This window comes from Cyanistes caeruleus, chromosome 2 (assembly GCF_971803275.1).
Source record: "Cyanistes caeruleus chromosome 2, bCyaCae1.hap1.1, whole genome shotgun sequence".
Classification (NCBI taxonomy): Eukaryota; Metazoa; Chordata; class Aves; order Passeriformes; family Paridae; genus Cyanistes; species Cyanistes caeruleus.
In genome coordinates this window covers 55,373,137-55,517,315 of record NC_141702.1, presented here as the reverse complement: position 1 = coordinate 55,517,315, position 144,179 = coordinate 55,373,137, and the positions used below count along the sequence as shown (strand labels likewise).

At 40.8% G+C, this 144,179-nt stretch overlaps 4 protein-coding genes and 3 non-coding genes across 24 annotated transcripts; 3 read left to right on the top strand and 4 right to left on the bottom strand.

The window, feature by feature from the left end:
* Positions 1-79,304: 79,304 nt before the first annotated feature.
* On the bottom strand, positions 79,305-83,265 carry RPS12 (ribosomal protein S12). Its single transcript, XM_086877136.1, has 6 exons — positions 83,175-83,265; positions 82,984-83,035; positions 82,450-82,566; positions 80,670-80,772; positions 80,111-80,212; positions 79,305-79,394 (listed from the first exon to the last, which is right to left on the bottom strand). Exons 2-6 carry the CDS (start codon positions 82,995-82,997, stop codon positions 79,332-79,334), a joined length of 399 nt encoding a protein of 132 aa, XP_086733262.1. The 5' UTR covers positions 82,998-83,035; positions 83,175-83,265; the 3' UTR covers positions 79,305-79,331.
* On the bottom strand, positions 79,710-79,843 carry LOC111927715 (small nucleolar RNA SNORA33). The gene has a single exon (XR_002863718.1). It is a non-coding gene; the product is annotated as a small nucleolar RNA SNORA33 (small nucleolar RNA).
* Positions 80,280-80,366, bottom strand: LOC111927717 (small nucleolar RNA SNORD100). Its single transcript, XR_002863719.1, has one exon. It is a non-coding gene; the product is annotated as a small nucleolar RNA SNORD100 (small nucleolar RNA).
* Positions 81,653-81,734, bottom strand: LOC111927713 (small nucleolar RNA SNORD101). The gene has a single exon (XR_002863716.1). It is a non-coding gene; the product is annotated as a small nucleolar RNA SNORD101 (small nucleolar RNA).
* SLC18B1 (solute carrier family 18 member B1) lies at positions 83,233-115,035 on the top strand. Of its 17 annotated transcripts, XR_015283211.1 has the most exons (19): positions 89,290-89,565; positions 90,386-90,525; positions 91,637-91,732; positions 93,371-93,444; positions 94,198-94,345; positions 97,112-97,268; positions 98,753-98,889; positions 100,411-100,512; positions 101,279-101,370; positions 102,514-102,609; positions 103,190-103,264; positions 104,690-104,783; positions 104,885-104,931; positions 105,690-105,815; positions 107,038-107,119; positions 107,628-110,450; positions 111,563-111,713; positions 114,293-114,432; positions 114,789-115,035. XR_015283211.1 is itself a non-coding variant. In XM_086877132.1 (16 exons), exons 4-16 carry the CDS (start codon positions 90,484-90,486, stop codon positions 105,760-105,762), a joined length of 1,233 nt encoding a protein of 410 aa, XP_086733258.1. In that variant the 5' UTR covers positions 89,634-89,784; positions 89,834-89,942; positions 90,091-90,224; positions 90,386-90,483; the 3' UTR covers positions 105,763-106,499. The 17 variants fall into 17 exon arrangements, 10 of the variants coding, with proteins under 10 accessions (XP_086733253.1, XP_086733250.1, XP_086733251.1 ...); XR_015283210.1 differs by having other exon boundaries at positions 107,628-111,713; XR_015283215.1 differs by lacking the exons at positions 89,290-89,565; positions 111,563-111,713; positions 114,293-114,432; positions 114,789-115,035 and adding exons at positions 83,283-83,410; positions 83,970-84,123 and having other exon boundaries at positions 107,628-108,803.
* On the top strand, positions 111,563-127,637 carry LOC111927686 (pantetheinase-like). Its single transcript, XM_086877134.1, has 11 exons — positions 111,563-111,713; positions 114,293-114,432; positions 114,789-114,974; positions 116,083-116,321; positions 118,037-118,292; positions 118,397-118,527; positions 120,302-120,494; positions 121,917-122,208; positions 123,398-123,771; positions 126,020-126,190; positions 126,548-127,637. Exons 5-11 carry the CDS (start codon positions 118,080-118,082, stop codon positions 126,665-126,667), a joined length of 1,494 nt encoding a protein of 497 aa, XP_086733260.1. The 5' UTR covers positions 111,563-111,713; positions 114,293-114,432; positions 114,789-114,974; positions 116,083-116,321; positions 118,037-118,079; the 3' UTR covers positions 126,668-127,637.
* Positions 127,638-132,775: 5,138 nt separating this feature from the next.
* On the top strand, positions 132,776-141,085 carry LOC111927687 (pantetheinase-like). 2 transcript variants are annotated; one of them, XM_086877135.1, is made up of 8 exons: positions 132,776-132,913; positions 135,118-135,349; positions 135,454-135,584; positions 136,632-136,824; positions 137,442-137,733; positions 138,606-138,979; positions 139,134-139,304; positions 140,616-141,085. In XM_086877135.1, exons 2-8 carry the CDS (start codon positions 135,137-135,139, stop codon positions 140,733-140,735), a joined length of 1,494 nt encoding a protein of 497 aa, XP_086733261.1. In that variant the 5' UTR covers positions 132,776-132,913; positions 135,118-135,136; the 3' UTR covers positions 140,736-141,085. The 2 variants fall into 2 exon arrangements, with proteins under 2 accessions (XP_086733261.1, XP_023780386.2); XM_023924618.2 differs by lacking the exon at positions 132,776-132,913 and adding an exon at positions 133,181-133,259.
* Positions 141,086-144,179: the final 3,094 nt, after the last annotated feature.

Genomic DNA, 144,179 nt, shown 5'->3' with positions numbered 1-144,179 from the left:
AGGGATAAAGGGATAAATCCATCTTCCCATCATCTCTCCCCACCTCATCCCCTGTGCCCATGTAACCACACCATGAATGGCTGCTTGCAAATGGTCTAGGCAGATCAGCAGCCTACCCTGGCTAACCCAAAGGCCACCCAGTCTCTGAGGACAGCATGGAAGGAGCACCAGCACAGACAGCCAAAGGAACCATTCATGGAGACACCTTTCTCTGCCAGGGTGTCCTTGGTGCTCAGCAGCAACAGGAATGAGATAGTGAGAACTCAACTGAATGAGGAGTCTGATGTTTCCTCACATCCTCTGTAGCTGAAAAGAGGTGGCAGTAATATTTGTATATCCAATAGATCCGTGAGATCCTGATCTCCATAGGCATTTGTGGGCACAGTAAAAACTGTATGAAAAAAGGATTTAGGACAAATACTGGCTCAGGAACCTTTCTCTAACACATATACGATATATATATAATTCTGTCTAGTAAACTAAGTACCTCATATATGAAAAAGTTTTTTCAGTCCTGGTCTGGACAAAGCACAGTAGACCATGGACCTTTCCACTTCTCCTGACGTTTTCCCTGCTCACAGTGACTGAGAATGCTGCTCCAAAGATCATTTCCCGACCTCACTGTTTTGATCAGTTACAGTTTTCTCTCTTTGCCTCTCTGCCCCTTCAAACAAGCTAGCAGGCTTCATTTCACAGTCCACTCTTTTCTTGGAGTCAGCACCAAGAGCTCAACTCTTCCCTAACCCTTCTGTTTTGAATTTTTTCATTTGTTAGCAACCACAGCTGTGTGACTCCTGATGTTTGGAATAGTTTGCTCTAAACATCCACAAAGTCAGCTGGTTTTCAGACCTTTCCTTAAAACTCCTTTACCCCTGTGCTTATGGGAGAAACCAGTCAGACTTCTGATGGTCTGAGACTTCTGTTCATCTGTCTGACAGAGTCTGCCTCCACTTGTACTCCCTCTGCAGTGCCATTATCCTGTGGTTCTTAGAATTTGATACCACAGTCTTACATTGGTGACAAAGTCTTATGTTCATGACAAAGCCGACCAAGGGTGCTCCAGCTTTACTCCAGACTTAATCAGGAATGAGCTCCAGATCAGTCAAACAAAGTACTGTTTCCCACTCGTAGTAGCTTCCCAGGCAGAAGGTGCCTATGGATTCCTAAAAGCCAGATCTCTTTCAGCTAGTCCTATCTGCAGTTCCCAAAGCAGGATGTATTCCCTTGAAGGACAATGGAATTTAGACAACATTTTGAGACACTGGCATGGAGACAATCCCCACTCCATATCGTAGAATGGAAGGTTTTGAAATGAACTGTGGAACTTTCCACTCATGCAACAATTTTCTCCACTGTTCCACAAAAAGGAGCAAACTCCTTTTGCTTGGGAATTACTGCAAACACACATCCCCTGAAAGAAAAAGAGTGAGAGGAAGAAAGAAAAAGGAAGGAAGAAAGGAAGAAGGTGGGAGAGGGAAGCCAAGGAAAAGCAAGGCAAGGCAAGGCAAGGCAAGAGTATCCTGTATGTATCTGAATGGCAGGAAAGCATCTGGGTCATGTCTATAGCAGAGAGAATAAGCACCACATTTCCAGAGACACATAAATGCTACTCTTAACACAGAAAGTATGATTCATTTTTCTATCCTAAAAGGAAAGGTATCATTTGGCCTCCCTGCCAGCAGAGTAGACAAACTGTATTGCAGACATGTAGTTAGCAAAACAGTTTTCTCTTCCACTTTTATTTTGTTGATAGTTGCTGAGCATGTGTGGGGTTGGGCTCTGGAGCTTCCCAGCAGATTGGCTACAGGCTTCTGCAGTGGGCAAACACAGAGAGATCAGCATTCCATGCCAAGACTGAGTGTTGGACTGTCATGCAGAGTAGTTTAACACTGTAATCTTAGTCTACCAATAACTGGCCTACTGCTGGGGAAGTCTGACACAGATACCTGACTCTGCAGGCACATTTCTTCAGTTTAAAAGTGGTAAAGGATGTCAAAGGGAACATAATGCAGCAAGATGGGAATGTGAATCAGTGTAAAATAGGAGGGCAATAAATACTTACTCATTTTTGCTTTTCTCTATCTAACACACAGAGCTGCAGCAGCTTTTAAAGGTACATAACTCGTTTCTGCATATGTGTGCTTTCAAGTGCAATATATGCTTTTTATATACATGCATTGAACAGTTAACTTAAAAATGCATGCATTCTTGTGTGTCTTGCCAATTTAAAGTGGATTAGAAATGAACTCAGCTTTTCTGCTTTAAGTGTAAGACAGTAACTAACTGAAGGCAATTATAAAGAATTATTCTTTACTGGCAAACTATTCCCTTAATGTCTTCCTTGAGGCTTTTGTTATTTGGAGGGTCTTTTTTTTTTTTCCTGCTTGTGGAGCATCTGGAGGAGGTCAGCCCAGGAGCCAGATTTCAGCCTGGAGAGTAGCACAAGGCTGTTACAGGAAAGCAGTTTCCCTGTTCCTCAGAGAATTGTCTACATTCTTCTCTGCTAGGTGTGCAGTCAAGCATTTTTATCATTATTCCCTAACACTGTATCACAGAACTTCTGAATTTTTATATTTTGAAATCTATCCTCTTTCCCTGGTGCTGTTCCATTCCCAGTTGCTGGTGTCCATGAACACATGTAATAAAACTCAGGAGATATTTTCAAGGACACTTGTTTTTCTTCCTCCAACTGCACTCTTACAATTGTAAAACCTTCCTTTTCCCTCCTGGCTCTGCCATGATTTCACAATACATAAGGAAAACAGTGATATTATATCGAAAGCATCTTTTCATTCCAGCAGTTTCTCTGCCCTGCTTGCTACAGCCAGCCAGAACAAAAGCCAAAATTCTGAGTTTTTCCACCAGAAGCAAGCTCCAAGACTACTCTTAATTGCAAAGAAGGACTGAGCAGAAAGTAAGTCAACATTTCAACTGGAAGTAAAATCCTTCAGTTAGGTTTGAGGGGCATTTTCTTCAGGAATTTTGGTGAAGGTTATTTTTTTGCATAATAACAAGGAATTTAAATGGATCATCAAGAATAAAGTGGCTAAGGGTCCTGCATTTGTGTCCCAACAATCTCAGGCAGACCTATAGACTAGAACAGAACATCTGGAAGGCAGCCCAGTGGAAAGAGACTTGGGGGTGCTGGTTGACAGTGGCTGGACATGAACCAGCTGTGCCCAGGTGGCCAAGAAGGCCAAGGGCATCCTGGCCTGGATCAGCAATGGTGTGACCAGCAGGACCAGGACAGTGATTGTCTTGCTGTACTCAGCATTGGTGATGCTGCACCTCAGGTGCTGTGTCCAGTTCTAGACCCCTCACTACAAGGAAGACATCGAGGTGCTGGAGCATGTCCAGAGGACAACAGAGCTGAAGAAGGGTCTGGAGTGCAAGTCTTATAAGGAGAGTCTGAGGGAGCTGGGGTTGTTTGGTCTGGAGAAAAGGAGGCTCAGGAGAGACCTTATTGTGCTCAACTACTGCCTGAGTCTGTAGCCAGGTGGGGGGTTGGCCTCTTCTGCCAGGTAACGATTGATGGGATGAGAGGAAATGGCCTCAAGCTGCACCAGGGGAGGTTCAGATTGGACATCAAGAACCATTGCTTCATTAAAAGTGTGATTAAGCATTGGAACAGTCTGTCCAGTGAGGTGGTGGAGTCACCATCTCTGGAAACGTTCAAGAAAGACTGGATGTGATGTGGTTTAGTTGGGATGGTGGTTCTTGGTCAAAGGTTGTGCTCAATGATCTTGGAGGTCTTTTCCAGCCTTAATCTTTCCATCTATTATTCTGTGCTATTCTAAGAAAAATCTGTAGGATTTCCACCCCTCTCCTCCAGTGCCCATCAAGGAAATGTTTTTATAAATCAACTTTTTGTCTTATTACAAGTAACTTGATCTATAGAACATGTAGGCCTGGGGCAATGCAGAGTTATTTGAAAGTTGATATGAGAACGAAAGGGAAAAGAGAGAATTAAAAGCAAGATGAGGGAAGTAGATAGGATGCCAACTGTTTATGTGGTATGCCTGGTGGAAGCCAATGGGTCTTTCAACATTTCTCTAAACCATTTTTATTGGATTTTATTTTTATTTGAATCCCACTGTAATTTATCCTGAGAACTTTTCTGGGATCTCATTGTTTAATGAAATGTTTAATGAAATTAAACAATCCATGTTTTGTTTTAGGGAAGGCACACTGAACTCACTGTCTCCATCATACCAGCAGAAGTAATCATATTAAAATTTAAACATGAGAGATGTTTAATTATATCATATTAATTCTTGGAGAAATGATGCACAGTTTTCCCTTCTGAAAATGGAAGTGTCATACCCACGTCTATAGATAAGTTTCTGTTGCACAGAAACACAACATAGCAAAAGGGCTTCCTTCCTCGCTTCTACAGATCTCCCACTATAACCTGTCCAGCAGAACCACAGCCATCACCTTGCATTTTGGTTGTGCTGTATGTCCAGAGAGGGAGAGCTCAGGTATCGCCTTGCACAGGCCCACCACGTGGGGAATAATACCATTAATCAATACTTCCATCCAGGAAACAGCTTAGAATAAAATACAAGAAGAGGGTCCAAACCTCACCCAAGAGGAGGTTTCAGTGCGCTGTCTCCTGCCCAAGGCTGCCCTCTGAAGGCTGAAGCTAAATCCACAGCCCTGTATGGAAAACATTGGTCTGGCCCTGAGCATATTACTTGGAAATAAACTCCAAAGTTCTGCTGCTGGGGAACACTGGAAAAACAAAACAAGGAGAGTGTCATTCCCAAAGGTTTTCAAGGAAAAAAGTAGAACCTGAGGGGGACTGTATGTGGGGCAGCTGCTCACTGTCCCCACATTAAAAAAAACCTGCAACTCCAAAGAACACTGAAATATCAAAACCTGTTTGCCTGACATACCATACACTTTTTAAAAATTGATTGCAGACACTGTGAAAACAAGGGTTACTTTAAAGAAAATGTTGGCACTTAATTAGTAAGTTAGGTGCACTCTTATGCTTTTTATCAGCTTGAGGCTAAGAACAAGTTGGCACTTTTTAAGGAAATCTGTCTTGTACTGCCCTGATTCTGTCCTTCCCTATGACTGCATTGCAGAGGAACATCAACTGTCCACCCCACAGCAGGTACAGGCCTCTGTGTCCCTACCTGCCTGAACATTTTTAACAAGGTTTTGTATATACTTACCATGTTTACTCTTCATGTTCATTCACAGTTTTCTCCATTCATGTTCTCCTTACTCACATTTGTAAAAATAAAATATTTCAGCTACAGTTTGCTCGTCACAAGGAGGGAAAAATAAAGCACATATGTTTCAGCAGATATCACACAGGCTTATCCACAGCCCACATTGCTGACCAGCTATTCCACACTATTAGAAACATGATTGAAACCATTAGTCCAATTTTAATGAAATCCATGTGCAAGTTGAGTTTTTTTCTCCTATAAAAAATGTCTATCATACAATTACACACAACGTAATTGAGATAAATCCCAGTTTGGGCCATATCTCAAATTGTTGGTTTAAGAGAATCCTTTCTTAAAAAACATTTGTGAAAAATAATACAACTACATACACATTATTGGTTCTTCTTATTGCTTCCAGTAGGCATTAGGAAATGCCTGTGCATTTGTGTTCATTTATACAGTGATGCTCACAGCTAACAGTGAATTATGGCATGTTACAGCCTTGAGTGTACTATGAACCCAACTGCTTTCTCAACCTGATTTCCTAAGCAAATGAGTCTTATATTGACATGAGATAATTCAGTAATTTCTGAGCCCTTTGGCCTATGTCAGCTAAATTTGACAAAGGTGATAGAGATCTCAAAGGTAGCAAAGCTCCCACTGGTGTGGGAAAACAGGTGGCAGCCTAAAAGGCAAACCTATTAATACCTTCATACTGGGTGTGCTGAAGCATAACTTTGCTCCACAGTGGATTTTGGAGCATCCACAAAGAGAGCCCAAATCCTGGGTTAGGCACCCAGTCTCTTAGAAAACCCATCTTGAGTTTTGCGAACTACCAGCTTTTGCTTAAAAATAAACGATGAACTATCTTCTGGTGTGCTCTGTAACAAAGCCCTTTTTTTCTCCATTAATTTATCTGCCAAAATAAGATTTCTACAGTTTACTTGTACCTCTTTCAAGCAGCCTGTAGGATTAAACTAGTGTGACTGTTTCTGCACCATGTATATGAAACTTCGGTGCAGAGAAGTTATATGTGTCCCTTGAAGTTGCTAATCTTGGACACTGAAACTGGATCACAAGCCACTGATGTCTCTTCTGCCTAGCACAAGGATTTAGGCCTATACGCTGTTTTCTGAACCTGATGTGGGAAAAAATAAACCTTTAGAAAAGCCTCAAATGCTTCTGGATTGAAAAAAGTCTCCTACTAATGTTTGCCCATGTGGCTGCAATTTTATTTCTTCTCCAGTGCCATAAACTCTGATAGCAACCCACTGCACAAAACAGTTTGAGGTAGGTTTTATCTATACTTTCAAATGAAGGGTCTAGCTACTCACTGGTCTGCACTACTGGTGAGCTAAACCCTCTTGTTTTAACCCTAAAAAACACGACTATGGTGCTTTCTGGAGCTGACAGTTCTTCCCCATCTGGATCCCAAGGCAAGGGAACTTTGATCAGAGGAACAATATTGCAGTTGGAATGTAGGAAACACAAAACAGGATCCTGCATTTTCTCTGCCCACTGTTATTTTGTGTACTAGTACTGTGTACTAATAGTCCTCTCAACAAAAGTGTGTCACAAAGAGCAGTTACAAGTCATGGAGTCTATATGACAGCATGAAACCTAGTGGAAGCTAAAGGTAAGACTCTTTTTCATGGAGTATGGACCTTGATCTGAACATCTAATTGCAACAAGCTTGAATTTCTCTGTCTTCAGTAGAATATTCTTTTTTCACTCCTCTATTACGGAAACAAATAACTGTTTGCAAAAGGAAACAGTCTGTAGATAGCAGAGTCTTCACTGACACTGAGGAGGGAGACAGTAGCCTACAGGTATCAAGTTTGACGTGTGAGAGCACAAATGAGTTCAGCTGCAGGTAAAACTTCTCCCTCAGTTAAGGTGCAATGATGGTTTAGAAAGAAGCAGTCTGACCAAAGGTGTGCACTTGTCAGCTGAGTATCCTGACCTAAAGGACTTGAAAAAATATTTTGTCAGCAGAAGATAGTCTGTCAGAAGATTTTTATAATGCAGTATTTAACCTCTTTTTAAAATTACTATGACTTGAGTTTCAGTAACTCCAACTGAGAAGGAGCTCAGATGCCAGGCACTATACAAACACCTAATAAGAAACTGTGGCTGCTCTAAGTCACATGCATCCTGATCCTGCAAATGTTTAGGACTTTGCTTAACTTTACTACTGTCAGTATTAATGGAGTTGCTCAGAAAACTAATGGTAAAGAGAAGAAACCAACAAGAGCCAGAGATTTAGAGGCTGGAGTTTTTAGGTGTCTAATTCCCAATGGTCTCGAAATGTTAATGTGCATCTGGCCTTATACAACTTACTGACTTTAACAAATTTAAACAGACTCAAAGTAAGTGCACACGTTCACACATGGTCTTCCAAAGCACTGCAAAGCTGTTTCCAAAATTCTCTTTTTAAATGTCTCTGCATTAGCTTATATGTTCATTTTTTAACTGAAACACCAAAAATATCTGAATTGCACTTAGGTGCAATTTTCTTCAGTTTCTTTCAGGACAGGGTGCAGTCGTGCCCCTAATGGCATTTGCTCAGCCCTCCATGTCCTGAGATCTGTTGGTTACTTATCAATTGTGTGAAATGCTATTCTGTTCTACTGTGCTTATCATTACCCAGAGGAAATACCTTTGTTGCACTGAGGCATCAGGTAGGAGAGAGGCTCTCCCTTGCTACAGCCACTGCCCATAGCAGTGTTTAAAATATTTCTGTTGATTAAGAGAGTGGAGACATTTCTTTCTGTTCTCCTATTCTCATTCCCCCCTTTCCCTTCTGGTGAGGCTGCAGGCTGAAGTCACCCTGCTAGCCACATTCTCCCCTGTTTGCTTCCTCTCTTCTCTCACTTTTTAAAAAATAGTTTTCTTTCAAGTCCTCTACAGTTACAGTATTTTGGCCATCAAAGTCCCCTCCCAGCCATTTTCATTTACCTTGTGACTCTGACCCTTTGTAAGGCTGAGAATTTTCAGAGTAAACCGATCCCTGAGGTCCCCAAGGATGTTATTCTCATTTATTCACTCAGCCCTTTGAATGGAGCAGCCTGGGGTTGGCAGCGGTTCAGCAGCCCTGCATTCAGAGAGCACACAATCCTTTTTCTTTCAGGGGCCTTTCAAAATAAGGCCCAAGGTTCGCTGAGGAGCTTGAAGGTCTGTCAGTCATGCAGCAAGTTACATTTCACTCCCAGCCACCTCTGAAAGCGAAGAGCAGAGAAGGGATAAGAGCAAGAAGCCCACAGTAAATGAAAAGGAGGATCCCTCAGGATTATGCCTTCCTAGCCAGCCTGGCATGCTCTGGGGACATCTGTCCCTGCTGCTACGGGCCCTCCACCAACCTGGCAAGGGCTCTGAGCCCCAGGACCAGGGCAGAGCGTGGCCCCTACAGGAGCAGCTGTACAATGGACACCCCCTTTCTCCAGGTGCTCAGTGGGCTGAGGGAACACCTCCAGTGCCATCTGTGCATCCACTGGCAGTCATTACCTCTGACAGCTGGCCCTCCTTTTCAGGAGGGAAAAGGCCCCTTCTTTGCATTTTCATTGCAAAATGTTTGGGAATTTTCCCCTGGGACTGATAAGACAGAGACATGTCTGTGAGTGTCCCAGAGGGAGGGAGGGCTGTAGGAAAAGGCTCATGGTTATGTACCACTGTACCTGCCAACTGGTGTGTCACAAACGGCTAAAATTACCAGCCGGTCAATTATCTGATTAAAGAGAGCCTTTCATTTGAGATTAAAAAGAAAAGAAAAAAAAAAAAAAAAAAGAAAAAGAAAGAGAGGAAAAAAAGAAAAAAAAAAAAGAAAGAAAAAGAAAATCCTGGCTGAAAGCAATACCTTTGCTAGGTTACCAAACTTAGTAGACATTGCGTTCTTTGCTTTTTCACTTTTGGCAGTGATGAACAGCAGAGTTTAAAAAAAAAATCAAGGAACTTGGGGAGAATAAATATTTTGTATTAATCAAACGTTTTTCTACATCTCATTCCTCTAGCACAACATGTTCTCATTTATCTCCCTTTTCACAAAAAGGCCTTATATTTTAAAAGAAAGAATGACTGCTCATTTTACATATTTCCATTTTAGTTCAACTGATTAAATAAGGAACCTTCTCCAGGAAAGTTATTCGGGTTTCATTAGTTTACAGTTGCCTTGGAATCCCTTTGAATTACAGCGAGCATAAATTAACATTCTGTCAGCTAACATCAGAAGTACCTCTTTAAGGCTCCTGGGCTCAACAACGGCTGCTAAGGTTTGGGAATAAATGTACGATGTGCCGGGGCTTCACCAGCTGCTTAATGACCTGCCGCAGTAGTTATAGGGCCCAAGACGAAGCTGAGGAAGATTAACTAATCTGGCCAGTCACTGGTGTGCTGGCTCGGAGTGCTGAGCAGTGTGGAGTGCGTGATTGTAAACTTTATTGTTTGACCTCTGCTGAATTAGGAGCTGGGGTTCTGGGGAGGGAGAGAGGGAGGGGGCTTAATGTTTTATTAATAACGTTTCCAGCGTTTATCCTTTCCTGTTTGAGTAACTGAAAAGGTAATTTCCAAACACAGGAGTCAGCAAAACCGAGTTTCTTTCAAAAAATGCTGTGTTCTCTACACACAAATCAAGCAAATATGGTTCAAGCTGCAAATTATTCCTGCATTGCAACAGACAAAACTGGGGTCAAATGTAGTTGCTCTTTTTCATTCATGTCTGCTCACACGGTTCATCTTTCAATTGCCAATCACCGAGCTGCAGATGAAACCCTCCACAGAGTGCTACCTCTGCAAGCCACTAGCTCCAAAACCCCTCAAAGTTCAATAAAATCTGAAACTTTTCTGGTCTCACCCATCTCCATTGCATTTGATTTCCTATCCAGGCAATGTGAAAGAGTAACAGGAAGGGAGAGTGTTCATACAAGATTGGCATTTCTATGAAAAAAAATTGGTATGTTATTGTAGTTACAGTGCAGCTAAAATGAACTCTCTTTTAACACATCTTAAATCCTTTTACTTTCATGCAACTGTTTACTCTGCTACCCAACCAAGGGCATAGAGACAGTATCGCTTAAGTATGAAATATTTTTATAATGAAACACTCATCTTCTGGATTTCTTCATATGAAAGGAAAAAAGTATGTCTGATGTTAAACATATTTTCCTAGTTGGTTTCTGCTTTGGATAGAGGAAAAGAATTGGCAGAAAATATATTACCTTTTTGGTGTTGTCCAAATTGTTACAAATCCTGTTTCCTGTCTTTCCCATGATACTGACCAGTACCAGCTTGGGTGGGCATCTGTGGGGTGACCCATCTAAAGGAGAAATTTCCTCCAGTTCCAGTTGCTGGCTGCATAGATGAAATTTCAAAGCATTTATAAAGCTTCCAAAATTCCTTCATTAATAATTTCTATTCAAACTGAATGTTCCCATTAACTCTAAAAATCTCTTTTCTTTTTATTAATCCTTTAAACTATTTATGTTATGTTTCAAAATCTCCATGAATTTTAAAATAACTAAATTCATACGGAGTGTCTCTAAGTCACATTCAGCTGCCTTCTCATGCTGGAAGGATGAGCCTCAGATTTTAAACCCTTTGGTGCCTGCACTGCTACTGTCAGACAAATGCTCTGTCCTTCATCCCAAGTGCCCAGTGTTGTCTTGATGCTCTCTGCAGCCCAGCTGGCTAATACAGTGGCTTAACCAAACTGCAAATGACATACACCAAACACCACGAGGGTCAAAGCCTGTGGCTGGACTGCTCTCCTGACACTGCAAAAACCTGGATTCAAATCCAGTCTCCATATGGCAAGATCCCTCTCACCTTCAGTGTAATATTCTCTTGTGAAAGGGTTGTCCATATGCTGTATCTCCATTCTTTCTGTAAGAAAAGACGTGTTTTGGTGTTATTTGCACAAGAAGGTTCCTTTCCATGCAAACTGAATGGAGAACTGCACCTAGTTCCCAAGAGTCCCCTGCTTGACGCTTCCAGCTTGTTAGCTTATTTTTCCAGTCACAGATCTTGGTGTGGTTTATTCCTTACTACTTTACTCTGCCTCTGTGCTAATCTGGACTGCTAATCCAGGCTGAGCCTCAGAGAGAACTTTGTTAGGCTGGGTATTGCCAAGGTGCTTGGCTGACACTATGAAGAACAGCAACAGGAACTTGCCAGAACACTTTCCTGCAACTGGGTAAGTTTAAAAATTACTACTAGCAGAAGTGTAAGGTATGATATCAGTAGCCAGAGAAAATGAGAAATAGCAGGGGTTTATTTTTCCTTTTTCCACTCAAGATGAATATTATATTTGGGATCAGATGCAGCTCCAAACAAAAGCACTTATATAGATGCAACTGATGCATCTCATCTTTTCTAACTTGGGAAAGGGTGCACCACACATCGGATTTTCACAGCTTTCCTTGTGTTAAGATGTGACTGTCAGAGATATTCCTCTCCATATTAGTGTGACCAAAAGCATAAGGCTTTACTTACTTACTCTTCTTACTGTATGGACACAGGCTTTTCGAATCCCTACATCAGAACTTGGGAGGGTTTACCATATTGTGTAATGAGAAGAGCGAGTTGCAGGAGTTTAGAATCTTGGGCATTTAAGGGAAGGTCGAGAGTTGTTTGCAAGGTGAAAGAAAAAAAACAAAGGAGAGACAATTTAAGATCACAACCACACTGTGGAAAAAAGAAAGATTTTTTGTCACTGGGTAAGCAAAGAGAAATCTAGGGGCCTCAGAAAGAGCTTGTGAACCCTTGAAAGAGGAACCAGAGCAAACTCAGGGAGCGAAGGATGCAGGCAATGGAGATGAGGAGCAGAAGCAGGGAGTTACCTAGCGTGAGAGTCAGAGATGTGCTACGGGCAGGGCAGCTCTAGGTTAGATGAAATTGGGGGGATGCAAGAAGGGCAATGAGCAGCACCTGGACATCTTTCCCCTTCCCAGCTGTTATATACAAAGCTAGAGAGAGGGAGGGTAATGGCACCTGGGCACTCAGAAAGTCACACGTTTATCTAAAAAATGGAAAACGGGGCTGAGACAGCAAAAAGCCTTCCTTTCCCTGTCTTGTCTACAGTGAGCCCTGATCCTCTTCTGCCTCCTTTTGATTTGTATCCAGACTACCCCTTTTAAAACTCACAGAGTCCTGTCTGAAGCTGAACTGGCTGTGGGAAACTGAGATATTATAGAAACCCCTCAGTGCCAATTTATTAATGTTACTGAGCCTTGTCTACACTCAGAACAGATATATTGCTAAAAGGGAGGCCTTCATGCAGCCAGAATCAGTAATCATGGCTCTGCCGAGATGTAATCTACTGCTAAAAGCACTGCTTAAACAAATGTTTGCATTGTAGGGAGGGTCCCCCCTGCCGGCCACTACAGCAGTCCAAAAAGCAGCACTTCCAATCCAGATACCCAGGGGCAGATCTGGAGAATTATCAGCTACTTGGCAGCATTTAGTCACGGCTTTCTAAAGCCAAACCTAGCCTGGCTTGTGATGCAGTATGGCTGGAGGGTGGCACCAGACTGTGCCACTGCCTGTCCCCAGCTCCCACTGCCCAGCTGGTGCAGCACAAGGTACCAGCACCAAAGGGTGTAGGGGACATGGTGCTGGGGGTCATCTCACAGCCTACCAAGGTGTCTTGGCTCTTTCAGCTATGACAGGACCTCTGAAGAAGCCCAGGATAAGGAGAAAGTTGCTGTGTTGTTTTGTCCCTCTCAGGGCTGAACAGGTGGACAAAGAATTGTCTCAGGCACAAAATGACTAGCCATGAGCTCTGTTTTACAAATGAAAACTACTTTAAGCTTCCCCACTGGTAGTCCCTCACATCCTGAAACCATGATTTAGTGGCAAAAGCAAAACTGAAGCTCACTGAGGAGGAAAAAAATGTCCCAGTAGTGGCCAGAAAGATTATAAGAATTAAAGAGTCTTATGCATGGAAAAATATTGTCAATTTTTCAAAGATCCCATAAAAAGAGCAGGGCTTTATTAAAACTGGTTCGTTATAGCAAAACACCTGGTCCTCTGATAATTTCTCATTATGACTCCCTGAGTAAAGCAGAGGTTGTAAGTCCCCTGCAGAGATCAACATCTATTCTGGAGATGGACACTCCTGTCAAACTGGTGTAGGATCAGAGCCTCTTTCTTAACTTGTCTCAGTTCTCTCACACAGTAAAACTTGTGTAGTTTCATTCCAAGCACTTTGATGTTTCATCACTGATCTCTTGAATTTAGGACTATAAGGGGTCATTAGATATCTACTTGATTTCTTGACTATAGAAAACATGAAAATTTTACTGCCAATATCTGACTTGAACTCAGAAAAATGAATATGACTATTATACATCTTCCAGGAAAAAAAAAAATAAATCTATGCATAATCTGAAGTTGGCAAGACAACAAATTCTTCCCTTAACAGCCTCTTTCAGTGCTTAGTCCCCAGTAACCTTCCTTAAAAGTCCCCTCTTTTTCCTGCCTTCTCTTACTTTAAAACCATTGCCTCTTATCCTATCACAGGAGGCTCTGTGAATGTTATTTTTTGCAACCCTACAATATCATTATCTGCTTTTTCTCAGCCCTAGGTGTGCTTGGATGGGTACAGACACACAGGCAGTACGAGGTTTGTAAGCTGAAATATGTCTTTCCTTAGGCAAGCTACTGTAATTGGAAATGGCTGACAAGTCCCTCTTTGGTCTGAAATAGAAGCAGTAAGCTTTAAAATTAAATGCAAGTTGAGAACAATTATCCAGAGCACAGGAGGAGTTCAGAAGTCCTTATGCATATGGGAAGGGCACTTTTTCATATGGTTTATTTTCTTTTAAATATGGGAAAAATATGGAGCAAAGTAGAGTTCTGTTACTGCAGCCCTCCCCGGCAGCCGTGCAAAGCCAGAGACCGGGAAAGCCTCTACCTTCGGCAATCCCACAGCCGGCTGTGCAGCTGGGATTTGCCATCACAAAAACACAACCACACGCCGTGGAACACGTGTTCCACAGGGACCTTCGGCTCTCAGTGGCACAGCCACATCCATGCAGGGTGGTTTGCAGGGGAAATGGCTGGCAGGCTTTGTCCAGGGCACACGGCTGAAGGGCTGGTGTGCCATGCTGCTACAGGCATCCCTCATGCAGCACACTAGCACAGGATTACTCTTAATAATTCTGTTTCTCCTACAGCAGCCTCAGGACCATGACCAAAGCAATAGAGGCAACACAGAAAGGGAGGATTTGGGAGAGTTTGATGGGCATGATGGCTTCAGCATGGGAAAAGCCAGACATTCAGAAGCGCTTTTGAAAATCTTCACCATAGCCAATGCTGCAAATTGTGTGCTCGTGAGGAGCTTGCCACATGCATTTAAATCCACTGCTCTTCATTATTTTCAGTCATAATTATGTTTAAGATTGCTGTCACAGTATCCAGTACCACAGGAAAGAGATTAATCATTATGATCTTACGTATCTTAGGTAAAATATCTTATGTAAATCAAGGTAAAATCAATACCAATAATCAAACATTCACAGCATGAATATATAAAAAGCACTTTTGTGGTCTTTATTCAGTAGAAAGAGCAAAAGGTGAATTAACATTCTGATAAAAATAAGACACTGTTAGCAGATCTGCTTTCCCAATGAAATCGGAACTGAGAAGTTTTAATTCTCTGAGGTACTTACTTGTTGTTGTTTCTTATTTTATTTTTATTTTATTACCCTCCTCCAGCTGTCACAATTCACAACAGGCTTAGAGAAAGTCATGTGTAACTAAAGGCACTTCCAGAATCATCTCTGTTGATCTCACTCTCAGTATCACACTCTTCACTGTGGAATAGACAAAGGCAATATCCAGCACTGAAGTTCTCTGACAGGAGGTACCAAACTGCTGTCTGGTTTTCAGAAGAGGCTAATAGAAACTATAGCCTAATAAACGAAACAGAAATATTGTCCTGTTAATTTATCCTAACAGAATCCAGTTAATTTTCCTCCTAGGTAGATTTTATTTTGCTTGAAGGAGACCAAAGATCTGTCTACTGCAAACAGACTTTTGATAGGATCCTAACCTGCTGTGCCTGAAGATACTGAGAAGGCATATAATGCAAGGTATTTTTTTTTTGTTACAGCACAAAACTCAGCTGGAAATGGCACATGATTCTCTGTGAGCTCTTACTGTGCAAAAGTGACCTGACCAGCCATGAAAAAAACTTGGGACAACAGTAATAGCAAGTAACTTTCTCCCTTGGGATTTTTTTTCATAGTTTTTCACTGTATTAACCTAGATCACAGAGACAATCTAAATTCCAGTATGGCTCCACAAAAGTTTCATTAGCAGGCCAAGGCAAGATTGATCTGCTGTTCATCATAACCTCTGATAGCCTCCAAACAATAATCTTCAAACTTAGCTTCACTGCCAGAGAACCTGCATGCAAAATTTCCACTTTGTCTTCTGCAGACTAATATTAGAAGTGAGCTGGATTCAAGATTTCTCCTTTTCTTGACTATTAGGGAAACCAAAGTCTAAACTTATAATCTGTTCCCTTGACTGAATGAAAGGCACAGAACAACATCTGCTTGGGAAGTTTGGATATGGATGAAGACTGTGGCTCAGATTCTTTCCCCAAAAAACTGACTGCTAAGTAATTGTGAACAAATCTCCTTTTTCTCTTCACCATTCCAGCAAAATACACTTTAACAATCAAAAGTAATGTTTTATAACTACACATTGATAAAAGGTTTACTCCTACAAGCAAGTCAGGGGATATTGTCAACACTGCTCTGCTTTACAAGAGATGTATACATTCCAAGACCATTGGATGAGACATTACTCACTTGAAAAGTAGAAATATTGTTCTCTAATTCTAGCTTGCACTTCTTATTATCAAGGTTTTTTCTACCTTTGAGAAGATGAAATCAGTTATCATAAAGTTGTGTCTTTAAATATTCCCTACCTTACACTTCAAGGAGGTGCAATGGCTCCTGTTAGAGCTTTGCAGTGTAAAGCAGCCAAGAGACTGCTGTGTCCCAAAAATGCACCTGTGTCAGGAGGGTGCCTAGAAATTTGCAGGTGCTAGAGAGCTGCTGGTTCCCCCTTCACAGTGTCTTAATCCCTGATGAATGTTTAGCTTCTCATGTCAGTAAGAAGAACAGCTGACGCCAGCCATGGCTCTAAACCAGATGTGATTATGGCTTGCTAAGATATATGGTGTGCAAGGTTTTAGCACAGTGTTTTGAATGCATTTTTAGAGAAGGAGGAAGGTAGAAGCCAGGAACACATTATAAAAAACCACAATAAATAAGTGAATCTCTCTCAAGCAGAGAAAGAAAAGGCCCAGTCCCCTGCAAATGCACTCCTTAGTAAGCAAGGCTGTATCACTCCTCTCTGCTTAGAAAGGGAGCATGAAAGTGGCTATTTTAAGTTGTTCCACTCTTATTAACAGAGATAGAAAAGATGTGGCTAAAATCCACCCAAATCCATAAGCTGCCTGGAAAAATAGAGTGGCTAAGGGGGAATCATCACTGTCAAGCACAATCCCAGACAGGTAGGGAAAAACTGGTGTTAGCTCCTCATGCACACACGGGCACATGTACACACCAGACTCTACCTCAGAGCCAGCTTGAGCACTGATTTTTAAGATAACTAAAAATTTTTAATATGCCATTTTTAGTGTAGCTAAATTTGGTCATTTACTTTGGAAAAGAAAATCCTTTGGAATAAAATAAGCAATGCCAGCACTAAATATGAAGTACTGGTAATACAGTGACACTTACCTTAGATAACCAGCCAAAGGACTGACAGAGAGCCGTGCTGCTTGGTAGAAGAAGTCTCCTGCTATTCAACAGAGCTGAGTGAATAACTGAATTTTTGTTTGTCTGAGCTCCTAAATAAAGCCAAAAAGGGGAGGAGAGTGAGAAAGGACAATATTTTGCTCCAAATGAAATTGATTTTTAATAGATTCCTGCTAAACTGAAAAACTGAAAATATTTCCATTACAGTTTAGGTCTTTAGAACAGAAACAAGGCATTTGAAATAAAAGGCAATGCTTTGGCACCACCCATAAACATGCCCTTTTTTAATTTTTTTTTTTTTTTCTTAGTTCCACAGAAATTAAGGGAGCAGCATTCATACAGGAATATATTGGGAAAATTATAGGTGAATCTGGCATCCCAAGGGGAAAAAATGGGTGCCTTTGTTTTCAATGCACTCACTGTGAACGTGTCAGGTTTGATTCCTGCCCTTCATTAAAGGAATGGGAATATCAGGATTTCCCTGATGTGTATAGACACATCATGGTGGAACTCTTCATAACCAAGGGGAACTGCTCTAAAAACCACCAGCTTTCCAAACACTGGTACCATAAATCTGGATACCAAACAAACTATTTGAATAAAGCCGTTTAACAAACTTAGATTAATAGCAGTGGAGTGACTGGAACACCCTTTTCTGGTCTATCACTAACAAAAGGAGACCCTGCCCAAGATGGCAACATCTCCACAGGTGTTGAGAGATGTTCTCTTCAGGTGGGTGCCATCAAGCAGGAGCCATTATCTGAGCTGTATTTGTTACACATCTGTTATACATGGCACTAACTCCAGTGCATTTAGCACATCCCAGCAGGCTCAATACTAAAATTTATCAAGTCATTTTATTTGGACAGGAGTTAAATTCAGCATGGAAATGCTTCCTATAATACAGTAAAATATAAAAAGAGTTTTATACAACAATGTATCTTTTATATGTATGAACATACATGCACAAACATATCCAAAGGATGTGTATGTATATATATAAATACGCATGGATAGATAGATAGATAGATAGATAGATAGATAGATAGATAGATAGATAGATAGATAGATAGACAGACATACATGACAGCAGAAATCTATGAAAATTGAGAAAAGAGTGAATTCTCACTGAACATTAACAAATGCACTTTAATACAAATATAATTACATCTACACTAGACAGCTTTGAATACAAAATCTACTTTTGAACATAGATCTCTCTTCTTGCCAATTAAAATGTGAAATCTTTTTTTGAAGAATATTCATTTACATCCCAAGTTGCTAAGCTACAGAACAGAAGGGCACTGTTACACATACCTTGTTTTTAGAGACCACACCTCTGCATTCAAGGACACCAGCTCATATTGGTTCAGTTGTTACATTTGAGAGCAAGCCTTTTGCTGAAGCTCTTGAAATTCCAGTCAAGTAGAGAGAATTGTGGTGTTAAAAGAAAAAAGAAGACACATTTTATTCACAATCTGTATTGTTTATTGTCTATAACCTCATTTTATCATTCCAAAATGCAACAGTAGAAAAACAGAAGTGTCTTTTGCTAGGTTTTGGGGTTTTTTTCTTACACTGGCCGGCACCCTGGTCCTGCCGCACTGGTCCTACTCTTTTCATTTTCCTCCAGCATTTCTGCAATGGTTCACTCCTAGGGAATGGTTGGACTGTAGCTTTAACTCCTGCTACCTCTTCTGAGGGGAACCAGAAGTGCACTTCTACCCTATTAGCATCTCTGTTAGGCAGCCCCATAGGAGAAAAACATGAGATACCTGCGGTCTTAAAAGTAAAGCTCAGCTACAGTCCTTATAGAATGGTTATGCCACCAGTCCTATAGGTTTTAGTGTCTACATCATTCAGAGCCACAACAACCTACAGGGCTCTTCCAGGGTTTGCCCATAACCTACTGGAAATATGTTTGCATAAATGAGGATTAGCAAAACTCACTTTGACACAGCAGCACAAATTTAATCTAAAATCTGTAGCATGGTAGTGTGTGATTCATTTTGCTGCTTGCAATGAGACAGCCATATAATTTGTAGGCTAGATGTAGCTTATTCACCAGTTCAGAGGGAGGCAAAGTCAGCCTGACCCTCTACAATAAAATAATAGATTGTGTGTACCAAATCCCTGGGTACCTTGTAACAGAGCTCCTGGATCTGTGGTCCACACACCACTGATGGCTGCAGAATATCTGCAAGGGTGATGGCCAGAGTTCTGTGTCTCAAGGTTCTGCTTTAAGTCTGTGTTTCCAGCTGCTAAACAGCAGGAGAAAACTGATAAATGTGGATGTGATTTCTTTGTTCTCTATTTTCACTTGCTTTACTTGCTAAAGAAGCAGTAGGCGATGAAAAGGAGAGGATGAAAAGTGATGTGTATGGCTGTGGAAGAGAGAGAAAAATACAGCTGGGCATCTCTAATGAGGTGCAGTCCAGTTTATAAAAAAAACATAAAAAATTGTTGGGCTGAGTGCCCTAGAGCAGCACAGACCCAGATTCTTTGCAAACAGGAACTAATTGCTAAAAGCTCTCCAGAGGACTTTTTTCATTCCTTTCAGTTAGCATTGGCAAAGATTTAGAAATTTCATCAAGAGGAATGATCTCTTATAAGTCCTTCTTTCTTAAATCTTTTTTCCCTCTTTACTGATGTGAGGATTGGCACCAATTTAAGAAACTTCTTTCATCTCTGAACATGGACTTCCTTAAATTGGTTTAACAATTTAATCCATTTAGCTGAAGTCCATTCCAGTCAAATCCATTCAAGAACTGCATGGAACAGACCCTCAGTGTTTTACCAAAACCACTGCTCCATTAGCAACTTCAGTCAGCAAGCTCATGTTGTACCTTTTTTGGTAACACACCCTGACACCCTCAGCTGACTCCAGCACAACTTAGGGGATCTTTTGAGTTGGTTTCCATTGAGAGAAAACTCAGTGTCTTGGAGATGGACTGTGGCTCTACAGGTATCCTGGTTTTATTTATACCTACAGGAAAGCTGTTAAAACAGAGGTAATCACATGTGGCTTCCACAAAATCGGTGTAATGTGGGGCCTACACATCACAGCAATACCACTATTTCAAAAATACATCTTTCTTCAGAGCTGTCTATAAATATCAACAACACTGCAGGATTTTGTTGATTTTTTTTCCTCTCAAAGAATTGTTCAAGCAGTAGCACAGATGACTGTCAACCTGGTATTTTGCCTGTGTTATAAGGAAGGTAAGAGAATGGAATTTATAGGTCTGCTGACGTTTTTCCCTGTTGGGCAGCAGCGCTCCGTGAGCTTTGTTGGGTGCTGAGGCACGTGGGAAAGCGCATCGTCACTGGCACAGCATGGGACCAGGCTGACCCTTTGGCTCTTCCCATCTGCCCCTTCCAGCCTGCAGCCTGCAAATTACAGGCTGTTCTCCCACTGCAAAACACACATGCTCCCGGCCCCCAGGTTTGTTATTTTATTTTTGTGTTCATGAAAACATTAAAGTCGGGCTAAAAGGGACAAATAGTCCCGATTTGAGGATTTTCCATCTAGACCAAAAAAATGCTGCATGGCATGTGTGTTTAGCATTAGCAGGAAAATAAATGTGCTGTTTTCAAATTTTTGCTTCAGGGTCAGCCAACATCAGTCTACCATGTAACAGCTTTGAGGGGGGAAAAAAAGCTTCACTTAAGGATACATCTGCCAGAGTAAACAGTGCCTCAAACCAGGGAAATCTAAAGCACATGCCTTATTGTCAAGTTTGGTTTAACTTGTTTTACAAATCAAAACAGCAGCTCAGTTTTTAAAACCTATTTTTAAGTCCACTAGTGTTTTACCAAGGAGTATGAAGACCTACATTACTGTTTCAGTCCTTATATTTTAAATCAAATATGATGTACCAATTTATTTTCCATGAATTAATGCCTTATCCCATTCTTAATGTGCAGCTCTTCCTATCTCTTCATCATTTCTCATAAATCAGAGAATCAGATTCCCCATTTTAACTCTTCTGAAACACCCTGTGCTTTGTAGGCAATCTTTCTGTAGCCACTGAGTCTTCTTGTGAAATATGCTAGTGCTCTTTGTAGGATGAGAGCAACTGATCCTCAATCCGTGCTGGAAAAACACAAAATTTTCATAAATTTGTGTGAATAGAAGGAAGTTTGTGCTCAAAATTGACTTCTCCTTAAGAAGCAAAGCACATACCAAATGAGAAACCTTCTGCACTTAGGGTATGTGCAGACAATTCTTCTGATTAATGTGGGACTATTTGCATGCATATCTGAGGGAAGAATTTGGCTCTTCACTGTTAAAATAAAACACTGAAGAGTATTTAAGGAGCAAAACCAAGACTGGAATGTTTTGAAGACATTTCCAAGAACCTCTAAGAAAGGAAAAAGTCTTTGCCAAACATAGACAAACCTCATCAAACCCTATAGCTTCCTTTCAACTTTTATTGTTTCTGTTCCCCCACAAACCAAGCCCCAGCAGGTAATTCTGCTTGCTTGACTGCGGCTGAAGTTCCATGATTATTTTATTCCAGTCAGAGCCCTGTTGAAAGGGGGTGGGTGGGGTGGTCCCTTCCCCCTTTTTCATCCACCCAAAGCTGCTTGTGCCTTTGCATCTGTGAGTAATTTGTTCGGTTCTGCAGGGAGCTGGACCAGGGGAAGGATCCAGCTAGAAAACAGCTTTCCCTCACCCAACCCTCCATTGTGCCTTGCTCCTCCAGCACTGCTGGATGAGCAGTAATGTGAGTACATGGAAAAGATGTGGATATGTGGCCAGATGAGCAGAGAGAAGGAGCTGGCATTTTCCTCACAGCTGCCCTACACAACCCTGAAGCAACCATACAACTTTGGCCTAAATCTAAGGATAGTAGGCCAGTGTCTGTTTGACTCGAGAACTGTTCTAAGATGAGCGGTGTTTAAACACTCTGCAAGCCTTCACTGAATACAAAAAAGGACCTTATAAAAAAATACATTACATTTAAATATTCCATTTCTTCATCTCATGTGTCAACTACACACACCGATGCATGATAAATAAGGGGAAACTTAAGTGGAGATTCCTATTTATTGGTGTATGTGTTGTTGGATCAGTTATGTGCAACAGGGCTCAGCACATCTGTTGGGAAAGACCAAATTTGTGATATCAATTTAAGTTTTCTCTTTTTTTTTTTTAGTGTAAATTTTTGCATTTGTTCATTTTATATGAGTAAAATACACATAGTTATCATATATATATATGATATACATATATACCATTTCACTATAATTGTGGCTTTTGATGTCATGGTGGAGCACTAAGAAAGTGTTGGGTGCCACCACAGTAATAGTAATTCAGTTTTAAAACACCTCTAAATATCAAGTATTTATACACTTATATATATTTTATAATATAAAATATTACCCAAAGCAAGCAAATATAGGAGATGGCCCATTTTATACAAAAATCTATTAAAACTGAAGACAGCTCTCTAGAATATCCAAAGCATTACGTAATTGACGTAAGTTCAAAAGGTAAAGAGATTAAAGCCATGCTTAATGGCCAAATGTTGAAGTCCATTCAAATCTGTGAGCCATTACTAACTCCAGAAGGACTGGTTATGTGTGACTGCTCACCGATACCAATGTGTGTCCAACAGATCCCATATCTTTCAATAAAACTGCATCAGATTCAGTCATTCAGGTGTGGAGCTGGAGTGGGATCAAATTTTGACTTCAGCCAGTATGTTAGCAGGAGTGGTAACAGAAGTATTGACTGTAGCATGTAGCTGGATACAAGGAATAAAGGAAATAATGTGTATCTGATTCCTGCTCAGGCTGCTCCAGAGATGGGAGGAAACATAACTTTTTAAAAAGATTGGTAATTGGAGCGTTTCTTCTCTCTTGCACAGCAAGAAGCACCGATTCAGCTTCCCAGCATTCTTGTGAAAATTGCTTAAATGGCACATGCTGGAACCTCCCATGCAGAACTCAGGAAGGTACATAACTCTCCAGGAGCACTCAAGAACAAGCAACCTCACCAGGAAAGGATTTAAACAAAGGAGTCTACACAGACATGATTCTGCAGGAGGAAAAGGAGAGGTGGGACACAATTAAATAGTTTGGAAGGGTGAACGCTCCACAGGACAGGAGATCACCACCTCCTGGGGTAGTGCTCCTGTGGCTGGCTGGTGAGGCCATCAACCTCTTCTTGCCCCCACTGATGTCCCAGGCAAAGGCAGTGTTGGGTGGCCATGGCCAGGAAAGGAAACCTCACTCAGTTTCTCAGGACAGTACCCAGCAGCCTGCATGAAAAATGGGGCCATGCCCTGCTGAAACAGCTCTGGGGTGGCCCAGCTGTCGCTTCTTATCACCAGTGCTCAGCATTTGGATGTGTTTGGATGCTCAGCCGTATTGACTGTCTCTTGACAGCTGTCCTGGGTGTGCTATGGCTCCCTGCAGATGAATGGGTGACCCTGAGCACTTGCAGACAATCTTCACATCCCAAAAGGAAGGTCATCCCTCATCAGTTCCTTTTTCCCACATTTTTCCATTTCTTCTATGTCTTCCAGTTTGGATCTCATACTTCAGTCCCAAAAGCTGCACTTCCTGCCTAGAGGCACCATCCCTCCCATGCATGGGTGAAACAGATGGTGGACACAGATGGTAATTTTGCCCCATTATTTAGCAGCTGTAAAAGGAAAAATTACCTCAGCCAATTGCCTGCATACAAATGCTCCAACTTACCCATGAAGATCCTTTTATTTACTAAAGATATTGGCAAAAAGCTTCTTCCCCATGCAGCAAGTCTCCATCCATCTAGAGGTCTGGGCTGTCCATACACCTAGTGTTGACAGCAAGTGTCTCAGTCTTTAGAGATTTCATTAAGGACTCCAAAGAAGTAGAAACTACTTTCAGAACAGGCTCAGTTGTGTCTGTCCAAGAACAGCACAAATGAGGCGTGGATCCGGTCAGCTACATACATTCTTGTCATGGTGGTGTCATATGTAAACAGCTTTTCCAAACCTACTCACTGACTGCAGATTTCTGTCATGTTTGGGGAGGGGGCTGGAGAACTTGAACAAATGTCTTGCAGCAGTGCCTTGTGGATAGCTGAGACACCAGCCCACTTGGATCCCTGTGCAGAAAACCTTGGTTGTCAAGAGCCAACATCTCTCATTTTGCTTCGGACTCAAATTCAGCATGCAGACATTCAGCTCAGAGGAAACCTTTTAACAGCAGCTGGCCATTTTAATTATAGAAAGAATATAAACAATAAATTTCTAATATTAGATACATTTCTCACAGTCCTTGTTTCTGAAAATAATGTCTTAGGACCATATCCAAGCCCCACTGAATCAGTGGAAAGTGTCCCACTGACCTCATTGTGATTGGATCAGGGCCTTACTTTCTTAAAATAAAATTTTATAAGGTACAGGCTAATCCTATTTCACATATTTTTAGTTAAATGGCTGAAATGGCTTTCTCTCCATTAAGATCCACAGAAAACCAAGACATAGACACAATCTTGGCACCAAATATTCTATAAGGGATTCAAATTCAAATAAGGCGTGGGGTTGAAATTGTTTTACACTTGGGCTTCAGAAGGGTGGGTTCAGAGCACAGGTCCTGGGAGCAGCTGTGAGGGACCAGGTCACTGGAAAGGGGTGGCTTGCCTTCCCCTGGAAAAGCAGCAGTAAGCCAAGCACAAAGCTGCGGGCTCTACTGCAGAGTGCTTACCAAATTCCACCAATATTTCATTTGTTTAATTTTTCATGTGAAACCAAGCTCTAGGCAGCTGTTAGGAGCTAGAGCTACCAAAACACTGCGTGACAAGCTGTGCCTGCGGTATGTCCACCAACACCAAGCCTAGAAAGCAGCAGTAAAGCACTCCCAAGAACATCTGATTTTGTGACTTTCCAGCCCATAAAGTTTCAGATAAGCTTTAAATAAGGGGGGTGGCAGAAGGAAGTTATCCAAACAAAAGTATCAACCTGCTCCTTTTATTCTATCCCCATCCACTGGTGCAAACTGAAAAGGAAACATCTTGGAAAAAACAGGGAGGTTGCTAGGAGCAAGCAGAGCCAGTCACATGCAAACACAGGTTGTGCCTCCTGCACCCAGAGGAAATCCCCATCTCTGTCGCTGCAGTAGCAGCCAGGCCAGCAGTCAGAGACCCCCTGCACTAATATCTACAGCATGGCAAAAGGTGTCATTTTCAAAGGATGTAAAAACCATAAGGGAAAAACAACAGAAAGCAAACCACATGAAAAAGAAAATCATGAAAGTGAAAAAATACAGGTGACACAAATGGAAAGTTAATGTTCCCAACACACAGTTACTGCCACAATATTTCTGGTTTGCCTTGGTTTGGTTTAATTTTAACTCTATGAGCTCATTTTGCCTCTTGTGAAGTTTAAGGACCCTGTTCCTAGTTGTGTGGAAATCCTGTACCACCCTCCTGGTAAAGCTGGTCAGCCCTGCACTCAAAGGCAGAGTAAACTCTGGGGCAGAGTAAAAGCTGAGGCAAGAATGGCACCATGCCCCAAAGTAGACCTGCCCCAGTCAATGCCATCTTTAGAAAGCCTGGCACAACCCTCCAAAATGCATAGATTTTAATGGTATCTGGATGTGGAGTTCAGAAAAAATGTGTGCAGCCTGGGCTGCAATTAAAGTGCTTTCAAACCTGACACATTCAAAGAATATTTTGACACATTGGTGTGCAGATATGAATGCCATAGGTCAGATGAAAGAGAAGGGGCTAGAAAAACACCGGGAAGACAAAATGAATCCATGACAGAACCATCCAATTTCACCATCAGGAATAATGTATTTATTTTATGCCTGAGCCAAGATTTAAATTGCCAACAGCTTTGTCATCATACCCTTTCACCCCTGGCTCACTTTTGCATACAGCATATCACAAGACACAACAATTCATTTTCTCCTGTCTCACTTCCTGTCAAGCCCCCCTGCATGTTGCATAGGGATTTCTTGCCCCTTAACTGGGGATTAAATAGCCAAGTGATCCAACAATGCAGGCTAATGCACATTCTGTTTGATATTTCCAGCTTGTGTTAGCCCGAGCTTGCCTCCACTCCCTCGGCTTTCTGAACATATGTTCATATTTTAAAAGCAATGTTATGTTTAAAAAAAGTATTTTTCCCTGAGCTGAAGAAGATCTGAATGGCTGATACTAAACTGGGACCTGTTCAAAAAGTAAGCAAGTCTGCCTGGGGAGCCCTCCCAGCACGGGATGCTCACAGGCTTTATCTTCTGCAATATCTGCTTAAACCCACTGGAGCCTAACAGAGGTAGAAAGAGCCGGTCCTGGCAGCTTGCACCCCCAGATCCTCTGAGGCAGCACTGAAGCTGCCCCTGCACCTCATCCTATTATCTGCCTCTCCTAAGTAATTTAGGAAAAGAGTTGTATAAACAACAGAAGGGCTAAAAAATATGTTTTAAAATAAGATACACAAAGACCAGATTCTATTGTCATCAAAAAGAATATTAAGAATATTGAGTCTTGTAAGCTGAGGCACTGATGCGGGGGTTGAAAACAGCATAGATTTTTAGATGAGCTTGCCTGGAAGCCCTAAGATTAACTTGGTTAGGGCATGGTGCTAATAATGCCAAAGTTGTTGGTTCAATCCCCAATATGTGCCATTCATTCAGGAATTAGACCCAGGGATCCTTGTGGGTCCCTTCCAACTTAGAATATTCCATGGGTTGGGTTTTTTTTATAATTCTCCTGAACAAAATTACTTCTCAAATTTATCCTGACTTTGTGTAGATCAAATGTTACTATTTCCAAGCTTATTTGGGTGATTGGTATTTAACATCTTGGCCAAAAAAATTAATAAGATTTATTCTTGGCACACATTCAAAGGTTTATTCAGTGATCATCAGCTTGTGATTTCAGGAGAACAACTAGTCACTCCAGCTCCACTGTGCTGCCCCAGTTCTTGGATTAGGTAACTTAACCATTCTTAATCTTTTTTTTTCCATGAAATATTTTCATTTAATTGACAAATATATGTTGTTTTGCAAAATAAACTGGTTTGTAACTCTTCTAAACTGACCTTCCAAAAGATTTGTGCAACTACAACTTACATTTGCAAAAAAGTGCACAGTAAGCAAATGATGATGCCTGGAAATGCAGCCACAGGAAAAAGTTTCTAGAAGTCATTGAAATGTCTATAAATAAGTTTTCTCACCGCTTACCCCAGTGGTTTAGCAATCCAGACTGTGGGTAACATTTTATGTCCATGTAAACTGCACCATTTCCATTGGCTTCACAGGGGATTTGACACTGAACCCAATGCTAAATTTTGCATTTTTATGTTTAGAATTTGCAGGCAGGAGAACAGACATCTATTTGTAGTTGTACTCCAGTCATTTTTAACAACAATGTGCAGAAAAGTTAAACTATCCATATTCATCAGCAAGAGGAAATGCCTCATAAACTCAAAATGCTGCACTGAGGACCCTTTCAGTTTTACTTCTTTCTTTATTTCCTTAAAGAATGTTTTGTTTCTACTGCTCTCTTGTTACCATTCAACCCTGAGAAATACAGCCTGCATGCTCTACCAGTCTGCCCATCCTCACATACACTTACAGCCAAATACTGCTTCCTCTTCTCTTTTCAAAACAAACATCCTCTCACTGCTCCCCTCTTCCTGCTCAGAAGACCCTACACAAGAGGCCAGGATACTTTGCAGATATTTGACAACCAGCACAGCAGAGGTATTTTTTTTTTTCAGAGGAGAACCTACAGAAGGCTGAAATGTGCTTGAAAGTGGCCTAGCTGGCAGGATAGGGCCCCCACCAGTCCCAAGAGCCACCCTTAGGGGTAGGGTCTCCTGTGAGCAGAGACCCCAGAGCTCTCCTGAGCACTCCTCTGATGGGCAGTAAGAGGAGCAGTGGGCAGCAGGGAAGGACATGATTCCAAGGGTGCTTTGATGCTGCAGCCACCAGCAGCTTCTGCTGGGAAGGGGTGAGACAGACAGGACTGACAGCTACCAGCCTGTGGATAGGCAGTCTGGGTCACCAGGGTGAAGCTCACATTTCCTGCCCCCCATAAAAAATATCTTGGTTTTCTGCTGTTTACTTTCCATGACCACACAAGCTTCTAGTTCCGTGAAATAAGGACTTCACACCCTTTTGTCCAGGTCAGCAAGCAAGAACAGCAGCCAGTCCACAAGTAATGCTCATCAAAACTATTCCCTTGGCTTTTATGCCTCTTGAGTTATTTCAGGTTTTCATGTCACAATTGCCATCCATACCAAGATGTTGTTTTCAGCCCAAGAACTGAGTTGCTCACGTGTCCATTTAATTATCAGCCTTAGAAGTGCTTTGAAGTGTAAAAGTTAATTATAGAAAAAAATTAAATTATAGAAACAATTAAAGCCTCAAACCAAGCTGTGGGTGACCTCTTCATGATATGTGAATGAAGCCTGCCTGTTGTCAATCTGTGTTCAGCTCCTGAGCTACCCACCCACAGTGGGGGTGCAAGGGGTGCGCTCCTAGCGTCACAAGTTAAAACCAAAGGGTACCCAAAGTGTTTAGCCAAAATAGGCCACTGGTGTTTATAAAGGCCATAATTTTATTCACAGGTTGGGATTTCTACTCTGTGAGGTCTTGCAGCTAAAATTTTGTAAGAACTTCCTTCTCTGAAGTCCCATTTCAATGATACCTGAAAAAGTTGACTCTGAAGATAGGCAAGGGACAAAGCTGAATAACTACTGGAATTTAAAAAGCAGCAATACATGCTTGATCATATGGCTTTTGACACAGTGTTGAGCTTCTGAGACTTCATGTGCCTCTGAGACCTTGCTCTTAAAAAGACTATCAAAAACACTTCTTTGTCTTAAAGCTCATGACTATAGCACATTTTTCTATCAGTGCTGCATATAGAGTTGGGTGGGTCCTACTTTTTCAGGACACATAAATCATTCACTTTGATTGCATCACTGATGTAAGTGCTAATCTGCTGTCTTCTAATTTGCCTCCAGGTTCTGCATTACCACCTCTCCAAATGACAGGAGGAACAAGAATGATAAGTACCTGACACTGTTGGAAACCCGGGTAGGTATCAGATGACAAAGGGCACATACCATTTAACAGTGTGAGTACAGCCAGGGTCACACAGCTTTAGAGAACTAAGTGTATGTGATGGCTAGCAGGAAATACTCCCTTGTAAATGATGCCTGTTATATGTAAAACTGGATATATACAGCATTTTTTTCTTCCTTTCAAACTAAGCTGAAAGCTTTAACTTTAAATAGTTATTGTAATAATATTTAGAGCTGATGCTTTCTCTGATCTACCTCTAAAGAATCACAGAATGGTTTGAGTTGGAAAGGGCCTAAAAACCATCTAGTTCAAATTTCCCTACCATGTAGGGACACTTTCCACTAGACCAGGCTGCTCAAAGTCCTCCAGCCTGGCCTTGAACACCTCCAGTAAGAGGGAACCACTGCTTCTTTGGGCAACTTGTTCCCATTACTCACCACCCTCATAGGGAAGAGAACAGAACAACTAAAAAAGAACTTAAAATTATAATTTCTTCAGGGGAATACCTATTAAGTCTTAAACAGACTAGCTGATGCCTACCTTAATGAGACTTAGCAGTGCATTTTCAAAAATTGTCCACATTGATATTTATAAAATACATACCCATAAGCAGGCTGACTTTGCTGGCTCGCTCTGATATGAGGAAACACTGTCCACATTTAACACCAGCAGATGACATACCTGCAGAAATGATCCACAGATCCATAAAACCCACAAGCCCTGAGTTTCCTTCCTCAATTTCCTGTGGAAATTGGTGCACAATGAAATGTATTGTGTCCTCTGTAGGGACACAACAGAGTGTTCACTCACACCCCATCTCTGAGCAAGGAAATTTTGGTATCAGCAATAGTCCTTCCACTGACAAATTCACACCATTGCAGCCTACAGTGGAGTCCTGTGTCCAGCTCTGGGCTCCCACGTACAAGAAAGGCAGGGATGTACAGGGGTGTACAGGGATGTGCTTCACTGCAGTAAGGCCACAGTGAAGAGCTGGTGGGGTGGTCCAGGCTGCAGTGGGAGGAAGATCAGGGAGCTGGACTTGCTCAGCCTGAAGATGGGGAATTTACTGCTGCAGCTGCCTACTGGGAGGGTGTAGAGAGAACAGAGCCAGGCCATCCCCAGAGCTGGCGCTCATCAATAAGGGAGGGGACAACCAGCGCTTGTCATAATATGAAAAAAAGTCTGATTAGATATTAGGAAAATAGTTTTGCCATGAGGGTGATTAAACATTGAAACAGAGGCCCAGAGAAAGTATGGAATTTCTGATCCTGGAGATACCAAAGCTTGACTGGATAAAGTTCTGAGCAACACAATCTAAGCTGGCCTTGCTTTGAGATGGGGATCTGGACTAGGAGATCTCTGGAGGTCCCTTCCAACCTAAATTATTCAAATACTCAATGAGAATATGTCTAAGTTATATCAGCAGAGATGTGCCTCCTCTATTAATTGTCAGGAATTTTAACAGTTACATGAGAATCTGGAATTAACTGGATATATAATCGGCACAGGAAATTAGATTTTCCCCTTTAAATTAAACTGTCATGGTAGGGAGGAAAATAAGGAGGAATTGATAGTGCTCTGTAGTGTATTGTATAAAAGCAACTGCTATTGCTACATTTTCATTTCTGGGTAGAACTTTACCTTCCCAAGAGCAACAGAAAAAGTATTTTGAAGCAACGTAAAACCAGACAGGTAAGTCCTTTTAATTTTCCTTTTATGCCTCATAGCACTGCCTTCTTCTATGCTTTATTTGCTTTTGGACCCTATGGACCTAAGGGCTGTTGTGACTGCTCCATTCCCTCAGGCTGCTATATCCTCTCCTTGCCTTTTCCTTCACTGCCCTAGTTCTTGCCCCTCCTTTTTCCACTGTTTTGCAAATGACAATAGCTGCCTTCAACTGTACCTGATCCACAGATAGCAGAAGAGCCAGAGGGTAATCTGACTTCTTTCATGTCCAAGGAATTAAACTCATTTTCTATATGAGTTGCTAGAAATAATGGCAGTCACTGTTTGAGAGGAGATCACCAGGACCTGTCCAAAACCAAAGCAGTACCCCAGGAGGTGCCTGGGACTTGGACTCAGACTTGGAATCAGACCACAATTTGGGAATCAGGAGTCTACTTTGCAGCAAAATTACTGTTTTGGGAGGCAGAAGAGCATTTGTGACAGTCAAATACTGGAGATGCAGCAGAAAGAGTTTTACAAACTCTTTGCCAGAAAACTGTTGCCATTTATTTTCCCTGCATTCCTCAAAACAGGGCTTGCATGCATTCCTTGTTAATACGCTGAATTGCCGCATCAGTTCCTTCTCCCAGTGGAAAAAGGCTCAGAAGCCCATGGATGTTAGCTAAACCCCTGCATCAGCGTGGCAACACAGCAAGTAACCAACACAGCAAGCATGTTTGACCTCTGAGAGAAACCTCTCCTGCAGCCAAACGTAAAATTAACAAATCATCAGTGTTTAATATTTAGCTGGTGTAAATGGGGTAATTCTGAACCTCAGGGTGATAAATCTGTCCTCGGATTATTCTCTATATGCTTTCATACTTCAGCACTGCTACGGTTCTTAGAAAACTATGTTAAGCCCAATGTAAAAAATAAAAGTACTTAGGTGTATACTGGAATTAAAAGTTTGTTGTTTTTTTTTTTAATGAAACTGGTGACTACCGCATTACATTTGGACTGAAGAGGCATCCCTACTTTTGAAGTATGGAAATCAAGAAAGAATATCACAATATAGGAAAATTCAACCGTGAGGAGCGTTTGGGTTCCCTCTTAGGTCACAGTGAAGTCACTCACTATTGATACGATCCGCCTGTAATTATAACTAAAATAAGGTTCACATCTAAGTGACTTCACCATTGTGCATAGGCACATGCAGAATATATCTATGCAACTTCAGTTCTTTAAGCTATCTGTGTTTAAGTGAAGCCAAGATAAATTTTACATCCCTTAAGGAGCTCACTCAATAAACTTAATCAATGAGCTACTCTGAGATTCACTTTTAAAATTTCAAATAATCAAATAATTCATACAAGGGGAAAGATTCTGAGCACTAGAGGGATATGGTTTGTGTGCAACCTCTCTGAAGGATAAATTTAAATCAGCTTTCATTGCAGTGTATTTTACAGCAGTTTTAACAAACCTCAGGTAGGAGTTAAAGCCTAGTTCCTTCACAGACCTTTGCACTTAAACAGGTAATTATCATTTGGTGGTATGTATGGGAATAAGGATTTTTACTTTTTTTTTTTTAATTGGAATTTTTATAATTTCCCACTACAGAATTTGGATTAACCAGAAATGGGGGGGGGGGAGGAGAAGAGTAATTTTTGGCTTCTGTAAAGCACCGTGGTTAATAAGTGACAGAAAGCTTTGGCTCCTCACCTGGGATACTAAATTAATACTGGCAGTTCCCAAGCTATTGCAATGCAGATTAAACATGTTAGCTGGAGCTGTCAGTGCCTGATAGGCTGATAGGAATTCTCCCTTTCTTTGGAATTACAGGGGAGGAGCAGGAAAGTTGTAGGAATTGCAGCATCTCAGCTAGATACAGGACATTCCTCAAATACACTGTCATATGGAATTCAATAAGCAGGGCCTAAATTCAAAAAGCTTTCAAAGAAAACTCAGAGTGGCAAGTAAATCTGAAACAAAACTTAATTTCCAGAATGAAAAAAATCACCTCAAGAATATTGAATAAGCAAGGGATCCTTGCTTTTATGAAACTCACCCTGTGTGCATGCATGTGTGCATGTGTGTGGTTCCTGTGGTTATGGTATAGGAGGCCACTGAATTATCAAACCAGTAATTTTGCCATTAGTTTTTCAGTTTCTTTCTTGCATGCATATTCTGTGGTCAAATCCATTAGTAAGTTAGAGTGATAAACACCTGGAGTCTATCAAAAACAAAGAGAGTCTTATTCTATATGTACAACCAGCCAGGCGAACGTAACGAGCAAAGACTAACTGCATAATATAGAATTCAAACAGGAATATGTTTTTTATGATGTGCCAGCATAAGGGAGATCAAAGACTAAAGCCAAATAAATAGCAACTGGGTACCAGCAAAGGAAACATATTTAGAACTTAAAGTAACCAGAAACAAACCCAGTGTATGCCAACACCCTCTGAATTCAAAAGTAACATTTTCATCATTTTCATAAAAGGTTTGAAGGCTGGCAGATTTTATTTTGGTTTTCAGTCTACTGATTTTATGACTGGAAGGGAACTTTCATTTCTCCCAGACAAAGGAATATGAAGAATCATCTCCTCAACCCATTTGTGGTTTTTTGGGAGTTACCCCACCACCAGCACCTTTCTGCTGCTGTCTGATTGAATTTTCCTTGGATGGTTTGTGGAATTTGCCAGCTTACATCAAGCATTTATTGAGCTCAGCTCCTTATCTGGAACATGGCCTGGCAAACTGCAGCAATCTGTCTGGCACCTGGGGATTGACAGAGCAAATTTTTCCAGGTGGTAAAAACAGACACCCAGAATTACAGGCCAACACTATTTTGCGACAGTTTCATCTAAAGGGAAAAGCCAAAATGTCTAATTTTCAGTGTCCTGTTTAATACCTGCAATGTATCTACATAAGCAGTTCTAATTTACTGCTAGTACTAAAAAAAACACTTGCAGGGTGGGGAGGATGGTGGAGGGGTTGGAAGAAGGAGCAAGGAAAAGATACAAGGGTGGCAGTGAATCGACAGGCTGAGCCTGGGGGCAAAAAGCTACATCTGTGCTTGATTTGTCAGGGATTTACATTAGTGAAACTTTAACTCTTCAGATGATAAGTAAGATTACACTTACAGAACAAGTTTATGCAAATAAAGCTTAGTCTATGAAGTGTGTGAGTCCAGACACAGTGGATTTGGCAGGTTTCACTGAGCCTGGTGGCTGGGTTTAATAAGTGCATTTACATAAAGGATTAAGACATCTGGAAAAGTAGCATGGTAGTTTACTGAGATATAAATAACGTTAATTGAGAGGTCACAGTATGCAAAACACTCCATACATGTAAATGAAAATCATGGAAAACGATAGGGCAGAGGCTTGTGTCTTGCTCTTAGTTACATCAAGTTATTCATTATGTACTAGCTCATCCATGCCTTTCTTAGTCCTGATTTTAGTCCCCATCTCAGAACCCCATTTCATGATCGATATGACCAAAACCAGCTCCTTTTTCTTAAAAATCTGAAACCAAAATCAGTGGTTCGCATAAACTAGCATCAGGAGATATCCCTCATTCAAAGGATCTGTAGGAAATTACTTAAAAACAGTAATCTAAATTAGCAGTGTGCTAGATAACTCAATTTTATCCCAAAGCCCAATAACATGCTCCCATAGCAACAAAAAACATCTCTTTTGAGCAACAGAACACTGAAAAGTGTGTTTACACCTAATTCCAACTTGCTTTAAAAGTCTGTGATACATACTAGAATTCTGGCTTTGCAAACTAGCACACTTATGAACTCGTAAGAATGAGATAGCAAGTTATTTGCAAGAGCTATACTGTACCTCTGCATTAATTTATAGCTTGGTAGGCAATTTTTATTCATTTTCATAATTCTTAAAAGTATAAAATTATTATTCCTCATCTTATGCAAGAGTTCAGCAGAGTACAGGCAGACCTTCTGCAAAATACTATAGTGTCCATATGTTTATCTTTCAAGCTCTTTCCCATAAATATTTTTTAGAACAATTGAAATGTTGTTTATACAGAGCTAAAAATATCTTGCTTGGGGTTTTTCTCCTTTCTCCAGGTTTTTAATAAGCTTTCCTTAGTTCTGTTTTTTGGGGTTTTTTTTCCAAGCTATGCAAACAAAAGATTTGTCCCCATTCATGCTCATTGAGACATTGCACTGCGCACACACCACACAGGGGAGCAACTCCTGTTGGATGAGTGGTAAACTCATCCACAGTAATATACTGCTCTTCTGGTCTTGCAAAAGCCCTCTGTGAAGAGACTTGGCCTGAAACCTGTTTAGAATTGCTGCAAAATACACTGAAAAATTATACAGTCACAAATAAAATTATGTCTATTCTCTGACCTCAAAATGATCAGTTTTGCTCCTGAGCAATCCAATTATATCGTTGCTACATTTAGGTGGAGTGGGAAGCTGGTTGAAATATGGGGCAGGAGCAGCTGGGCTTATGTAGTCAGAGGGAATGTTACTGCTGTATATATTGACCTTATCCAAACAATTCAATACATAAAATAAAAAGCCAAGACATATAAGCATGAGGTATGAACATATCAGCAGCCATGTTCAAAAGGGATTAGGTTATGGAAGGGCCAGTTCAGCTGTGTGCTGCTGCTGGCATCTGTTAAGAGCACGGGAAAACACTCCTCATGTTTTGGTGAGTGAGCCAGATGTATCACTTCATTCATCCTTGCAGTTGGATGCTGATAACATCTGAAAGCAAACAAAGGTGATGATTTGGAGTGGCTGCTAGTAGGCTCGAAGTTCTCTTTCCACTTATCATGCTCTGCTTTGGTTGGATGTTTCCCAACAGACAAGATTATAACTTGCCTTAGAAAAGTGGCCATGTTCACTAAGAATTATAAATTGTGGTCACAGTCCAAACATAGATGAGGCTACAACACCCCAAGAAATACAGCCTAGCATGGTTCTGTTTGTGGACTTCTCACCTGACAAAATACATGCCTAAGGAATTTCTTTTCCTCCAGGGTTTGTGACAGATAAATGCCAGCAGCCTTCAGCTGTTTGGTTCTCTGCGTGTGTCTGGACTAGTGAGCTCAAGCCCATCACTGGCACAGTCTGAAGGGCTTCTGGCCTCCTCTGCTCCTCTCTGGCACTCAAGCCATGACCCACTCCTGAGTCAGCTAGCTTTCTAAACACACAGTTCAATTCCATGATCTTTGAGAAACATCATAAAAATTATCTGCAATTTACTACAAACCTCTCCATCAAATTCCAATTATTGTCAACCTATTAAATCTATTTTTAGTCCTTACTGCAGAATATTTATGTCCAAAGGAATTATTTAAATAAACTGCACACTAACTATGCAGTAAGTTAGAGGGAAAGATGCCCTAGAACAGCAGCAGATGTGAGCTAGAGAGGTTTTGTTGCATAGGGCAGAGTACCTTACACCACTGTGAGTAATTTTGGTGAGGGCTGCCTGCTGTACAAACTTTCTCTTTTTCACATCTCAGGCTGTTTGTTGCTGAGGACACTTTGTGGAAACAGTCCCATTTCCCTTGAAGTGATGATACAGCATTTTCCTAACACATTATAAAATGTACAGAATAGTAGCCTATTATTCCCTGTCTCTGACCAAGTTAATTGGATATTAGCATTAGAATCATGTTAAGTAATCTCTGTCAAATCCTATTAGCTCCCTTGCTCTCTTCCAGAGTATCTGCTGAATGATACAAAGCTTGCAGGAAAGCTAATCCTTATATACCTTATGAGTGCAGCCAAATATTTTGTCAAAGTAAAAGAGACCTTCAGGCTTCCCATCCTCCACACCACAGGGAGAGCTTACCCTTCTCCCAGGGCAGCCTCAGCAGTAACCAAGAACAGCAAACAGGAGACACTGACCTGTGCTGCAACCATAATTTTCACAATTGTTCATAACCTGGGCTGAGAATTTAAATGCAAAAATATACTGAAATCCAAAGCTACAGTTCCCACAGCAGCTATAACTCAGTCATGGTATTTGGACATACATTGTGGAGTACAGACATAGCAATACAAAACACTAAAGCTACCTCTGGTTATGTTTGGCTGGGGGAACCATAACTCTGAGTTTCCTGACTTTTGTGTTAAGATCTCAACCATAAATAGTGCTTTAATGTAGCTTTGTGCAGAGGGTTTACATTGGCATTGGGAGATGCTCAATACGGAAACAGTAGAGAATTAGTGTGGTATGCTTATGAAATGAGTAATGCGCCTAGAATAATTGCTGGGGTGAAATCATGGCCCCAGTGAAGGCAAAAGAGTCAGGGTTTGAACTCAAAAACATCTTATCCAGGGAGGAAAGCAGCAAATGTCCAAGTGGTTTTGATCTCCATTAAAAAGGAAAGAATTTCAGATCAGTTCCCTGTCTCCAAATCAGGGCTCTAAAGGAATAATCAGTTTATTCTAAAGAGTGATATAAACCTTAAGTAGCATATGGCTGGGGGGCACACTGCCTCTACAGAAAAACTTAGAGGTTATTTGTATTGTTTTGTTTTCCTTTGCTGTTTTTCACATTAAATACCCCAAAGTGACTATTTTTTCATAATTATTTGCCAACTTAAAGAATTTCTTACTACTTCTGACATTTTGCTGTTTATCAGTTAATGACAGTAAAGTTAATGATCTCAGAGATTATCCAGCAATTAAAAAAGGGTCAACACTGGAAAGTTTTCAGCAAAAAAGTTTTGGCTAAGTTATGTAATTCAGTTTCTAATTTTTGCATGCTTATTTTAAAGGAGAGAGCGTGATACCATTATTTTGCCTGCTAGGATGTTGGGGAATATTTTTCCTAGAGGATTGGTTTTTAGCTGATCATGATTTACTTGAACAATCCAGCCTGTTTCATTACGGAAAAAAATTTTTAAAAAAATTAAAAAAATAAGTGAGATGGGTTAGTCACAAGAGGAAAAAAAAAATGTATCTTTCAGTGTGTGACCAGCCAGAGGAATTCTCTTTCTGTGCCAAACTGCCTTGTGTTTTCAGCTGGGAAAGACACTGTGCAAAATGATAGCAGATGGTGGAGCTGAAAATAGGTGCTTTACATGTTTGATTCACAGCCAGCATTTTGTTGTCCTAGTTGTCTCACATTTTTGCACTGTGTTATGTTGTGCAATCACATGTGAGACACTGGAATCAGCCTCAGCATCCCAGTGTTTTCTGAAATGGGATTCTTGATGCGATGGGCACAAACTTGGTGTGTTTACTGTTCTTGGAAAGGCTTCCTCCATTGGAAGCCACCCTTTGAGGAAAATTTCAGCTATCTTATCCTTATGGGAAGGGCCAGTGGTGCCACTAGAAGAAATCTCTGCTCAAAGTCTCTGGGGAAGAAATCCAGATTCCTTGGCAAAGGCTGGCGTAGAGAGGGAGGCTGTGGAGAAAAAGAGAGGGTGGTCTCTGAAAAGTGGTTTTGAGCCATGCAAACACAGTGCCACCAGCTTGACTTGCAAAATAAAATTTTCCAGCTCCCTGCCAAAAAATGTCACGTGGCAGCACAGTATTTTTAGCTGCAAGGCAGCTATGAGTTGAGTTCTCTCTCTGCTGAAGCAAGGATCTTAGATTGCTCTGCCATCAGCATGAAATGGTGTGTGTTGGTAAAGACTGAAGTCTGATTATGCAGTGACAAAATCTCAGAATTAGTGCAATAATAACCCTATTTAAAGATAAAGGGTTTTATTCATTAATTTAAAATCTACCCATTTCTGTGCTGGTCCAAGCAATAGCTCGATTACAATTCCTCATCTGAGGAAGAAAAAGGAAGTGGGGAAAAAAGGGGCAGAAGAGAAAGATCACTGCATGTCAATCTGTGATAACCTTCTTCCATGAGGCTATTTCCATAATGCTGCAGTTGCCTCTTTCTAGACTTTTTAGAATGTCCCTTGCACAGAAAAAAACAACAAAAAATAAAACCATAATAGAGCTAAAACCAGGAAAACAGGCCTCCAAAATTTCCAGATAGAAGCTAACAAATACAGATCATTAGCTTCATGAGATTTTCCAATTCAGGCCTGCTGGGCTTGTCTTTACCTAGTAACCTCTTTCCTCTGTGATGTTCTACTGAAGCGTGATCTCTCCATATTCTGCTTTCCAAACTTTCTGCAGTCAGTGGATGCCATTCCCATAATTCCACATTTATTAGATCTCCCTACCCACATTAAATATTTCCCCTCCCCCTTTACTGTTGAAATCCATGTTATAAATGTAAAAGTATGAAGTTGAGACTGTGACACAAGTGAGGATAACAAGACCGACCACAGTGCTTCAAATGTCTTCCGTGAGTTACTTTTGTAAGTACCCTCTAAGGTAAATGTCAGTAGGAAAAATATCCATCAGCTCCAATACTGTCAAGTGTTGGAATAACATGGTACAAAAATATTCTTGTATTCAGTGCATCAGATTCAGTAATCAGTGCCACTACTAGCTCAGTCCTCATACAACTCCTGCTTCGTTTTTCCTAGCTGCTTAACATGACTGCTTAGAGAAGTAGCTGGCTGGTATGTCCCCTTTCTGTCACATTTACATTAAAAATGTAAATATTTTATTGTGATTAATATTTTCAGTGAAAATATTGACAAAAATATTTCAGGGAACTATGGCAACTCAAAGCAGCTGTGGATGTTCCCCCAAAATAGTCAGTAGGAGCCCATATGTACAGGCACACATGCTTAAAAGGATAGAGCAAGCATATTTCATAGATTTTGCTTTGAAGAACAAATATATTCATGGCTATTTTACTCCCAAAATAGGAGAAATGATGCCTGCTGCAATGCAATATAATATTCTCTAAAAACAAAGACTTGTTATGTTTTTTTAACTGTATATTAAAATAAACACAAAGTCTGAGCAACAAGATATGGTGATTTAAAATTCCCAGCTGAAATACTTTGAATGCATGTCTTTAGTAGATGCTCAGCTAATTAAAGTAATAGAACCAAATGAACCTTAACATAAAGCCTTAAGGATATTACAATTGCAAAAATTGACAGGAAAGGACTCTTGTTTAAAACACGGCAGTTTTCTGCAGTATAGGCATTTTTAAAGAGGTTTTTGCATATGGCACGGCTTTATGTTTACAATTTGCTACGTGGTTTTAATTCCGTGTTTTGTAGTACTTAAAGTCTGGGTATGGGTTTTGTTTAATTTTTAAAGTACTCTGCTTATTTATTGATCTCTGATAGGATGTTGAGAAAAAAAAAAAAAAGATTAAGGTAGTTTTAAAGACTTGTTTTAAATATTTGACAGATTTTTAGCTCAGCAAATTGCAAACATCTTGCACAAATGTTAAAGATAACACATAAACTACCTGTGAAACAAGAACATAAATTCTTCTATATAGTTCCAAATGGATTTTCCCTGAGATTTGCATCCAAAGTGCCCATCAGCTTCAGAGGCAGTTGGGAGTGGTACCTTATGGCACTATCACTCCTTCCTACTACTGTTTCTGCCTGACATGCCCTTCATGGAGAAGCAGGACCAGCCCAGTCCCTTGGGGCCTCAGCTCATCCTCCACACCCAGAAAGGAGCTCCAGGTCCCTGTGTGAGATGGGCCCTTTCTGACATTCTTCTTCTAAGAGCTTTTCAGGTCTAGCCTGTTGGTTCTCAAAGACCTTAAAATCAAGAACCAAATTATTGAATATGTTAAAAGCTAGGCCTTCCATGGACATGGAAACAGACCTTTCTCACAGTATGAATCTTTTTTGCAGTCACCAGATCCATTTTAATGGGAGTGCATTCAGCCATTACAATTTAGTCTTTTTCTAACCTTTTGCATTGACACACTAATAGTATGCAATAGCTGTAGCTCCTGTGGGACAAAGAACTGATATAGATATGTGGAAGCTACTCAAATGAGTAGAGCGGCTTCAGACCTGGATAAGTTTATGTGGAAAAGAAATCTTGCCCATATTTCATATATGGAATCCTTGTTGCTGAAAACTGTGCCCTAATTGCAGGTTTGCTTGGTTCCTCAGCTTTCTTACTGGGGCAAGTGCAAGATCCTGACTGCTCTCTTTCTTTCTTCTGGAGTTTTTTTTGCTTGATAGAGAAGTATTTGGCAGAGGTCTGCTTTCTATCTTTTTATTTTTTTAAGATCAATGCTATTTCTCTAAGGTTCTGAAAGCTAAAGCAAATGTGATTCTGAAATGCAACTTTTTTTTTTTTTTAAGGATATTTACAAGTTCAATCACAGACAGGTTTCTATTTAACATGATAATTACGTAATGCTGAGCTGGAATGGCAAATGCATTATTTACTAGGAGGTGCCCTATTCTGTAAAAATAAAATGAATTTCATTTCTATAAAAATACAGCATAAGATGCCATGCTTTTGGGTTTTTTGTAAGTACCCTCTAAGGTAAATGTCAGTGGGGAAAATATCCATCAGCTCCAATATCAAGCAAAACAAAACATTCATCTAATGAAGGAAAAAATACAGTTAACATATTGTCAGAGTAGTATTTTTATCTCAGCACAGAGATAGTGGTGTTCACAGACCTGCCTTCTCTCCTGTTTGCTTCACTAGTTAAAAATGGGATATTTCCATAATATCTCAGAAGCCATCCAAAATTTGAAGGCCAGACCACTGCTGTAAAGGAAAATGAGCTATACCATTGTTTTGGACATGTGGTGGTTGAGCTATGGTTCATGACAGAGTTCAGCTACACAGGTCAGGAAAAAACTTTAAAATAATTTATTTTTATTTCTCTGCCATGCACAATTTTGTAAATTCACAAGCTAGAGTTTGAGGAAAGCATGAAGAGGATTCAGTCTGTTTCCTACTGTGTGCAAATCAGGACCAAGAAATTTTAATCCTTCCAAAATCTGAGAGAATTGTTCAATAGGCTCCAACAGCCTTCTAGGACGGGTGGTTCCCACACTCAGAAAATGTAGCTCGTTTTGGAGCACAGTTTCTGGTGGCTGCAATCAAGGTCTCAGGCATGCACAAAAGCCCTTTACATTGGTCAGCATAGAAAGTTTTTGTGCAAGCAACATCACTGCTTTATTCTGAGTTGGAGTCTCAACTCAGGCTTATCCTGACTGCCTGGTAGGTGTCTCTGGGCAAAGCTCGTGCACTTGAACAGCAAAAAGCACAGTACAAAGCAAAGCAAGTATTGTTTCTTTTCACACAAGAAAAATGTGCTATTCCATGCCTAGAATTTTAAAATGTCATAGAAATTGTCATTTCAAAGCACCCCTAGGTTCCAGTCAGGGCTCAGCATCAGTGGAGAACATTGGTCCAAGATAAACACTGGCAAAAAAAAAGGGTTCTGAAAATCAGGACTCAGAGAAGAACTAGATCTGTACCTTCTCTGTTGCCTCCAAAAGAGTTTCAAAGAAAAAGATCCAAGACAAAGCAGCAGGCAAGCTCAGTGGGTGCCCCATCTTCCCCACCACAAGTAAGGTGAATATTCCACCAGAAGGGTGGAAGCAACATCCAGCAGGCAGCACCAGGGGTGAGAATATCAGCAAATATGTAGCTGTCACACAAAAATTCTAGTGTTTATATTTTAGTATTCGAGAAATCTCTTCAAAGAAACTTTCTTTATATTTTTAAACTTTTTTTTTATACTTTGTGAAAGTATAAAATGAAGTTCTGGTAGAGAGATCCTAAACCCAGGGGGAAGGATGAGGTGACCATCAATTCACACCTAAGGAGATAGTGATGAAGAAATTTTACAAGCAACCCAGCATAAAGGTTCTCTTCGTTGTTCTAAGGAGATTGAAGGGAAGTCAACCAGCCAAGCCAAATGTAAGTCCCAAACCTGTTGAAATTTACCTGCTGCTGTTAATAACATCCAGGATACAAAAAACGTCTTTTAACTCATTATGTACTTTCTTTCACCCTATTCTCTTCCTCCAGTATATGTGTTCTTATAACTCATTATTTTCACATTTACATTACTTTTTTCACTTGTCTCCTTCACAGATAACACCAAGAAACATATATATTTCTCTAAAATGTAAGGATATGAGAATGCAAAGTTATTGATTCAGACTAATACTTACGTTTCCACTCACATACAAAAGGAGAAAACTGAACATCATGTTCTCCTTGTGCTTCCTGCAAGACCACATCATCCTAACACAACGTCAAAGTCTAGAAATTGCATGCAATCAAACATTCATAATGTAACAGTTTCCTTTTACGGTAACACAAAAAAAATGGTGAAAGAACAAAACACAGCTATGATGAGGTCTCTCAGCATTGAAACTGGTGTTCATGGCTCTTGGGAAAGGAGAAAAACTTTATTTTTGACATTTTGGAAAGGTGGTAATTTTAAATCAGCTCTTCTAGTTTTGTCTGAGAGCTGGCATGGATTTACTCAGATAACTTCATCCAAGTTGTTTTTTGGCCAAGGATATCTTAAAGTTAAAAACCAGATAATCTAGTAAAACAAAATAAAAGGCCTAATTAGTGATGGTAGCTCTGGCCTCATAAGAAAATAATGTGATGGATTTGGAACACAGATGAGAGCACTAGCTCCACAGAAGTGTTATTCCAGCCACAGAAGGTCTTAAATACACCTTTTAAAATGTATAATATAATGCCAGATGGTTGAACCACATCTGAGATTTTCAGGGCATTCAGTATGCAATCAAAGTTAAGTAATCAGTGAAAGAGAATAAAATTGCTAAGAACCTGCCATTATAGTTAATGTGTGCACTGAAAAACTGATTCTTGATCTTGTTCAGTAAAACTCTTGGTGGGTGGCATTTCTGTGAAATAGGTGTTAACTGGATTAGCTCAGTTTCAGGTCATGTTTTTCAACCGAAAATGTAGCCCTTTCTAGTACTTTAACAAAATAAAATTAATATAAAGCAATAGTTTGTCTAACTAATAGCCAGACTTCTGTATTCTCTTGTTACAGTCAAAATGGCATTCAGCCCCTAATCTAAATTTAGGGAGTTTCACCTCTGAACATGACTAATCCCTGGCTGGACCACTCTGCAGGATCTGACCAACCAGATGGACTCAGAGCACACCTCAAGTTAGGCCCTGCACAGCACAGATAACCTGGTGCAGCTGCTGCCTCACCTCTCATCACTTCTGGTTAGAAAGTGTGTGGTGTGGGGAAGTTGTACTAGCTCTGTTTCTACCAGACTCTACATTAGCCAGGGTTATGGTCCTTCCTGTCTGTCCTCCTCAAGCTGTACCTGACATTTTCATTGCATGAAGTAATTAATTGGCCATTGAAGAAAGGGACCATTAAAGCCCTAGCTTTAAGGTCAGAAGTTGGGACAAACAGTTTGGAAAGGGGAGACCTCTAGTGACTTGATCTGACTGATGATGGCCACCATTAGTGGTGTAATTATGGCATTAAAAACACTGCAGCTTCAAAGGACACAGTTAAAGGAGATCCCAATCAAAATGCCATTGGGGTTTAGCATTTGGAGAATTTGTCAAGGTGGAGGGAAATTCATGTTTACATGTACTCCTCTGCCAAAGGAAGGGCTAGGATGGAGGGGATTCTCCTTCCCTTTGCTGTCATTATACCCCAGTGACCAGCTGATACCCTCAAGCCTGGAGCAGAGGCAGATATAAGATCTACTCACAGCAGAGAGGACAAAAGCCCTTGGGAGGGGAAGTCTCTTCAGAAAGACCACATTTCACTCATTGTCTCCTGGTGGAGCCCCAGCCCCATTCACTATGCAGTGAGGCTGCTCTCATCCCACACCATCGCTTCATTTTCCCAGATCCAGCAGGTTTATCTACTGATAAACAATTCTCCTGCTTTTCATGACCTTCTGCAAGCAGAAGAGTGAACCTAGAGCACCACACTGCAGCCCCTTCAGCCACACTCCTGACACCTCTGGTCTCAGTCCATGAAGCTGTGTGCCACCTTCTCTGCCCACCCTGAAACCCTGTTCTACCGTCCAGTGGTCCAAGGATGCAGGACAGTCTACATCTATATATTTTGCAGATTTTCCTCAACATTTTTCTTCCTCAGGGCATTGCATTTAATGATGTCTGCAACCTTTCCAGCTTCCCAAGTTTCTCTAATTAGGAATTTGTGCTATGACAAGCTTCTTAACAATATTATTTACTTTTTCTGAGACATAGCAAGGCAAGGTTATGTTTCTCTCCCTGCAGAAATCTGTAGCATGATGGGTGAAACTTCAGGAAACATCATACTGGCTGGTTGCTTAAGTTTTAATACAAAACTTACTTAGGTCTGAGCTGGACCTGATTTTTTCAGCAACCTGAATCCTTGTAAGGATATTTTAATTTTTATCCTTTGTTGCAATTAGGTTTAAAAATATTTCAAATCTTTTGTTTTGCTAGGAGAAAAACAATCAATCAAATTCATCCATCAGCTCCTTTTGATATCACAGAAGATGTAAGAGGGGAACCCTCTCTCCCACTGGTGGCATTTCCTCCAACAGAATGGAAAAATCTAAGCCAATTCAACTAGCTTGTCAGCCACATAGGCAAGAGTGCACACAAAGGGGAAAGAGAAGAGGACAGGCACCAAGGTAAGGAGAAAAGTACCCTCAAGGATGATACCCCCTGCAGGGTATTCTTGTGGGGAGGGCAGAAATCCACCACCCCTCCCACCCCTCCCTCTTTGCCCCCTGCCAGAGCACAGTGCTGCCTTGGGACTTGCCTTGGTGGCACTTCCCTCAGCAGCATAAGTTTAGTTCAAGGTGATGCTTTCTTCAAGCTGAGAGAAACAATGCTCATTCCTTAAGAAAAGGAAAATGAAACCCAGCAGTGTTTGGGGATTTCCTGAGCTGGAGCAAATCAATTTTCAACATCCAGTCCCAGATATGGCAATAACCAGTCACGGCATCTGAACCACAACTCTCCAGTGAAGTCTAGGAGTGACACAGAGCTGCTGCCTGCTGACCAAACTGAGAATCTCCACCAGCACCAAGGAAATCAGCAATTCCCTGTTACAGGACTTCAAGTATTTCAGTATCACCTTTACCATGCTACTAAGCTGCAGAACAACTAACAACATTTTCCAACAGTATTTTAAGCTCAAAGTAGTAGCCCTAGGAGAAAAAAACAACCAACAAACCCCACAAGGTTTGTCACATTTCTCAAACCTAAACAAAAAGATATTCTTCAGATGACTTCATTTTACACCTAAGGATCAGCCTTAAAATTAGAAGACACTGAGAGATGGTTTCTCTTACATTAGTCTGGGGGAGAAGAAATATACCCCAACCAAATTTTTAGATAGATAGATAGATAGATAGATAGATAGATAGATAGATAGATAGATAGATAGATAGACAGGAATTGCAGAGAACCTAACACTTTTAAATACACTGTAATGAGTCAGCAGCCAAGCCAGTTTAACCATGCAACAATACTTTGCTTCTCTCCACTGCAGCACATCATGTCAAGGAAAGATTATAGCAACAGCAATTTGTTTCAGATTTACTCTGTCAGATCAGCTGCTGATAGCTTCAGACCACCCTAATCTGGGAGAGAAAATGAAGCTCTCCGTTGACAGAAGAGAGGCTGGTGATTTTCTTGAGGCACTTCATTGTTTATGTAAAACCATTAAGGAGGCTGGGGTGATATGAGTTCAAACTCTTTTTCAAAATCAAAACCGAAACATCTTCAGATTTATGATTCTGTCTCAGTTCTCCTCATGAGATATTCTTCTTAACTCGGATTAAACACCAATTGTGACTACTACAAAATATTTGGTTTCTTCTCACAGAACACTAAACAGTGGCTTAGCTTAGAGACCTGTAAATAAATGAACTGCATTTTGAAACAAACTCCAGAGCTTACATCATCTTAACTATAAATTGTAAATTAGGTGCAATGGAAGTTACAGTAGATCTTTATATGCTACTTAGAGGTAAGGCTTTCAAAGACATCTAAGGAATTTAAATATCCAGTTTCTACTAATTTGAGTAGAAAACTATATTCAGTTCCCTTAGGTAGTTTCAAAAACTTCATCTTAACAGACTGGATTGTAAACCCTAAACCAATTAGATCCTTGGAGAGATTCCCACTGAGTTTAGGAGAGTTAGATCATGCTCTTATTGCCTTTCCAGAGCATGGCTCTCCTCCTTGGGCAGGCATCAGGGTCTGCAGCACTGTGACAGGGCCCCAAATGTCTCCCTTCAATCCCCTAATCAGTTACTGGAACTTTTTCTTACTAGAATCAGAGTGAAATAGGTCACTGTCGTGCACCAGCAAACTGAGAAGGACTCCAGCACCCACCTAAAGGGTCTGTAAATTTGCAGATTTTCTTGATTGATGAAGCCAGCAGATGCTGTAGCCTCTTCACATACCTGGAGCGAATGAAACAAGAGATTTTGCCAGATAACTTCAATGCTGGAAGAGAGACCCAGGAGTGGATATTACACTATTTTATACAGAGGTCAGCAAGACTGCCAAACTGCTTACACCAATGGCAAAACTCCTACTGCCTGCCGTGGTGCTGGATTGTCCCAGGTCAGCATATCTGAGTGCTGTGGGGAACTGCAAACCCCCAGGCACCAAGGGCACCCTCGGGGCTGTGACCCACCATAAACTCTGACCAGCCCAGGGAAGGCACCTCCTCACCCCTGAGCTGTGCTGACACACTGTGGATGTGCCCACTCTGGACCTTCACTCCAGGAACCAGCCCTGGCTGAGCAGTGTGTCCAATACACCTACAGCGTCATTTGAGGGAACTTGTTAATTCTTCATCTTTGCAGGAATGTGCTCTTTTTCCAGCAGAAAAGTTAAGCTTTATTCATACATGAGATTTAAGTTTGCTTTTTCACCATAGGAACAATGCTGTTTGAGAGTTCAGATGGCATAATGCTGAATATTGCAAAAATGAGAAAATAACCACAGGTAGTTTTAAACCAAACACAAAATTATATTAGTTGCACTTGAATTTAAGGCCAAATTTTTGATTAGGGCTCCATTTATTGGAAGTTCTGGGAAAAGGTTTCAGTATAATCCCCAGTTAATGAAACCTTTGCTAGTGAATTTCCTTTGTCAACACTGCATTTAATGCGAGAAGTGCTTATACCTGCTAGATCATCAAAACCTGAAAAGCTAATAGACTCAACTGGAATGTAAAAAACAGGGAGGATTTTCATAAAACTTTAATAAAAGGGTTTGGCCTAGAAAACCCTTGGTGTAGGGTGATTCCTTTAAAAACAACTCTACTATTACTATTCTCCAGTTTCCAAATACTTTTTTGCCATGAAAATTGACAGACAGCTATGCTAAATATACATATATATATATATATATATATATGTAGTAAAGTATTTATTGGAAATGTTGCACAAGTAAAACAAAAAAATTCAGTTGTAAAATTCCTAGAAACCTAGCCAAGCTGGACCTGCACTTTAGATCTTTCTGGTCTAGTTCATCAGTTACAGAGCCAGACAGATGCCAAGATCCAAATAAACTGGCCCAAGAGAAAGGCAATCTTGACCACAGCTAGCAAGCAGCCAGGGGAGACGCAGGTTTAGTTCACTGAAATGCTGGACTCCCCTGCTGCAGTTTTCTTTCAGTTTCAGCAAGTACAGTGACTGACAGCAGCATGACAGAGAGTTGATCTAGTCTGCTCTCTATCCAGAATATCCACCCTGTTCTGCTGCAGGAGCATTTTGGGTTTAGCTGGGTGGGGATATCTGTGTCAGAGGCATTTTAGAAAAGCTATCTTTCATTGAAAAGCTGTAGGGTGGTGTTTTCCGACATATTTTTAAGAGATTCCTGTGCCAAAGGTGAAGTTGTTGGTCCTGTTTTTATGTCATTCAGAAATGTTTAGGGACTATCTCTTGCTGGTAGCATTTTTTATGGTATAGGGAAGGTATTTCCACTTTCAGAAATTTGATAACCACTATACAGTTCTTCTTCCCACAATTTGAAAAATTGCTATTTAGTTGTCAGCCCCAACACTGTTTTGTTTCCTCTAGTCTAATGAAATTATCCTTGCACCACAATGTCAGTGCTATAACTGCTTTATAAATTTAAATTTAGAAATTTAGAAATTTAGGTACTGCCTTTTTCTGCATGAGTCTTGACATGAAGCCTCAAAGACCAGGGATCTAACAGTGAGAAAGACTTTTAAAGAATTCTTCCCACTGCATGTTGCATGTGCTGAGACAGGACTTTGGAAATTCACTTAATGCTTCCATGAACACAAGTAATGTGTGAACGTGCCTGTGGCTGTGTACTTCCCTATGAAACCTTAGAACTAGGATTAAAGTGACTTTCAGGTCAAGCTGGATGATTGCACTAAAAAAGAAGCACTTTATTTTTCCTTTAAAATTTTAAACTCTTCATTTTGACCATGTTGACTTTGTGTTCACAGAAACAGGAATGCTCATGGAAACAGTATGAAAAATATTTTTAAATACTCAGGAAAAGCAAATTTTGAAGCCCTACAAAAAATATTTGCAGTGGAAATCTCATTCCTCTCATTCAGTCAGGAAACAGAAATACACCATATACACAGCACAGCCATTACATCTGTTTGAAGTGTGCCAAGAACTACTCATAAATTAACTACAGACATAGAACACTGTAAATAAGTTTGGTGACAAACTAATCAAAACGTTCTCAATGACAACTCAATTGAAAAAAAAATTAAAAAGTGAAAACACTTCTTTTTAGAAAACAAGAGACTACATCTCTGATGTAGTTAGCAGTTTGAACAACTGTGCTACATGTTGTCAAGCATACTATAGCTGACTGGTAAGAAAAATTTTTGATTTATGTTTCTTCCCTTTTGCTTGCCGCATTCCTAGTTGACTTTCTCATGACGGTGCTGCCTGAGCGGTATCTGTGGGACACCACAGTGAAAATCCTATGAAAACAAGGGAACTGCCCTTCACCAAAGACATATTCTGGGTGCACTCCTATGCCAGCACACAGATCTTTTCCTAGAATCTTGCAAAATCCTCCCCGCATATTTTTATTTGAAGTCCGGATTTTTAAAAACACCTATGGGCATGTGTAATTTTTTTTTACTTTGAAATGTGCCTTAATGTTGTGCAGACCTGTGACTGACATTAAGCATGGTGTAACCTTGCTTTTCCATAGAAATTCTTTCCTAAATTTGAGTTTAAGCACCCAGTTACCAGACAGAAAAACAAATTCATAACCTCTTCTGTTCCTAGTTTATTAAAGTTATAATCATCACAATGCCATATTGTTTAATACTGTACAGCTAATCATATCCTAAAAAACTCCATATTTGATTGGTAACAAATGTTAGGAGAGTCAAAGCCAAGGGCAGTTGGGATTTGACACGAGCATAACGTCACCTTTGTCTTCATTCCTTCAGCAATGGGTGGAAGAAATGTGAGCAAAACAATGGATTTCACTGACAGATGATGTGCTCATCAAACTTCATACACATTCCTTGAAATATCCAAACCCTCACCAAAGCATGTTAAATGAATAAATTAATTTGGGGTTTGAATTCCTCTCCAGAATCATCACTCTCTTGGTTGGTGAGGAGAAAGAACCATTGCACCTGCTATCAGGCCTAAAAAGGAAAATCAGTATCTGTGTAAATTGTTCTGGAATCCCAAGGTGCAAAATTTTTCTTTCTTTCCCTTGTAAGAAAATTTTTTCTGTGAAGAAATAGGGTTATTTTAATGTTTATATACAGCCTTAAATCTCTGCAACAGTGTAAACCTCAACTTTGTGTTCTGGTGAATAAATTGGTTACCAAACTAAAAACGAGAAGTCATCTCAAAAAAAGTTTACATTTTACAAATAAGACTGGTCAATCGGAAAAAAAATAGTTTTCACAAGTAAGGAATGTTGCAAGAAAAATCATGAGGAAAAGATTAGACCATAAAACCTGGAAGTGCTTCTTAAAAACAGTTTATTATTTTATGAGAAAAGGCTCAAGACACTATTGTACAACCAAGAATGACAACTAGGCTGCAAATGCATTTTTGACTCCATAGCAAAGAGAAGAGGAAAAACACAGAAACAGAGTCACAAGTAACAAGTCCAAGACAGAGACACAAGAAGCAATACACACTACGAAGTGCAGAAAAGTGATAAAGCCAAAGGTCACCTGATTTAGCTAGAAATAAAAAAAAAAAACCAACAAAAAAAAACTTAATAAGCACAAAAGCAAACAATGCAGAATGAGATGGCAGAGCTTAGAATATGAAAAAAAAGAAAGTGCTGAAAAAGCAAAACAAATAATTTCCTTCTGTATTTTAAAATGATGTTATTCTTTCCAGTGCAATTGCAACTCTGAACACAGCTCTGTGTGGCACTTGGAGACACAGGGCTCAGGCTGATTTTATAGCAAAAGGGATAAATATGGGGATGAAGGATAGCATGGCAATTAAAAAAGCAAGTGAGAGTGTGAAGCCACCAAGCCAGGAGGTACAAGGGGATAGGGAGCAGAAGACAGTCCCAAACTGTTACCATGTCTCACTAGGACAGCAGGCTAGTGTGGTCTTATGTGCTGATGTGACTGGAAATGTTTATGACATTTTAAAAATTAAGAAATATAATAGCCACAATGTAAATAAATTTAAATATAACAGACTCCTCTTGCTTCCAGCCAATACAAACTATGAAAAGAGAAACTCGGGGACAATCTGCCTGAGGAAAAAAAGATTATATGCACTTAGACAAAATGGAAGTAAGGGATTTCTCCATTCTGGGAAATGTCTTGATGCTTAACCCCTTACATCAGGAAAAGCTTTTTGCTAGTGGTTCAAAGCAATCATTCTTTGTACCCTTGTTCAGAAGCCCATCACAGCTGACCCAAGTGAAGGAAAGCACACCCTCAGACAACCCAGAAGACTGCTGCTCAACACTTGACCCAGGAGGGGCCTTTCCTAAGCCCCCTAAACTCTTAAGCCTCACTTTTTAAGCCCTAAGCTGATACTGAGCTGATCTGTATTCCTCCTGCTCTTCTGATATTCCCTCCATTAGTGTCTGTCTCACCATTTTGTGCTCTGTCTGCAGAGTCTCCGCAGCATCTTGGTTTATGTTGGCATCACACTGGTGCTTCAGGACCACAGCCTGTGACCGTGATCTCCACATGCTGTCTTAAGATTGGAAAGTAAAGTCTGCAGGTGTAGTATTGTTATCAGCATGTTTAGCCATGCTGATAACATAAAGAACATAAGGAACATAAAGAACAAAATCAGTATAACTCAAATAATGGCAATTTCAGAGGAAAACATAAATTACAAGCATTTAAAAGATCTGCCATGCCTGCAATAGAAAGAAATTACATAACAGATACATAACATTGTATCAGTGTATCAGAAAGTGAAACACCAGGAGTTAAAACTGGAGAAAAAATACATCTCAAGAGGCTGAGTTATTACTGTAAAAAAATTCTTTCCTAGGGAAATTACATTGCCTTCAGTACAATATTCAACTTTTGTTGGACAAAACTATTTCTACGTACACAATAACAAACAATTTTTTACTGTCAAAAAAAAAAATAGATTATGCAGAATTTTCCTCAGCATTTCTTAAATGTAAACAGCTACATCTTTTTCCTTTTACATGTAACATGATGTGAATCTCACCCTCCTTCGAATGTACCAATTATTCACAAATAGTGTCTAAAGAGTCCAGATATATTTTCAGCATTAATGTTGCCATGTTAATGACTGACATTGACTATGCTCAAAAACCTAACAACAAATTTCTTTGTCTCTACTTCTGTTTGAGGGAAATATTTTGCATTTAGTTAAAAAAACAAATAATATTTATTCTTTAATAAGAAATAATTATTTTTTGGTTACCTAAACAGTCCACCAGATTTTTTTATCCTTATATTCATGAAACTTGCAAAAATCACTGGCATTTACATTCATACCCTTAAGGCAGAATCTGGCCCAAGGAAAGGAGCAAAAGTCCTGTCTTTTCTTAAGACATCATTCAGACCTATATTTATTTTAAGTTCTAAATTTTATTTTCTGTAATCACTACTGCTTTCATCACAGAGAAGTTAGAAAGAAACATCTCAGTAACTGCAGTCACAACAACAGATCACAGGAAAACAGGACACAGGAAAATGCATTTAATCAATTTTCTGACTTAAATTCTGACATTTGATTCCTCTGAATTACATTTGCATTTGCACATCTACGGGCAGTTAAGTCATTATTAAGCTCATTTTGAAATCTAGTTTTGGTGTTTCATGTGAACAATTTCACCATTAGACTAGACAGCATCAAGTTTGCTTGTGAGCACAGGCCTAGCACAGGGCACAAATGCTTTCCAGGCTCTGAAATACTCTGAAAGGGCTACACATCTGCACTGCAAGCTCTGTATCACAGAATTTCCTTGTATCTGAGCATTTTTAAATTTGCTGGCTTATTAAAAAGAAAACAACAAAAAACCCCAACAAAAACCCCCAAAGCCCCACAAACAACAACCCTTTATTACTGTGAAAAATGAAAGCTTTTATTAGAAAAATACCTTCTTGCAGTACTCGAGTCCTTGAGTTCAAGTCCAACAACCTGAACTAACACTCAAAGCTAAGAATGTCCTTGCAAATGCCCAAAGAAGTGGCTTGTGTCTGGCTGAAAAGAACCTATTTATTAGAGTGAAACCTTAGCCAGATTTGTTTTCTTCTCCAGCAAGGAGAAGAAAAAATTAATTCTGGCATTCCTTTTCCTCAGTGTAAAAAAGTGTGCAAATAAGTTCTCATCACTTCATTTTGCAGAAGTACAAATAATTCTTCATAGATGAGTTTCCCATTTATGTTCAGAATTGTATAGAATTCAGTTTTGGGCCAGATCAGGGGTAATTTTTGTGGTAGGCAGGACGGGACATGGCTGGGACTCAGAAGTTATTCTTTACTACTTGATGCAATTTTTTGGGGGTGGGAGAAATGCTCTCTTCCGAGCTGGCATAGCATGGTGGAGGGAGCAGCCAGGTATTGTCAGGGGTTTTCTGTGTGAATCATTCTCCTCACTCATGTACACTCTGTCTTGAGTATTGTTGCTGTTACTGATTGTTTTCTTATCTCATTGCTGTTTCCAGTTGTTGTTATCTCAGCCTGTGATATTCAGGTTTTGTACCTCCAAATCTTCTCTCAATCCTGCTGCAGAGGAAGGAGGGGGTACATGGTTTGGGGACAATCAGGGAGAGCAATAAACTGGGGAGTACCATTCCTAAACCACAGCATGGCTCCATTCCATTTCATGCAGCTATTACAATATTACAGTATCCAATCAGGTCATTATTCACTAATTGTCGGTTCAGAAAGACCATGAAGTACTGCCCAGTTCTTCTAGAATCAAGCTATTTGACCTGATAAAAGTAAAATAAAAAGAAACACAAAAAAATCCTGGAAAACATCTTTGTGAAACTTTCAGGATTTCAAAGAGACATCACAACAAAATTATTTTATTTTTATTGCAGATTTTTTGAAAATAATAAACTGTAGAGCTTCTAATCTAGAAATACATTTTCAAGAAAGATTACTTTGCATTACAAAAATAAATATATTAAAATAGTATCAAAAATCAACAAATAATTGCTATGTAAAATTTAATTTCTGTGAAGCAGGGATTTTCAAAAGAAAATAACTTGCACATGAAATATTTTTACTTAGCTAAAACAGAAGGTAAAAACAAAGGCATGTTGCATTACAGCTGCTTGCTTATTAGGAGCCAGCCTCTCTGCCACTTTGGTCCCATCAGGTAGTACCTGAATTCCTTAAGTAATCCCACAGAATCCAATAGGAAAGCTCAAGGGGTAAGGTACAACTCTTCTGATTAGCAATGGCAGAATCTGACCTTAAGGTCATTTTAATAAGCATTCTGGTGACTCGCCATTTCCTAAATATCCCTTTTCATAATACATTCCATAAAAATAAGCTCTAGAAAGATATGGTTTCTCCTGCTCCAATATTCCAGACGTTTGGAAACCCTGAAGAAAACAAAACACTGCCTGCTTGCTGCAGACACATAAATGATAATGTCATAATCTGGATCAGGTGCCCACGATGAAGTTAACTACCCACAGGGAGTTGAAGTCCCTGTCCCACCACCTAAAGACCCACAAGTCCCAACACACCCATTCCCCTTCAGTATCTTTATAGAAGTGTTTAAGCACAGATGTTGAAGTGTGAAGTTGCTCCTGGTTGTCAAAATCCCCTTTGCTCAGTGTCATGAGCAAGTTTATATTCTGAGATAAAGATAGACAAAAATATCAAGCTATTCCTTAAGTATCAGTTTCAAGTTCTGCCATATCAACAAAAAGTATCTTCAGAAGTGTAGAAATATCTTATGCAAATATAATTTTTTGCTAGTACTTGAAAAGTAGAAAATAAAAATGTGGTTTATTCTCCCTCTGCATTATTTATTATTGTAGAAAGATGTTGTCTTTGTACAATAAAAAAATAGCACATGGCTTATGCTTGGACCAGTGTAGCATGGAAGAAATGGAAAAGATGCAAAGCAAATAGTGCTGTCACTGAAAAAATACTTCAGGTCTTGAGTGCAAGCTGTAATATCCTATAGAGATTAATATAAGCATGCTGGGTTTATGGTTATTCATTATTACACTTCTGGGGAAATAGAACAATATATCTTGATAGTTTTAAATACATATTAGATCCTCTGAGTCTCAGTTGATTATGTAGCACATATTTCTGTCACTGTATTTCAAAATTGCCTTAGAGGGAGCATTCTGAATTTGTGAAGTTAGGAGAAAAATTGAAAAAAAATAACTTTCTTAGCCTCTAAAAGGGTACTTAAATGCTGACTGAAGCAGTCTCTTGTCAGGAGACCAGGCAGAAAAGAGAAAGCAGGAGCAGAGACAGATAGCAACAACTTTGAACTGACCCTCAAGTCTCAGCTACCAAATGATGCTCTCAGGATCTCAGAGATTGTATTTCTCATAATGGGAAAACAAAGTCTACTGTACTCTGCTCAAAGGTACGATTTGTTTTAGTCACAAGACTCAGAAGCTAAATATTTCTAGCAAACACAGGTATTTACAAAGTCTTCTTTTAAAGTCTGCTCTTATTTTGTCATTGGGAGGGCCAGAGCAACCTGCCCCCTACCCATTTAAAGTGTAAACAGATCTCTCAGTAGGTAGAGAGGAGAGTTTAAATTAATTAGACAGCTTTTCTTTTGTCTTACAAAGTTGGTGGGGAGGAAGAAAGGGCTGGAGAAACAAAACTCCCCTTACATAAGTTCCTTTAGAAATACACTTGAAAAAAAAAAGCTGCCAGATGAATTCAGAGATGCAGGCTGCACACAAACACTGAGCAGAATTAGAGAGCAATTCATGTTAACTGAGATAATTTTTAATGCATTTCAGAGGAGCTTGTCATGGCCTGGCTTAGAACATGGAACAGGCGTTATCCTGGTAGGCATGGAAAACAATGCTGAGGAGGTCAGAGCTTCAGTAGAAAGAGCATGAGGAGGGAAATGAGTATATAAGATGAATTTTGTAATGAAAAATTGAGTATTAGGCAGAACAGAGATGGGTGGTTCAGAGGATGATGAGGAAATCCCCACCAGCACATGTGGTTTCCCAGTACATTTTCCTCTTGCACTCTTTGGGCACAATGGGGTCACCTGGGGTAGCCCAGAGCTGATCTCTTCTACAGACCCTGTTCTAGTCACTTCTAGGCATGCAGCCACCTTGGAAACCTGAGCCTGGGCTGTCTGCAGATGCACCCATGGAGAAAAGTGAGATACAGCCTGGTAACAGCAGCAGTGAAAAGATAGACATTTTTTATCTATTGCCTTCTTTTTGAGCTCACCCCAGCTAAATGATCTTCCCTGGTTCTAGAGGAAGATTTGTATGTGATAGCTAAAAAACTGATCGTTATTTGCTACACACAACAGCTCTCATTGCAGGGGTATAACCAGCATCCCTTGACTCTGGTTCTCTATGGATTTTTGCTGCCTTTATAGCCCTGAAGCTCTCCCTGTTCAGAAGGCAGGACTCTCAAGAACTGCATGTTTTACTCACAACATCTACATTGATAAAGCAGACCGCCATCAATTTCTTCCTGTGTGTATGCAAGCTCACTAACCACAACAGCTTCATTTTTATAATTCAGAACTTCCACTAAGAAAAAACAAACCACCAACCCAACCCACAACCTGATAGAAGGTCACACTCTGAACTCAGCTGGTTTTACATGCCTGTGCCCAAGAGCAAACTGTGATCCCAACATTTCCATGAGCTTCAACAAAACCTTGAGGTGGGACCTGCCAGAAATAAGAGGGCTGAGAACAACTGTCTGAGAGATGTGCTGAAAATCTCCCTGCAGCATACCCTGCATCCTTGGTAGCCCCTACAGGTAACCATGTGTTCAGGTCTCCATCAACAAACACTCTGATTTTCTAAACTGTTGGTGTGCTGGCCACCCAAAAAAAAAAATAAGAGAGGAACAAGGAGGAGAAGAAGAAGAAAGAAGAAAGAAGAGAGAAGAAAGAACAAGAAGGAAAAAGGACGAAAAGAAGAAAAAGGATAAAAAGAAGAAAAAGGATAAAAAGAAGAAAAAGAAGGAAAGCAACACTGGGTTTAAATTTCTTAGCATTTCAGCCTGATAATTGCACAGGGACTAATGAATCAGTCCAGGCTCCCCCCTCCATCCTCAGCTAGATCTGCATCCAGCATTCCTCTCTATGTTTACAGCTGGGAAGAAATTGAATTAACTACATAGTATTATTTTAGCATAAATGAACAGGAAGACTGTACCAAAATTGATGACCCACTGGGTGTTTCCCCCTCCCTGACTGTACTGTATATGCAGAGCTTTCTATACTCAAATTTATTGGTTTGTCAGAAACTTTAGTTATTTTCATCAAGTTGAGTTTTACATTAAACATTCCTCCACTTAATTGGAACCATGCGGACACATTTGGGCAGCATCCATATTCCTGCTCAAATAAAAGGGGTACTTTGTTACAAATTCAGCATACTTTGCTGTTAAATTATATTTTGCTAGCAATTACAATTAAATATGAAGTTCACACTTAATAGTAGACCTTGTAATCATGTGGGAGTAGTTCTCCTTCCGTGAACATCATGCGTGGGTGGGAGAAGGGAGAGCCCTGTAGCCTAATTTTAATAATGAAATAAACAGTTGTGCTGGTGAGTAATTCAGGGATTTTAAGACAGAGCATTGGCAGGATGGAAATAGTTTAAGGAGCTTATTTAACCCTCTCACCTGCTGCTTCTAGCTCACCCCACCACCCAATTTCAGACAGAGAGGAACAGCACCGAGAGATTTGGGAAGGGATCGGGGGTAATGTCATGCCTGGATTTCTTGCTTTTAGTCCCCTAGTGAAAATTGTTGAGGACAGCAAAATGAAGATTGCACAAAGATTTTAAGGTTCTCTTTTTTCAACCAATTGGTTTCTGAATTTAATAACAATTTTGTAAAAATGCTCTGCTTTTCTGGCGTTTGTCCTGAAAAACAGGTAATGTTGTTCAGAAAACTGAGGTTTCATTTTAAATTTCATTTGTGTTTTTATATTTTCATGCTTGTTCCTGTAAAAAGCTTTCTATTATAAAAACAGAGTATGAAATTCCAACAATTATGTGTTGTGGTGGTATTTCTACTATCTTGAAACATGTTACTACTGACATCTCATGGAATTACAGAATACAAACAACAATGAAAAAAAACATAAGCCATACAGGAAAACCTTCTCACTTCTAATTTTTTTTTCTAAAAACAAAGCTTTGAATTTGGATTTGTACATGCGGAAAACATGAAAGATAGAGGGGTCTCGGCCTGTGGAGACACTGGGAAGAAATCTGCTTTACTAAAACAAAGAAAACCCAAGGTTAACCTAAAGAAAATATTTCTGCCCAGCTCAATCTAAATTCCTAGTCTTTGCCCTTAAAATCTCTTTCTGTCTTGCAAATGAACTTAATTTCCACTCTGTCCATTTATAGGCAACTGGAGCTTCTCCTTCATGTAGTAGACGCCACCCAGCTACTGTCACCCATCAGTGACAACCCGAGGCATTCCCTGCTTTCTCACTGCTAAGCTAAGTTCAGTATGTTTGAAAGAAACCTCCATGGATGCCCAGCTCAGAAGAAAAGTAAATTATGAGACTGATGCTCTGTCAACAATTCAGAAAAGCTGCCCTGGCCAATAATGGCAGCTCCTTGCATTTGTGGACATATACTTGTGGCCAGCTGGGAATGTGCATTATCCTGGTTTTGGCTGGGGTAGAGTTAATTTTTTCCCAGTAGCTGGTACAGTGATCTGTTATGGATTTAGCATGAGAATAATGATGATAATAGATTAATATTTTCAGTTGTTTCTAGGTATTGTTTTTACTAAGTCAAAGACTTTCCAGCTTCCTATGCTCTGCCAGCAAGAATGCTGGAGGGGCACAGGAAGGTGTGAGGGGGCACAGACAGGAGAGCCCAGCTGGCCAGAGGGGTATCCCATACCATATGGCATCATGCTTGGTACATAAACTGGAGGGAAAGCTGGGCAGGGACTGCTGCTCAGGGACTGGCTCGGCATCTGTTGATGAGTGGTAAGCAATTTCACTTTCTTTGTATTTTTTGTTATTATTTTTATTAATTTCTTCCTTTTTTTCTCTTATTTAACTGTCTTTATCTCAACCCACAAGTTTTCTCACTTTTACTCTCCCCCATTCTGCTGGTGGGGGACTGAGTGAGCAGCTAAGCAATGTCTAGTTGTCATCTGGGTTTAAACAACTTTGAACTGACCTTTGAACTACATGCATGTGTCACATGGGCCATGGGGACAGGATTTATGTCCCCAGACACACGTCCTCTGCACTGAGCATGCCACAGAAATCTGCACCAAGCATCTGCTAGCTGAGGCATGGAATTTAAAGCAGTGTTTTCCTTCTTCAGCCTGCACATGTATTCTGTTTGTTTCCACCATTGTTGTTCCTGCATCAAGCACACCTGGAGAAGCCAACCCCATGCAGGCATGTCTCACTTCCCTAGGACAGGGGAATTAAATAACTCAGAGCTACTGAAAGCACTATCCTACAAGGCTATCACCTTATTTCTGATATTGCAGCAGCGAATTAAACCTACAGGAGCACACTGTTCTCACAGAACCTGCCTTACTGCTTCCCTGGAGTGACCTGCTGAACTCTCCCGGTCAGACCCAGAGCTGCCATCCCTCTTGGTGGACTGGTCATCCACAGAATTGACATCTCCTGGGAGGGTCATAGGGCAGAGCAAACTACTTCCCCCCCTTCAGCCTTTTCTGCTTCTACCTCTCCTCTTTGCCCATGCAGCCATTATAGTGGTAAATACTGGAGAGTCCATCTACTACAATAGATCAGAGCTGCTTGAAGCACCGAGGATCTCTTGGAACATTTTGGGGGTTCCCAAGATAGCTCCAAGCCAGAAAACACTTTTACTTGGTACAATTTAGCTTCATGTTGGTCTCATGGCACTGCTTTCCACTGCAATTTAATTTTAAGCTGGGAATTATTTTTTTTTTTACACTGGGGCTTTTCTACAAAAATGACAAACATGACTGCACAAACCACACATTGAACTTTGGAATCCACACTGTTTGAGTAGTTTTGAAATTTTACAAAATAATGGTCCTTACAACATCCAAGGGCTGCCTCTACTTTGCTACAAAGTCCCAATGGGTTCCAAAGGACTTCCAAGGCCAGCACCTCGTGGTTTATTTCTCAAAGATTCTCACTGCCATGCTCAGCTCATGCTTTCTCCGAGGGTGGCCAGATTTCACCAAACGTGGACAGCACAAGAAAAGTTCTTATGAAAAGACAAAAGCAGAAATATTCTACTGAGCCTAAGGCACCACATTTCTTTCAGGACTTGGACCTAATTCCTCATCATTCTGCAAATACGCCTGAAAAGGCATTGCATGGAAAATGAGACTGCTTTGCAGCAAAAGATGCCTTCTGCTCTTTAAACATTCCCTCTTCAACAACACATATTCTCATCTGTGCAGTTTTAATAGAAGCATAATTTTTGTCATATGTTGTAATGAATAGCATACAGCTAAATGGTGCGTGTAAGACTGTAATTCCATCTGGGAGTTTGTTGACATTGATAAACCGCTTGGGTTTTGCTTTTGTGGTTCATGCCATTACAGCAGCTCAACGGGATTACAATCCTGTTAGGTATAGCTGGTTATAGGCATAACCTATGATAATGATTGTATGTTTTATTAAAGAAAGTATTTAAAAGTTCAATTAAAAATTTTCATCCACAGTCTGATAATAAGATATTAAAAATTATATTCATGTTAGTATCTGAGTGGCTGATCTACTTGTTTTCTTTTAAGATTCCTCATCTCAGGCAATGAAAATACTTTAGTTGGATTTAATTATATCTATGCTGTGGGACCAAAGCATTTCCCTTGCAATTTTGTGGCATCACTACTTTAATAGGATATGAAAGCCAGAGCATTGCACTGCCCATGAAGAAAAGTGAACCAGACAAGTCTAGTAATTTCATAGTCTAAACCAAGCCAAACAGATACAAACAGGGAAAACTGCAGGTTTACTTCTTTTTATAATTCCCAGTCACTAGCAGTGATAGCAGTGGCAGTGCTAAGAGTAGTTAAAAACTCCTGGGAAAAGTAACATTTTCCCCTAATTCTATTGTAATGAATTGATCAGTGAATCCATGTATGAGTGTCCCTGAAAATTAAGCCTATTTTAAGACGCATTTCCCTCTTGTCCTCAAGTAAATGTGTTAAACCTGTGTGAACAGGAGCTTTCATTCTTCTGCACTTTACTCCCCATTTGTCTGGATCACCATGGGTTTTCAAAATTTCAGTCATGCAGCCTGTTTCTAGCATGGATTCACTCTGCTAATTGGCATTTAGCTCTCAATGAAATAACTGCACTTAATGACTTCAGCAAAGCCCAAATGTTCTAGGCTGGATGGAAAGGAAATATTTCTGATATGAACTCTTCCACTTATACAAGCCACTGGAATGGCCAACACTGCCTGACAGGTGACTGGAGGCACTGTCATAGCTGGTGTCCTGCTGTTTCTGCCCACAGTTCTCTGTGGAGAGGTTATTACCTCTAACACCCCCTGCACTAGATTTTCAGATTCTGCTTTTTGCACCAAGCACCGCCAGCAGGAAAATCACAAGGATGGGTCACAGTAGCCCACAGGCACAGGGCTCACAGGACGGATTGCAGCTACATTTATTGGACTAGATGAACTTTAAAAGTCCCTTCCAACACAAACAATTCTATAATTCTTCCCTTTCCTACTGCTGGCTTTACTGAGCTGCTGTTCATCCAGGACCCACACATCAGCCTCAGTGCCTTGCTGCCTCTCCCAGACAATCACCCTGTTCACACACAGGAGCTCTTGAACACTGCAGGGGAGTAGACACACTCACACCATCTCCAGCCAGCAACATTAAGGAAAGAAACTACAAGATAAAAATGCCCAGAGTCACTGGAAGTTATTCTGCTGAAGCCTGCACACTGGATCATTGTTTGGAGGCTCTGCAGGTGATGAGAAGCTTCCAGGCAGAGGCAATATTTAGAAAGCATCTGCTCTAAAGGCCAAGCTACCATTTAAAGTGTTAGGAGATACTGGGGTAAATTTACCAGTGGGTAAATGGGGGTTTATCCCCATTTCATGCAGTTTCAGACTCCACTACAGACCAGGAAAACTGAAATTTCACTTTCAGTATAATGGCACTTCCACCCCGTGGCTAGAACCTTCTCCATAGTACAAGATCCTTTCAGGCATAGATTTCACAACAAACTGATTGGTGCAGATGTGGTTCATACTGGCAAGAGATATTTGCTAGCAGTGTTTAAACCAGCTACCCACATGACAGAAGTTATACCTCTCAATAGAGCTTTTTTATTCTATAAGAACATTGAGCAGAACTGATGATTTAATTAGTGGCATGTTTCCTTTCTTCTCTTCTGATGCTCTTAGCCAACAAAGCTGTATATGCAAAATGTTTGAATGCAGACAAACCTACTACTTCTGGGAAAGACACACAATGACCAGCAAATGGTTCCAGCACTGGTGGGGGAGTGGAGGGGGCTGAAGCAATACAGACATGACGTGACATGTGGTGAAGCAGCCTTCTCACGGATCCTGGGCAACATCCAACAGCAACACACAAATATCTGGGGTGGGATTTAGGAGCAGGTTGCTCCTACAGAAGTTCTCTTGAGGGAAGGTGAAGGAAACAGAAGACGACCACCAATTATCTAGTTTTGCAGTGATTTAAGATGCCTAAATCCTTCCATACAATATGTGTACTAAATTCTCATTAATCTTAAATTACAACAATGATGAGAAAAGATTAGTATATGGTTCCTTTCCACCAGGCTCTTTCTCATCCAGATATATCTCTCCATTTGACCAAACAATAAAGATTTTTTCTCTGCTAACAGTCTATAATTACAACAATTCCTGTGAGGGCAAGATAGAAAGGGAGGAAGGCTTGAAGGGCCAGTCTCCTCTTGCACATCATTAATAATATTGTCAGTGAAATAAATAAGTCATCTTCATTATAAATGAAACAGAGAAAGAACACAATGAGATTCAATCTGGGATCAGTGAATGACACCATCAGGTTTTTTAAAACAATAATTAAAGTAGGCAAATTTGATCTGAAACCATGGAAAGAAAAATTTGGGTGAAAGAAAAATTTGTGTGAAAGAAAAATTTGGATGACCATTTTTACAGAATCCTTTTTGTAAATGTAAAGCACTTTTGCTTTGCCCTCAGGTGAGGATAGGATAGAGTTAATTTTCTTCTCAGTAGCTGTGTTTTGGATTTAGGATGAGAACAATGTTGCTAACACACTGATGTTTGAGTTGTTGCTCTGCAATGCTCACTCTAAGTCAGGGAACAGCTGTGGGGTACTTTGTTGGCAGCTGGAGTTAAAACATTGCACACATTAATGGAAGTTACACTACATACACACATAAAAGAGTGAAAATTAGTGTATATAGATTATGATATTGTTTTCTGATGAGTACTGGAAAGTTCCTGGAAAAACATTTGATAATTATGTAAAGTTTTATAATACTTTCAGCTGAGTGGTTTTCTGCTCTAAGGGGAAACATGGCCCTGCAGTTAATTTCCCTGAGTTTGGAGAAAAGGCCATAGAGAAGATTGTTGATATTTGTTTTTGAAGCTTAGTTCTATCCTAGGATGAGGAAGCCTAAGCAAGTTTACAATAGCTGAACCAGGAAATTGCCAATTCCCATCACTATGGGTAAAGCAGTTACTAATAATTTCTTTACTTCAGGAGTCACGAATTAAATAATCCAGAAAAGATTAATCAAGAAGCAGAAAGCTAAGACAGGGTAACTGAGATTCCAGGGCAGGCACAGTACACCTATCAGAATTTTTGGGAAATTTGCAGCTGGAGCTGCCAAGAACACTAGAAGGTGGTGTCCCCTGGAAGGGGTACAGCCATGCAGCAAACCCCCTTTAGGTCCTTCCTCCTTCTTCATGATCAGAGCTGCATCTTCCCCATACTGTGCTGATCTTGGCACTGCTCTGGAGGGAAAAGAGTTTAGAGCTTTTCTGTTTCACATTCTGTAGAATCACTTTGTTTCCTACATTTTGTGAAAGCAAAATTTTTCATCTTTCTTAGGGTTAGACACATTAGTGGGTTTGACTGTACTGAATATTGTTATGTCTAGATACAATGCCAAATTCCAGCACGTGGAGGCACGGTGGTCTGGTAGGTAACCCATAGCTGGGACCAGCCCCATGCCATGGAAAACAACACCCTAAATTTGGGGACATTGTTTCAAGTTAGGGAGAGTTCGCTGTTGGATCATGGGAGTTACTGTGTTAATGTGGGTTACATTGTCATTCATAACTGGCTAGAATGTTCCTAGAAATTTCAGAGCTAGTGTATTTAAGTTGGAATCATCCTTTGTTCGGGGTCCAGCTGTTCAGGGTACATTTGAGAGAGCTCCTGTGTGTCGCAGCAGAATAGAGGACCCTCGGATTTTCCACCCAAGACCATCACCCACTCTTTCTTCCTCACCAACCCTTCACAATCATTGCCTGTCCTCGCTACTTGACAGAAGGAGATGGTTTGTACAAAGGAAGGGTATGTGATTCTGACTCCTTATTATGAAGGAGGGAAGAAATAAGTGTCTATATCTTTCAGAGCTATTTAGAGGGAAGGAAACACATTAACAATAACTCTTTAAAATGTGCTATTCTGAATGGACATGCCATGGAAAAGATAGCAAGGATCTTTTCTTATGTTAGATGTTTCCATTCCAAATAATTTTATTTCTGTGACTTAATAATCTCCAGACCTGATTTAAGAGTTTCCATATCACTTTCCACTGAAGCCAATAAGAACAAAGGGCCCAAGTGTGTACTTGCTAACTCTTCCTTTGAAAGTAGGGGCAGCTACAGTGTGTTCACGTTTACTGACATTTATTTAACAGACTTTCAGCATTACCAACTGGCCACGTGGGTTTGCAGTCTCATGGATTGCAATTTGAGCTTTGGGATATATTCAGCTTGCACCCTAAGAGCAGAACTGCAGCTTTGGGCAGTTTTTAGGTGGCTGTGCTAAAGGTAAAGCAGCCATGTGGTAGTGTGTACACACTATTTTTAACACTGACCTTGCCTTTGATTTCCTTTGGATGCCTTCCCCCACATACAGCTCACTAACCAAGCACAATCCACTTCTTTATATGGGGCAACTCCTGAGGTTCTATTGTTGGTTTGCTGGGTTTTTTGGAGTTTTTTTTTTGGAAGGGAGATTCTCCCCATTCTTACCAAATTTGGAGAACAGACAATTACTAGTGGCTGCTAGTCACATTCCAGCAGACAAAACCATGGAGCGAGGAAACAAAAGGTTGTTCACTCAGGCTTTTCCTGTAAAATATTAGGTCAGGCCTACTTAGGTGGTGTACTCTGACTTAGCACTGGCCTGAGGTGTCTTTGTTAACAGTATCATGAGGGTACATGCACCAGAGGTATGCAGGCACCTGGACCAGTCTTCAAAGGCTCTCCTCGCATTTCTGGAGTAGTAGATGTTAATTTCACTCATAGTTTAAATATCTGCTTTAAGATGAGATAAAGTGACTTCAATTGTGTTTTTCATTGGCCATAAGGAGAGTCAGGGGTGCTTACTGTACCTTGTAGATACATAGGTTTGATAAACCAGTCTTGAAGTCATAAACAGAGACACCAAGGGAGAGAGGAGGGACCTTCACAGAAGAAACTCAATAGCCTTCCTGTTATTTTGTCCCATGGATTGCTTCTGCATTTTACTTTAGAGAGTTGTTGAAAAAGAAAAAAAGCCAAGACTCAAGAAATTATTTGGACATAAAGGACCAAACTTCTTTCTCCCCATTCCCAGTCCAGGACTGTACACACTAAAGAAGATCTCCATGCCAGCCCTCCTCCTTGCTTCAAGATTTCAACATTTATCCTGCACAGGTCCAGCTTCAGCAGGACTGGGGAGACACAACCTACACAGATGGACAGAAAAGTCTGGGCAAGTTCAGAACATAAACCAGCTACAATCACTATTACAGAAACTTTCTAACACAGAAAAAAAAATAATAGAATGGATATTTGTTTGCTGGAATAAAAATATACCAAGTTATTGTACTGCACATTTAGAAGCACTTAAGGACTTCAGATTTTTAAGAACAAGAGAATGGGAAACTGATACCATTCTTTTTAAAGTCAAGAAAGAAGTGGGTAGAAATAACATGAATTTTTGCAAGTACATTACCTTCTCATGCAAGGGAAACGTGTATGCACATCTGCACTTATATGTGTGCAAAAACATGCTGTGGGGGAATAAGGAAAGGAAACAATTTAATTTTCCTAGACTCACCAGGAAAAATCAAAAATAGATTATAGTGTATTTTTCCTGAAGTAAACAAATTAAAAGCTGTAAAATAACAATGCAGTAATTTCTTCTTTGCATCAGCACAGATTTCTGAAAGTTAACTATAGGGTATAGTTTATATTATGATGAATTTGTAAATGTTTTCATGATTAAAACAAAGAATATTATCTTAATTTAGTGGGAAAAAGTTAAACCACAGCTAAAAGCAAATAGCTGATTGATGCAAATGGCAGCAGTTGTCATGACTTTATGCATACATCAAATTAGCTCATATTTAAAGCTTTAAGGATTTGTTTGTATTTCTCATAGTCTTCCTGTTTGCTTTAATGTTATTCTAGCATATTCTTCTAAATATGGGAAGTTTACTTGGAAATGTTTATTTTTTTTCAGTTCACCACAATTTCTTGAGATAATTGTTTTAACATTGCCTTTATGGGTGGGCTGTTCCAAGTCAATGTGGCACATCAAAATTTTCTTGAGAGAACCTGTTGAATTTCTTTGTGACTTTTCCCCAGGGGCCCAAAACTTTACAAATGCTATTCTTTTCTTCCCTGAGGTAATTTTCCAGCAATGAGAGCTACTGGGCTTCTATGCAATCTATTCAAAGCTTCTTCAAGACATTTTCTTTCACTGTGTTCTCTTTTTTATGAGTTTTCTCATAACTACCAAAAAAATTTTCAAAAAGTTTCAGCACAAAATTTCACCAGTGACCACTCAACAGCTATCAGTGAGTGGACTTCAGATTTTCCAAGCCTCTCAGATGATGCACAGTGCCTTCAGATCCAGGAACCACTGCAGCCAGAAAAAAACTGGCTCCTTGGAGATGGAGGACATGAGAGACCACAGGGCTTCCTATAGGGACCAGGGAGACATTGCATGGATGAACTTTTGTAGGTCTGAAGAACATGAATTCATGACTCAGTTATAAATTTGCTCACCATCTACATAAACCTGTTTTAGGAAACCAGAGCTGGTACACACTGACTCTCTCCCAAACCCAAACACTGCAGTAGTCATATCACCATGAATCTCTTGTTAGCACATCATATGACTATGAAAGTATAGCATGATGGCAATGTAATTTGGAGGTAGATTTATTAAATATTCTGCTTAAATTAGAATAAGCTTCTTCTCTATTATTAGCAGTAGATGGTGAATTTGTGTACAAATTTTGGACCCATGATACATAGATCTAACGCAACATTGTCTGTGTCCCACAGCTATGTAGAAGATACACACCACAGAATTAAAAGGCACACTACCCTCACTCTTTGTAGATGGAGATTTGAGGAGCAAACTATATTTGTTCAAAAAAATCAAATTTTCTCTACGCTTGATAGCAGTCACTGGCAAAGCTGGGAAATGATTCAAGACCTATGTCCTAGCTGTAAAACCTTGCTTGCTCTCCTGGCATAGACATAGAAACAGGAACATGCCAGAGATGCAAAGCAAATGCCAAGTTGTAGAATGGGCCTCTGAAGTATTTTTCTCCCTGGAGAGAGATTAAAGTCTTGCAATACATATAAACACCTGCCTAATGATGACAGAACTGAATTTACTACTTCTTGCAGCAAAAATGCCTCAGAAATAAGATACTAGATGCCCTATTGAGATCATCCAAAATGGCATGTGTTGTAGCTATCACAAACTTCAGGTGATAGCCCGAAACATCTGCAGCACATGAACTGTTTGGTGAACACTAAGGCACAGCTTGTAGAAACTCTGCCTGGGACCCTCCAGAGATTGTAAAGCAGCTGAGACATGATAAGACTTGAAAGAACACCTCACTTCATGATCCTCCATCACTACCCCTGCACAGCAGCTCCACTGGAAGCACTGCCAAATGTCTAAACTGTGCACCTTCTCCTTCAGCTTATCACACTTTAAGGTTAGTGAAAACATATTTCTGAGGCTGGGGCAGTAAGTCTGAACAGTGATCTTAGCATAGAACTGATGCACCTTTTCCTTTGGGAATCACCTATCCTCCAAAAGCACTTATGCCTCAAAGTACTTCTAACACTGGGCTTCAAAAATGTTAATCAAATGCAACATTTTAAACAAATCTTTCTAATCCCTCTTGACACACATACAAGGTCAAAAACCAAAGCTGTACCATAACCAGCATCAGTAAAAACAAATAATATCATGTCTATACAAAAAACCTTTCCATCTCTACCATGTATAAAGTTAGTATGAGTAAAGGCAATGTCCATTAAACTAAATTTGACAGCGATGTTAAAGGTGAGGAACTAAAATTTATATATTGCCCTCAATATGGTCCAGGAATATGTAAATATTCCTGGTAGAATATGTAAATTCCTGGTAGAAATGGCAGAACAATCTAGACCACAGCCACCTAATATTTTTGGATCTCTTTTCTCTTATAAGAAAAAGTTTTCATGACTTTTTATTGATAGAAGATGTAAGCAAAATGGTCCCTTTTGACTGGAGAGATTTAATCACTTGGGCTGAGGAGGAACCCTATTTGCAGGTCATAAATTAGGTGAAAAAGATCCATGTTTATTTATTTTCATTTCTTCTTCTCTGGACACAAATCCCTATTTTATTATCTGGAACAACTGGCAAATATTTTAAAATACAGTCCTTACAAATTTAGATTTATTCCTCAGATCTCAGGCCAACAACAGCTAAAAGAAAAAAAACAAATAAATTCTTGCCCCGTTCACCCTTTCACCACCTTCACAATTCTGTTCCTCTCAGGAAAACTTAAGAGAGCTGGTGAGCATTGCAGTGTGCCAGAGAAGTCAGTGCATACAGGCTATTTTAGATCAAAGGGAGACATGCCTTCTGAAGTGCCAAGAGTCGCTGTTATACCAAAAAAAAGTGTTCACCAGTTCACCTCTTCTAATGGATTAAATATTGTAGAGAGAGAATGTATCTAATGAGGGCAGAGCGGGGTGACCAAAGATGCTATGGGCTGGACAAATACAGCTTTCAACTTCTTTTGGAAATAGCCCATCTTGGTGCACAAAGGTGACATACTTGGAGGGCAATAGGGAGCTCATGCCAGCTTCAGCCCTGGACCAACTTCAGCCAGTAGTAGATAAGTAGATCCAAGAGCAATGTAGTTCCCAGGATGACATTTGCACAGAAGGTATATCCACTGCAAAACCAGAGCAAGCTCAGAAAGAAAGCACCTCAAGGACATTTTAATACAATTTCCCACAAATAAAGCTAGAAAGCTAACTGGATGTTCATGGTTCTCAAATTCTCAACTCAAATGACAACAAAAAAGATTTTTTACTTCTTTCACTTTTGAGCCATCCTCAGCCTGCTAGTCTTCATTTTTAAGCTGGCTGCTAATCAGACAGATTCCTAAAAATCTTGTTTCCTGACTTCCAAAGGATTGAAGCAGCTACCTCCTCTTGATTTGCTTGCTCTGCAAGTGTTGATTTCTTTTGTATGTTTTTAAGTCTGTGACCTTGAAACAAGAAGATATAGGCAGCAATTTGAGCTCTTTTAGCACCCCTGAGGACATGCCCATCTAAACTTTTTCTATCAGAACTGCCCCATGTGGTGAGGGCAATGTCCATCACCCAGGCTTCTGTCTTCCACAGTTGCAGAGGTGGCTTAAGGAGAGCACATGAAAAAAGCTACTATCTGAAATCTAATCCTCATGCTCCTTCTGCATCCTGCTGTTAGATTTCAGATGTTAGAAGGAATATCACTGCCTTCCCAATAGGATCTGTTTTACACCTTTTATCCATTAATTTGTCTAATCTATTTTGAAACTCTTTATGAGCTCTGACTTCACACTTTCTTGCCATAGCCAGTTTTAGAAGTTTATTACAGGCTTTGAAGAAAGGCACTTTTAAAAATCTGTTTTAAATTACATCCAATCAGTTTCAATACATGTTCTCTGATTCAGTACTGTAGGATTTGGTAAACAAGTTTAGCACTCATCTTCTGCACTGCCTTCTTGATGCCATAAATCAGCTTCATCCCTCTTCAGCTTTTTCTCCAAACTGAAGTGAAACCATAAGCCTGCTATTACTTTTTTGCAGCAAATTTGGATGTCCTTTTCCATATTTTTTTTATTTTATTTTTGAGAAAGAATATGTTCCTCTTGAAATACAGAGACCAATTGTATGTGATACTTGAGGTGTGGAGGCACCTCAAGATTTTCTACATTGGCAAAATGTCATCTTTGCTCATGTTCTCAGTACCATTCCTGATACGGGCAATTTTAGCTGCAGGTGCACACAGTCAATGCTGATAGAGAACTGCTAACTCATCATGGCTTGGGCTGTTCTAAAGCACCACAGAATTGTTTTGGAGATGCTCAAATTAACTCCAAACAAGAGGCTAGATCACAGAGCAACACAAGATAATGCCATGCAGAGATGCTTGCGTAAGCCCTGGAAGTTTCACAACTATAAAGGCATTGTGGTAGATTTGTGGTTGATTTGGTAGCAGCTTGTCCATCTAGGATGCCTACAATCACTGCATCAGGTGAAGTGGGCAGGCCAACAGCCCTCCTGTGCATTTGAAATGTCTTCAGAACAGTACCTCTCTTTTTGGGAGCCCTCCCCTCTCTCCCCAAGCTCTATATCCAATGTGAACAACATCTGCATTTCATGTACTACAGAGTTAAAAATTACCAGAAAAAATCACTGACTAACAAATTCTCCACAATTTAAGACTTGTTTTCAGCCACCAAGGAACTTTACCGGTATCCCATCTGAGGGGCAAGACATAGCTGTTGTGTGACAGTGGAGGATGGAAAGTATGAACAACTTCCTCTTCACCCAGTGCTGCACGTCTGCTCCCTCCCTATGTATGCCACTGATGCACCTCAGAAAATATTTATGAGTTCTCATTCGAATACTTCAGCTGATAAATTTAATATCATATTCCCTGGGGTAAGCAAAAAATAAAATATTGCATTGGCCTTCGCACATGTGGAGATTATATTACTTTACAATGAAACCCAGCAAGCTGCACATTACAGTTTTTACCACAATCTCCTCGGTAGGAATGTTTCAAATACATTGCATATGTGTGAATACAATATAAGCATACTGAAGTGCTTTGAAGGCTGTAATACATCAGACACTTGAGTCAGGGAGGGGGGGAAGAAAAAAAAAAGAAAGCCCTCACCTATCTTGGCTCTTATCTCAAGTCTGTGCTGTTCCTTTATGTATTTGACAACGGTGTTCTTTGGTCTGATGGATGGTGCTAATTACAAGGTATAAAGAGAGCTTCCAAACAACCGGATCCTTGACCACATCCCCCAAACGTGTTAGCTTGTTCATTAAGTATCTCTGTGCAGGAAAGCAGACGAGAGCGTTTGCTCTGTGTGGTACAGCTCCCACAAAAACGGATTAAAGGTGTCACAGCTGTACAACAAAGTCCTTGGGTTTAGCAAACACATTTCTACACACCGTAAAAGCTCTAGCATCTGACGTGCTGTGGTTTTACAAGGCTGGAAAGTGGGCATAGAAACCGACAGCATTGGAAGGCATTAAAGAGTCACATTCCACGTTTGCTTGCTGCGCGGCGAGCCCGCCGGGACCCCCGCGGCACCTGCTCCCGGCGCCCCGCGCTGCCGGCCGGCGCTCGGCTGCCACCTCCTGCCGGCTCCCGGAGCGAGCCCGCACACCGGCCAGCCCCAGCACGGGCACACGGCACAAGCACGACCGGCTCTGGGGGGCCCCCACCTCCCAAACGGGACTACCTTCCCATTCTACACTTCGGGAAATTTACAACTCATAAGCTACAGGCACCCGTCCATGCAGACCTCGCCGTCTGAGACTCGTCTAAGCTCTCTTTTCAGGAATAAAGCAAGCTTGTTTAAGCTTTCCATGCTTAAAACAAAATGTTCATATGTGTGAGCATTATTCATTCCTAAAGAATAAGGCACAAGCAAGCTGGTGCACCCAAGGAACGAAAACACACGAACATTTCCAAGTGACTTGCCAACCTCCACGTGGGAGTTTGGTGGCACAGACAAAAATATTCAACACCATTTTAAACCATAAAACCACAGTCTTCATTTTGGTTTGTTGGTGCTTGTTTGGTGGGTGGGGGGTGGTTGTTTTGTTTATTTTATATACTGGAACCTGCATCCCACTACAACCTTGGATCATTCTTAGGGTCCGCAGGTTTGCCTTCAAATTTCCTGAGACAGCTGTAGAAATAAAATCACATAACTGCATGTTTAAATAATGCATACATGCCAAGAGACTTGAACAGGATGGCACACACAACCTTTCTTTCCCTCCCAATACTATCTTGAGCTTTGTAACCTACCTTTAAAATGGCACACACATGCATCTGCATGCATGCATCTCTGTTCATCCACTCTTCTGTCCCTTGACAGCCGTTCTCCCTGTATTTTGCCACTCATTTCATGGATTTTTATTGGCAAGAAATCAAGGGTGAGAGAGGGTCATCTTGAGGCTCACTGCCAGATTCTGTTTTATTGACTCGGCCTCTTGGAATTGTTGCTCTACCTCCACCTGCTACTAACCATGTTGACCGGTCTGCCTCTTCTCCTCTTCATGTAAGAAAAATCACTCAAAATTCATGTCCAAACAGTAGCTTTAGGGGTGCTTTCACACAGTTACAAGTAGAAGAGGCACATATATTTCCAATCATTTTCATCTGAAAAGGACATATATATGGGCTTGAGGGTCAGATAGAATGATGATGCTGTTTACAATGAGCAAAAAAGGATGAAGACATACTGGTTTCAAAAGAAAGTATAAAAGCTGTCATGATGAAAAACAACTGGTAGATAGCCATGAGGGAAGAGTCAGAACCAGCTGAGATTTTTACATGGAAAGATACCGCCTCTGCAGAAAAAGGATTTGAATTTACATGGTTTTTTCAAGTACAGTAGCTTGCTAAGTTCTGCACTTGTAAAGGCACTTCTTGTACACATTCTGACAAACATTCTCTTTTGCTGATCTGAAAATAGCAAAGCTGAAGGGTGCTACTTGAATTTTGTCCATTCAAATAAATGGATTAAAAGGAATGTATACCATAGCTCTATTGACATATGAACACTTTTATATATATGGATATCTAAGGGTGTTTCATTTTTTTGTGGAGGGATTCTATAAAACATGACCTCAATTCCCCTAAACACATAGTCTTAAAACTAGAAACCTTTTGTTTTTTTCCCCCATTTGCCTTCCTAAACCTGTCCTAAGCATCTGTATTATGTTATCCAACACACTGGCTGCTAACAATACAATCAATACAGAAGGTTATTTAGGGGTCATGGGTTTTTTTCTGTTCTCAAAATGCAAAGCTTATTTTAACAGGGATTTGAATTCTTTCACTGCAGAAAATGTCTTAGAACCACTCAGGTGAGAATGGAAAAAAAAAGCATACTGGAAGTTGCTTGGAAAAAAAAGGTCGGTTTTTTTCAATATTAAAACACATAATTTAATAAACATTTTTCTGCACATCCACATAAAATACATTTTTTCAGTTTCACAACTTGATTGTAAATTTTATAGGGCAGGAACCTGGCATGCCAGGCACTGACATAAATACCATTTTCATCACATTTGGAAAATATTATCTGTCTGCTTACACATTAGTGTATTTTAGAACATCAACATACTAGCCCTACTCTTCTGCTTCAAAGTGTAAAACTTACCTTACCTTAGACCTTAGTAGGTTATAGCAAAAATGAACAGATTCCTGACACTGACTGAACTATAGGACAAGATAGGTTAATTTGTACCTAAACATTTTCTCCCTTGTAGATATCTATAAGTCTGTTTTGTGCCTATTAATCTTCCAGCAGTATGAAATATTAGATATCAATAAAATAATTTTTTTAAAACAAACCCATCAAATACAATCCAAATTGTGTTTGTAAATTTTTTTACAGCATACTTGTTACTTAACATATCCCCATTTTGTGTAATATTACACTGCTCAGAGGTCACAGCAAAAATACTTAAAATATTTTGCTTACATAGTATAAAAAGTCCCCCCAATTGCTTTTGAATTGGAGATGAGGGGAAAAGCTCCTTAAAACAAAGTGATTTTCTGATTAGTTTCCATTAGTTCATATATTATAACATGACTTGAACACTTAATGGTGGAAGCATGGTAACCAATAGCTAAAAGTTCAGATATTTGTATAGTAATTTACTTCTATAAAAGATTGTATCATAATTTAGAGTAGATCAGGTACATGAAGCAGTTGATGTGCACTTAGGGATTTTTGTGGTGGACTGTCATAGAAAAATAATGCCAGTGAACCAAGAAATTATGAATGCATGTGGGGGCATTACACACAACACATACTAACCACTCCATCTGCCCAATTTATTAAAAAGAATCTCAACCCAAACATTTACTTGCTGACCAATGGCTGAAAACATTTCTGTGTATTTACTTAACTATTTTTACTAAAACCATTGAAAAAATAATTTGTCATTACTTCTGCTTTCCTTAAGGCTGAAAAGTACAAACCACATCTATGCTCACCTAACATCTGCTACCTGGTTCAATGGTCTTGATGCCCAAGATTTTGAGCTTTTTATATTTTTCATATATTTGTAGCTTTGTAGATCATTAATACTACACAGATGTAACTCCTAGTAATTTTCCTGTCCTCTTTCCCAACATTTAGGAACAATAAGCTAACCTCCTAAAATACCATCTAGTCTTATTCCAAGAAGAGAACCAAGTACAAGAATGTTCTGCTTTCCAATCAGAATCTAGAGATAGTGGACTAGCAATAACAGAATTGGGGCAAAGAAGCCCTTGTGTGCTTCCAGTGGGGCAGAACGCTGGGAATTATTACTTAACCAACCAACCTTTTAATTGGACAATATGTGATAGGTATACTAATCAATTAACCTTAAAAGAATTGTAGAATTACTGTACCATGTGCATTTTTTGCAATATTGTGTACTTGAAAGTTTTCAAGCAAAGGTTTGCTTTTATGTTATCACTAATGTTGTTTGGGAAGATCTCTTCTATTTTTCAGGCCGCTGCCTAACACAAATGACAAATCCTACTAAGGCTTCACTTCCCAAACAAATCCTCTCCAAGAGATTTTTCAAGGCTGACAAATAGATGCATGTTCAAAGTTCCTTCATATCCTTGGATGAGAGACCTTTGTAAAGACTCCAGGAAAGGGAGCAGGTTTTGGGAACAATGCTTGCACCAGCTTCAGGAACAGACACATGAGGACCACTGGCTTGTAGCTGGCATAGCCAGGTTTTCCAAAACAAGGAACAAAATCAGATAGGTAGAGGCAATTCTAAACCAGAAATGTTTTTAAACAGAAAATATTTTGGCCTATGCCTAATTTTTTACAGGCTATTTTGTGGTTTATTATTGGTTATATTTTTTCTATATGTGGGCTTAGCTCTCATCCTTCATAAAGTACTTTTTGCATTAAATAAGACAGGAACATACACTCTTCTTGCAAAGCAGGCAAAGTAAACAATATTCTCCAAACCACTGGCTGAAGCCCACAGAATTTCTTGTGCAGCAGCAGATTTGCTGCTGACAAGCCCTGATGCCCCATCACTTGTGCTACTGCAAAGCGCACCAAGGATTACAACAGGACCCTGCTGTGAGCGAGCTGTCCTGAAACTAGATTACCTTCAAGTGATAATCTTCTCTGGCTCACACATTAGAAGCACACACACCACCCACTTTTAACCAGAAGTAGCAGAGTAGCTGTGCCACTATCCCAGACTCCAAGGGGCTGAAACAGTGAAATATGCACAGTCATGGGAAAAAGGGGAGGTCAAGTTTAACAAATTCTCCTACAGGAGCCACGGGCAAGCCCATGACTCCATCAAAGCAGGAACCGTGCTAATGTGGTGGTGGCTCCTGCTGCGCAGATACTTGAGCTTTTGTGACCTACAGCAAAACACATGACAAAAAAACAGTAGTGGCCCAGATGACACACAGGTGGTTCTACAAGAAAATGAGTTTACCTGGTTTCAAGATTTTTTTCAAAATTATCACATAGAATGTTCTCCCAATCCTGGCTGGAAGTCAGTTCTTGACACCTTCACAATGACTCAGCAGAATTTTGTCAAAGCACTTAATTGGCTTTCTAATTGACAGTGAAGCATAATTTAGGCCTGAAAGCACCTACCCTTCCACACAAAACCACCCAAACCCTCTATTTTAGTTCAGAAAAAAAATCTGATGCTTTTGCCAACCAAAAGCCACAAAACATACATTATGAAGCAAACCATTCTGTTATTCCAGTTTCATAAGGAAAACATGCAAGGGACATTAAATATGATGAAAAGAGGAAGTCAGGGTCACTCCTGGAGCCATAACTCTGAAGTCTTTTATTTCCATTCCTATGTTTAGTGCTAACCACATCCATTCTGGAGACCAGTAATGTACCCCTTTGAGCAGGGGGGGCTGCAACCTCAAGTAGAATCCCAAAGCCTACTCCTCCAAAATCTTACCTGAAATCCTGCAGGACATATCAAAATCTTCTGCAGTTTAAAAAAAAAAAAAAAAACCTGATCAAGAAAGCATGAAGATACTGGCTCTCTTACCCTACAAAGCAGAGGTCTCAGAGAAGCATTTAGGTGTTGCAGCATGAAAGACTAGTAACAACTTCTTTGGCTCAGCCAATTTAGAAAAATAAAACGAACTTTCACTAAATATCAAGGTGAATCAAAAACCTTGGGTGGGATCTGGCTCTCCAGAAATTTCTGAAAATAAACCAAATCCTGGAGACAATCTTAAGTAAAAAGCATAAAGCAAACTTAATCAGCTCTCCAATGCTTACCCTGCATAGGCCCCAAGGCCACTTCTTGTGTTTCATTTCCTGGAAAAGCCCTAATTTGACACCAAAGCATTTTGATAAGAAAATTACAATTTCAACCTAATTCCTTCCTTCAAAAAACATTTAGGAAGTGTTGATTCTATTCCAATAAAAAAAAAAACTTGGCATGAAAAGATGTCATTCCCTAGTATTAATTCATTGCTATGTAAAATGGTAAGGTGACACTAAAAATAAGAAACATTGCTCAACGTTTACTGAGGTGTCATTCCACTGCAGCTAAAGAAACACCACCTAATAAACTTGCTTGTAAACTACAGCTCCCCTTACTTGAATCCCTTCATAGCAATTCAGAGGAAACATAATAACCCAGCTACTGCTAATGTTGCCGTAAATCAAAACACATATCATAACACATATTGGTATAAATCAAACACAAAAAACATTTTGATGTCATTTCTCTCACACCAAGTTAAAAAGTGTCAAATTAATATTTCGTAAACCTAAATAGTTTGTGTTAGCTGGACTCTTCTCAACTTGGTTGCAGGCTTAACACATATGAATTAAATCATGGAATAAATCATGTTGGAAAAGATCATGGAGTCCCAACTGCTAACCAAACACTGCCAAGCCCACCACTAAACCACATTCTTAAGTGTCCCATGTACAGTCTTTTAACTGCCTCCAGGACTGATTCCACCACTTCCCTGGGGAGCCTGCTCCAATCCCTCACCATATTTTCTAATACCCAGGCTAAAGCCCCCCAGGGCACTTTCTCTTAACCTGTAACTTGCTACTTCTGAGACCCCCACCTCATCACCTCCTTTCAGATGGTTGTAGTGGCATGGTCTCTCCAAAGCCTCCTCCAGGCCAAATAACCCAGCCTCCTAACTGGCTCCAGACCTTTCACAAGATTGGCCATCCTCCTTTAGACAAACTCCAGTACCTTAAGTCTGTTTTCTGAGAACATGCATCAAGTCTAACAAAAGGATACAGACCTCGCAGATTTAAACAGGTGACTTCACTGAGTACACCTGAAAATGTTACTACAGAAACATTTCAACAACCCAAGTTACCCAGATCTACTACAAAGCTTGGTTAAGGCCAAAACTGAGACCCTTCAAGAGCTTCACAGAGCTGTAACAAAAGTGCATCTGAGCCAGCTGGAGATGCCTGCCTTTGCTCTTATGCTTATGACTAGGGATATCAAGAGGGGTTACAAACCATAATGAAAATGCAAATTGAGCCTGAAAATGGAAAACATTCCCATCTCCTCAGCCACAGGTGCTCACATATTCACATTCATATCTTACACATTAGCATAATAGTGTAATTCCTTATGACTCACTCCACTTAAGAGCTACTCTGCAGGAAACTGAAGACACATAAAACAATTTGCAGGAGCGAAACAAATCATACCTTCCAGTCCAAATCCCTCGCTTCCAAAAAACACATGAAAACCCCTAAGTTCTGAATATCAATTTACTACAGAAACCAAACCACTGCCTCATCTGAGCAAGTGAGAACTCAACTACTTGGCTACTCTACCTACTAAGAACTACAGAATCAGATCTACAAGTGCATGACAATACGAATTAGAAGATGCTATCACCCCACAATTTGAGGCAGAGGAACAAGTAAAACACATTGTGTCCATTAAGCTCCCTAGATAAATTAAGAAAGCAAATAGAAATTCTGCAACCTCTCCTAAGACTTGGGAAACAATTAAGGCCACTCCTTGTCTCAGCAGAGGGACACAAATTTTTATCACAGAGGCAGCAAGACAAGTTACACAGAATCCTTGAAATACACCAAAGCACTACCAAGCAAGGATAGTAGTTGATAGAACTGTCTGCATTATTACAACTTGAATCTGTGCCATGCTCTAGCTGGTGACTTCTGGGATAGGAACAGGAAACAGACCTACCCTGAAAAAGGAATGCAGGGATCCCCACAATCTTTTTTGCAAACTGACACAGTTAAAATACTAATAAACTGCACCAACATTTGCGAATTTTTCACAGTTCTGATGCCATCCTTGGCAACTCAAACAACTGTTCCACAGATACCAAATCAATCACACATACACTAGACTGGTTCAAAATTTATTTGTCATTCATTTCTTGCACTTGAAGTACTCTTCGATGACATCTTTGGCCTGAGATTCCTTGCCATAGTCCTGTAACACAAAATAACCCATTATTAGCATCCAGACCCTAGATTTTACCAGCTTTTTTACAAGGACAAATGGGATTCTAAGAGTTTTCCACAAGGAAATGCCAAAATTCCACACAAGCTCGAGCAATTTGCCATTTTCCCCTTGTTTTTTTTTAATAAGACTATTATAATAAAGTACTGTTGTATTTCATTCAAATATAACATCCATTAAGACAAGGATGCAAACAAAATCTTTTCTGTTTAAAGAAATCCAAGTATGTGAAAAAAGTAGCATAACTATGAAAATGCATGCAGAAGGCACTAGTGTTGACTGTGAAGATGTAGCCATCTCTTGGGACCTCAAGAGACCACAAAGTCTTTAAGGCTCGTACTGTGGCTTTACTGTGCCAGTGTTATTGTGAAAAACTCCGCAAAACATTCTCAAGTTGAGCGGGCACACTGAACTGGCTTTTTTTATTGAAGTAAAGCTTTTTATCTTCTAGGCAGGCCCTTCCTTTTAATGATTACTGTCAGGTATGCATAGATACTTTGAGGACACAACCATTAACTGAATATGGACTATGACACAGGAAACTAGCTTATGTTGACTACCAGCAATATAGAACTGTTAAAAAAAAATTTTCAGAGCTGTATTTAATAAAGACTCCTTATCTGAAGCCACCCTCAAGTTTACTACTTATTTTCAGAAGATAAATACCACATAATTGGCAATCTTACTTTGACAACCACACAACTGCAGCCCACCACTTTGCGAGGTTTTCCTTCTCTGTCGATCTTGCAGAGACCCACCCATTCGCCCAGCTTCTTGTTGTCATCAACCTGTGCAGAGCATCGCATGACATTAGAACTTGACATTTCTGGCACCCCTGGCTCCAGCACAGAAGCTGCTGTACTGTCAGAAGAATTGGGTAACGGATGGCTGTTTTCCTCACAGGCATCAGCAGAGGGAGCCAAAGTATCATCATCGTACAGCTTGAGCCTCCCTGGAGTCACAGGAATGCTCCCCCTGCCCTCCACTCCCAACAGTAATTTTATTTCTTATAATACAGGACGCCAGAATTCACTTTAACTGCGCAAAATAACCAATCCACACCCCTTGCCATTTACATCCACAGCTTTTGTACTGTGGAAAAATGGCAATCACACAGAACTAGAACAATCTGCTGCTAAGGGAAGTTCTGCCTAGGTAAGCCACACACAGATAAAGGTCTAGCTCTCCACATGCTGAAACAAGCAGCGTAACTGTTCCAAACTTTTGTCTCAAGTTGACACTCACCTTTATTAAGTTGATCTGATGTTCTGCACAGAGTGCTTCAACTAATTTTACATATGTGGGCTCATCACAGTTTGAAGCCAGAACACAGAGATGGGCTTGGCGTCTAAAAAAAAATGAGAACTGACAAACGTTACTTCAGACACTAATTGGAATTTCTTGATAATAAAAATATAACTGAATTCAGCACATGCATTTCTAGAGAACCATTTCCTAAGTTTTAACTTTTGGATATGAGACACCATAAACTTTTGAAATACTAAATATACTTTTGATGTGATTTGTCACATTTTTATATTCTTCATATATACATTACAGGCTTTTCATACATTTTTATCTTTATCCTCAGAGTCTATTTCCTATTTTGAAAGCTTCTAAAAATCCCACTAAAGAAATTCTCAGCCACTGGAAAAAGGTCTGCTGAGTGGATAAACACTAGGTCCCCTATAGACCTGTCGCTGGTACAAAGCAACCAAGTTACAAGTCACTTTTTCAGATTACAGTAATTTAACATTAGAATTGTAATTACTAAAAGTTTGAATTTCCATGTCAAGTTGTTGCAAGTTCTTCAGAACAATCTTTTCTACTTACGTTCAGAGAAGCTCTTATGACAGGGCCCCAATTCTAATTAGGATCTTTGTATATTGTGGTACAATGTTAAGATACCAAAGGGATACCTGACAACAGAGAGAGCTGAGTAGGTCTTCTATGCTTAACCTAATGCAATGTGACCTCTGCAAACAAAGCCAGTTTCCCCTAAAAAGACCTTCTACATCAGGAGTGCCACCAGAATGCCAGAAACATTTCCAAGCAAGAACCATCACACACAAATGTGTACAAGCCTCACACACACATCATCCTTTTAACACACAGCTTATAGAGCTGTAACTGAACTCAGAAGAACTCATACAAGCTGGCTGTCAGTCACCTAAGTTGTGTTTCTCCACCCTTGTTTAGTGCTTTGTCCCAGATGCTTCCACATACAGGTTTGTCAGACAGCAGTTCTCACTCACAGGACGAGTGAAGGGGTATCCGACTAACATTAAAGTTATAAGTCATCATCCAAACGCTGTAGCTTTATATTTAAGCAGATTTTTCTTGCAAGACAAGTATGGATTGAATATAAACACACAGATGTGTATGTATACCTATATATACATATATACACTTTGCCCTACAAAAGACCATCACTAGTTATCGAATGACTGTCATGTAAGTTCAATATTGTTTCGATATTGCACAATTGAAAATTTATTTACTATTGCAACATACAAAAAAATGACAGCAAAAAAGTGTAAGGAAACTATGAATTTAAGGGTTTTTAATAAAACGAAATTTCTGGGAAAAATCTGAAATACATATTAACCCGACTAAAAGCTTATAAAGTTTTGTAAGTACTTTATTACTTCCTAAAACATAGGGTTCTTGAGACCCAGACCTTCATAGCTACATACAGAAAGCACCACTCAGTTTCTTTCACAAAACCCATACACCCAACATGAACATGGATGGTCCTGGGGTCACAAAATGACAGAACCTAACACACCAGATACTGCTCTTCTTGAATCATCGAGTTTAGCTTCTATATTTTAAGACTCCACTTTAAGGCCCCAAACCAGAGGTTAGAAAAGACAAAAATTATTGGCAGAAAACTGTAGTCTTGGCAAAGGTTTAAACTTAACACCTGGACAAAATGGCCACTGCAGGTGTTCAACATACCTCATCTCAAGGTCTCACCCAGTTTTGCAATGCACAGTACAGAAACTGGTGACACCACACTTACTTGTCCAAGGCTTTGGCTGCTTCACGGATACCGCGAGCAAGGCCATCGTGGATAAGTGCGGTCTTCAGCACTTCTTGCAGAGCGGTGTTAACATCCATTACACCTCCAGCAGTAATGCTAAAGAGAAGACACATAATGTTCTGATCGTGCCAGCAACTTTCAACTAAAAGCAAAAGCTTCCCGTTCACCTGCAAGCATCCGACCATTAAAGAAGTGCAGAACAAAATCAAGTTAAAGCACTAAGCCAAAGGAAGGACTGACAAAGGATGAACTTGAAAGAAGCTAAAGCATTAAATCCTCCAGGCGAGCCACCGGGCCATGCTGCCTCCATGCTCCTTCGGAGAAGAGAGGACGCCATGTGCACAGCGGCCCTGCCCGGCGGACCCCGCTCCCATCTCCCGGCCTGCAGGAAGCACGCAGCAGCACCGCGCCGGGGCCTGCACACACGGCACAGCCAGAGCTCCCGAGCCTGACGCGCACCGGAGCGACCCGGCCCCTCCGCCCGCCGCCCCCGACGGCCCCGGCCCTGCTCACCCTTCCTCGGCCATGGCGCTCTCGGTGGGTGCGGTCCCCGCCTGGGTTCCTACTGCAAATACAGACACAGGCCGCCCCGGTGAGCGGCGCCGGCCGCCCCGGGGCCCCCGCCCGGCCCGCTCCCGCCGCGATGCCCCGAGGGCCGGGGGGATCCCGCCCGGCCGGGCCCCGGCGCCATCGCGGACACTCACCCGGCACCGCCGCGCGCCGCTGCACAGAGAGGGGGCGGGACTGCCGCCGCGCGCTTTTATAACGACACAGGACCCCGGCCTGCGCGCGCGTGCGCGCGTGCCGGGGCTGCCCGCCGCGATGCCTGAGCTTCGGTTCGCCCGGCCCGTGTTCGCGGGACAGGGAGATTTGCGCAGATTTGAAGCCGAGAGCCGGGAAGTGGTTTGAGAGATAAATTAAAGGATGAAACTGAATAGCTGTAAGCCATAACTGCAAACTTCCTTTGTCAAACAAATACTCCACGGGAGATACCTCTGCTGTTTCCGATGACTGACCCCAGCAACCACAGGAGAGGCCCTTCCTCAACGAGGCTTAAATAAAGCCTCGCAAGAAAGTCGGTTTGCTATTTTCCAGGGAAAGAATGGTGCAAATTAAGTCTCCGAAGGAAAACTATCACCCAAGAGGCTCCATAAAAAGGAACACTGTAATAATGGCAAAGCCACTTCAAAGTGCTTAAAGTATCCATTTGATTTTGGGGAGCAGGCTCTGGGGGGAAAACCAACTGTGGCAGCTGGACAGGAGTCCAGTCCTAGGGGTGGCTCACCAGCCAGGCGTCACCTGGGCTGCTTCCCTAGGGCAGGAAGCGCACCTGGTGCTGCCTGGCTTCATCCTGCACCGTCTCTCTGTCACCGCCAGCCAAGAGATGGGGAGCATGGGGAAAACACCCTAATTCCCCTCTCTGCCAGCGGGTCACAACACTGAGCTGTAGATTGGAAACCTGGAAAGTGCTCACCCCAGTTCCCTTTACACACGCACAGGTGATTCAGCTGATGGCGAGTGCAGCGCAGCCACCGCACTGAAACGTGTTCCTTGCTCGCGTGCTGTCAGTCTGACACTGGCCTTTGTCCATCCCAGCTGCTTCAGACTGGATGACTTGACTGTTGGGTACTCTACATGTCATCTTTGTAAAAAGTACGTAGTGACAAAATATAAGAGAAATAAGTAACAAATATTGATAGCCATGGTTTATGGCTAGTGCAATCAAACACATTTGTCACCAGCATTGTCAGACACCTTTTTCATCATACGCTCTTCCTTGATCTTCCTGGTGTTGCCAAACAGCAGGATGTAGACTAAATACAGCTAGGGAAGAGACACTGTGCACAAAGCAACTCACTGGAGCTGGCCAGGGCAGAGGAGGACAGAGAAGTGGAACCTGTCTTGGAGCCACCCCACGTGCCCCCAGCTCTGGCAGCACAGCCTTTCAGAGCCTGCCTGGGGGAAAGGCCTGGCTGGGGGCTGCAGCACTTCCAGGTTCCTGCTGTGAGACACAGCTCATGTCAAGTCTGAGGCAGTCACGTACATTTACACTACATAGATCTAGAAAGGTCAGAAACTCTGAGCAAGTCATGGAGAGAGAAGTATAGTATGGGGACTGTCCTCTCCCTGCAAGCTGAGCTACCAAGGACAAAGTGGGTAGGAATGACAGTGCCCACTGCTAACACAGGCAGCCTCTGAGATGCATTTGGCACCTCTGATGGCATATATTGCTTGAAACTCTGAACTGCTACTCCTGTTGCAATACCCCAGCAATACCCCAAGTGTGTTGCATCCACTTCAGTCCCAACACTGATATTCTAATTTAGCAGCTCCTGTGAGACCTGTGGTCCTGACTTCTTCCCTCCTTCCTCCACAAGAACTGGGAACATGTAATTTCTTTGTACTGCTCAGAAAGTGTGCAAGCACACGCAAATAATACTGCCCACTTGTTTCCCATCTCTTCAGGGGAGAATGTTTTTCCCTATATCCACCCATCACTTAATCTTCTTGTGCCCTTGAAAGCTCCAAAGGCACCTAATCTATAGAGTAGCTCTTGAACTGAGTGGAACAGTATACCACTATCTCCCCTAAAGTTCTTGAAAGGATAAGAAGTGTGTATGCAGCCTAAGACGTATCAGTATCTATCTCCAGGAAGTGCTATGTACATTCAGCCCTGGAGATGGAAGTATGCACATCTGAAAGCTTTATATTACAGCAAAAATTATAATAACAGTCAAAGTATAGTCTAATATTCTAGCAGCAGAGCACCTAAAAGCAGTTTTCCTAGAACAGTTGCAAGAAAACAAAACTGTGCTGAGATAAAAGTTATGTATGTGTAGAGAGGAGATTTTCATTAGCACTGAACTCTGTGTGGAATAACCTGATAGGAGTCTGTTATTTTTGTCTAATAAGTAATGAAAGTGTGTGATCCTGTTGGAAGGTCTGCTTCATTGCACAGTGTGAGCTTAGCATTCATGTGGATGTTCTGCATGCTGTTGGTGCTACTCCACCTGTTCCACCTTTCTGTCCATATTCCTAGAAGCAGTAGATAGTTTCTTAAACTCTGCATTTTCCCATGAAGCTATGTTCATTGAGCACCCTGCAGTTCAAATGCTGGCATACAGCCATGGAGAATGACATGTTTAAGCCAAGGATTGTAGTCCTGTGCTAAAAGTACTTCTAGTGCACTTGAGGCTGGGTGAGTGGTGTAATGGGAGTGCTATAAAATGAGGAGCTGCCGGATGCAGGGCAAGAGCCTGCCTGGATTCTAAAGGACTGAGGTGGTGTCAGTGCAGATACTTACCTGAAGCTTCACTGAGCAGCCAGCCCCAGCAGAGGAACTCTCAAAATTTGGTTATATTAAAAACAGCATAACATGCTACCTATAGACTTGGATTTGGGGAGAGGAAGACAAGCTGCTGTCACACAGCATTCAAGAATTTTGATTCTCTCCAGCCTGCTGTTCTGAGTGATCCATTTGGACTCACCATCTTGCTGCATATATTCAAAAATCCTTTGGTTATAGCTACTAGCCTTTGTGCTTGCAATTCAGTTCCTTGACTCTCCCTGACTGTCTCCCTTTCCAGGCTGGCAGCCTTCCTTTTTTTTTTTCTACTCTGATGAAAATGGGAACTGAACTTAGGGACTTTTTTCAGAAGAGCAGTACCACAATGAGGCTATAATGGTTCACTCTTGTCTCAGCCATCCTCTTCCAGCTCCTTTTCCCCTTTATCTCTCCCTGTCTATTGCTCTGGCAACATTTATCTTCCCCTTGTATTCACCCTGGAAACAACTAATATATTATTCAAAATGCCAGACTTCAGGGGTAGCTTTAAGTGCCATATTGTAAACTGTGGAGACTCAGGAACCGAGTAATGAGCAGTTTAGACAGTGGCACAGTGTGGTGAGGCAGCCACATAGGCAGATGAAAGTATCAGGTATTGCAAACTCCCAAAAGACGTCCATGGCACTACTAAACTCTGAACAATAAATTCTGAATTTCAGTTCTGAACAATCCTTGCAAAAATTTACTTTCATCTCACATCTGTCTCTAGAAATACAGAACACGGGCATGTGCAATAAATAAATGTCATAGGATAGAATTATCTCACTTTCCTTGCAAAACAGTAATGATTTCTCAGTCTTGTGGAAAATCAAGCTGGAAGCCTTCTTGTTCTATATCCACAAAAGTTCTGCTCACCAGCTCAGAGGGGAGAGATGTGTATTTCCAAGTGCCTCCAGATGTAAAAAAGAACAGCCATCCATGTGCAAGAGATGCCTGTGTCAAATTTCAAGTGCTTGGAGAAATTATGGAGAGATTGTTCTGGAGTTTCAGAGAGAGAAAAATCTATGGTATTTCAATATCAACTTGAAATTAACTAAAGCCTTGATTTGTAATAACTGAAAAAAACAGTTTGCTGGTTTCTGTTGCCTTCCACAGATTTTGCACAAGACGCTAAAAGGATGTGGTTATCATGTGGTCACATTAGAGTAATTTTAAACTATTTCCCAATAGCATTGTGCATCTGCTGACAAAAAAAAAATTACGTAAATATGCACTAAGGATTTTCTTGATTCCAATGCAAGTCTTTCTAAGATCTCTACAACTAGACAGAGCAATAATAAAGAATATATATTTCTATATGTGCTGATCATTTCATTAAGTCCTGGATATCCATGAAGGTAGCTTCTCTTAAAGCAATTGTCCTTCATATGTTGTTACCTTGTGGACATAAGCCATGAATTTGATTCTATGTCTAGTATTTATAGAGAGCCAGTGCTCTAAGCCTTGAATTCTACGTACAACTGGGGATCTGAAAGAAAAAATACATGTTATTAAAGTTGTTGCATGTGTGACATAGGCAAGAAAGGCTTGTATGCCTTTAAATTTTTTTTTATTTATTTATTTTATTATTAGACTTGATAAACTGTTGTAATAAGGCTGGTAACAGGTCCTGGTTCAAAGGTTGGCAAGAATTTGTAGCTGTATTGGTTTCAGCTGGGGTAGTGTTATTTGGCCTCACAGTAGCTGGTATGGGGTTGTGTTTTGGATTTGTGCTGTAAACAGTGTTGATAACGCAGGGATGTTTTAGTTTCTGCTGAGAAGTGTTTGCACAGGGCCAAGGCCTTTTCTGCTTCTCAGCCCAATGCAACAGTGAGGAAGCTGGGGATGCACAAGGACCTGGGACGGGATTCAGCTGAGACAGCTAACCCCAACAGACAACAGGGATATCCCATAGTGTATGGTGTCATGCTCACCATATGTAGAGCTGGGATAAGAAGAAGTGGGGGACATTTGGAGTGATGGCATTTGTCTTCCCAAGTAATGGTTATATGTGATGGAGCCCTGCTTTTCTGGAAATTGCTGAACACCTGCCTGCCCATGGGAACTGGTGAAGAATTTCCTTGTTTTGCTTTGCTTGCATGCATAGCTCTTCCTTCACCAGTTTAACTGTCTTGATCTCAATGCATAGGTTCTCTAACTTCTGCTCTTCTGATTCTTTGCCAGATCCCACTGGGAGGGAGTGAATGAGAGGATGTGTGGGGCTGAGTTGCTGGCAGGTATTGAACCACAATGATAGCTTACTAAGAATATGTGAAGAAATAACCAACATGTTATATCAACAAGTTTCTTTTGACAATAATGAGCAATGCATAAACAAGGAAGTTCACAGCCATGTTTCATTATTGGAGTCATGTATCCCTGATACTTCACACACTTCAGACTTCTGTGCACACTGACTTTGTTGGGCTTTGTTGGGTTACTCGTATGTAATTATTAATGAAAGGAGAACTGAGGTTTAAAAGTAGTTGGAAGATATGGAATTAGGAGTCTGGACTGGAAGGAGCAGTTGGAATAAGAACTGTTTCATCTCCTGAAGATAATTTACTTCAGCCACAAAAATGAATGCTTTATTCTATTGCCACAATTTTATTCTTTCTCTATACATTTCTCTTATTCACTCCATTTGTGTCGTACTTTGAATATATCATGTTTTTGTTATTATCCTTTTGTGAACTCACTATGACTTGCAAATGCTCTTCCTCTTTTTCCTTTTTCCTTTTTTTTATTTTTTATTTTTTTTTTTTTTGTGGAGGGAGTAAGGCTGCTCAAGAGGCAATACAATATCTATGGAAAGGATTATGTCTTTTTCTGGAGGCAGACAGGAAAAGTTCAAGGTAGTTCTCTTAAGGACTTTTCAACAGCCATAATACATGCCACACAAAATATATTCTCAAAGCAGGCTTCAGCAAAAGAACATGTTGCTGTTTTTCTTTGTGGCTGCTAAATTTAAGTCTTCTAATATTGTGGTAAGAAAGTGGTTCTGCTTTTTCCTGTCATGTAGAATGTGAGATTCTGAAGTGAGGTATATGGCAACATTTGTTCTGAAATGTCCTTTTTAAGCGTCTTAATATTGTAACTGGTGACTAGATGGAATACTGACAGCTTAGTTAAAATAGTGCTTTTAGGATGTAATCATTGTTTTTTCTCTCCAAGCAACAGGTGGTCTGTCTCTTATTACGTATGGAAATTATCCTTAGCTCACACCCCATCTTCCTCACTTTCCTGCCCTGCAGATAGGACCTTGTGCCAAACACACTGATTATACCACCTCTTCTTCATCTGCAGTTTGAATTTTCTCCTGGAGGGCTCACAGCTATTAATTTATTCTTGCGGCAACGTTGTCGTGAAGCCGCTGTGTCACGAATCCCGCAACATGCCGGAGGCCGTGTAACAATCGCAGATCTTGCTTGGTCTACCAATCTTAACAAAGTATCGTGAATACTGGCCGTGAGCCAGGTGTGCATGCCCTGGGCCAGGTGTGCAGCGCACCCCTGCAGCCGGCAGGTTGCCATCGGACTGTGGCAAGCGCGGCGCTCTCCCGGCCCGTGCGGGCAGTCCCGGCGGCGGCTCTGGGCCCGGGGCGCGGCGGCCGCTCCCCAGGCCGGGCATGCTCAGTGCCGGCAGCGGGGCTGGCGCTGGCCCCGCTGCTCGCAGAGCCGTCGGCTGCTGCCACACGGGCGGCGGGAGGCGCCGCTGCGACCCCATGGGCAGCCGGGCGGTGGGCGGCGAGGGCGGCGAGCAGCCCCCAGGTGCGAGGCGGGAGCGCCCCGCGTTCCTCCGCCGGCACGGCCTGGGCTGGGGGCAGCGGCTCCCCCGCGGGCGGCGGCCGGGCCGGGAGTGGGAGCACAGGGAGCGGGACGGGCTGTGCCGCTGAGGTGCAGCCCGAAGGGAGCAGGACGGGTCTCTCCGGGCTGTGCCGCTGAGGTGCAGGGAACAGTACAGGTTTCTGGCCGGGCTGTGCCGCTGAGGTGCAGCCCGCAGGGAGCAGGACGGGTCTCTCCGGGCTGTGCCGCTGAGGTGCAGGGAACAGTACAGGTTTCTGGCGGGGCTGTGCCGCTGAGGTGCAGGGAGCAGGGAGCAGGACGGGTCTCTCCGGGCTGTGCCGCTGAGGTGCAGGGAACAGGGAGCAGGACGGGTCTCTCCGGGCTGTGCCGCTGAGGTGCAGGGAACAGTACAGGTCTCTGGCGGGGCTGTGCCGCTGAGGTGCCCGGAGCAGGGAGCAGGACGGGTCTCTGGCCGGGCTGTGCCGCTGAGGTGCCCGGAGCAGGGAGCAGGACGGGTCTCTGGCCGGGCTGTGCCGCTGAGGTGCAGGGAGCAGGGAGCAGGGTGAGAGGGAGCGCGGCCGGGAGCTCCGGCTGCAGCCCCAGCGCCTCCGGGGCGGGCTGAGGAGCGGCTGCACCGCGGCCAGGTCTGCGCTCGTGCACGGGGCAAAAGGCAGCACAGCTCGAGTCCGTTCTCAGAGCCGGGAGGGCACAAGTTTTGTGTGGATTTTAACTTTCCAACCTGGTTTGTGAATTGTTCCCCCTCCCCTTGTAATACTTCGTTATTATTTTTATTTGCTGCTTTTAGATGACAGTGTGTCAGAATCAGTTGGTGAAGAATCAAGACGACTTACCAGAGAACAGCTTTGTACAATAGTTGCAACAGCTTCTATAAATTTCAGTTCAATGATATGCTACTCAATCCTGGGACCCTTTTTCCCTTCAGAGGTAAACAAAACTTAGTTACTTATTCTCTTCATTACTTTTTTGCATGTTGAAACCTTTAGAAATATCTTGAACTCCGTGGGACGTTTATGGCTGGATGTAAGCTCTGAGTTAAAACTTTTCAATTGTGGGAGTTCAGTGCTAGCTGATGCTGATAGCTACTGATGCTGATGTAGCTACAGTGCATAAAATGGTGACCTGGATCTTGTCCATTGACTAATCTTCCCTACCACTGCAGAGGAGACAGCAAACTAAGTCAAAGTGAATTCTTGGAGAAGTGAAATAATTTTTTGCTCAATATTGCATAGTAGTTTTATAAAGCTAAGATTAAACTCTGTCAATGTCCTGACTTGCATTTCTGTGCCCTAGCGACTCAGTGACTTTTTATTTGTAGCTTCCTCTGTTAACTTATTCTGGGCCATCATTAACTGTGCTAACTTCCTGGCCTAGAAAGGGGTGGGGGGGTGGGAAATAAAGTCTCTGCTCATCTTGAATGAATACAATGCTTAATTATAGGATGAAAAAGATGGTCATGGTGCTTTTGCAGCAGAAGTCCATTTCTCTTATGACCAAATTGTTACCAAGTATTTTCAAAGCAATATTCTTTTTGTATAAGTACTTTAAAAGAATTATTCTTTTTGTCTAAATATTCCTGTATACTGCTTGTGCCCAAGTGAGTGTATTTGACCAGCTAAATAAGTAAAAAATTGTCTGGTGCTTGTTGTGGGGTGGCGTGCCACAGTGAACTTAACAGATATCACCCTTTTCCTGTCCCCTCACTATGTAAGGGATCAAAGTTTTGTAGCTAGTGCCCTTGCTGTGGCACACCAGTCAAAGCCACCTTTGTATAGTCTGGCTGCCTGTTCAGCTGCTAACACAAATTTCCTTTCACTGACAAATTAACATTGCTCTTCCCTTGATGACGTATTAGAAGTGCAACGTGTCTTTAAATTTTGTTGTTACTTTATTAGCCCATACTGCCTTTGAGAAAAAAAATTGCTTTTTAACTGCATGAATAGACAATTAAAAATATTTAAATGCACAAGGCATGAATGTTATTCACCTCAAGAATTTGACTGTGTCTTTACATATGTCTTTGTGATCTTTTTTGCAGGCAGAGAAAAAAGGTGCCAGTAATACAATTGTTGGCCTGATTTTTGGGTGTTTTGCTTTGTTCAATTTCTTGGCTTCTTTAATATTGGGAAATTATGTGAGTATAATTGAAGCTGCAACTTTTTTTCTGTGATGACACATGGTTGGTACATGAATACAGTTCTGCAAGCCTGAGAAAAGAGATGTCTCTTCAGTAGTGCTTCTGCAATTTTCTGTCTGCAGTAACTGGAGTCTGATCAGTCAGTCTGAATGTGGTCTAAGTCTTGTCAGTACTCTTCTGTTGTTCCTGAGAGTAGCATAGGGCAATGGACATCTAACTGTTTTGATTCTCTGGTTAACTGCTCTGTTTGCTTTAATCTGCAATCAATTCTGCTTTCTATGACCTCTTTTCTCCTACCCCCCCATTTTATTTGTTGTACTTATATATTCAGTTTGCCTTTGACAACATTCTTAAGGTGTTTTGTTTTTATTTTGTTTTTTCTTTAGTTAGTTGCACTCTCCTTCTTTTCTGGTATGTTGTCTTCTTTTTTTTAACATTTGCTCCTGTTACAAGTCTCTGCTGCTTAACTCCATTTCCCCTTTTCTATAGCAATATGAGAGAAATGTCTCCAGTTCTTGTAGCTTGAGCTTTCCCACAGATTCAGGATTTTTCTCATTTTGAAGATATCACAATTAAATTATATAAATGTTTGTTTATGTGCTGGAGCACTTCTGTCTATGCATTATTTGCTAGAGCTGCTCAGGATCATTCCCTAGACTGGGGCTGCTGCAGAGTCAGAATCGTCTCTGTCTTTGGCTGTGCAGCCTCTTTGCTGACCCTGTGGTGAGTGCTTTTCTCTTGTGCTGAGATGGTTCATAAAATGTCATACAAGTGCCATTACTAAGTCCAAGTCTTGGTGCCTGTAGTGGCATCCAACTATGGCACAAGCCTCACCAAGTGGTTTATGGGGGAGAGAGTGAGTGTGCCATCCTCACTGCAGACAGCTGAAGTGAGCATCAATAGGCTTGGACAGTGCAGCAATCAGAGATCCTGAGGGTTTCAGTGAAACTCAAAAAAATATGGGCTTTAGTAATAATGGCTGAAAGGCAGGGACTTTGTTCAGGCCTGAACAAAAAAGGAGCCTGAAATACCTGCTGTCCTTAGGGGAAGTTGCAGCATGGAATTAGAAGCTCAGCTGTACTTTGTTGTGGGATTGAGTTTGCTTTATGGCATGCCTCCTGTCATCCTTCATTCTGGTGAGAGAGTCTGAAATGAAGTAAGGTGGGATCCTTCCCTGGCGATGAATGGGGCAACCTGAAAGTACCATGCTTCCCATGCCAAAGCTTTGTGCTGTTAAGGGTTGTCATAAATATGCTTAAAAATCAGCTTGCATTGACTCTCACTAGCTATACATGATGGGTATTGCTGGCCTTGTCTCAGTGATAATGCTGGAGGGGAGGTTTGGAAACAAACTTTCTTGTTTGTAATGAGTAATGCTGCTGTAACCTGCTGCTCTGCAGAAGCTGCAGCATTGTCTTACCTTTCTAAATCTGGGTTAAGTCACTTAACTGTTCAGAGTATTTTTAGGCTCATTATTGAATGAAGGCACACCAGCAGAAGCAGTGTTTCCCAGTCTTTTAGCTACAGGTGCTATAAAGTTCTCATAATTTTTTGATTTCTTAGCAGTACCTTACATTGAAAATTTTTGATCTTTCCTTGAAATACTAACATGTAAAAATGTTATTTAATTTACAGCTTTCACAAATTGGAGCAAAATTCATGTTTGTGGCAGGGATGTTTGTTTCAGGATGTGTGACGATTCTGTTTGGGTAAGTAATTTCTGTGGCTTAGTTTTGTTGCATTTGTCTTCTGACCATTTTCATCCATATGAAAAGATAGACACAAAACAAAAGTAGAAACTCTTGGGCATCTTTTGTGTGTTGGTTAGGTCATCTAACTGGTATCTTTAATTTTTATCTACCTCTTGTAAAGCAGAATGAACATTTCTCCCTTTCACTAGGTTTCAGAGTCTGTTTACTACTTTGAAAGCAGAGGAGGTAGGTTCTGTCTATTTCAGTAGTAGCTGGTGGACAGTGAGAAGTCTGTCCAAGCACAGCAATAAGAAAACTATTTCTGCATAATGTTTTAATTATTGTTTCCTTTAAAATATTGGGCTGGCAGGTGGAGAGGCTAAGTCATTAGTTTTAGCAAAATAAATGCTTTTTTAACAATGAAGGAATCTTTTATTAGTTAGTTCTAACACATTTCATCAGACTCCTTGCACAGGTGTTTGGAAAAGCTATGAAATACAACAGAGTGGCATTGGAGTTTTTCACAGGTTACAGTTTTCATGCTATTTTCACTGCCAAGCAATGGGGAAAAGAAAAAAACTGTGAGAAATAGTTTGGTAGAGTTTGAATGACTTCACAGATGTGGTTCAAAGATAAGTGGTAATAGAAAGCATTGAGTGTCTTGTAACTGTGTCTTTTAATGAGCAAGAAATTATGCTCAAGGGCCTTTAGTAGATGGCTTCTTCCATCCTGAGAGAGGTCCAGTTTACAGTTGGGATTTTTCTTTTCCAGAATGCTCGACAAGGTGCCAAGTGGACCAATGTTCATCAGTTTCTGCTTTTTAGTAAGAGCAATGGATGCAATAAGCTTTGCAGCAGCAATTACAGCATCGTTCTCAATCCTTGCAAACGCATTTCCCACTAATATAGCTACTGTCCTGGTAAGTTGAGAAAGCAGTTTTACAGCTGAGTAGCAGCAAAATGACAAATTGCCAGTGGGCAGCCTAAAATCAGGAGGAGAAATCTGTTGTCTCATATGCAGGCTTATTTGAAATCATCACATAATGTTTTGTTTGTAGTCTAGAATCACAATCATAAAATTAGTTTAGACCTAGCATAATTCTGGTTAGATATAAATTAAGCAGTGTGTATTAATTGCTTGTCCTTTGAAGACAACTGAACATTAGTGGCAGTAGTTGTCACTTCAGTGAAAATTAAAACAAAATACTAATAAAATACTAATATAGCTTTTAGTGACTACTTCTACCTGGATAGTAAGGTTCCATGTGAATTGATTAACAAAATGGTAAATTAATTAAAATGGTGTTGATTTAAATGACTGAAAGATGCAAAACTGAAACAATTTTGGCTTAATTTTTTCCAATCTGTTGATAAAAGTTATGTATTAAAGATAAGCACTAGAATTTCTAGAAATCTCAAGGGCAGTATTTCTGATCATCAACAATTCATCACAACCAGAGATATTACCCATTTTCAGCTGGGGTTTTAAGGTGTTAAAGAAAAGTTTTGTGTTTAATAAAATGATGCTTTCTCTATCTATTTGTCAATACATTCTGGTTTCCAGTTCAAATATATTCTGTTAGAAATAGATGGGTTAAATTTTAATGAGTGAACAAATATTGAGAACTTACTTAAGATCATTAAATAAAATCAGAAAAGTTGCTGCTTTTATTAATATTTCTGTTAAGCTGTTTCATTACTTCTATAGATAAACATATACCTATATGTCTTTCTAACTAGAAAAAACCTACTAAGTTGTATCAGCAGTGATTAGCTGACCTTTTCATTGGAGAGCAACTTATATATTGTAATTATGTATTGCATTTATTTAGTCAATAAGGTTAAGGTTTCCTGTTTGTAAATTTCAAAGCCTAACTTAAATAGGTAAGTAAAGTAAGGCTGATTAAAGGGACTTAGTTACCCATTTTATAATCAGAATTGAAAAGAAAAGAAATTCTGTTATGGCAGCACAGTAACCACAATGCATGGCTGAAAACACTATATAGTGGTGAAGGTCATCTCAAGACCAGAACCAGAAATGCTACACAGCTGTGGCTTGGTACCTACCTTTGTTTAAAATCTAGAAAGGTTGCTGTAAAGACAGATGACTTCTAAATGTTTGTCTTTTTTACCATATTGTGTATGCTGGTGTATTGTTCTGCATGAGAATAAAACCTCTTCGTATTTATTCATGTAGATTTAGTGTCCTTAAATGGACATGATGGAGAGTTCTTGTTACTGTGAGCTCTGAGGCAGGTGGCAGAAGAAAGCTGATTGAGCAAGGGGCATCCCAGGGTAAAATTGAAGCCTGAAGGAGTGGATGAGGCTTTTTTAGCCTTGCTCTGTATTTTCCTTCTTGATAGCGATAGGTGCTGAAAACTTACTTTGGTACCAGTTTTCAGCCTTCCTTTTATTTGTTGGGTACGCTCGAGGGTATATGGGGAAGTTATTAAATATAGACACATTAGCCTTGTTGGAGTGGGAAGTTGAGCATATGTCAATGTGATCCCTCTGTGGGAGGAGGTATGGACTTCAGAACATAAGCAACCTCACTTCTCTTACAGTGTCCCCACTTCATTAACTTAGAAGGGTTAAATTATGTACAGCCCCAAATCACGTGAATTATTTGAACCAATGTCTCAAAAAACAAATATTTTTTTATGGTTGGTGAGCAACAAAAGTGAAAATATCATCTGGATGCAGTGCTGTTAATGACCATTCCACATAGTCATAGTTTTTCAGAATGTCTCAAGTTTATCTGAAAATTTTTTAACTTATTAGTTGCATGTTGTTACTAGTTATTTTCTTTGCTAGGAAAGAAAAAGGTTGCGACTCCAGACTGACCTAGGGTAAAGAACTTGGCTTTTGCTGACTCTGCCTGTTTTCGGGTCATTTGACTACTCTGACTGATAATTAAAGATGGGGATGATTCCCTGGCGTATCTTTCTGGCTTCTGGAAGTATCAAAACTTTTATCTGTAAGCAGTTATTACCACCAGCTCTTACTGGTGGTCTAAGCATTGATTAACCAAGTGTTGAGGCAGATGTTGACAGTGATGACTCTGATGTTGTAGCGCAAGATGTAACTGTATTACTGTCCTTTTACAAATTAGTATCTTATAAAAGATACCAGATTATTAAATTATATCCAAAAAAATCTGAGTCGTCCCCATTGCAGTTCCATTATTTTTTCCTACCCCTAGGGAGTGGGTCCAACAGGTGTTTATGGAGAGAAAGCTTTAATTTGGCACATGTGCTTTATCCCATGAGATAATGACCCATCTGAGTAGGTTTGTTTAGAGCCTTTCCCTCAGTGAAATGGCAGGTGGGAGAGGTGATCCCTTCAGCCTGAGTTGTCCTGTGGATGCTTTCTGCCACTGGAGTATTTGTCTCGCCTCAAGACTGAGATCTGTTGGGTGACAGCAGAGTTGTGAATGCTGCTGTACAGGTGGTTCTCTGTAGTGACACGAAAGAGGTCATAACTGTCAGACACATAAATGTGGAATTCCTTTTGCTATCCCACCCTATGAAGGTCACTGCTAGCTCTTGTTCTAGCGATACAGTGTCTTGCTTTTGACTACTCTGGATGTGTTGTGTTGCTTGTCAGACACATGGCTTGCTTTGTATTGTTGCCTTGTATTTTCTTAACATACTGACTTCCTTTCTGCTTGCTTTTTCTTCCTTTAGGGTAGCCTTGAAATTTTTACAGGACTTGGACTGGTGCTGGGCCCACCTTTGGGTGGCTTTTTGTATCAATCATTTGGTTATGAGGTCCCTTTCATCACGCTGGGATGCATAGTGTTGGCTTTGGTGCCTGTGAATGTGTGCATATTGCCAAAATATGGTAAGCATCCTACCTGCTTCCTTCACTCCCCTTAACTTCTTACGTACTTAAGTGTCTTTCAAAAAGTGTCACCTTCTGGAGTCTGATCCAAGTCAGAGGGCAAAACTCCAGTTGAATTAACTGGTCATCTTGATCAGGCTCATATTTAATGATACCCTAAATTCATGAGATGGCCTGGAATTTAATACAACTCCTCATGCCCATTTCTGCAAACACTAGAAACTCTGTATGGAAGTGAACTGGGATATGTTTTTATTTTCTTTTGTCTTAGATTCAGGGCTTGTAAAGGATCAGTTGTATCTGCTTCCTAGAGGTTTGTCATTGCAGCTAGTTGAAGAAAAGCTGGAGGCAGATTTTGCCTAAAACAGGAGAACTCAACGTGTTTGAGGAGTTAACAGTGGAGGGGAAAACTAATTATAGGGGAAAAAACCAAGTGTTTACTTGTACTGAATAATGCAGGATCTGATTAACATGAAAGAATGTTACCAAAAGAGGGGTTTAAATAAGTGATGGAAGTCATATAAATTTATTAAATTTTAGATGATCCTGCTTGTACAAAAACTAGCTTGAAGATAAATTCTCATGCAAGACCATAATTGTAAGGTTACAATTCTGTTATTCTTTTCTAGAGGAAAAAAAAGCTAGTAACTGTGAAAGGCTTCTTTAAATTTTTTTTTTTCTATCCTTTAATATGAAAACCACGGAGAATAACTTCAAGTATATTGGCTTTTAGAAGAAACTTACAATAATAAACCATGTGTTGCTACTGCTGACTTTCTCCCTGACCTCCCCAAGCTCTGAAATTGTCATGATATTGCTGCCAGTTTGGAAGAATGTTACATAAATGTTAACTCTGAGCTGGTGGATGCTAATGCTTGAACTTATAGTTCTTTGTATACATTGAGACCACATTCAGGTATTACAGGGGAAACACCATCAGGAAGTGGGCCTGACTTAAAATTCCAACATAACCATGACATCTGAAAGAAGTTTCCTGGAGTACAAATTGAACGTGTTGGAATTCAATTAGTTGCTTAAAAACCTGGATAGATCTCAATCAATAAATAGCAATCTTTTTATCTTACTCTCAAAGCATGTTTCTTTTATTTGCTATGAATTGTTCATGTTCATGTATCAAGCTGAGACATATCTATGAGGATTTAATTGTATAACTACTAGCAAAGAAGCAAATGCTTTTTTCGCATAGTTGGAGTAATATATGCTGTAGTTCTTTTCAAGCTGGGGATTTGTAGTGTTGGAATCTAAATTGTACACTTTTCTTCTTCACTTACCAAATCTTGTTTTTCACTATAAATATGGTATAGCACATAATAATCAACTATGGACTTTCATCTGTTGTGCAACCAGGAGTAAGAGGACTAAAGAATGGGAAATACCATTTCTTTTTTAAAGCAAGAAGATAAATCATGAGCTTATGCTGCTGAAAATAATGCAGTTTCCCCCCCTCTCTTCTATTGAAACAGATTCTGCTCCTAGGAAGGAGTCCTTTCGGAAGCTCATTCTTCTGCCAAAAGTCATAATACTCTGTCTCACTATATTTTCTCTAAGTGCGTGCTTGGGCTTTTTGGATCCCACAATGTCTCTATTTATCCTAAAGAAGGTAAGTCCTGCTAACATGCAGTGAAATCTTGACTTAATAAATAGTAAGTAACTGCTTATAAATGCAAGTATCTGTAACAAAATTGAGCTTTGTCCAATTAACACTGCTTTAATTGTCAGTTGTATGAATTCCAAATACCTTGATTTCCACAGTACTGGTAAGTCAGTATCCATTGCACTATCTCTTCCTGCTGGGTCTTGATAACTTTGAGAATGAAGAAATGCAAGGCCTTTTAAAATGGGCTTTCCCCACTGAAATGTCTTTCAGCTGCTAATACTGTCTCTGAATAGGGCATGGAAACTGCTTTTGTAAAAAAGGGACTTTTTCTTCCTTCCTGAAATCAAATTCTTGAAAGCTGCTGGAGTCACTGATAGTGTTGTATCTCTTGATGTGAACCCCTTTAAAATTCTATTCCTAGGTGAAATTAAGCAATGGTCTTTGAGGGCTTTATTTATGAACCGTTTTTCCAAGGGGTAGTGTTTCACAGATTGCTATGTTACTTTTTGTCTGCCTGTACTTTTTGAGCACTTGTCCAGGATGGAGGGGAATTGTTGCTAACTTCTTTCATTGGTGGAGATGTGAATGTACATCTTCCGTCTCTCAGGAGGGATCTAAAATTATCCCCCTGTAGAATCTGTGTGTTTCTATGGCTTTTCTGCTTTCCCTCTGCTCTGTGCTGGCAGATACTTGCTGTGAAAGGGCTGTGGCCCTATTAGCAGGTATTCTAACCACTAAATTAGAGTTATTATCATGTATTTGCATATGACAAGGAAATAGTGAATATTTATATAGTCTATACCACATTAAACATCTTAGAATACCTTCTCTTAGTTAGGGCACTTATTTGAGAAACTAAGATGCTTTGGATTCATTACACATTTTGTTTCCATGCAGAAACATGTATCTCTATTAGGAAAATGTGTGCCTCAGGGTGTTAGCAAAAAACCTCTTATTCCTTCTCCTAAAAATCATCCTTTGGTTGACAAGTTGGAGTTGAGTTTTATGTCACTACTTACTTTTAAGATGTGCCGATTAACAATGGATGAATACAGCACTTAGGCTTTTCTAATGCAAATAAAACTAAATATTAAAGAGGTAGAGACTAAATCCATTGAAATTCTAGTGTCTGAGGTGTTTGTTTCAAGTGTGTCAGATTGTAATGCTAGAATCCAGTGTGCGGTGTAGGGGACATAGCATTATGTTTCCTCTTGACCTTATTTAGGCTTCATGCGAGTACAGTTGTGTCAGGTGCTTTCATAACTCTGTACTTAAACAATGTTGGTGGAAGCAATGAAACTGAAGCTCTTCTTCAAGTATTTCAAGTCATGCACTGATGAACTGAAATCATCAGTCATTAGTGGATAATTTCAAATACTTGAAAAAACCTCTGTATGGTAGCAGTAAAATACTTCAAATTGTGCATTTCAGTATTTTGACTTAATATATAAGTCTTGGATTGTCCTTCAATGTATGTAGCATATATGGTTTGTCTTTTTGTTTTATTTGTCTTCCTTTCCATAGTTCAAACTTTCAGCTGGTTATGTGGGTTTGGTGTTCCTTGGTTTGGCACTCTCATACTCCCTGTCTTCTCCCCTCCTTGGACTCCTAAGCGACAAACTGCCGGTGAGTCCTACCATAGTGTGTGTGTGTCCAGGGTTACTAAAGCACTCCATTCATTTGCTTAAAGGTGGGCACAATGGATGAAGCAAAGGTTGTAGCACTGGTCTTGTAAAGGGATCTGCCTTTCAAGACCTTGCAAATTCACCCATTGCTGCCACATGGGAGATTGCTTTTGCAGGGTCCAGGGTAATTTAAGAATGTCCAAGTCAGTAAAGGAAATTGGACGAGCAGCTGAAGTGTGCTGAGCTTTTCTAGTGGACTAAACACAATCTTTTTCCAAGCAATATGGAATAGAGAGTGGGAAAATACATCCCAGTTATCCATGCTTTTAACCACACCTAATTTTACTAGCTTTTGAGGAGTAATGATGTTCTGGTTAGCTGTATTGACTTCATCTCTTAAAAAGTGTAATATCCTGATTAGGTCAGCATAGTGGGCTGCCTATTTTTTAGCCTGTTTTCTGACACTTTTTTCCTGACACAAACAAGGAATGTTGTTTGTACATGACAATTACATAGAATCATAGAATGGGTTGGAGGAAGCTTAAAGATCATCATGAAGTGCTACAGGGCGCTTCTAATATTAAGGAAGACTAAGACCTAAAATATTTTGCTAACTGAGGACCATTCCTCAGTATCCTGAAATCTCTGTACTAAGCCACTGCTGCCAGTGATTGCATCTGGGGTGAGGAAACAATAATTTATTGTTTCTTGATGTATATGACAGATTCCAAATTTTAAATTGCATTGCTTTTCCATTTCTTACACAGTACATCAGGAAGTGGCTGCTGATATTTGGAGGCTTAATGACAGCAGTGTGCTTTTTCATGCTAGGACCTGCTCCTGTACTGCACATTGAAAGGTACTGCCTCTACCTAAGCCTGTCCAGTCATACGATGTTTTCAACCATAGTCATGTATGTCCGTAGGTCTGTAATTAGCAGCTCTGACCATGAAAAGGATTTGGTTTTTAACTTCTACCTTTGACCATGAAACATGGGGTTTTTTTTGATGTGTAGTATGAGACTGTGAATGTAAAGCAGTGAAAGTATCTGAAAATGGAGATTTTACAGTTTCGTAAAATAGATCCTTTGCTTTTTGCTGCTACTGTGTTCATATTAATATGTATGGTAGGAAGAATGTTGCATTTTATTTTCCTTCACTCACATTTTGTGCCATTTCCAGTTCAACAAAACAAAGTTCTCATTTTGTCTTATTTTCCAAAGTTTTCTATTTTACCAGTGATTTTAAACTATGGGGTTTATTTGCATGGCTGTGCAGCTGTACTGATTTTACTTCTCTCTGTATATAGCCTACTGAGAAAAGTGACAGATTATAGCTTTGTTATCACTAGCAAAGTAATGACAATGTCTGTTGCACCTGAATGCTGTGATGTCATATTTCTCAAGTTAATTCACAGCAAAACACTCTGCTACATTTACAAAACAACTCCACAGTCCTTTTGTCCTAGGTTAGATACTCTGTTAAAATAATAGGCTTGTTAATCATAGAACTCCTCCAAGGTTGCTAATTTTTAAAGATCGTAGATTTTAAACTGTTGCAGTTTCAAATTTAGATTATAGATTTGAGCTGTGGAGAAAAATAAATTAGTATAGTCTTCATAATTCTTTAGCTAAGTCTATTTGGTTGTAATATATTAGGCTACAAAATTTTAATTTCAAAATCCTTCACTTCTGCAACAAACCATGTCTGGTGCTTGCACATAGGCATTGCTCAGTTAACCTCACCTGTCTACTTCTTCCCTAAATGCACCTCATAAAATTAACTGCATTTGGTAAGAAAATATATAATTTGAGCACAACTTTTTCATATTCTTTTACGAAGTCTTTTTTCTAAAGCATAGAACTGGATTTTTCAAGTTTTAGTATTGGCTTCAAGACACATAGTTTGCTGATCAGACAGGGAGAGCTGATAAAACAGCCTTCAGTCAAATGGAGTCCCTATTGGAAAGAGCAGCTAATTTCTTGTAAATGCTTCTCTTTCAGTCAGCTGTGGATGTTTGTCCTAGTGTTGGTTTTGGTTGGCTTTTCCCTTGGCATGAGTGCTATCCCAGTGTTTCCAGAGATCCTGCAATGTGCATAGTAAGTAACTCAGTCCAACCCTTTTTTCATGTTACTGACACTAGGAACCTGCAACTGTTTTTCAGGGGTGAATATGAAGTGTGGCTTTTTTTGCCACTTTTTGAGGCAAAGGTATATAGTAACATTTAAATGCTTCCACTACACTATTGTCTTAGTTTTTTCTGACCAAGCACCCCAGTCATTATCCTCCCAGTATAACTTTGTAAATGTGTACCTCAGTAATGACCTAGATGGGTCTTGACTTATTCTTATTAGTATGTTCATTTTGGAACAAGGTTCATTTTTTGCTTCTAAAAAGCCACCTGTCACAGTTTCACATTTGCCATATGAAACATGGGGAATTGCTGCGATGGTGTAGTCTTACTAGGGAGAAATCAGAGATGAGGAGTAGCACTGCAATCCTCCAGAGAGGCTGCAAAGAAGAAAGTACTGAGTAAACAGACATTCTGCTGTACAGTTTTGCTTGTTAACTATTTATGGGGTGTGAAAATTAAAAGGAGTAGAAAAGGTCTATAGGGAAAGGCTAAAGACTAAGATACAGTATGTATTGTACTACTCTAACTGGTCTGTCTTTCTGCAGTGAGAATGGATTTGAAGAAGGTCTGAGTCTTCTGGGACTGGTGTCTGGGCTCTTTAATGCTATGTGGTCCCTTGGGTAAGTGTACCCCTTTTTGTAAGCTATGAGAGTTCAGCTGTTCCACACTACTGACACGTGGAAACCTGGCTGTTAATGTGCTGACCTTGATTCAAAAGTTTCTTGCTTGACAGGTGCCTGGTAGGCATGTTAAAACAAAGCTTTTTACCCAAGAAAAGGTAAAACTCTTGTTTTGACAATGCTCTGAACTTTCTTGAAACATATTGCTCTGCATATCAAAAAACTGCAACTGTGATTAAAGTGAATGTTAGCTTGCACTTTTGTGTGGTCATTTTTCTTTTCACTGAAATATCTAATGCTCAATACAGACAGATGTGGACTGTAATTCTTTACAAAGCTAAGTCCATTCAGATGGAGTGAGCTAGATGTCTGCTCCTGACTAGTTCTGTTTTCCTTTTTCCATTTCCCACATTTCTTCCTTTTGTCTGGGATAGCCTAAGATAGAATCATCTTTTTAAGCCAATTTTTAAGCAGTTCTTTTAAGGTCTATGTTTTCATACCTTAGCAGAGTGTGTCTATAACTCTATATAGTGTGTTTATAACTCAGGGTCATCATTCCAGAAATAAGTGAAAGGTGCTACTGGCTGAGTGACTGTTCAGAGCTGTCACTCAGTAGGAAGTGACAGAGCACCCCTACTGGCAGCCACTGACAGGATTTTTTTACCTTGTAGTCCTCAGTTGCTGCAGGTATGTTTCAGTGGCACAGATCTGCACCATTTTTTTCCAAGATACAGCTGTCTAGCAGTCCTATTTATTTGGTATAGGGTTCAGTACAGACACAGGTGGTATAAAGTTTGCAAACCACAGGTTTATGCTGCTATGAAGCCTGGTTTTATAATGTAACTTCTCTAGTTCTACGCAGTTTTATCCCTTTCTGTTGTGAGAAACCATATAATGTAAGACCTTTCATAAAGAGACAGAAGGTGCATAACCTATATAACCTGCATTTTTAAACAGGCATAAAGGTGCAGGGCAGTTACACACAGCTCAACCTTGCAGTGACCATGTCATGTTGTGCTTCCCCACTTGCTTATATTTATCAGACCTTTGTCTTGAAGTTTAGAAGCTTCGTGTTTTGAGGGATGTAACTTTGAATTTCTCTTATGATAGAATTGATCAGTGTAGATGTTTTCTTAGAGCATGGTCCTTAATGGGATCTCTCTACTAAATAAGACTTCATTCAGCTTTCTGATGCAGATCCTATTTCCAGATGAGGAGGTAATTAGATTTATTGGGGCCTTGGCAAACAACAAATTCATACTTTTTGTGGATTTTAGGAAAGTTAGGTCTGTGGAAGAAAATCTCTTTGTTGTCAAAGGTGACAGTCTATGAAAGAAGGCCACAAAACCCAATAAAACAGTTCTCTGAGAAGATGTTTTGTTCTTTATGTTTGGGATGCCAATGCCTGATTTTGATTTGATGCAGGGCATTTGTAGGTCCAATTCTGGGAGGATTTCTAAATGAAGAGCTGGGTTTTGAATGGGCTGCAGCTATCCAAGGAGGATGGCCACTGTTCAGTGTAAGTAATTACACTTTTTAAAAAAAAAATCTATTGCAGTTATGTGCTATTGCAAAAGGTTGTTATAATTACTACAATTGTAACTGGCTGTTTCTTCAAAGGGTCTTGCAACTGGAATATTTTACATCATTGAGGCAACAAGGAAAAGGTAAGCTATTTATATGAGGTATTTATTCTTTACTTTCCTTACAATCATATAAAGCAAACCTTTGAAATCTGTGCTTGCATTATTTCCTCACTACCAACCTAATAATGAATGATCAGCATGAAAACATAGCTTAAATAATTTGTCTGTATGGTTTCCTAAATCCCTACTGACCTAAATGATGAGCTAAACCAGGCAATGTCTATTCTATACAAGCAGCAGGACCGTAGCATTAATGAGAAAACCCTAGGAGGGTTTTCCCTAAGAGATGGAATTGGTTGGATGGTCACTTGCAGAGAGCAGTGGTCAATGGCTCAATGTCCAGACATAGACAAGTGATGAGTGGTGTGCCTCAGGGGTCTGACTTGGAACTCATGCTGTTTAGTATCCTCACCAACAACTAAAAGATAGATTCAGACTACGTATGAGGAAAAAAAATTTACCATGAGGGTAGTGAATGGAAACATTCAGGCGCAGGGTGAAGATGACTCTGAGTAACTTGATGCAGTTTAGGATGTTCCTATCCATGGTAGGGTAGCAGGACTAGCTGACCTTTAAAGGTCCCTTTCAGTCTGAACCATTGCATGATCATGGGAATGAACAGTGCATGGTTCTGTGCAGTAGCAGGGAACCAAACCCAGTGATCCTTGTAGCTCTTTGCATGTAATGTGCTTTTTTGCCTGTTATGTTGGTATCATATAGAAGTATCTAGAGAATATAAAATTGTGTTATCTCTCCTGTTCTCTTCCTTATGCAAACAGTTCCAGTTCCAGCCTGCAAAATCCTCCTGGTGATAACGAAGAAAGAACTCGTCTAATGGGCAACGAAACATAGCCAGACATACTTTCAATTCTCTGTTTGCTGTTGTGGTTTAACCTAGTATTGAGGTGACTGGCCTTAACAGTACTTCATTATTCTGGAGCTGGGACATGATCCCTTAGTGACCAACCAGTTATGGTTTAATTGTAGAGGCATTACTATTTTGAAACACTAAACACTGACTGCCTTTCTTCTGAAAGTTCTCCTGAATGATGAGTAACCCACAGCTGTCAGCCTGTTTAATTGTGTTCCATGTACAGTGCACTACTGTATGTGAAAAGATGTTGTTTTCAAATGTCTGTTCCATACTTGTGTGTGCTGTGCATTATTCTTGGGTAAAGCTACTATTTTGCTACCATGATTTTCTGTACTTTTTTAAAGGAAGTTCATTATCTTGTAAAAACAGAATTTGAAATTATAAAGGACTAAGCACAATATTGTTATCAATAAAGCAACTTTTTTCCTTAATTTTTTTAAATTTTCCTAGACAGCAAGGGTCTAAAATACTTTTTGTCTACTAGCACTTGTGTTGTCTTGTGAGTGCCTGAAAATGAGAAGCAAAAATAATGAAAATTTGCCATGTCTGCACAGAAAAACCTGATCTTCAGTCCTGGGGGAGATTTGGCATCTGGTGTATACATTGATATACATACACAAAAGATAAATGCATGTTTGTATTATATGTGAAGATTCAGCTTGGTGATTGTGAGATTTATTTTGCTAATAAATGCTACTTGGAATGTTTTCACTAATTGCTTCTGCAACAGCAAATCTATCAGCAGTCTAGGGCTCCTATAGGAAAAAAACAAAAACATTTCCTCACCTCTTCCAGATGCTCAGCTAAAGATATCCAAGGGTAACTGAGGCAAGGACACTCCTGACAAACTCAAACTAGATTTTTTGACTTCTGTTGTGGCAAAAGTCTTTTAATTTATCATTGAGCTGTTTAATTTATCTTTATTTATTTAGCTAGTTTTAATTTATCATTGATACTGGTTTATAGAAGGGGTTCTCTGTGGTGGCTTTTTTCCCACAAATAAGTGTTCTGTCCTAGCAACTTCCCAGTCAGTTTCTTTTGTGAATAGGTCCTGGATTTTACAAAAGAAATATTTCTTTCTCTGCCAGAGCTCTTTTGAACTTGAACTTTCGAACTTTAACTATTTTGAACTTCTTTTCCTTAGAAAGAACAACTGCTGTTGTAGCCAAATGAGCTGTGAAACTTCAGGGTACCAAAGGGCAGGCTTCCCCATGGAACATATTGTTAATAGCTTCCTTTTCTTTCTGTATCAGATGTTAGACTTCACTGAAACCAGGAATGTATACCTCAACTTATTAGGAAGCACTGACCATGGAAGCACTGATGATGAGCCAGGTGAGAAGGAGCTGAGAAGGCTACAGCTGGATGGAAGATACAGATCTGTAGTCATGAGACTTAATTGGCTCATTTTGTGCAATTTGTTCACTTACCTGATGTGTGTTGTTAGGACTTGAGAGGGGCCAGAAGACCAAAAAGAGCACAAAAATGAAACTGAAATTACTGCAGCTGCCCTGCAAGGTGTGAACTTTACGAGACCACCAGTAAAAACTAAACAGGCTTAACCAACCCCTCTAACAGAGCAGTCATGGTTTCTATGGGAAGCTAAGCCCCCACTATGGTTAGTGCTGTGCTTGTCTCATGCAGTGGCAGGTCTAAATACCAACCTGCCACTACTGACACAGCTGTAGAAGCTGTGGTAGGCAGAGACTGTGCCAGGTGTAGCCAGACTGCACTTGGCTGGACCGGGGCAGCCCTGAGCAGGAGCCCGTGTAGCAGCACTGAGCTCGGGGTCATCTGCCTGCCTACCTTCCACAGCCATGCCTGCACCCTTGGGTTTGGGCAGTGCTGGTCTCTGCTGAGATTTCCCAAAGCTGTTTTCCTGCTGGGACCCAGGCTTGCCTTAAGGTCTGTCTCCACAGCCTGGCTGACCCGCAAGTCTGGCAGGTGATGGATTTCTTTGGCTGCAGCACAGTGCTGACTTCCCTGCCAGGTGTAATGCAGAACTGCTCAATGTTGGCAGCTCTCTTGCCTTTGATATTGTGAGACTTTCCAGGCAGGGTGATTGCTTCTCTCTCTCTGGGTGTCAGCTTTCAGCCACCCTGGGGAATTTGCAGCTTTTGTGCAAGACTTCCTTTTTTTAAACCCCACTGCCTTTGCCTGCCTTCAGCCTCCTCTTGGGTGACTTCCCAAGGCGACTTCCAGGCTCCAGACATGGGGCTTCCTAAAACTTGTGCCTCTGCTGTGCTTTTGGTGTTGTCTGCTCTGGGGCCTGTGCCCTGGACAGATGTTGCAGCTGTCTATGAGCACAACATGGTGTTGTCAGAGGACACTGAAGTGCCAGTTTCTCCTGAGGAGGTCTTGATGCTGGTGGAGAAAAATATTGCAATTTTGGAAGCAGCCATCAAGGAAGCAGCCAGACTCATTAGAGACATTTTTTTGAGTAAACAGTGACCATTGTTTATTGTTTTAATGGTGTTTGTATGTTAGTAGCAGGGTGCCCATATAATTGTGACTCCTGAAGACAGCATTTATGGAGGGGTCTTCATAAGGAAAACAATATAACTTTATCTTGAGGATATCCCAGACCCACCAGACAGGTGGATTGTATTCCTTGTGCTCATCTTGGAAGGTATCATGCCTGTTATATATGGGGGAACAGTCTGAAGGGAAAGACAGTTAGGGGCAGTTGTTGTTAGTTTTAAATGTCTTGGAACAAGTTCTGTGAAATGAAGCCAAGGTAAGACATCATGTAGTTGCCATAAATAGCTTCAGACAACTTTGTTCATAATTTTTCTTTGCCATTTTTTCTCAGTGTAATTTTTTCTATTTTAGTTAGTATACCAGGAAGGTTGAGATTTATTTAACAGAAAAACAAGTACATAGAATCTATGTTTTAGTAAGGAATTCTACGCATATTGTAGAAATGTTTAAGATACAGAATTATTAGGAATATTTGTGAATAAAATAACAGCTACTACTGAAAGAATATACTGCACAATATAAAACTCAGATTTTTGAATCATTGTGTGGTAGCCTTTTCATTCTGTTATTTTCCTTAATAAATGGCACCATTTATTGAAGCTGCAGTAAGAAGACAGGTAACAAAACACACCATTGAAGAAACAAATCCTAAGCTACCTCAGCACACCAGCCACATGGAGAGCTGGAGCAGAAGGGCTGAGAGTAGCCCCTGTGTTGGGTGTAACTTCCGCCCCGTGCCACACACCAGCAGCAGAATGGAGATTTGAAGGTGTGAAGATTTGCTTCTACTGTCAGGAAGCTCCTGCATTCCTCAGTTAATGTGAGGTGATGGGAGCATTTCAGCTGCTAAGCTCTGAAGCACAAATCTGTTGTTTTCTGTCAAGTAACAGAAAACAGCAATCTTCTTGTAGATACAACTAACTTAGATCTATTGGTCTGATGATCTGTAGTCTTAACATTGAAAGGCTTTTTTATTAAATGGTTTTGATGTTTTATTTCTTTCTTTTTTCCCTCCTAATTAGGTTTGCTCCTTCATCCATGCTTGAAAGACTGAGCTGTCTGGCAAGGAATAACTCCATCTATGTGGTTGCAAATATGGGAGGCAAGAAACTGTATAATTCCAGTGACCTGAGGTGCCCAAGTGATGACTGCTACCAGTACAATAGCAATGTAGTCTTTGACTCAGAAGGGAAACTGGTGGCTTGTTATCATGAGGCGAGAGAATTTTACAATGTTCAGGAAGTGCATGATTCTCAGGAGATTAAAGATATGAAAGAGAAACTTCTTCCTGGGCTTAAATGTATTTCTATTTAGAGTCATAATAGACCTATTGTCAGAGGGCAGGTGAAAACCACTGCCACTATTCTGAATTTAAAAACAAGTCTTTAAATGAGAAGTAAAACTCAATAAACCCTCTGTTTTTACTGCATCTCAGTAGGAAGTGACACACAAGATATTTAAACATTAACATCCTAAATAAATACTTATTGACTAAATACAAGTCCACTTTACTGGTATAAATCAGAAGGAACAGATATTTGTGGCTGACTTCTCTTGTAGTGGTATGAGTTCTCCATTTTGAAATTAACGTATAGCACATTCACAAAATATATTCTCCATTACTTGTATTTATGTGAATGATTCAATGCTCATTTAACTTGAATCGTTTGTTTTCTCATATTTTATTTTCTCCATTCTTTTTTTTCTTTTCTATGAGCAGTACAACCTTTTTGTGGCAGAGAAACAGTTAAATTAACCCAAGGATCCAGGATTTGTGACTTTCAATACATCCTTTGGCTACTTTGGCATTTTCACTTGCGCAGACATACTCTACCACATCCCAGCTGTGGTCTTGGCAAATAGATTTCAGGTTGACATCCTTCTGTTCCCAAGTGCTTGGGTGAACGCCCTTGCACTGTTGTCAGCTCTTTAATGGTCCAGTGTCACAGCGTGGGCCATATGACTGGCGGTCAACTTCCTTTCAGGAAATAAACACAACTCCACTTTAGATATGACAGTTAATGTGAGACTGCTCTAACTGATCCTCCTTCTCATGGGCAGCATTTGTATCTGTGTAGTGCAGCTGACCTGAGCAGAAATTCCCATCAGCTCTACGCATGTCAACAGGACTAGAACAGGAGAACTTGCAAAGTTCTTGATATAAAGGAAATAAAAAACATGCTATGTAAGAACTTGGAAATTCTTAAGTTGACTACAACACCTCTAGTCTTTGTTAAATAATTAGTCTTGGGAGTTTATGAGTGTTATTTTTCATCTTCTGACCCAGGTGTTTTATTGGCGTTTTAACCAAGTAAAGACCCAAACTTAATTTTCTCCACTAGATGGAACCCTAAGTCTGAGAAATGTTCTTGTAAGTTCTGCAACTAGTACTTCTGGGCTGGAGCCACTGTGTGTCACATTTTCTTTATAGGCTTTGTTTTCACTGTATATTTTTCCTGAACAGATGCTAGAAGTAAAGCACAGATTTTGTGTGCATGTGTTTGCAGAATTGAGAGAACCTTACTGCTAAAATGTAGCTCTAACCTTTGCCATCCAAATGAAAGTAGATGTGAGCCATTCCTTTAGCTCTCAGTTGTTGAATGTCCTTATGTAATACAATTGATATTCTTTATGAGTAGGCTTTACTCTGGGCTTTAAAGATTTCTCTATTTATGTAAAGTACTTGCATAAAGATGGGAGTTTTGGTAATATCTTTTCCTTACAGAACTTTTTGATTGGACAGTGTTACCACCCACTTCAATCAGAATTACTGATTTCTAGTGCAGTTAAACTCAAAGAAGAACACAAAACTTCAGCCTCTTAAATCATACATAATCAGGACACTAACCTTGTCATTTACAATACATGAAGCATCAAAGTTTGATATAATTTCCACTGATGGCAAAGACCACTAGGTTAAGATTGTAGTTGTGAAGGCTCAATTTAGTTTCTGGTAAATCAGGTAATCAGTCTGGTAAATGTTAGAATTAAATTTTGCACATATATAATTACTGACTACTGCTTGCCTGTTCCAAATATTTGCTTTCAGATTAGAAAATTTCTGGTGGTATGTGTTTGCAGGGGGTGGTATTTATGCCCCAGATGGTCCAGAGCATATTACTACAATACTGAAATGGATAATGGTCACCTTTTGGTGACAGAACTGAGTTAACACCCTTGTCTCTCTCCTGACTATTCTGCTGCTGTTAGCTGGACACTGTATGTAGTCCAGATCAAACAGCTTCCACCAAAGAAACACACTTTCAGTGGGGCTGTTTACCATGATCTCCTTCACAGAACTCACTGAATCTGAGGGAAACCAAGCCATTTGCCAGCAGGGTGTCTCTTGCCAGCTGAGTCACAAGATGGTAGAGAAGCAGCAAGATGAAATTATATCCCGGGTGCCGTTGATGGGCTACATGTTGTTGAAGGATGGTATTATTTGCAGGTAAGTGTTTTTTGTCCTTATTTGAACAGTAGGAAGGCTGTAATACTCTCTTTGCTGTCTGTTTGCTTTTGTTTTTTTCTATTGGGGCAAGACATTTATTAGCCCTCCCCCACTGACTTCATTAGGGGTGTTAATCTGCTTTTCTGTGTTATAAATGATGGAAGTTGTCGTGGTTTTGAACTACTAACTAAGAAAATTACTTTTTGCTGTGAGATATGGATTAGAATAAGAGCAAAACAGGCATACAACTTAAAAGGGAAAAAAAAGAAAGTTTATTGACAAACTACAATAATAAGAACACCAGAATAAACTTCCAGAAAAACCTTTCCATCCCCTATCTACCCACTATTCCCTTGTTCACATGACAACAGAGACAAAAACTCTGGAACTCTGATGGTTAAAACAGTCTCAATTCTTGCTAGTCTTTTCACCACTCTTTATAGAGAAACAGAAGTTTCTTCCTGTTAATTTATGGAGTTTCTCACAAGAAAACTATTTTTGTTATAGTTTTCTATTGCCCTAATGTTAGCTGCTCAGAGCTGCTATTATTAGAGTTCACTCCTCCCATTTTCACATCACTCTGAAGTATGTATGGGCCATGAGTCTAGAGATAGCATTTTTAAGGATAAGTTATTCAAAGGCAAAAAGTCTTCTTCATCTGTTTCTGTGAGCTTCACCAGAAAACAGTTTTCTCATTGCTTCTCAGGGCTTCAAATCTCTCAACAGTTTTCTCATTGCCTCTCAAGGCTTTTAATCTCCCAGCACTTCACTATACTATAATTACTCTTTACTCAAATTTACACTTTGAACACTATTCCTCTCTAGATCCTATATCATGAATTAAAGGAGTTCTTTTCAGGACTTCATTGTCCATCTCTATAGTTTTAACAGGGAGATATTTCAGCTTAATTAAAGCATCTTCTTAATTCTCTACCTTTCCTGAAGCTTCTTTTCTTTCTTGTCACTGGTAGTTTATAAAGTCTCTTTTCATGTTGATCTCTCTCTCTCTCTCTGGATAAAAAGATTAATCCGCAAGTCTCATCTGGGTAATGAAAGAGTTAACATCTTGCCCAGGCTTTTGTAGATGGTTCGGTGATCTCTGCCGAACAGGAGCTGGAGTCGTCTGCGATGGAAAGTTCTTCATGGCTGCTCTGGAGCCGCTGCAAGTCTGGTCGCTGTTCTAACCCGCTGCAAGTCCAGGGCCTCTCTCTTTCTTCACTGGGCAGTTTCTAGTGAATGTAGTTACAGCAAAACCTGCAGCCGAGCCAGAGATCGGGCCCGGCTCGGCCCGGCCCAGGCCTGAGGAAAACCTTCCCCAGGCCCCCCCATCTCCCGGCCGGGAGACGGGGCAGGCCCGGCCCCATCCCCGCCCGGCCGCATGGCCTGGGCAGGGACGGGAGGCCTGGAGCTCCGCCACCCTCCACAGCCAGAAAACAAAGAGAACCCAGAGAGCTCTGCTTTTACACTTTAAGGTAGGGTTCACAAGTTGATCCCACTTTTCAATGGCCTAAACTGCTGTCAATTCCCAGCAATGACCGATAATTGGTCAGGAGAAAAGACTCCAAGCGCTTCCCAGCAACTCCAACTCCCTTAAAGGTAAAGTAACTCCATGACAGAAGTGTAGACCTTGGGTTGATCCTATGCTGTTGTAACACCCTTGAAGGTGAGGTCACCCAGCAGTTTTGGCAAGGACAGGACAAGCACATATGTTTCTCTGTGCTGATTGTACATCTACAACGCATCTTGCAGAAGTTGCTTTTCAGGTTTTGCAGGATGTAGGTTTGTCAGGATTTATTGCTGAGGGGAGACCTTATTGCTCCCTGCAACTACCTGAAGGGAGGTTGTGGTGAGGTGGAGGTTGGATCGATCATTTCTCCCAGATGACAGGACATATGGAAGTGGCCTCAGGTTGTGCCAGGGGAAGTTTAGATTGGCTACTAAGAAAAATATCTTCACTGAAAGGATTGTCAAGCATTGGAACAGGCTGCCCAGGGAAGTGGTTCAGTTATGATCCCTGAAAGTATTTAAAGAATGTATAGATGTGGTGCTTAGGGACATGGTTTAGTGATTGGTTTAGCAGTCCTGGGTAATGGTGGACTTGATGATCATAAAGGTCTTTTCTAACCTAATTCATTTTATGATTCTAAGCAGGTTTCTGTATATGGGTACGAAAAGGACAGAAGAATGTGCATCTCCCCCTGTCTTCATAGGGGTGCTTTTGTCACAAGAGAGCTGTTCTCTGCTCAGTTGTGCACATTGTGCTCACATTGTGCTGATGTGATTATCTAGCATCTGGTTATCTAACAAAATAAGGAAACTAAATATGGATATACCATTTGTATTTACTTGGCTTGCAAGTCTGTTGATTCTAAAAATTTTACTGCTAGACTTTTTTTAGTGTGCTACAAATCATTTCTACATACATAGAAATATATGGGGAACTATTCAGAGCGTACAATAAATGAATGCATAGATGTACTAGATCATTTTTTCATCATGACTTTTCTGGCTATCAAATCCAGCTCATGGTTGCTGAAAACTTAGTGGTGTTTTGCCTTTCTGTCTCCTCCTCCCCACAGATCTGAACACATGTGGGCAGCCCGTGGAGACGGCTCAGACCAAGTTTGAGATGTTCTCCCTCAGCGGCACGTTTGGCACCAGCTACGTCTTCCCAGAAGTGCTGTACAGCGGGGTGCAGCTGGCCCCTGGGGAGTTCCAGGTAATGGGACACCCTTGTGATTTGTCAGACATCTGTGGTCAAAAAGCAACTTAGTTATTATCAGTGTCCTCTATCCTCTTCCTTGAGTCCAAGGCAGTTTTATTCCTGCCTTGATTTTCCTGGTTGTATTCATACAGTAAGTCCACCTTGCCAATTTATTCTGCCGTTTCCCCAAATCCTCTAGAACAAGATCTCTTTTAAGATAGAAATGTAGTTTTTCTCAGACTTCCTGCTAGCTCCAGTTGAGACTGGAGCTCTCTCCACTAGATCAGCATTACTGAATATATTAGTTGTGTTTGCCATACAAGAGTAGTGCTTTGATGATGCTCCTGCTTATTTTCCTTTTTCATAAACAGGTGCTAACTGATGGACGTCTGATAAGTCGGAATGCTACATCACAGGCAGTTTTGAGTGTAACACTGTTTGGGAGGTGGTATGAAAAGGATCCTCCATGCACAGATCAAGCTTCACCATGATTTCACTGCAGATCCTTCAACCTTTCATCTCCTTGTTTCTGTAATGTCAATTAGTCACAAATAATGGTAAATAATTCTAATATTCACAATTAACGTGGCATTCTATTTCTCAAGTTCCTTTATCTAACAGCATAGTCACTGCACTTTCATTTATGGACTTGATTTTGCAGCAAAAGTCAATACTCTGCTGGACTGTTTTTTATTTCTATATGATAGATTTGCTTGGCATAGGCTTGGCCTTAACACTGGGAACAATAGAAAATAAATTCCTCTGACTTTAATGGTGTAGGATTCAGTGGGTTGTGGCCCAATGAAAAGCACTTTTTAATTATTGGAAAATTTTGGTGTAGTATTAGCAGCTATTTCCACAGCCCTGTTCCCACCCCATTTCTGAGCAGGCACTTTTGTAAACAAGAGATTACCAGAACCTTTGAAGATTCTAATTTCCACTGAAAAGTAAAGCAAGCCTTGAAAACGTGGACCTTCAAAAACCAGTTATTCAGCTCAGCACACTGTAATGTGTTGCCAGACTGTGATAGGCACTTCATGAGGGAGGAGTCTGCTTTAATCTTCTGACTACATTTTTAGGATGTGGAAAATCTTCCTAGAATTGTTGATAACTGTATCCCAAACTCTCAAAGCAAGCAATTTCTCAGGAGCATGTTCTGTCTTCCTATGGACTGGTTGCACCTACCAGTGAGCAGGAGAGTCGGGACTGTTGGGCAGGTGTTGGGTAAGGGGAGGGAACAGCTGGAGCAGGTGGGACATGCAGATGTGCAGATGTGGGCCCTGCAGACTGCACTCCTTAGGCAAGTGGACTGGATTACGTTGTGTTTCCCAGCTAGGATTTCTAGCTGTGCATAATTCTGTTGTTTGTTTTGAAGCACAAACATTGTTTACATTTAATCTGACCAACATCATTTTAAAAATAGACTTGAAAAGAGGCAAAATACTTTTTTTAAATTTTATTTTTAACAAAGGGAGTGTTTTAAAAATAAGATTGTAGTCTATGAAAGTATCAAACTGAAACCCTATACAATTCATAGAGTAGAAGTAATGGAAAACATTCTTCTGTTTGGAAGGAAAAGCGCTGTATCTTTAAATCTCTATATCTGCGCCCTAGGAAAAGGTGTCCTATTACGGCATAAGTGACATAACTATGTGCTGTTGGCAGAAGTGAGCGCCCTCTGACTTCCTGACTGCTGTTCACGTGTACTCAGTGCTCAGCAGTGATTGCGTGGCTGCCGAGTCACCTCTCACACCGCCTGCTCCAGGCGAGCTTAACCCTTGGAATGTGCAGTGCCTTCCTCACGCTCTCGCTAAGCACGAGAAGAGAAGCCGGACCCCAGTCTGATCACAGACTCCCTCTACAGCTAAGCTGATTTAGCACCAAATTGCATCCTGCTTCCCAAAGTAAGTCCTCAGGTAGCCCCCACCATCAGATAATAGCAGAGATGGGGCCGGGAGCAGCACAGGGGTGGGAAGAGTGGATTGGGAGGGGAGAGGAGTGGAAAGTAGGCGGACCTCTAGGTAAGTTTTCCCTTACACTGTCCAGAGCCAAGTGCAGCCGCACCACTGCAGTTTTCTTCACTTGAGGCGGTGGATTTGTTTGTTTAACTGGTGTCAGTTCCTTGGTCCTGGGTGAGCTCCCAGCTCCGCAGGAAATAGGGAGCCGTGCCTGCTGGTTCAGAGGCAAACAGGGATAACTTGCACCTTGTCCCGGCAGTGAGACTTGAATTCTGTGGGGCATTCCCCTAGCCCTGCATTGGTAAATATTTCTGCTCCTCGCTGGCAGGGCAGTCACCTTTCTGGCTGATTTCCTCACTATTGCTCAACAAGGGAGCATTTGCTACTTCCTCCTGGACACTGATGTCTGATGTGCTTAATGTGCCTCAACCTATATTTCATTTGGTAAAAAAAAGTGAGGCAGAGAGGGAGGAAGGCTTCAAAGGTTCATTAGTCCAAAGATCACCAACATCTCTACTGCAGCCTTTAAAAGGCTTGTATTTAAGGTTGCTGAATGAACATGCTGGATGAAGTGATGTGTGTTGAGAAGTACCTAGGGATGAACATGACCAGATAAAAATCAAAGTTCCTAATGATTGAAACTCTGAGTCAGCAGTACCCTCTGAGAGAGCTCTGTGGTATCTGCATTCATCCACAGGTCTGTGTTTTCTGAACCAGCTTTGCAGTGACAGTCTGTTGTAGCTGGAAGCAGACAGCCTGTTCTGCCTCCTACTGCTCAGACAGCCTTTTTCAAATGGGAATACTGCAAATACTAGAAAGTCAAAACCTGGAAAATGTCATAGCAACAGATGAATTTGGAATGAGTTGAAGATGAAAAGAGAAGGCCTCTCAATCCACAGCAGGTTTGTGGGGACAGAAAGGTGTGCAGAGGATCAGGGATGCTCCTGCACCTGGTGAAATAGCCTGCTCTTTTGCTTCAGGCTAGCGAGAATCAGACAGTGAGGTCTTATTACATGCCTTATTTCAGAGGAAAAATTCTGTCCAGATTTGTATTTTCTGACAGAAGTGATGCCTAGCCAGTGGTTCAGTCACTTCTGAGTGACTGAGAGATACACTGGGATAAACTCAAAGGAAGTTCTGTTGCTGGCGTGTTGGGTGCATGACATCTAAGTATAATGAGATGCTAATGCAATTTCTTTGGTCTAAAGAAACTCTGATGCAAGCTGCACATACTAACACATAGCACAGGAACTAAGGAATATGAAGAAACTAGAATAAAGAAGTGTTTAAGACACCCTGATTTTTGCCACTCAAAATTCACAGAATACTAGCTCCATGGGTGACAAATATCCGCCTTCGAATCAGAGCTGAGCCCACACAGATAGAAAAAGTCTTGCTGTAATCAGTAACAGAGTAAAGTATAAACAAAAAAAATTGGACTGTTCTTTCTAGATATGTTTTTAATTATTTATCTTTTATTGGCTCTATTAGTCTTGGCATTGCCCAGAATCTTAGGGTTGTGATGACAACCTTACCGTGTACAGCAGTACTTACATGGCACACATGGTTCCAAGGTAATGCTTTAACAGACCTGCAGTTCATTCCTCCCTCTTTCAAAGTAAACTTTGTCCCCCTTCTCTTTTCTGTGAATATTCCTTTAGCACTGTTTGTCCAGAGCACTCTACCTGCTGGGAGGCTGCAGCCATGCTCCCTTCCCAGGCTCTCCTGCCCGCAGTGGTGTTGGCACTCGCAGCCCTTCAGGCCCTTGCCTCCGACACCTTCATGGCAGCTGTCTACGAGCACGCCGTCATCCTGCCAGGTCCCTCCGAGGAGCCCGTTTCTCCCGAGAGTGCTTTGGCCCTGATGAACAAAAACATGGATGTCCTGGAAGGCGCCATCAAGGAAGCTGCCCAGCAGGTACGAGGGGTACCGTCAGGGCTGTCCATCAGTGTTTTCTGCTCCTGCTGGCCCTGCAGGTTGTCTGCTGGTGGGTGACCTTTAAATGGAGCCTGTTGTGACAGGGTGCCCACATCATCGTGACTCCTGAAGACGGCATCTATGGCTGGCGATTCACAAGAGAATCCATCTACCCCTACCTGGAGGATATCCCAGATCCGGTGGTGAATTGGATTCCCTGCACTGACCCCTCAAGGTGATTCCTTCTGCGGTGGTTTAGGTGATTTCAACCTGTATCTCTTGGAGTCTTGAGCAGCTCACACTAAATTACTGAGAACTGCTAATGACTGACATAAGTTTTAATTAAAATTAAGTGTGAAGGTAGTTAAATGGTTAAATATATAGCATATCCATGACTAATTGATGAGTGAAACATTGTTTTTTTAAAAAATTAGACACATCAAAGAGAAATTCAAACAACATACAGGGTTTGGGTTACTGAAAGTTGAGGACATGGCTTTTTTTAATACCAGAATATCCTGGTTCTCATTCTGCTTTCAGTTTTCCACACTATTTTGAATAGAACTAAATGTAAATTATTAACACTAATATTTCTTTGATTTTTGGGTTTGTCTTTTACAAATGACTTGTTGAAACAAAAGCACACAAACCATTTTTGTGGGCAGCCAAGAAGTAGTCTCTGAGTAGTTAATAAGAGGTGATGAGGTCAGTAGTTAAAGTCCAGACTTCTAAATGATAAATAATTATAAATGATAAAATGGTAAATTTTAAAAATCCAGGAACTTTTAATCTTAGTTTTCCACAATTAAGGTAAGATAAAGTCTGAATTGCTGTGTCTGTGCTGTAGAACATGATCTATCATTCAAGCAGCATGTTCCAGCAGTGACAAACTAAAGCTATAGCTGAGCACTGGACTTTAGACTCCTACAGCAAGCAATAAGTGTTCAACCATGGAATTATAGCTGTAGTCTGCCCTTTTCACTACAGCTTTCTGCACCTGCTTGATGAGGAGCAGGTTATTACATCTGTGAGGATATAATAACTCAATGTTTCCAAGAAGAAGAGTCACAATGGGGAGTAGCACAGGATGTGCAATTTTTTTCTGAGATATAAGAAGCTAAAATTTACATTCTTTCATTGAAGGTGGAGTGTGGAGTGGCAATGTGTATAAGTAGGTCTTTAGTGTATCACACAGGTTTAGCAGAGGTGATCTGGGTGCCTCCTCACTGTTTCAAATCAGGGATTAGTGGCTTTTGGGAATATAACGCTTGCCATTAGTGCCATTAGCGTCTGGCATGCCTTATTCCTGGTGCTGTATGTGTATACTGCATGGAGGTTCTCCCTGTGTGACCCAGGCACACCTTGCAAAGCCATAGGCATTGCCATGCTACAAAGGAGGATGGCTGCTGTCTTTATGGCCTGGCATGGGTACTTCAGAGGTGCTGCCAGTTTCTGGCACGTGGACCCTGTTGCATCGTGAAATTAATAGTACACTGCTCTTCATGCCATGGTTACAGGTCTGTGAGCTCCTGTCTGTAGGAGGAAATGAATTGATGAATTGCCTGGACCATATCATCTGCACTGTCCCACAGCTCAACTCTGTTAAGGGTTACATGTTAAGGGCCCAGAGCTGCAGTCCTCAGGTGCCAGTATGCCTGATGCTAAAATATTTGCTTGTGTGACACCAAGCTAGTGTCTTCCTCTGCCCAGAGATTGCTCTCCTGCCCTTTTCCAGCCCAAGGATTATCTGTTTACTGCAGAGCATGTTCCAGGTGCTGAAAGGGGACTGGCAGGCACATCCCTGCAGGGGCCAATGGGAGGTCCCCAAGGCCTACCCCAAGGTGCAGGAAGCAATCTGAACAAGCACTGCAGCAGTTCTGTGTATCTGCTTACCCTGCCATGGCTGTAGGATTGGAGATACTGCTGATGTGACCTCAAGCACTCTGGAAATGGACATCACTGACAGCACAGGTTTTGTTAATTCTTTTTTCTTTCCTAAAATACTTTAGATTTGGTCCAGCACCAGTGCAGGAACGACTCAGCTGCATGGCCAGAAATAACTCCATCTATGTGGTTGCAAATATTGGGGACAAGAAGCCGTGTGACTCCAGTGATCCCGACTGCCCCAGGGACGGTCGCTACCAGTACAATACGGATGTCGTGTTTGACACACAGGGGAAGCTGGTGGCTCGTTACCATAAGGTAAAGTGGCCTTGGAGAGACAGGAACTAATTTTCCACTTCTTCCAAAATGTCTCAGTTTGGGAAGAGAATTAGATGCCGGTCATTGTCCACTGGCAGAGCTTTGCTTTTCTTTATAATTTAAAAGAATATCTCTTGCTATGAAGCATCAATGCCAAATTTTCATTTGCTGTCAGGTTTCTCAGAATAGACTGGAATGAAGAATGATTGCTCTTGTGCAATCTAGTGGCATATGGTTTTGGTTGACTTCCTCATTTCATTAGGTCACTACTACCGTAAATTCTGCTGCTTGAGCAGTTTCCATTGCCAGCTTTTTACTAGACTACCACTTCATGTTCCAGGATTTCAATGTTCATCTCTATTCCATTGTAGATTAGTAGTCTGATTTCAGAGAAGCGGGACCTTTTTTCTAATGCTGCTTTGGCACAGTTTTTACACAATGGCAATTTTTTTGACAAAACAATGGCCCTAAGATGGGTGTAAAAATAGATAAGGATATTGAAACATTTGCACCCAATGGAAGTTTCTCTGTCAGTATTATGTGCCTACCTGCAAGTTCCATCAAAGCCATTTATGAATCGTGTGCCAGATATCATGCCAATGTGCGTAAAGTCAGTTTATTTAATGCACTTTGGGCCCAGTATTTCATCTGGTTGTTTAGAGACAATGCCAAGATATCTATTTGTGAGCAAACTGGGTGAGTGAAATGCTAATAGTGCAAGTCTGTCCCCCAGCCTGCCATGGCCCAGGTGCTGAATTACAAGTTAAGTAAACTTGAACTTCTTTTATGGCTTGTTGTCCATATTTACTTTCAGACCACCTGGACATTAATAAAGGACTCTTATTAAATGTATATGTGAAGGAAGAAGGAAAATGTTGGAAAGCTAGAAATGTCACAAACTTTTGCTTTTCTGTTGCCTGAGATCATCTGCCTTTCCACCATCAGCACAGCCTTTGTTTTCTACTCTGCAGTGTCCCAAATACTGTCATGTGCTTCATGCTGGTGCTGTGTACTTCCAGTGCTTTTGGGTATCTCCACATCAAGGTCACCAATTTTATCTCTTGGCACCAGATCCCCCATGCCTCTCTTACATTGCTATTTCTCTTCTGGTTGCATTTGGGTTACCAGAATATAAACTAGGTGGAGAGAGTGGAGAGATTATTCTTATGCAGATGACACCAACAGACCTGAAGGCAGCTGGCTGCTTTCTTAGCTAGATGCCAGGCCAACCTGTAATATGTGTTCCATATTTTGGGTAGAATGATCATACAATTTTAGCCTGATTGCCTCCTACCTGTGAGGGCTTCCAACACAGGTCACAAATTTTCTCTAGTCATGCTGAACAGCTTTAGGGAATGACTCCAGGATGCATGGTTAGTAACTATGCCTCTAACTGGTTTCTCTATTTTCCTTCCCCTACAGTATAATCTCTTTCAAGGAGAAAGTCAATTTAATTACCCCAAAGAGCCAGAAGCTGTCATCTTTGAGACTCCTTTTGGGAAGTTTGGCATTTTCACTTGCTTTGACATCCTTTTCTATGAGCCTGCCGTGGTTCTGGTGAGCAAGATGCAGGTGGACACCGTGCTCTTCCCAACAGCTTGGATGAATGTCCTGCCCTTTCTAACTGCAATTGAGTTTCACTCTGCTTGGGCTATGGGCATGCGCGTCAATGTCTTAGCTGCCAATACTCACAACACCAGCATGGCAATGACAGGTAACTTAATTTTCAGTCTGTGCAAAAATCTTTATAACCATGAATTTCTTATTCCCTGTTCTACAAAGTGATTCTGCAGAGGAATATAATGTATTTTTCTGGAAGGTGAAGAATCTAGTCACCAAATTTTAAAACTGATAGATCCTGTTCCTATTGGTATCATACAATACACAATAAAACTTGTAGTGTTTTCTTTTCCCTAGCTTCTTAAGATTAACTTTTCTTTTAATGGCTCTAAACAAGCAGTAGGTTACTAGCACTGAATAGAAATTTTTGAGGTTTTTAAGGCTATTTTCCTCTCCACTTCTAAGTCTATTACTGAATGCTGAGCTGCAAATAGACTCATAAACCGTATATATGGCTACGTTTATTCTGCCAAATGAGAGGCTTATTTATATGCCTGTATTTAACACTGTTATGGAAAACTGTTAAAAACACACGTTCAGGCCTGTTGTTGTAACACTGCTAAGAAGTCCACATCTTCATTTTAGAATGTAGCATTGATTTTTTCAGAGCTCAGCTTATGGAATAATATATTTCATATAGACCAGTATTTCATTAATAAACCAGTATCTTCACTGAGCTCTGCAACCACAGTATTGTTTTGGAACTTTTCATTTGAAATACCTGACGGGCTTCTGTAGTGATAGGTATGACAGACCTTTGACTTCCCTCTGTTGCTTGGTGCTGATCAGATGTGAATCTCCTCCCCATGAAGGGTGGAGTTCTCAGCCAGTGTAAAGGGGGCTGGACAAATGTTGTCTCCTTCTGTTCATGAGGATAGGCCTGTGATTTGGATAATGACAAAAAATTAACATCTCTGTGACCCTAACTTGCCTGTGTTGTGTTTTGGATCATCTCAATCAACAGATAGTCCTTTCACATCAGTCAGCTGAGAAAAAAGGAATTATCAACCCTAGTGCATACAGGAGAAAAGAGAACTGAGAAGACCATAAATACAATCATAACATAAAAAACCAAACATCCTCTGTCTTCAGTTACTCTGAGCAGACCTCATCTGAGGGAACGAATGTTATTCTTTGCCAAAGCATGAGCTCTGTATGATCACTTTTGATGAGACTAAAATGACTGTAATCTGTGGGGAACAGTGGATAAGCTATCAGTAGAGACACTTAGGACACCATGATTTTTTAAATTCTTCTTGGACTGACTATTGTGCTCTCCACAGGGAGTGGCATTTATGCACCAGCTGGAGCCAGAACATACTCCTACAACATGAAAACTGAAGATGGTCACCTCCTCATTGCTGAACTAGATGCACACCCTCGTCTTTCTCCTGCCTCCCCACCTGCTGTCAGCTGGAACTCATATGCTTTGAGTGTTGAAAGATTCTCACAGAATGACCATGAATTCACTGGAATAATCTTTGAAGACCCCTTTACCTTCACGGAGCTCACTAAGCCTGGGGGGAATCTCACCGTCTGCCAAAAAGACCTCTGTTGTCACTTGACATACAAGATGGCAGAGAAAAGAGATGATGAAGTTTATGTGCTGGGTGCTTTTGATGGCCTTCATGTTATTGAAGGACAGTACTATCTGCAGGTAAGTCTTTGGAGGCCGTTGCTAACCTTCAGAAGCTTATTTACAGGGAGAAACCTTCAGCTCTGTGGTGAAAGAGAGAAGACAAAGACTGTCTTCTATGCTGGAGCCCTAGTGACCTGTTCATTAGTAACGGAAAGGAGTTGCTAAAACTTCCAAGCCTATTTTGCCTTCCAAACCTAAAATGCAGTAGTGAGGTCTCTAAACCACTTTTAAATGCCCCAAGCACACACACAACTTTTGGGGGTGTGCAGTATTGACTAAATTTACATTTTCTTCTTTGAATATCTGCAGTAAGTGTTCTGAATCTCCTCAGTATCACAGAATCACAGAATAGATAGGGTTGAAAGCGACATCTGAAGTTCAGATAGTCCAATGCCCCTGCCAAGACAAGATCACCTAGAGCAGATTACACAGACATGTATCTGGGTGGGTTTTGAGTATCTCCAGAGAGGGAGAATCCAAGACCTTCCTGGACAGCCTGTTGTGATGCTCTGCTGCACTAAATGTGAAAAAGTTCTTCCTCATGATGAAGGGAAACTTGTGTTTTTATGGCCATTGCTTCTTGTCCTGTTGCTGGGCACCATTGAAAAGAGTCTGGCACCATCTCCTTGGTGCAGCTTTGAGATATTTGTATGTATTGATGAGTCCCCTCTCAGTCTTCTCTAGACTTAATAGGCCAAGCTCCTGCAGTCTCTGCTCATAAGAGATGCTCCAGACTCCTCATTATCTTTATGACTTCAGCTGGACACTCTCTGTTAGCTCCTTTTCTTTCTTGTACTGAGGAGCCTGGGCACTGTACTCCAGATGTGGTCTCACTGTATTTACATCTAAGAGTTGCTGTTAAAAATCAGTTGATGATAGCTATTTTTATGAGATGCTCTGATAAGTTAGGGTCACAGAGATGTTAATTTTTTGTCATTGTCCAAATCATAGCAATGAAGCTTACTAAAATGACTTTTAGTGGGAAAATCCTCTCTTCCTCTCTTTTAACCAAATATTTGGGAAGATAGTGAGTTACATCCTGGTTGAATTTGCTTAGAGCCATATTTGTAAACGTCCTTTGCCTTCTTAATTAAGTTATTATGCCAGCAGATTATACTTTTTTTAAAGTTACTTCTGTCTGTCAGCATGGCCTTTTTGTACCAGCTGGTACAGACTCCAGATAACACTGAGGGGAGGTGTTATCCAGCAAACAGCTCATCTAATACTTTTAGGAAGGTAGCTTGAATAAATTCAGTTCCTGGTGAGCTTGATTGTAACATTAATTTCAGTGTTTGTGGAAGTTTCCAGATAGTCTCTGCCAGTATTGAAAGTTCTAGAGAATACAGAAATTTCTATTCTTCCTTTTTCCCTCAGTATTTTTTCATTTCCTCAGAACATATTCCTTATTTCTCTGCTTATTTGCATTTGAACACAAAACCGTATTTGCTGATGGATAATACTTTTGATTTTTTGCAAATATGCTTCTATCACCTAATACCAGACATGTAGAAAAGGTCCATCACCTATTAGCAAAACCAGACAACATCCTTCAAATCATTCCTGAATCAGAGGAGTGCTAGCCCTATTTCATATTTCCTCATGAAGACCACATTTGTCAGCTGGATAATTAACTCTCATGACAAAAGGGAAACAACATTGTGATTCCTCTATGTGTTGCAACTACTAACACAAAACTATAACAAAAGATGCTAACTTCATCTCCTTGGCCTATATTACCTAGGATTTAAACAGGGAACATCAAATTCAGACTTCCCATGGGACTACCAGGCCATCTAATGAAGTACCATTAGCAACACGTACAATTAGCAGTAAGAGGACCTGGATGTGCACTTGTGCAATGTACCTATGTGGAGGGCTTTGTTTGGTTTGTCTAAAATTTCCATTCACAAACTCATCTTACTAAAACATGTGGGAAAGAAAACTTCAAATAAGGCAATTGGTGATTGAAAGAATTAGTGGAAGAGACAGGATCATGCTTCAGAGATGAAATAAGGTGCTCTGTCTGCATTTATGTCAGAGACAATCTATTTATAAAATTATAAGACTAAGACAACACATGTCTGGAATACTCCTAGTCAGATCAAGGGGTAAAAAGATAAGCTACAACTGAAAAGAAGTCACCCAAGAATTATGAAAAAGATCCTGTGACTCTCACCTGCACTGACACACATTAGCCTTGATGACACAAGGCTTTCCTAGCAGGTATGGTCTGGCTAAACACATTGTTATCTCCTCCTCCCCACAGATCTGCAGTCTGCTGAAGTGCCCCAGCACAAACCTGAGCACATGTGGGCAGCCCGTGGAGACGGCTCAGACAAAGTTTGAGATGTTCTCCCTCAGCGGCACGTTTGGCACCAGCTACGTCTTCCCAGAAGTGCTGTACAGCGGGGTGCAGCTGGCCCCTGGGGAGTTCCAGGTAATGGGACACCCTTGTGATTTGTCAGACATCTGTGGTCAAAAAGCAACTTAGTTATTATCAGTGTCCTCTATCCTCTGCCTTGAGTTCAAGGCAGCTTTATTCCTGCCTTGATTTTTCTGGTTGTATTCATACAGTAAGTCCACCTTGCCAATTTATTCTGCCGTTTCCCCAAATCCTCTAGAACAAGATCTCTTTTAAGATAGAAATGTAGTTTTTCTCAGACTTCCTGCTAGCTCCAGTTGAGACTGGAGCTCTCTCCACTAGATCAGCATTACTGAATATATTATTTTGTGTTTGCCATACAAGAGTAGTGCTTTGATGATGCTCCTGCTTATTTTCCTTTTTCATAAACAGGTGCTAACTGATGGACGTCTGATAAGTCGGAATGCTACATCACAGGCAGTTTTGAGTGTAACACTCTTTGGGAGGTGGTATGAAAAGGATCCTCCACGCACAGATCAAGCTTCACCATGATTTCACTGCAGATCCTTCAACCTTTCATCTCCTTGTTTCTGTAATGTCAATTAGTCACAAATAATGGTAAATAATTCTAATATTCACAATTAAAGTGGCATTCTATTTCTCAAGTTCCTTTATCTAACAGCACAGTCACTGCACTTTCATTTATTGACTTGATTTTTCAGCAAAAGTCAATACTCTGCTGGACTGTTTTTTATTTCTATATGATAGATTTGGTTGGCATAGGCTTGGCCTTAACACTGGGAACAATAGAAAATAAATTCCTCTGACTTTAATGGTGTAGGATTCAGTGGGTTGTGCCCCAATGAAAAGCACTTTTCAATTATTGGAAAATTCTGATGGAGTATTAGCAGCCGTTTCCACAACCCTATTGCCACCCCATTTCTGAGCAGGCAGTTTTGTAAACAAGAGATTACCAGAACCTTTGAAGATTCTAATTTCCACTGAAAAATAAAGCAAGCCTTGAAAACGTGGACCTTCAAAAACCAGTTATTCAGCTCAGCACACCGTAATGTGTTGCCAGACTCTGATAGGCACTTCATGAGGGAGGAGTCTGCTTTAATTTTAAATTCTGACTGCATTTTTAGGATGTGGAAAATCTCCCTAGAATTGTTGATAACTGTATCCCAAACGCTCAAAGCAAGCAATTTCTCAGGAGCATGTTCTGTCTTCCCATGGACTGGTTGCACCTACCAGTGAGCGGGAGAGTCGGGACTGTTGGGCAGGTGTTGGGTAAGGGGAGGGAACAGCTGGAGCAGGTGGGACATGCAGATGTGCAGATGTGGGCCCTGCAGACTGCACTCCTTAGGCAAGTGGACTGGATTACGTTGTGTTTCCCAGCTAGGATTTCTAGCTGTGCATAATTCTGTTGTTTGTTCTGTTGTTTTTTTTGAAGCACAAACATTGTTTACATTTAATCTGACCAACAACATTATAAAAATAGACCTGCCAAAGGCAAAATACATTGGTTTGTTGGTTTTGTTTTTATTTATTAAAGGGAGTGTTTTAAAAATAAGATTGTAGCCTATGAAAGTATCAAACTGAAACCATCTACAATTCATATAATAGAAGTAATAGAATACATTCTCCTGTTGGGGATGGAAAAGCACTGTACCTTAAAATTTCTGTCTGCGCCCTAAGAGAACTTATCTTGTTACGGCATAATTAACGTAACTGTGAGAAACAATGCTCACTTTTAAGTTTTCAAAGGTTTATTAAACCTTAATAAAATACAATAAAAGACTGAATAAGGAGAAGAGCAGCGCTGGGAGCATAAGATTAAACTGCCACCTGATCATCTATACAATGCTATTATATGGCATTTATACTATTTATACTCTTTGCCCCTTCTAAAGCTTTGTCTGTCAACTCCTTTTTCTACTGTCCATTGGTGATTGGAGGTCTGGTGTTGCCATGCTGCTCCTCCTGGTAACCTGCCTACCCTCCCCAAGTGCCCCGGCCAATGACAATACAAGGGGCAAGGGAAAGAAAACTATAGGGAGAACATAATTGTACATCTATAACACTTAACAAACACATAATATTCATCCCTTAATTGTGAGAGCCAACCATCCCATTACCCATCTATAACATAACTATGTGCTGTTGGCAGAAGTGAGCGCCCTCTGACTTCCTGACTGCTGTTCACGTGTACTCAGTGCTCAGCAGTGATTGCGTGGCTGCCGAGTGACCTCTCACACCGCCTGCTCCAGGCGAGCTTAACCCTTGGAATGTGCAGTGCCTTCCTCACGCTCTCGCTAAGCGCCAGAAGAGAAGGCGGACCCCAGTCTGATCACAGACTCCCTCTACAGCTAAGCTGATTTAGCACCAAATTGCATCCTGCTTCCCAAAGTAAGTTCTCAGGTAGCCCCCACCATCAGATAATAGCAGAGATGGGGCCGGGAGCAGCACAGGGGTGGGAAGAGTGGATTGGGAGGGGAGAGGAGTGGAAAGTAGGCGGACCTCTAGGTAAGTTTTCCCTTACACCGTCCAGAGCCAAGTGCAGCCGCACCACTGCAGTTTTCTTCACTTGAGGCGGTGGATTTGTTTGTTTAACTGGTGTCAGTTCCTTGGTTCAGAGGCAAACAGGGATAACTCGCTGCTCCTTGTCCCGGCAGTGAGACTTGAATTCTGTAGGGCATTCCCCCTAGCCCTGCATTGGTAAATATTTCTGCTCCTCGCTGGCAGGGCAGTCACCTTTCTGGCTGATTTCCTCACTATTGCTCAACAAGGGAGCATTTGCTACTTCCTCCCGGACACTGATGTCTGATGTGCTTAATGTGCCTCAACCTATATTTCATTTGGTAAAAAAAAGTGAGGCAGAGAGGGAGGAAGGCTTCAAAGGTTCATTAGTCCAAGGATCACCAACATCTCTACTGCAGCCTTTAAAGTCTTTTATTCTAAAATGCACTAGAAAGTGTATTTAAGGTTGCTGAATGAACATGCTGGATGAAGTGATGTGTGTTGAGAAGTACCTAGGGATGAACATGACCAGATAAAAATCAAAGTTCCTAATGATTGAAACTCTGAGTCAGCAGTACCCTCTGAGAGAGCTCTGTGGTATCTGCATTCATCCACAGGTCTGTGTTTTCTGAACCAGCTCTACAGTGACAGTCTGTTGTAGCTGGAAGCAGACAGGCTGTTCTGCCTCCTACTGCTCAGACAGCCTTTTTCAAATGGGAATACTGCAAATACTAGAAAGTCAAAACCTGGAAAATGTCATAGCAACAGATGAATTTGGAATGAGTTGAAGATGAAAAGAGAAGGCCTCTCAATCCACAGCAGGTTTGTGGGGACAGAAAGGTGTGCAGAGGATCAGGGATGCTCCTGCACCTGGTGAAATAGCCTGCTCTTTTGCTTCAGGCTAGCGAGAATCAGACAGTGAGGTCTTATTACATGCCTTATTTCAGAGGAAAAATTCTGTCCAGATTTGTATTTTCTGACAGAAGTGATGCCCAGCCAGTGGTTCAGTCACTTCTGAGTGACTGAGAGATACACTGGGATAAACTCAAAGGAAGTTCTGTTGCTGGCATGTTGGGTGCATGACATCTAAGTATAATGAGATGCTAATGCAATTTCTTTGGTCTAAAGAAACTCTGAAGCAAGCTGCACATACTAACACATAGCACAGGAACTAAGGAATATGAAGAAACTAGAATAAAGAAGTTTTTAAGACACCTTGGGGCTGTTTCCTGCTAGGTCTCTGCAGGATAGCAATGGAATAAACTGTCTTAATGCAGCCAAAGTGAGCCTGCTTACTGTGATTAGCAGTTATTAATCAGACCTATTAAATGCATTTTAATGAAATCACTAGTTTCAGTGAGAGATATGGTCTGACGTACCTTCTTCCTGTTTATCACATTATCCTGAGCTCTTAGTGTGTTCATATGGGTACTCTATTAAACTCCTTGTTTCATGTTTCTCTATCAGGTCTTGAATGATGGACTCTTGATAAGTAAGGAAAAACCAACGAAACCAGTCATTACTGTGATGCTTTTTGGATGGTTGTATTAAAGGGATCATCTGAAACAAGACCCACAGCCAACATGCCTCCCCATGATATTTCCATAAATGAAGCTCTACACTGTTATTCTTATGTCCAAATGAGATACAGCGTCATCTACAACAATTCCAACTATGTTTCTCATTTCTAGTTGCAAAAACTCATCAATGTTTGGTTTAATAATAATGTGGCAATATTATTACCATTTATTGAGAAGAATGTGTTTCTATGTCATAAGATTACTGATATTTTATTAGTGCAAAATAGCAGTTTTCTCTTTTTGCTGGATCTTTATTTTTCTGAAGCTCATAAAATCTGAACTGTAGTCCAGAGTATACATTCTTATTAATACAGCATTGCATATTTCTCTATTGCAGATTATTATGGCAAATAAATAAGGCAGTGAAATATGTGATTTGTGGCAGGTCTATACACATGTGCAATTTTTCTTTGTCTCTGGAATATGTCTTGCGCCTGACCAATGCCAGTCTGCTCTTTTACCACAATTAGACCATTTTTTTTCCCCTATCTGTGTTACTTTGGTTTTATATCCTTTATGCCATTGGTGCATGTCATCTAGGAAATGGGAACACAGTGCATCATGGAAGCTGAATGAGGACTCCAGTCAAAAAGCCCCTCCTGAAAGAAAACATGCCACCACTTTTTGGTCAGAACATGATTTGAATCATTCTTTATATGAAACCTCTGTTGAAACAAAACTTGGAATAGAAACCTCAAATTATTCTGGTTGTCAGTTCTGAAAAACAGTTTGATGACACCTCCTGACTGCACTGGATGCTATTCAGTGACATAATTTTTACTGCAGCAAGTCACTGCAGCAGCTCCTCCCTCCCATCTTCTCTGTTTCTTTCTAGTCATATAACACCAATGTATGTGAAATTAGCCTTGCCCTTTGCTCTTGCTTGTTAATGCTGGGTGGTGCTGCCCTGCAGATGAATTTCCTGTAGGAATTTTTGGATTTAGAATTCTATTTCAGACCACCTAGTCCTGGTGAGATAGAACTGATCACATTTTTGCTTTCTCTTCTCCCCAGTGACCTGTGTTTTGTTGGTGCTGCTGGACCTTAGTGACTTCCTTTCAACACATCAGTGTATAAACATGTGCATGTTCCATGTCTGTGTCTTTAAGAGTGGTCAGAGACCTCTGTGTCATTTTTCCTTCCTTTTCCCCACACTGCTACTGTTCCTGGTTTCACCATAGAATCATAGAGTCTTCAGGGTTGGAAGAGACCTCTGAGGTCATCCAGTCCAGCTGTAAACTTGACATTGCCACTGTAGCCTCTAAACCATCATGCAGTGCCAGATCCAGACCCCTCTTAAATATCTCTGAGACTCTATCACCTCCCTGCACAACCTGTTCCAATGCCTGACCACCTGAACAGTGAAAAAAAATTTTCTAATATCTAATCTGAATCTCCTCTGTCCCAGTTTAAGGCCATTACCTCTAGTCCTCTCACTGCAGGCACAGCAGGAGAGACCAGCCTTCACCTCACTGCAAACTCCTTTCAGGGAGCTGTAGAGAGTGATGAGGTCTCTCGTGAGCTTCCTGTTCTCCAGACTAAACAAATCCAGCTCCCTCAGCTGTTCCTCATAATCCATGTTTTCTAGACCTTTCAGGACCCTTGTTGCCCTTCTCTGGACAGGCTCCAGCACTTCAATGCCCTTATTAAAGTGATAGTTCCAGAATGGAGCACAGCACTCAAGCCTCACCAGTGCTGAGTACAGTGGATGATCACTTCCCTAGTCCTGCTGGCCACACTGTTCTTGATACAGGCCAGATGCCATTGACCTTCTTGGCTACCTGGGCACACAGCTGGCTCAGACTGAGCAAGCTATCAGCCAGCACTCCCAAGTCCATTTCTGCCAAACAGCTCTCGAGCCACTCCTTCCCCAGCCTGTAGCACTGCCTGGGGTTGCTGTGCCCCAAGTGCAGGATCCAGCAGCTCACCTTCTTGAACCTCCTGCAATTGCCCTTAGTCCATCAGTCAAGTCTGTCTAGGCCTCTCTGTAGACCCTACCATCACATAGATCAACACTTCCACCTATCTTTCTGTCTTCTAGCCATTTTTTCACTCATCAAAGTTTTTTACCATGATGCTCTCAAGGTCCTCAATCCTCACTCCCCTGTACTTCTGTTCTGGAGCTGGTGAGACACTAGGAGTGCAAATACTCTCCAAACTCCAGCACTGATTACCTGATTATGGCTGCTGTGTGCCCTATGACTTTTTTTGTTTCCAAATGTAAATAGATATTCACATGAGACATAACAGTGACATGTCTCACATAATGACATGTTTATCAAAAGCCCCAGACAATGTGCTCTGAGTCATGGAAGCTCAACATTATTGCTGCTAAAGCCACACTGTCTTAAAACCTTGTTCACTGTTTGAGTCAGTTACTGTGTGACCACCACAGACTGATCTCAAGAGATTATCCAGTGTAGTCCTCTTCCCATGGGTACAAACTCAGTGCAGACACTGTACTTCTCCCCAGGCAAGCTGGTGGGTGATACTACAACCCTCTCCCAAGAAAAGGATCTGGATTTAAGGGAATTTATGGCACCTGAGAAGGTCTCATCTTGCAGAAAGGATTCAGCAGGAGTGTGTGGCAAGTCTCAAAGCTGAGAGGTGGCTTCTTCAAGTTTGTTCACTGCTGATGCCAGTCCTCTGGATAATGGAATGTGTGTGCAGGTAGTGTAGAATCCCAGCCCTGAATATGGTGAGTATCTTGAATTCAGGATTTGGTTCAAGGCCATTGTGGTCTGCTTGAGGTATATTTGGATGTTGAGTATTTTCCTACAGAAGACTGGCAGAAGCCATAATGACACTGAATTATTTTCGCTACAGAGATTGCATAACACTTATCATTGTGAAATGTGTTATTGTGAGAAGTGAGTCAAGCATACAGAAAGTAATCCTATGCAAATCCACCCCTTGCCCACATACCAACTCACTCTGTATAAAGACAAGGCTGTGTGTAACCACTGATAACAGTAAACACTTCTTCGAGGGCAGTGCAGAAAAAACCCTTTTGTTACCTGACTGCTGAGTCAGAACCAAAGAAGGTAAGAAACGGGTGCTAGATACAAGTGATTTTTGTGCACATGCAGCTTTAGCTTCAAGATTTCTGCTGGAGTGACCTGTGGATATAGGAAAGCACATTGCAGTAGGCAAAATCTAGAAATTGTGTGTCCTATTCACCACGGTCTTCCTACAGAGACCTTTGGGGACCAGAGATCTTCAGAGCTTGGTTATTGAGTGGTGGGTGTGCTGATGGTTTTGCTGAGACAACCAGCCTGCCCGGGAGCTCCCCCAGCAGGATATGCAGCAGCCCCAAAGTCCCTGCAACTCTGAGCTGTGCTGAGCTGGGGTGGCACAGGTACTCCCTATGCTGGGGCCTGGCCACCTGCCTCCTCCAGCTATGCCTGCACCTCATGCCCTTGAGTCTGGGCAGGAATGTGTCCATGCTGGTCTCTGCTGAGATTTCCCAAAGTTGTTTTCCTTCTGGAACCCAGGCTTGCCTTGGACTGTGCTACTACAACAATACTATGCCTGATTTTTTTGTATATCTGGTAGATAACATGTTTCTTCAGCTGCAGCACAGTGGTGACTTCTCAGTGACTTCCCTGCTGTTGCTGTGAGGCAGAATTGCTCAATGCTGGCAGCTCTCTTGCCTTTGATACTGAGTCTTTCCGGATGGGGTGATTACTGGGTGTCAGCTTTCAGCCACCCTAGGGAATTCCCAGCTTTTGTACAAGATTTCCTTTTTAAAGTCCCCTGCCTTTGCCTTCCTGTGACTTCCTCTTGGGTGACTTCCAGGCTCCAGACATGGGGCTTCCTAAAACTTGTGCCTCTGCTGTGCTTTTTGTGCTGGCTGCTCTGGAGACCTGTGCCCTGGACACAGATGTTGCAGCCATCTGTAAGCACAATGGTGTTTTAGAATCATAGGCTAGACAAAGTGTTGGCTTCTCCTGAGGAGGCCTTGGTGCTGATGGAGAAGAATCATTCTTTTGGGTGACACTACATAGTGAAGAGGAGGATTTTATGAGGAGAAAGAAGGATTTTTTTGATTTCTTGCTAAGTGGTAAATGACGAGTCAGGTTACATTCCTTTACCCTCACTGATATACCACAGGTCCTTTCTAGGGTTCATCTGAAACTGTAGAAAATACTATGGTAAAAATTTATTTCCATGAGTAAAAAACGCTGCTTTCCCTAAGAAATTTCAAGTTGCTTATTGTACAAAAACTTCCTTTTGGAAGGACCATCATAAAGAAAATATTGTGTTTTTGAATTCTTTCTCACAAAAAAAGCCAGTCTTTTAGCTCTAGGCAGAGAGGTCAGCACAATTCAAGGGACAATTTATACTGCAGTGTGAGCCCAGTGGGGAGGACACTCTCAAGGCACCCACTTGAACTATAATAAGTCATTAGCCAAAAGCAGGAGGTGTGGTGGGACCACACATCTCATAAACATCACTGAATTATCTGCACTTTGAAGCAGGAGGGCTGTACCCCATACAGGTGGTCTGTCTTCAGCACTGGCTGAAGTTTTCACTGATGGAAGCCTTGTGCAGTACGGAGGTATGGAGTAGTGTATCCTAAACGGGGGTCTAGGCTTGCCCCGAGATGGATTTAAAAGCCTGGAGAGGGATGTGCAAATGAAATGTGCAAGTGCTCCTTCCAGTGGACCCCCTGTAGATCAACATGGCTTCTGACAAGCTCTCTTAGCCTTTTGTTCTACTTTTGTTTAAAACATTTCATATTAGAAACAAGATCAAATTCCTAGAAAAGCTTCTTTGACTTTTTGGCAGAAATACACTGTAGCTTCTGAGATTACTTAACAGAAGTTTACTTCCAAAGTAAATGTATTAGTCTTTACTCCTCCTCTTTCTCTCTGGTTTATATTCCTCATGTTAATCCAGGAGCTGGGAGGCTGCAGCCATGCTCCCTTCCCAGGCTCTCCTGCCCGCAGTGGTGTTGGCACTCGCAGCCCTTCAGGCCCTTGCCTCCGACACCTTCATGGCAGCTGTCTACGAGCACGCCGTCATCCTGCCAGGTCCCTCCGAGGAGCCCGTTTCTCCCGACAGTGCTTTGGCCCTGATGAACAAAAACATGGATGTCCTGGAAGGGGCCATCAAGGAAGCTGCCCAGCAGGTACGAGGGGTACCGTCAGGGCTGTCCATCAGTGTTTTCTGCTCCTGCTGGCCCTGCAGGTTGTCTGCTGGTGGGTGACCTTTAAACGGAGCCTGTTGTGACAGGGTGCCCACATCATCGTGACTCCTGAAGACGGCATCTATGGCTGGCGATTCACAAGAGAATCCATCTACCCCTACCTGGAGGATATCCCAGATCCGGTGGTGAATTGGATTCCCTGCACTGACCCCTCAAGGTGATTCCTTCTGTGGTGGTTTAGGTGATTTCAACCTGTATCTCATGGAGTCTTGAGCAGCTCACACTAAATTACTGCGAACTGCTAATTCTTTAATTTATATAAAATCACAAGTACCATAGAATTGAGATGCATCAAAAAGAGGTCTTAATTAAATGGTAATGGGAATATGTCAGCTAAAAAGCACTGAGACGGCTTTACTTGCAAAGGGACAAAAATGAGGATGTTTTATGCAAAATAATTATTTTAAAAACATGCACAGCTTTATCAATTCAGATCACTTGTGAAAACCTTCTATAAGTAGAATCTAATTTATTATCATGTTAGATGCATAGATCAGACAAGCTGATTCAGTCCTCAGTTCAGGTGGCTGATTGATTTCTAAACCCTGTTGCACAAAATACTAATCCAGATCTGAAAGAAATATCTTTTGGAAATAAAGCCACTTGCAGTCTGCTGTGTTACGCACAGAGGTGGCCTCAATGTGTGTCAGCTGGGGACACCAAAAAGACCAAGTTCATGTCTTAGCTAAGCTTTTATGCTCTCTTCTGAGGCCTTATGAAGCTGGATTTCAGGAATCCTCAGCTCTGTAAATGCTTTGCCCGCTTTTTACTAAAGGCTTACAGATAATGATTTTTTAAAAAAGGCTAAAATTATCTTCTGAATCAGGGCTTAGAGCCGCTTGATAATTTGCTTTTAAGCTATTTAAGATTTATATCTCTGTACTGATTTATTCTTGCCTTTGCTTTGTGAAGCTCTCCACATCTTTGTATGCATGTTGGCTGGGAATTCTATCCACACAGAAAATAATATTGTAAAGGGTACAGGAAAGAAGAACACAGGGAGACCATTTTTTAAAGATAAAAGAGACTGGTCATTTAAAATGATACAATGAACAGGGAAGAAAATGAACAGAAACTATGATTTGATCTATTACTTTTCCAGCATCTGAGGATGTGCAGTTAATGGAGTACTGAATGCATTACTTCTACATGGGCACTTAAACTTCTAAAATTGTTTTTTTCCTACTTCCCTAAAATACTTTAGGTTTGGTCCAGCACCAGTGCAGGAACGACTCAGCTGCATGGCCAGAAATAACTCCATCTATGTGGTTGCAAATATTGGGGACAAGAAGCCGTGTGACTCCAGTGATCCCGACTGCCCCAGGGACGGTCGCTACCAGTACAATACGGATGTCGTGTTTGACACACAGGGGAAGCTGGTGGCTCGTTACCATAAGGTAAGGACGTGCTTCAGCATCAACCTCTAATTTATTATCAATATATTTTTCAGCCCTCTGGCACCAATTTCAGATGGTTTATACAAGAATTTTACATTATTATAAAGTGACAACTAATCCAGGATGATTTGATGATTTTATGGCCAGAAAGAAAACCAAGCACTTGCTTGGCTAGTCAGGCAAATTATTCCCAGGAGCACTGTAGCTGCAGAGTGCATGCCAGCTGCCAAACACTTGAGGGCTAAGTTTATGACAGTAAATGGCAAAGAATCAGTGACAGAATCTTCCATACTCAGTGAACATTAGCTTTTCCTTGGTACATTCATAGCCGACTTAGACTGTGCTTTTGCACGGAACATCTTGGCCCTTGGTCTTGGAGTTTAGCAATACTGCTAAATATAATACTCAATACTGGGCATTGCTTTCAGGAGGGTAGATGGGGAACAGCCACCCCATTTCTGGGGGGAAGGGCCAGCTGGATGGATACAAACCAGCCATGCCAGCCAGCTCAGGTAGCTCGACTCCCAGTTTTGCATTAAAGCCTATCTCAGATGCAAAAGCTGTTCATAACCTTGCCTTATTTTCAGTTTCTAATATGCCATTTTCTTTACCTGCAGTACAATCTGTTTAGAGGTGAAACTCAGTTTAATTACCCCAAAGAGCCAGAAGCTGTCATCTTTGAGACTCCTTTTGGGAAGTTTGGCATTTTCACTTGCTTTGACATCCTTTTCTATGAGCCTGCCGTGGTTCTGGTGAGCAAGATGCAGGTGGACACCGTGCTCTTCCCAACAGCTTGGATGAATGTCCTGCCCTTTCTGACTGCAATTGAGTTTCACTCTGCTTGGGCTATGGGCATGCGCGTCAATGTCTTAGCTGCCAATACTCACAACACCAGCATGGCAATGACAGGTGAGTTGCATTCAGGAACAGGGAAATTGTTCCCAGATTCAGAAGCAGGCAGAACTGTTTTGGACATAGTAAAGTCTCTGAAAAGCAGTGTTTTAATTGGAGTAAAGATCTTTGTGATTTGGTACTGAATGTAGCAAACAACTTGAGGTAAGAAAATATTGAATGTTCTGAAAAGGGTAAAAATAGAAAGCCCATGACATTAAGTTTTGATAACTTAAAAGTGAAATTTTACTTCAAAAAGCGCACAAAGTTTCACTTAAATTTTCAGTCTCTTATCTAGAGGCAGCATTTTCTGTTTAAAATTCAATCAACAGTTAATGGAGGAAAAAAACCTTTTAATCAGAACCTAATAGTGTAAAACCGAAAGGAATATTCCTCCTGTGTACTGAATAAAACTTCTCTTTTTTTTGTGGCTGCTGACGATTTAGAGATACTATGTTTTGCTTTTCTTTGACTATATATTTGCTGCCTTTTTTTTCCTCTAGTAACTGAGAAAAAGGTGTAACTGCACCTGTTACCCTCCCTTGAAGTGAAGTAAAAACATTTTTCCTTCCCTGAATAGACTGGGATGAGTTTAGGCCACAGCCCTGTATTTCCTTCAGTGAAACATAACTTCCCCCATGACTGCCTCCTTTGTCAAATATCCCACTCTGAGAGCTATGATTTATTTTTAAATGAACCAACATTTTAACACTAGGATGGGTATTTTAGCTGTTCTGTGCTTTAAAATGATTCCAAAACTCTCAGTAGCATATTGAATGAAAAGAGTAGCACTGAGAAACAGTGCCAGTGTGGTGTGGGGGTGACTGGTGCCCCTGCCAAGCCGTGCTGTGTGGTGCTGGCTAACGGAGGGCTGGTGGTGTCCTTGGCAGGCAGCGGGCTGTTCACGCCAGAAGGACCTGTTGCCTACCACTATGACAGTGCCACCGAGGAGGGACAGCTCCTGCTAGCAGAGATGAGTGCACACCCCCGTCTTTCCCCCACCTACCCTCCTGCCATCAACTGGAGTTTGTATGCCACCAGCATCAAGAAATTTCCTGGAGAAAACGACACTTTCTCTGGAGCTGTCCGGAAGGATATATTCACTTTCAGTGAACTCAAGCACAAGGATGGAAATTACACTGTTTGCCAAGGAGACCTTTGCTGTCATCTGGTTTACCAGATGTCAAACAAGAGGAAAGATGAAGTTTATGTCCTGGGTGCATTTGATGGGCTTCACGGTTCTGTCATAAAATACCATTGGCAGGTAATTGCATTTTTAGAGGTGAGTGTGGCCACATGCCAATCACCTAAAAACATTTGTCCAATTACTGCATCCTGGGAGCTTTTCTTGCTATCAAATCCAGCTCATGATTGCTGAAAGTTTAGTGATGTTTTGCCTTTGTGTCTCCTCCCCACAGATCTGCAGTCTGCTGAAGTGCCCCAGCACAAACCTGAGCACATGTGGGCAGCCCGTGGAGACGGCTCAGACCAAGTTTGAGATGTTCTCCCTCAGCGGCACGTTTGGCACCAGCTACGTCTTCCCAGAAGTGCTGTACAGCGGGGTGCAGCTGGCCCCCGGGGAGTTCCAGGTAATGGGACACCCTGGAGCTGTTTGTTGCAAGGTTTTTCATGCTGTGGAGCTGAAAACTGATCTGGCAGCAAGGTCCCATCCAAGAACCGCTTTCTTTGGTCCTACAGACTGTAACCCAAGGGGACAGACTGGAACAGGTGGATTGAATCAATCCTTACTGATGAGAACACACAGTCCTGGAGCTGAAAATCTCTTCAATGCTTTCTTTAGCAAATCTGCCTTCCCACTTCAGGTCACAAATGAATAAACCGCAGCTTTCAAGGGGCTATTTTCTACATGTTTCTCACATGGGCATTTTAGGAGAAAAAGAAATAAAATACTCTGAGAAATTATCCAAACAAGAAAAATTAATTAGGAGAATCGTGTGTAAGAGTAGAGATTCTATACAGTTAAGAATGTTAAAACTGATTTTTAAGGGGTTTGTGGGGTTAATTTTTTTTATTTGGCGGTTCATTTTTTTTTTTTTTTTTTTGCCAAAAGATGTTTTCATTCATAAACCTTTGGTTAGTTTTATGCAATAGGCTAGATGAAATCCTAATTGATTTGGAAGAAGCATTTAACAGCTTACAAGAGACAATGAAGACAGTGAGGAAGACCTGAAATTTTTAGGGGAAACAAAGGGTGATTTTTTAAAAAAGGAAATTGAAAAACATTGTTCACCCTTCATACATGTTTTTGAATGAGACTTCTTTAAAAATAGGCGCATCAAAGAATTTATTGGTATGCTAAAAATATGATCATGGTCTAATTTTAAACCAATAGATTGTATTTTCGTAACAAATACATGTTTACCTTTTGTCACAGAGGCAAAAAAATTATTTGCAGGTGTTCACAGTTGGTGAACAGTGATTTCAAATTGATATGTTAAAAGTTACTAAGATAAGCTACATATGGCAAATAGCTTGAAATTCTCTATTTCCATCTGATAATTATTTTGGGGTCTACAAATCAAAAAATGTTTCAAATATGTCCTAGATATGTATATAACCTTAGTTGCCTTGTATGAGTAATTAAAGAGAACCTAAAAAATTAGTTACTCTCAGTCTCACCTTCTTATAAGGTGGAGAAAATGATACTTTTTTCCAAAGATGGAATAAGGTTTAAGGACTTCTGGGTCCAAGGAAATGTGGGAAGACTATAATGGGAGGCTATGGCAGAGCCAGAGAGAATTTTCTTTTCTTTCACAAACATGTGACTGTTTTTAAAAGTGTTGCATCAAAATATTCAGCATCTAAGGTCTATTCTTTCTGTACTATGCAATGTTGCTGCTCTGTTAGTTGACAGTGCTGTTCTTTCTCTTCCCCACCAGGTGCTACGTGACGGGCGCTTGAACAGCAAGCACGGCACGTCGAAACCGCTCCTAACTGCGACACTTTTTGGAAGACTTTATGAGAAGGACCAGCCACATCCTCTGCGAATTTCCCCATAAAGTATCTCCTTAGGAGTTACACACTCACCAGAGACAGGAGGGGAATTTCCTCCTGAACTGCAGCAGTTACCCTGTATGATTCCTGTTCTGCAATACTGCATTTCTGCTCAGCAGCTGTGGCAGTTGGGCTTATTTGGGAGAAAATGGTGTGTTCACTCTGCTGTGCATGCCTTTTTAACAGTGCTTGAGCCAATGCAATCATTTTTAGTGTGCATGATCTGTCACATTAAATTTTTGCTTCCCCAAGATAGCATATAGATTACTAAAATTACAGTAGAAAGAAAACATACCAAAATCTATGAAATGTAGTTTGTCATTTTACTGGAGAATAAATTCACTCTGAGAAAGCCTTTCTGTCCCTTTTGTCCCTTCCTGTGTTTTGGACTAATGTATAATCACTAGGTTTCTGCATTTTTCAGCCTTACAGCCCAACCAACAGGGCCTACTTAACACTCAATGAGCCTTGGCCCCATTCTGACCAAGGTACTCTGCAATAATGAGAAAATCAGATTTGAAATTATCTTAGGTGCAGTCATGGAGAGAGAAGGTGGTCCTCCACAGCCCACCCAGGTGTTGGGTCTGGCTAAGGTCATAAAGCACATCAGTTCTGCAGTCCCTCTGATCTTGCACCTCCTTGTACGTGGCAGATGGGTGTTGGGTCCAGTGCGCTTCACATCCAACTTACCATATAAACACAGTACTCCAACACCTTCTGGTTATATGGGTAATTTCTTCAAAACTGTTAGGATATATGAAATAGGCAGTCTTTTAGCACCTGAAACACATTTCACCCTGTAGTGTGAAAAATGGGCCTTATTTTGGATTTCTAACAATGATGTATCCAATTTAGCAGCCCTGGGCCTCATGTCTGTCTGTCTTGATATGAAGCAAAAAGAGCTTTGTTTGCATCAAATATGCTTTGAAGTAGTCCCTACCTCCACACTTATCCCATAGCATTTTGCATCTACTGCCATTCTTACAGCCTGCACCAAGGTTAGCACTGAGCTGTGATAAATGTGGCATGTAAGAAACACTCTGTGGCTTGCATCATGCACACCTATGTATGTTATCCAGAAGTTGTTGGAATCACATGATTCCTGATTTCCCCCCGTTCTGCAGCTTCTCAGTGAGCAACTTAAGGGGCTCCTTCTGGGAGTTTTTTCCATCCTGGAAATAAAACCGCTGAACTTGCACTCAGTGGGAGAACTGTACCACTTGTGAGCAGTTTCTTGGAACAGACAGGGATTCTAAGTCGTGCTTGCTGGTTCCTTGTTCAGCACCTCACAACAGAACACAAAAATCTCTCACACATTGCTTGCTGACATTTCTGAAGTTCTGGGTACTTCCCAGGTACGTGCAGAACTGACTGTCTCGAGTTGTCAGAGTTGGACACAGATAGGATACAATTAATATTGCTAGTTAAATATAAGATATCAGGAAAGGACTCTCGTATCTCATCCATTAGCAGTGCAATAAGTCCAGGATTCTTTGAAAATTACACTAAAATTACACTGAAGAACGACTGACCTGCAGTTATTGAGATGTGCTGCACAACTTTTCTCTCCCTGAGAGGGTTCCAAGGGTTTCATACAACAAACCACTGAGGAGTTTATTAAGCCCTTTCCCATTTCTGATGCCAAAGAAAGATTCTGGACAAGCAGAGGATGAAGTTGCATGGACTGTTGCAGAATAGCTCCATCATTTCAATACACAAGAACCATGAACCCCACTTTTGGGAGAGGATTCCCTGAAGGGGTTGGAGAAACCAACCAGATCTTCACCTGAGTGACTGGTGCTCACAAGTGAATAGACAAAATTCAGTTAACAAAATATGAGGTTATGTAATAAAAGGAAATTTCAAATGATGCAAATTACAGAAGCATTCAGAATAGAGAAGCAGAGAGGTAATGAATGCCTGATGCAACAAATGGCATTTGTCTTTAACAACAGCATTATTAACTGACTCCAGGACAGATGTGCCAGAGTAGAAATGTCAAATTAATTTATAAGTAATTCACATCAATGACCCCACCCCAAAAGCTGCTACAGATGGTATCATAATGAGACCCATTCCTCTCTGAGCTGGAAAAGCATGCTCTTCATATATCAATATTTCTTCCTTACACCTTGATGCTGGCCAAAGCAAACAAGACCCACCTGTCCACAGTGTTTCTAACCACACAGAAAGAAAAACAAATTCATAATAGGTTTTATTGTTGCAAGACTTCAGATGAAGTTAGAGAAATATTCCATTTAAACAAATATGATCCAAATTTTGCAGCTAACTTAAGTAAAACTGGTAACAATTTTGGGGAAGCTTTGAGTAAAATTGAATGTATCTTATTTTATTGAATACTTTATTTTACATGTTGAATTAATATAGGGAGGCCTTGGGAAAAAATAGAGAAACAAATTCTTAATAATCTGGAGTTTTAAAGAGAGGACTCTTCAGCCATGTCCTTGCACATATATTTAAGTCATCATGACCTCAAGCTATGCATTAAATGAGGCACAATCAGAGGCCATGTGACTTTTAGACCAAGTAATTCAAAGCTAAATGTTTATGAAAATCTCATGTTATGGGTGAATTACTGATAGTACAGGACACCGTTCCTAGGTACATTGAATCAGTGCAGGTGTAGTGAGTGACAGACAGAATGACAATGACCTGAGTTTGAACTGCAGAATTTCTAATTAACCAACAATTGAATTATAACCCCACTTCATCCAGACAGTGTTTGCAATGCCACTGTCCACCATCAGGGCAACAAAGTTGAAAAAGCAAAATAACTTGCGTAGGTTAATAAAGAGAGCAGCAGTTATGATAATATTTACCACAGCTAATACAGGAATGCTTCTCTGTGGCTTGTGATGGACCATGAGATGTCATAGAACCCCAAAAGAGAAGTAGTTATAGTACACCTTCTAAAAATTAACTTTTAATACTGTAGACAAACAGCACCTCTGACTGAAGCCACAGATGAGCCTGACAGCATTACCAAGTGTAGTCTACCTGTGGATCAGACACAGCTGATTGGTGAAACAGAAACTTTGCATACTGATAGCACTATGTTATTTTCTCTTTCAGTCTGTAAAAAAATAATTAGCAGCTGTGAAAGTATTAAAATGTTTCTTGTAACTCATTACTACAAAGTTTCAAGGGAAATAATTCATTTTCTGTTCAGATATTCTCATGACAGCAGGGAATTTCTACTACAAATATGTACAATGTAGGAAATGCATTGTAACTGGATGATTTTAACTTTGTCTATTCATCTTCATTTGCTGCTTCTACTGTTAAAGTCAATTGATGACCTCATAGTCTGGGAGCTGTGATAGTGTTGGGATGCAAGATTAGGAAGGGGTATACAAAGCAGGGAGAGTCTCACACAACCTGACTGCGTTTTGTTGTGGTTGGAAGTCCTTAACTCTGACCTGAGGAGT

Coding starts and splice junctions, on each gene's coding strand:
- RPS12 (XM_086877136.1), bottom strand. Junction 80,773..82,449: donor GCAGCCAAAGCCTTGGACAA/GTAAGTGTGGTG, acceptor ATTTTTTTTTAG/ACGCCAAGCCCATCTCTGTG. Junction 79,395..80,110: donor GCAGTTGTGTGGTTGTCAAA/GTAAGATTGCCA, acceptor TTTGTGTTACAG/GACTATGGCAAGGAATCTCA.
- SLC18B1 (XM_086877124.1), top strand. CDS start 86,601: ATGATTTCTCAGTCTTGTGGAAAATCAAGCTGGAAGCCTTCTTGTTCT. Junction 86,824..90,385: donor CAGAGAGAGAAAAATCTATG/GTATTTCAATAT, acceptor TGCTGCTTTTAG/ATGACAGTGTGTCAGAATCA. Junction 93,445..94,197: donor TGTGTGACGATTCTGTTTGG/GTAAGTAATTTC, acceptor TTTCTTTTCCAG/AATGCTCGACAAGGTGCCAA.
- LOC111927686 (XM_086877134.1), top strand. CDS start 118,080: ATGCTCCCTTCCCAGGCTCTCCTGCCCGCAGTGGTGTTGGCACTCGCA. Junction 118,293..118,396: donor TCAAGGAAGCTGCCCAGCAG/GTACGAGGGGTA, acceptor CTGTTGTGACAG/GGTGCCCACATCATCGTGAC. Junction 118,528..120,301: donor CCCTGCACTGACCCCTCAAG/GTGATTCCTTCT, acceptor AAAATACTTTAG/ATTTGGTCCAGCACCAGTGC.
- LOC111927687 (XM_086877135.1), top strand. CDS start 135,137: ATGCTCCCTTCCCAGGCTCTCCTGCCCGCAGTGGTGTTGGCACTCGCA. Junction 135,350..135,453: donor TCAAGGAAGCTGCCCAGCAG/GTACGAGGGGTA, acceptor CTGTTGTGACAG/GGTGCCCACATCATCGTGAC. Junction 138,980..139,133: donor TCATAAAATACCATTGGCAG/GTAATTGCATTT, acceptor TCCTCCCCACAG/ATCTGCAGTCTGCTGAAGTG.